The 144,179-nt window shown below is 40.1% G+C and overlaps 1 protein-coding gene across 1 annotated transcript; it reads right to left on the reverse strand.

Annotated features, from left to right (window-relative positions):
• Nucleotides 1-1,709: 1,709 nt before the first annotated feature.
• On the reverse strand, nt 1,710-69,945 carry klf5l (Kruppel like factor 5 like). The gene is made up of 5 exons (XM_063060729.1): nt 69,637-69,945; nt 45,668-45,766; nt 41,705-42,578; nt 36,933-36,992; nt 1,710-6,299 (listed from the first exon to the last, which is right to left on the reverse strand). The coding sequence occupies exons 1-5, from the start codon at nt 69,802-69,804 to the stop codon at nt 6,121-6,123; spliced, it is 1,380 nt and encodes a 459-aa protein (XP_062916799.1). The 5' UTR covers nt 69,805-69,945; the 3' UTR covers nt 1,710-6,120.
• Between the last annotated feature and the right edge of the window lie 74,234 nt (nt 69,946-144,179).

Consider the following 144,179-nt stretch of genomic DNA (forward strand, 5'->3'; position numbering starts at 1 on the left):
CAGTTCTAATTAAAACTCAGTGAACTACTGTGTCTCTCACTCTATGCTGGGGTCATCACCAACACCATGTTAATAGCTCAATAAACATGCCCTGAACTGCTTCAAATGCATTAATGCCTTATGGTACACGCTATTCAAGATGTGGTTTCACTAATATCCTATGCAATGGAAGGATACCCACCCTATTTTTGCATTAAATTCCTTTAATAGTAAACAATTGCATTGAATTATCTTTTCAAATTCATCATGGAATTTGCAATTGTCCTATTGGATGATTCAAATAAAGCTTCTAAGAATGTTTTGCATCTCAGGCCTCTGCACTCTCTCACTATTTAGACAATATACCTCTCTTATTGTTTTGCAATAACCTTTGATTCAGCACATAAAATGCTTTCTGTAAAAAAATGTGCATCTACAACAAATGTTACTACTTCATAGAATGCCAGTAAATTGGTTAAGATTTCCCTTTTACTTTCACAAAGCCATGTTGATTTGTGAACTTGGAACCATCGCTCCAAGAGAAAAGCCCTAGATTGCTCAACCTATCCTCAAATGACATATTCTCTAATCCAAGCACTATCCTGGTAAATCTCTTCTGCATCCTTTCTAAAGGTTCAACATCCTTCCTATAATGAAGCTACCAGAACTGAACATAATATTCCAAGTGTGGTCCTACCAGACTTTTATAGAGCTGCAACAGTACCTTGTGGCTCCTGAACTCAATTCCCTGTCTAATGAAAGCCAACACATCCTATCAACATGCAATTTTGAGGGATCTATATATGTGGACTCCAACATCCCCCTGTTCCTCCAGACTGCTAAGAATCCTGTCATTAACCCTGTACTCTCTTCAAGTTTAACTTTCCAAGTACAGATTGAAATCCATTTGCCACTTCTTATCCCAGCTCTTATTTTATCAGTGTCCCATTGTGATCTATAGCAAACTTCTATACTATCTACAACACCACCAAACATTGTGCCATCTACAAACTTGTGAAACAACCCTTCCACTTTCTTATCCAAGTCATTGATAAAAATCACAAAGATCAGGGGTCCCAGAGCAGATCCCTGCCCAACACCACTGGTCACTGATCAGAATATGTTCCATCTACTACCACCCTTTGCCTTTATTGGGCAAGCCAATTCTGAAGCCCCTCACAAAGCCATGCTGACCATCTCTTATCAGACTATACTTCTCCAAATGCATGTAGATTCCCTATCTTAAATCATTTGCCCAACACTGACATAAGACTTACTGAACTATAACTCCCAAGATTATCCCTATTACCTTTCTTGGACAAAGAGATAGTATTTGCCACCGTCCAGTACTCTGGCCCTAGTCCCCTTGCCAGTGAGGATGCAAAGATCATTGCCAAAGGTGCATCATTCTCTTTCCTTCCTTCTTGTAGCTAACTGAGATGTTTCAAAACATTGTTTAATAAAATATTTTGATTAATATGTTGCTTTTGAGGTAGATAGTCTGAGGCAGAGACCTGGTGAAATGCAATTATGTGCTTTTTGTTCCCTATCAAACTGGATCTCTCTGAAACAATGCAACTGTGGGTCACTAAACTTTGTGTTCTGAACAAGAAAACCTTAAAATATTTATTAACGTTTTAGGTGCCATGTTGTATGTCATTTTCCTTTAAAGTTACTAATCAGCATACATGGAACGATGACTCAAAGACAATCAACAAATTAAGGTTTGAACTATAAACAGCTTTTATTTTGTTCCTTTTCTCTTATTATACAATATAGTTTTTAGAAAAATCCAAAATCACTATATCAGAAAATTTATTTCCAAACATTAATTATTTTTGATTTCTCTTCAAAATTGTGAAATGCTACATTATAAAAATAAGTGATAACAAAGTAAAACTACCACCATTTTCTTCCCCTTTGTTCTGAATATAAACATTACATTAACAACTTATAAAAATTATATACAAGGTGAGATATTCAAATATTTACATGCTTTTGTTTCTTTGGGTACTTGATTAAAAAAACATGCTGTTCCACAAGTGTTGTAAACTTTTCATCCACTAGTACACAACTTGACACAGTACTAATTATGCTGCATGCTCCTTGTGTAACATCAGAATGAATGTGGATTTAATTGGCTGATTGTATCCAATTAATTGTCCCCAAATTTCATCTTTTGCCATCTTTCAGGTGGGTTAGGAAATTGTTTGCTCTTTTCTTCCTCACAGTATTAGTCTAGCTTCTTCAAGCTAATCACCTTAAGAGACAGCTGTCCAACATGCTGACAATTAAATAAATGTTATCATTGTTATTACTAACATTGTGATCTATTTCTCAACTGTGAGTTGATTCATCCAAGTTGGTAAAATTGTCTTTATAGAATTTGTAAACATCATTGTTGTTTGAAATTGACATTTGTTTCATCTCCTTAACTCTCTTATTTCTGTCTTGAAAATCTTATTATACACTGGTATAGAGTCCCTAACCTGGCAGTAGCCCTTAGATACTTTGTCCACACGGTCATTTTTCATGTCCAAGCAAAAAGCAGATTAATTTGCTTATCCTGATTTCCTACATTATGAGTCCGTTTGGGATTAGGAGGAGGGAAAATACTAGGGAAAACAGGTATTTTTGCTTTCACTTCCAAAGAAGTACAAAATACCTCTACTTTGTTTCTGATAAAGACTATCATTTCAACTCAATACACTTTCAGAAAATTTGATTACTGCAATATGTTACACATTTACATTTACAAACATGATCTACAGCGTGGGTGCTTTAAAATACACACTAATAGAAACACATCACTATCTTCTTTTCAACTTGCTTACTTGTTGCATTAGATTTCAATTAGCATATAATTTCTAATATAATTTTGTTTCTGTAAATGAAGTGATGAAATGTATTAGATATATGATACAGACAGATTATTCATACTTGCTTGAGTTTAGAAGAATGGGCAGGGGGAATCTCCTTGAAATGGATCGAATATTGAAAAGTCTGGATACTGTGGATGTGGAGAGGATGTTTCCTATAGTGAGGGAGTCTAAGACCAGAGGGCACAGTCTCAGAAATGAGGGATGTCTATTTAGACCAGGGATGAGGAAAAATTTCTTTAGCCAGAGGGTGGCGAATCTGTGGAATTCTTTGCCGCAGATGGCAGTGCAAGCCAAGTCATTGGGTATATTTAAGGTGGAGGTTGATAGGTTCTTGATTAATCATGGTGTCGAAGGTTAGGGGGAGAAGGCAGGTGAATGGGGTTGAGAGAGATGATAAATGAGCCATGATGGAATAGCAGAGAAGATTCGATGAGCCGAATGGCCCAATTCTGCTCCTAGTCTTCTGGTCTTATATATCTATATCATTAAACCTGTCTAAAGTAATGCTGAGGTTACCTGAGGGGCATACGTATAATTTTGTTAGTGTTTAAGTTTATGAATCAAAATGATCATCAGTTCAGTCTCATGGCAAAACGTCAAGAGAATAATGTGGAAGCTGACTAACTGACATTTAAAACAGCAGCAAAATTTAAAAGGATCAAATTACCCTTAAAGTCATTAACAATATTAAAAAGTTGCTTTGTCAACAGTTAAATGCAAAGCCCACATGATGCTTCTGTTCATGAGGTTACAACAGCTTTATTAGCTAATGGCAATCAGTAGATACATAAAAAAAATTCTTCCATGCATTATATCCAATGCTTTCTAAAAATTGTCCACCCCACAGTGTTCAGTAGCTGACACATGTATTTAAGGCAAATTGTCTATATTCAAATGCCCTTGTCAATGCAGTCAATATTCAGCAGATCATATACACAAGCAAAATAATAGAGTAACACCGTACCTTAAGCCAGAGCTTGGCACAAAATATAGAGCTAATATTTAGTGTGAATTAATCCAGGAGTTGCATTGCAACCTGCAACATCTTTCTCAACTTTCACCATAATTGTTCACATAACCATTGCTGAAGAAACTCATTAACTTTCCGTCCTAAAATTAAGATACAAGTGTGCTGTAGAGCCTGTAATGTGCACTGCAGTTCGAGTACGCAGAGCTGAAAAGAGAACCTGCCCTGAATCAACCCGTTGTACAGTGGTTTCAGGCTACCATGTCTGCGTTTGTCAGTGTTGTCATCTAATGTTCTTTATTTTCATGTTTTCTAGTGACATTTGATTCTATCTATCTTCCTACATGTCTTTAAAATACTCTTCTGCCAAAATAAGTAAAGAAATGTCTGTGAACGATGCCATTGCATCAAAGTCTATTGTATACATACTGAACTGATGAACTGTTAAAGGAAATTTCAGTAATTCTGAGCTCCCTCTGGTGACAATGTAAGCCATGGATGTGACTACAATTCCCTGGCACAGATCCTTTAAGCAGTACTCTCTTCAGTAAAGGCCATTCACACAGGATGAGGCAAATATCTGTCCCGACTTCTTAAAATGAAATAAAAAGAGGAGAGCATTAGAGGATCAGAAACAGCTGCTGAAAGTTGCAAACTCAGCCAGCTCCACCATGGGCGCTAGCCTCTCCAGCAACGAGGACATCTTCAAAAAGTGATGTCTCAATAAATGCAGCATTCATCATTAAGAACCCTCATCAGCTAGGACATCCCTTCTTACAATTGCTACCATCAAGGAGAAGGTACAAGAGTCAGAATCCATGGTCTCAGTGTTTCAGGACCAGCTTCTTCCTTCCGCCAACAGATTTCTGAATGGATGATGCACCCCGAACACTACCTCAGTATTTTTTCCCTCTCTTTGCATTACTTAATTTCATTTTCTTTTTTTATATACACTTCTATTGCAATTTATAGATTTTATTATTATGCATTGCAATCTACTGCTGCTGCAAAACAATGGATTTTACGATATATGTCAGTGACATTAAACCTGATTCTGAATCTCTCCCATTCCATAGGATTATAGCTGATCATCTAAAATCAGTACCCTATTCCATCTTCCTTCTCGTATCTCTTCCCCAAAGATCAATATCTAACTCCATGTTGAATATACCTGGTGTTTTGACATCAGTTGCTTTCTGTGACAGAGAATTTCACAGGGTCAGAATTCTCTGTGAGAAGAAATTCTTATCGCAGTCATAAAAGGCTTTCTTCTTACTCCAACTTACTTCAACATCCCCCCCCCCCACTACAGGGAGCATCTAAATGTTAGAATTTTGAAGCATTTTATAAGTTTCCCTATCACTCTTCTAAAATCTGTTAATTATAAGACTAATTAACCCAACCGCATCTGTCAGTCCTGCCATCCTAGGAATCATCTGGTATTTCTTTACTGATCCCCTTGCATGGCAAGAACATCCTTCCTCATATAAGGAAACCAGAAATGCACATGTCACTGCTTCTATGCTTGAATCCTCTTGCTGTGAAGGTCAGTGCACGAATTTTCTTCCTAATTGCCTGCTACATCATTATGCTTACTTCAAGAACTGGAGCACAAGGACAGTTCATCCACATTACTCTCCCACTTTCCCAGCTTACAGTTATTCTGATAACCTGCTTTTGTATTATTGCCTCCAAAGTGGAAGAGCTCACAGTTATCCACATTATATATATCTGCCCACTCCCTCAACCTGCCCAAATCAGCCTGAAGCTTTCTGCATCATCCTCAAGAAATCCCTCTCTTTACTGGATGCCAGTTTGTTAAAGAAGAATACAAGTTATCTCTTCTGTTAATACAATGCGGAGGGAAGGCTAACATCAGATTGTGTTAGTTGTATGATAACACCACTTTCAGTCATTTCAAGATTATACTTACATTGGGTGCCTTTGCATCCCTTAATTATCAGTCTATTTTAACTATGACTATCAGCAAAGTAAGTTCCAAATTCACATTCCAAATTAATTCATATGTTGAATATAGAAATTTATTGCAGTTCCCCCAAAATTTCATGTTTTCTAAAACATTTCAGGTTTGCTTTCAGGAAATACAGAATAAATAATACATTTTTCTGTGAATTGAATGCATTGCATAATTGTTTTCCACTTAAACATCTTTCTACTACCAACAATATATTCTTTCATATATATGCAGCTATTTATCTCCTGTATATGTGTGTGGAAATGGCAGTATTTTGTTCATCTGTACATTTTAGATATCAGTCAGTCACAGTTGGTCTAATTCTGGTGTCTCTTCATGTGAAGAGCCAAGTGATCCGAACGTGAAAAGCAACGACCACAGGCGATGCATTTGAAAGGTTTAGCTCCTGTGTGCTTTCTGTAGTGTCTGGTAAGTTCATCAGAACGGGCAAAACGCCAATCACAACCATCCCATGTACACTTGTATGGTTTTTCACCTGCAATTGAAACAGACAAACGTGAATATGTCACCTCCTTTAAAGGGCAGCATCATTTTTAAATGTTACTGATTACGATATTATCCGTGTCACATTCACACAAACCAGTGGCTGAGGACTACTTGTTAATAACTAACTGTGGACAAAAGGTGTAAATTCTGTCTGATCAGTATAAATATTATCATCATTCTGGCTCTTCAAAAAAAATCTATTCAGGTAGAAACCAATTTATAATTCTTTTTGGAACCCATTATGAACTATTTGAAGAGTTGAGCAATTTCTAATACCAACATTTATGGCTCAATGTCTCCAGGTCTTGAGTCCCAGGATGCTGATGATGATTGGAATCTAGGCATCTATATAACAAAAAAGCTGTTTGCCTGAGCCACCAATGAAATCAGCCATGGAAGAATGGCAAAGGACAGAAATGACAAATAATTATATTCCTGTTAAGTCCCGACAAAGGGTCTTGGCTCAAAATGTCAACTGTTTATTTCCCTCCATAGATTCTGCCTGACCTGCTGAGTTCCTCTAACATTTGTTTGTTTGTTACAAGTTATATTCTCTGCAGTTTTTGAGGGCTACCATCCTATTCTACTTGGTGAAGAGAGTTAGAATTGTTGTTATACTGTAGTTACATTAGAATTACCATTCTTTTTCTATTTTAAGATAATGCACAAAGAAATTACAATTTGGGAAACTTTGGAACTTATTGATTGATACCGCTCCTTAAAGATCAATATTGCATCATGCTAATGGAGCTGTGATCAATAATTACTACTGATATTGGCTGTGCATTCTTTCGGCTCCAAAGGATTTCAGGTGTTAACTGGACGTCTTACTGCTGGCATTACTATGTTTTCACAGCTTTACTGCTAATATTGTGAAGACATGGTAATTAAAACATTTCAATGACAGTATGAAAATGGAAAATGCTGCACTGGCAATCCATTATGTAGAACTCTGTGATTTTTACCAAGATTTAAAACGGACTGAACAGACAGAACAATTTTATTATTTCATTCCATAGTCTTGCCACAGTCCTTTTGAAAGAGGTGTGCCAGGAATAGAGATATGGTTGTTAGCAATGGATAATCACTTTGGCATGTTTCCTCTGATGCAATACTACTAAAAGCACAAGATATTGAGTTTGAAAATGTCCAATATTATGATTAATCAGATAGCAACTATTTCAGTGATCTATTCTTCCTGTTGCACTAGCTTCGTTTAGCAAAAGCACATAGTAGTCACCTGCTAACTTCTGGCTGTGGGTGTCGATGTGAAAATGTCGCATTTATAACAACTGTCATAAAGCTTGTTCTACCTCATATTTCTCTACTGATCTTCCTACTCTCCTCCATCAACCAAAGCAAAAAGAGTGTTCTGTGACACAGCCTATGGACTCACTTTCAAGGACTCTTCATCTCATGATGATATTTATTGCTCATTTATTATTTTTTTTTCTTTTTGTATTTGCATAGTTTGTTTTCTTTTGCGCAATGGTTCTTTGCCCGTCTTGTTGCATGCTATTTATCATTAATTCTATTGTGTTTTTTGTATGCCTGCAAGAAAATGAATCACAGGGTTGTATATGGTGACATTAATGAACTTTGATAATAAATTTACTTTGAACTCATTTTAGAACATGATAACTGGTCACTCATGGCTCTGAAATTTCAATATTAACTGATTATAGTGGGAAATATACTACCTTAGTGTAGGAGTTTATCACAATTTGATTCAACAGGAGACACAAACCATTAACTATTAAAGCCTGAAAAAAAGAAAAATGTCCCTCTGTGTTTTTTGCCAGCAGGTGTTTACAAGTATCGAGATTGGATGAGTCTCATCCTCTCATTCATCAAGATCTATGAGAAGGCAATTTTGGTTGGAGTTATGGTCCTATGATCAGACATCCTACCCAATATTTTGGTTCTAATAGTGTTAGGCTGAGATGAAAATCTAAGGTACAATGTCAGACATTCCTTCAAAACCACTGGAAATACATTGAAGAACTGATTTTTTAGATATAACATGTTGACAAGATTTAGAGTTCTGGTTGATTTATCCTATGCTATAAATAAGTTTGCCTAATCCAGAGGTGTATCTGGCACTTAGGTGAACATTTCAACCAATTTAGCCCAGGCAAAGCCAACCAATGTGTGCTAGCCTAGTGCTAGTTCACTAAAGCCGTGAGACTGTATTTCATTGTATATGTTCAGAGTGATATTTCAGATAATACAACAATGCTTGCTCAATATTGTTAAGAACACTTCCTGACAGGAAAGTTAGAATTGAATTATAATTCATTATGTAGATGGAAATAACATGTAGTGATAAGATAGGAATGCATACATAGCTGACAACAGCGTTGAAGTTAGCAATGGATTAACAAGTGAACTGCTGGTTGAATAATTTACACTCACTGGCCACTTTATTAGATTCACTTGTTCACCTGCATGTTAATGCAAACATCTAATCAGTTAATCAGGCAGCAACTCAATGCATAAAAGCATATAGACATGGTCAAGAAGTTCAATTGTTGCTCAGACCAAACATCATAGTGGGGAAGAAATGTAACCTAAGTGACTTTGACCAAGGAATGATTGTTGGTGTTAGATGGAATGGTTTGAGTACCTCAGAAACTGTTGATTTCCTGGGATTTTCATGCACAAGTCTCATGAATTTACAGAGGATGTAAAAGCAACAAAAAAAAAATCCAGTGATTGGCAGTTCCATGGGCGAAAATGCCTTGTTAATGAGAGTTATCATCATCATCATCAGGTGCCATGCCCAGTTTGAGCTTTGACTGCCATGGCCCACACACTCCTGTTTTGGGTCAAGTGGATCAATTCACTGGTATTCATTTCCAGTTCTCTGGCTGCTATCTCCGTCATCACTTGTCTTTGTCTTCCTCTTGCTTTCTTCCTTTCAATCTTTCCCATAATTACTGTGCATTCTAACTCCTCTTTCCTAATCACATGTCCAATGAAGTTACGTTGCCTTTTCATGATCTCATACATTATTTCTCTTTTTGTGTTTGCTCTGTTCACGACATCCTCATTAGATATTCATTTCGTCCATGGTATTTTTTGCATCCTCCTCAAAAACCACATTCTGCTGCTACAATTCGTTTCCTCATGTTACTAGATATTGTCCAACATTCTGAGCCATATAACATAACTGGATAAACATAACATTTCAGTACTCTGAGGCGGGTTGTCATGCCCAGTTTAGTATTGGTCAGTATACTCTTCGTAAAGGTGTCTTTTGCCATCCCTATTCTTCTTTTGTTGTCCAAGTCGCACCTGCCATCTGATGTCACCAAGCTTCCTAAGTAGCAAAAGTTCTGTACTTGTTTTATGTCTTTCCCATTTATTCTCAGCCTGCAGATAGGATTCTCCTTCTTTTTGGATATCACTATACATTCTGTCTTTCTGGAATTGATAGATAGACCCATTTTTGCACTTTCTTCAACAATTATGTCAATTAAGTTTTGTAGTTCTTCCTCCGTACTTGCAACTAACACAGTGTCATATGCATATCTGAAATTATTGATGTTTTCACCGCCAACTTTGATTCCCAAGATGTCTCTTATTTTTTGTAACATTGTTTCACTGTGCACATTAAATAAATCAGGGGAGAAAACACACCCTTGTCTAACGCCTCTCTTCATTTTCGTAAACTGACTTACTTCTCCATCTATTCTTACAGCTGCAGTTTGTTCCCAGTACAGATTTCTGATTAGGCGGAGGTCTTTCGAATCTATATCTAGAGTTTCCTGTAATATTTCAAATAACTTATTGTGCTCCACTTTATCGACTGCTTTTGTGTAGTCGATAAAACAAACAAATCTTTTTGCACTTGAATAGTTCGTTCTGATAGTATCCTTAACATCAATATTGCATTCCTTGAACCTTTGTCTTTCACAAAACCACATTGTTCTTTACCTATTTCAGCTCGTATCTTACTTTTAGCTCTTGTCATCAAAATTCTAAGAAGTATCTTGGTGATATGACTCATTAAACTTATGGTCTTATGTAATTTACATTCTATTGCTCCAGCTTTCTTAGGAAGAGTGATAAATACTGATTCTTTCATCTCTTCTGGTATTATTCCAGTCTCATAAATGTCATTGATTAAATCAGTAAGTTTTTCAACTCCATAATCTTCAAGGGCGATAATTTGTTCTATTATTAATTGATGAGAGTAGTCAGAAGAAAATGGCCAAACTGGTTCAAACTGATAGGAAGGAGACAGTCACTCAAATAGTCATGTATTACAACAGTGGTGTGCAGAAGAGCATCTCTGAACACACAACACGTCAAACTTTGAAGTGGATGGACTACAGCAGAAGATCACAAACGTACGCTCAGTGGCCACTTTATTAGGTGCAGGAGATACCTCGTAAAGTGGCCACTGAGTGTATTTCACTTACCGTGTTGAAGAATAAAATTCTACTGAAAATTATCAAATGAGAATACTAGAGGCTGTACACATCAGTGAAATAAAGGGAAATGCTGCTGTTATAAACCAGCAGCAACAGAGATGAACTTGAGTCGAGTTTTTATAAAATAAACAACGACATTTATTAACCTCTTCTCAAATAAACATGGAACAGTAAACGAACGATTAACTTAAATGGATGTTAACAGTGGTACGCTTCTATAGTTATCAAACAGTCGAACTTAAAGCCAATCCTTAACAGATCTTATTTAAGCACAGTCTTAAGGTGGTAATTTAGTAAGTCCAAATGACTCCTGAAATATTCGAGAGCAGAGACTTCTCAAACCAGCTTTGGAACAGTCCCTGAAGTAAAGACGTCACTGCTGACGCAGCTCCCAGCCGAAATGCGTTGTCTGAAGTTATGACACAGAATACGATTTCTCAAAGTAAATGACCTTTCAACAAAGTGATCATCGCACAATCCAGAATGTGTCAGAGTTAACAAAACGTGTGTGCCACGTACGGACGGTTCCAAATGTCAGTCATACCCATAATGCACCAAATGCCGCTGGTTAACCCCGATCCTTTTGGGGTTTGTTCAGAGCTGGGGATTCTTCACTCTCACTCTTCCTTTTTCTCCGATGGTGTAACTACCAATGGTGGACTCCCAACATAACGAACTACACAACAACTGCAGGTTGCCCTTATATACCAGTTGGAACATGCCATCACGTGACATCACATCAACCCACTATCACAAGACAATTATATTATTCCAATGGCACCAGACCATTACATCATTCCAGTAGCATAAGACAATTACATCATATTCACGAGATACTCACGTGACAGGTAACACTGCCATTGAGATTAGAATGCTTTTGGTTTAAATCTTAGTTTGTGTACAAGTTGATGAAACCAGTGCAACTATGTGGTACAATGTAGGCACCAATTTGGTGTCAGGTATGGCTCAGTAGTAACATGTAGAAGGTTGTAAATTCTTATCTCACTCCATCTGAAAAACCAGGTTAACCAGTGTATTGTTGAGTGACTGCTGCACTGTTAGGGGTGACATCTATTTGATTAAATATTAAACTGAAGCCACATCTGCATTCTGAGGCAGATGTGAAGAGCCCTATGGAAGAGAGCTGTAGGTATCCTCTCATTTTCTCGACTAGTATATATATCTCTTTAACTATATTGTTGAACAAAGTTCTGATTATATTCTCATTGCTTTTCATGGAATTTTTGCTGAATGTACTGTTCTTTTTATGCTAGGCAATTGGAAACTTATGTTTTCTAGAGGTGATAATGACCATTTCTCTCACTTGAACCTCTGATCTCCACATCAGTGATACATGGAAATGATACATATGCCATTCAATGCTTCTTCTGAATCAATGTGGGGAAACATATTCCTAAGTTGTCATTTTCATGACAACATTGAACTCTTCCAGGATGACTAGGTCTTCAATTGCAACACTGGACCAGAACTGTGGTTAGATAATTTGCATCCTTTTGAATCCTTCTGCCCAACTTTATTGCCATCACACCCAAACCCACATCATCACTGTACCTTTCAGAGTTAATGCTAATGGTCCTATCCCCCAACTCTCCAATCCTCACAAATATTTGCACTCCTGCCCAAAGGTCTAGGCCATCAATCCCTCTGATCCTTCAATACTCCTAAGCCACCAAATGTTAGGCTCTAGCCACTGACCCACTGATTCTGGATTCTCTAAACTCGTACTGCTCTGTCACAATCCCCTTCTGTTCTGATCATTCAATCCTTCCAAATCCCAAGGCCAAAGTTTAGCATGATTTCTATCTGACTTATGAATTCAGTCGTTATTCAACCCACCCCTATCCCACTAACTCTGAATTGGCTCAAGGCCAGCAGCCATCACAATACAATAATTATGGATTATTAACAGACAGTAATGATACTATTTCTTTAATAATATTCTTAACAAAGATTTGTTGGTAATGCTGTGAAAATGAACAGTACATTAATAAATAGTCCATCCTATGCACTGGATGGGAACAGATATAACCCCACTGTTCCAGGTAAGGAGGAAGAGATAAATCAGGGACTGTTGCTGGAATCTATAATGAAGTCTGTAACATTAGAACACACCAAGGAATAATGAGAATGGAACAGAATCGGCATGATTTACAAAAGGAAAATCACGCTTGATTAATATTCTGAGGATATAACTTTGAAGGACTAATGAATGTGATGGATCTAGATTTTCAGACTTTCTTTTGGTAAAGTCCCACACAGGATTTGGTCAACAAGGCTACATGACACAGTACTGGGGAGAATGTACTGAAATCCTTAGCAGCCTGTGACTAATGAGATATTGATGAGCGAGGTGCTTGTGCCTCGATTATTCGCAATCTGCATTAACAGCTTGGCTGAGGGAAGTAGATGCCATATTTCCAAGTTTGCTGACAAAGCAAGATACTATGCAAGTAATTGGTGTGATCCTTTTACAAATACAAATTCTGTCAAAAATAAATGATTATTTCTGGGTTATATGGATCTGTTTTATATCAGTCACAAATTTATTAAGTACACACAGATACGCACTTTTTCAGGCAAAACTTACATTTTTGTTTGAATGAAAGCAACAAGGAATTCTATTATTGCAAATTGTACCTTTGTATAACACTTGAAAGAAAAGGGAAAAAGAGTTAAGTTGATCCTTTTGTACACCCTAACCGGAGGACAATTCATCACCCTAATTTATTAAGGATATAATTTCTGTTGTAGGGATAAAGTCTTCAAACAAAGGATAACTATTTGTGTTACTAAATGAGATGACTTTATAATATACAGTGCAGATATTTATGCATTTACTGGTATTAATTATCAAATGCTACAAGGAGCAGGTTGTTGTTTTGATGTCACCCATCACTGCTCTGTATACATTTCTATGAATATACATAACAATATATTGCTTTTGTGGGCACGTGGCCAAGTGGTTAAGGCATTGGACTAGCCACCTGAAGGTCGTGAGTTCGAGCCCCAGCCGAGGCAACATGTGTTGTGTCCTTGAGCAAGGTACTTCATCACACATTGCTCTGCGACGACACTGGTGCTAAGCCATATGGGTCCTAATGCCTTTCCCTTGGACAACACCGGTGTCGTGGAGAGGGGAGACTTGCAGCATGGGCAACTGCTAGTCTTCCATACAACCTTGCCCAGGCCTGCACCCTGGAGAGTGAAGACTTTCCAGGCGCAGATCCATGGTCTCGCAAGACTAATGGATGCCTTAATTGTAATATTGCTTTCACTATCTATATTAAACAAAATGTCTGTATATATAAAAGAGGGGTATGGATATATTAAATCTACATTCTGCATTTTAAAATAGGTTAATTCTTAATTCATACACGGCCACTTTTCTCTCTCACTTTCTCAGATATCGCTTGTAGAAACCCTTGTGTTTGCAGCTCGGACTGGCTATTAATCTCCTTTGACATAATTAAATTTTTCCTCATTCATCACATTTGTTTGTGCCACCTAGTAAGCACTGAGAGGTAAAAAATTCCTGACAGCAGAACAATAGCAAGTAAAGCTATCTAGTTTCTCAGCCTCCTACTTAGAGGGGCCACTACACGAGAGGCAGATAATCAGTCTCTTTAGAATAGGTGCTGCACAAGTTAACAAATACTTTATCAATGGGAGAATTTGCTAGGCTGAATGGCTTTTTTGCACTAGGGTGCGGTCCAAATATTAGCACACTTTTTTCTGATAGCAGGAATAATAAAGCTGAATGAATGAAATTCAGAAACACTTTGACCTCAAATATTTGTTTTTTTCGTGTTGACTAATTTCAAATGCCTCTAGAATTATTACCTTTATTAAATGAATACTTTTTCCAATATGTACCATGGTTATTTTTGTTTGAAATTCAACTCAGTGAGTACCTATAGGGCAGGGTCTAAGCTCTGAGCTGAAACACAGAAGCATGGCAGCAATCAGCAGTGCACTGACTTGGAATCACAGGACACTTCAACTCCCTCACTGGCTCACTCAATAAATGCACCCGGAGTACAAACATTAGATTCCCTGACGTTGCTTCCCATGATAAGGAAGGAAGGAAATACAGAGTGAGGGGAAAAGAGTGAGGAGTGGAGGAAAGTCATCAGAATCTTATCGTGGTGCTGAGAAATCAGAATCAAATGTGCAGCCTGTTTTCTAAACGGGGTGAAAATCCAAAAATCTGGGATGCAAAGGGACCTGGAAGTCCTTGTGCAGAATACCTTAAAGGTTAACTTGCAGGTTGAGTCGGTGGTGAGGAAGGCAAATACAATGTTCAGGAGGTCTAGAATACAACAGCAGGGATGTGATGCTGAGGCTTTATAAGGCACTGGTATTGTGAACAGTGTTGGGCTCCTCATCTTAGAAAAGATGTAACTGACTTTGTAAGCAAATATCAACAATATCCCACTACAATCGGACCAGTCTAAACAAGGAAATCTGTAACTGACTTTGAAAGCAAATATTAACGATAACCCACTACTGTCGGACCGTTCCTATAGATGCTGCCTGGCCTGCTGCGTTCACCAGCAATTTTTGTGTGTGTTGCTTGAAATTCCAGCATCTGCAGATTTCCTCGTGTTTGCGTTAGAAAAGATGTGCTGGTATTGGAGAGGGTCCTGAGGAGGTTCACAAGGATAATTCTGGGAATGAAAGGATTATCATATGAGGAACATTTCATAGCTCTACATCTGTACTCACTGGAATTTAGAAGGATCTCATTGAAACCTTTTGAATGTTGAAAGGCCTAGACAGAGTAGACGTGGAAAGAATGTTTCCCATGGCGGGGGAGTCCAGGACAAGAGGGCACAGCCTTAGGATAGAGGGGCATCCATTTAAAACAGAAATGTGGAGAAATTTCTTTAGCCAGAGGGTGGCGAATTTGTGGAATTTATTAACAAAGGCAGCTGTGGAGGCCAGGTCATTGGGTGTATTTAAGGCAGAGCTTGATAGTTTTTTGATTGGACATGGCATCAAAGGTTACATGAAGAATATCGGGGAATGGGGCTGAGGAGGGGAAAAAAGGATCAGCCATGATTGAATGATATAGCAGATTGAATAGGCCAAATGGTCTCCTATGTCTTAGAGTCTAAGTTTATTATTTAAATTAAATGGAAGTGTATCCATCACAGGTTAATAATTCAGATTCGTTTCTTTATCACATGTTGATCTAAACAAACAATGTGTTGTTTGCATTAACAACCAACACAACCCATGGATGTGTTGGGGCCAGCCTGCAAATGTCACCACATGTTCCAGTGCCAACATAGCATGCCCTCAATGTTTTGTAGAACATCACAAAACACACCAAAACAGAACTCAGTATGCAACAAGACAACAACAGCAAAACAAGCCCTGTTTCTCTCACCTACCCACACAGTCTTCCAACCCCAGTACGGGCCGGGTCCGGTCCCCAACCTTCAGTGGACTCGTAGACTCAGGGCTCCGGCCTTCGGGCCTCAGGCTTTGATCTTTGGTATCGACCCCAGGACTTGTTGATTGTGATGAATAAGGACCGTGGATGAGGACCCCAAAGACTAGGTCTCGAATACTGGTCTCACTGACTCGAAACCCTAGAGGGTCACCAGCACGCGTTTCTCCTGCCTGCAAGGAACTTCGATCCTGGAACTGGCTGATGGCCCGCTGAGGTGAGGGGAGGGGGGGGGACCAGCCTTCACTCTCACTGGCATGCCAGCTCAACTTCTAACCACGGATGTCCTTTGTCCCACGTCCACATCACAGGCCTTTGAGCTTGGAGCAGAGGCATAGACTCTGGCCTGACCTCTAAGTCCATCACATCCTTGTGCCTAAACCTAAACCTGACCCCAAACTCCCCTCACTACTCCCAGAACCATCCCTATGATCTAGAAAACCACGACACCTGAGCCTCTGCCTTGACCGAAACTGAAACACAGCTCCGTGCCATCTTGACTGGAAGCATTGGAATCAAATCCAGCAAATTTAAAGCCTAACCATAACTAAATAGTTAAAACAATAAAGTGTTAATTTTGTTATGACACAGTGTAAAACAGAATTTAATTCAACATGAATATGCTCATAATGCCATTTAAGATAAAGCTCCATCAATAACTATATTTTCTTTCTCCATACAGAGATGACCCATACTTTTATTCTTTATTATCCTCTATTAATTCCTATTCCCCTGATACTTCATATTCAACTGTCAATACCCACTCATTTTTAAAAAATAACTTGACTAAGAACCTTAGAAGCTAGAAGTGTTGATTTTCAAAATCTCCAGAAGCTAGATGTATGAAAAATTATTCAATCATCTCACGAAAAATTTACAATAGCAATGAAATTATTTCTTAATCCTGTTCCTAATTTGAGGATTTATTTTTCTTTCCACTCTCTAAATTCTTTCATAACTTTAATTACTTCAATTAGATCGCCTCGGGCCCTCCGAATACTGTACAAGTAATATGTGCTTTAGTAACACATACAAAATACTGCAGGAACTCGACAGTTCAGGCTGTATCTAGGGAAAGGAATAAAGAGTTCTTTCTGGATGCTGACTTGCTGAGTTCCTCCAGCATTTTGTATGAGTTACTCTGTATTTCTGAAGAATCACTTTTGTTTGTAATACATATTTTATTGAACATCAGAATTTACCTCCTGAAACGGCTGACAAAAATGTCAAGCAAATTAATCTTATCTTGTCTGTGTCCTTCCCCTGGCAGAACACTCAGTTTACTTTCATATCTGAATTACGGCAGGCACCAGATACTTCTGAGCCTGAGCCATAAAATTTGACAATGAATTGTTTATGTGCTAGAAGTCTTTTAGGGACGACTCGCATGTTACTAAGGCTGACATCCAGAGATCTCCAGAAGTGGTAGATGAAACACTCAGGCATTGCTGATATCAATGTAATAGAAAGGTAGAACTCAGTACTTGAGTATGTACAGTATATATTCTGTCTATTCATGAGTAGCAATGAAATAATAAAACTTTCCAAGTGACAAATGCAATCAATTATAAGAGACCAAACAAGAATGACTTGCCCTTTTGTACTATCTTCGACATCTCTTTCAGAATGTGCTAAATCATTTCATGTTCCATAAATTACTCCTGAAATATCATTACTGATGTAATATGGGAGTGGAGTTGCAAATTTGTGCACAACTCTTTACACATACAGTACAGCAATTTTTAATGAGCAGTTAAGTTGTTTCAAAGGCATTGAGTGAGATTAGATATTTTAATATTTCACCCATAGGAACTTCTCCAAAAGTGCTTTGCTTCCTGCAATGAGGCATCAGCCTAGATTTTGTGATCAAGCCACTGAAGTAGGAGATTTGCTGCAACCAACTTACTAGGAAAGTGAGAGCATTCAACTGAGACTGATCAAATACCTATACTATTTATAAACTAAGATATCATTTTTTTCTTCTCATATAACCAAATATCATGCAATCAAAAACATACAATACTGATCTACAATTGAGAAGTTTATCAATTATCAGGGTACCATAATCAATAATGGAGCAGGTATTCTCAAAATGTAATGCTGAAGCAGTTTCCAATTCAAGTTTTTAACTCCTCAATCCTGAAATGAAAATACGGATCTATGATCTAAGGCAGAAATTCTAAAGTTCAATCAAAAAGCTAACTTAAGAAAAAAGAGAACAGTGTTTCTGCACTCTGGGTTTTTGCCAGAAGAAGTTAATTAGTTAATGACCTTCTCCCTGAAGAATCCTGGACCTTGAATCCCTTTATTCGCTCCTCCGATGTAGTTCTTAAACATAACAATATCTTGGCTCTGTGTTGTGTTCTTCACAGTTACTCAACAAATCGAAATAAAAGACCCAATGCTGCTGAATTATCTCATCAAGTTATCAATGAGATAAAAAATTAAACCAAATATTGAGTTAGGTTAAATTCAAAATGAGAAGGAAGCAAAACAGAGTTTGTTAAAAATACAGGATCAATAAGAACTCCAAATAGCTGATATACAACATGGTATATATTTACATATGTTTGATTTGCAAGTGTTTGAATAGCTCAAGGTCATTCACAGAACTAACCTAAAGGAATACCTTTATACAGAAATATCATTTATCACTTTGCCTTTAAAGCCAGTTTCATTCAGCAATCATTTGCTCAGTGATGTTATAAATAACTGATTCCTTTAGAATCTTAAAACATGGATAAGCATTTATTTCCATTTGTATTGGACACATATTGTGTATTGATGCATTTTTTTAATCAGACTGAAAACTTTACAGGCCTTTCACATGAAACAAATTATTTGTGCAATGATTACTGAGACACTTAGCTGTATTGTTCAAAACAGTATCCTATAAATGTCTTGTTCTTTATGAATGAATCTTTACTAACATCTGGATGACAAAGACCCAGAATTATAATGGTTCAACAGAAGATGTAAATTCACCATATTTTTAACACTAATAATGACTGATGAATGCCTTTGCATGATAGAATTTTGATTGACTTATGACGTGAGTATAACTTAAGATAGAGCCCCAAGGCTTACCTATCAGTGTTTACCTATCTATCTTTATGATGAGGTATTCAACTTTGTCTAAGTTTAGTACCTAATGTATTCTGTTTCACATTTTTCCTGATTCCTCTGAAATCACTGGGGTAAATCCACTGTGATAGAGTCATAGAACACTATAGCATAGCAACAGTAGCTTCAGCCCATTTAGTCCATGCTGAACCATTAATCTGCTTAGTCTCATTGAGCTCCAGCTGGACTGTAGCACTCCATATTCCTCCCATCCAGGTACCTATCCAAATTCCTCTTCTATGTTTTATTTGAGCCTGAATCTTCCACTTGCACTGGCAGCTTGTTCCACTCTCTCACCACCCTCTGAGTGAATTTTCCAACCATGTTCCCTTTAAACGTTTCACTTTTCACCCTTAACTCAGTAGTCTCACACAACCTCAGTGGAAAAAGCCTGCTTATATTTACTCTATCTATACTCCTCATAATTTTTTATACTGTACCTCTATTAAATCTCACCTCAGTCTTCCGGAGAATAAAGTCCTAATCTATTTAACCTTTCCCTATAACTCAGGTCCTCAAGTCCTGGCCACAACCTTGGAAATTTTCTCTGTACTCTTTCAAGCTTGTTTACATCTTTCCTGTAGGTAGGTGAGGAAAATTGCAAACAATACTCCAAATTAGGCCTCGCCAACATCTTAATCAACTTCAACATAACATCCCTCCTCTGTTCAATGCATTAATTTATAAAGGCCAATGTACTTTGCGACAATTTCTGCATTTGCCTTCCACAGGGTCCGAGGGAACACCTTGTCAAGCCCTTGGGATTTATCCACCCTGATTTGCCTCAAGACAACAAACACCTCCTCTGTTATCTGTACAGAGTGCATAACCTAACTGCTGCATTCTCTCACAAATATAGACTCTGTGCCCATCTCCTGAGTAAATACAGATTCAAAAAATCTATTTAAGGTCTTCCCTATCCCTTTTCACTCCATGCATAGATTACCACTCTGATGTTTTGTAGGACCAATTTTGTCCCTTACTATCCTTTTGCTCTGTAGAGGCCCTTCACTCTGCCTGATAGAGAAACCTCATGCCTTCTTTTAGCTTCATGATTTCCTCCTTAAGTGTTCTCTTGCTTTTCTTACTCTCCTCAAGTACTTCATTTGTCCATCCCTGCCAGCCTGTACCTGCTATGCACCTGCCTTTTTCTTAATCAGGGCCTCAATATCTCTTGAAAACCAAGTTCCCTAAAACAGTTATCCTTGCCTTTCATACTGACAGGAACAAAAATTCATATGTTAACCATACAGAACAGAAAGCCAAGTACCAGCCATACAACATGACTTCCATGAACTGGTGGTGGGAACTGTATACAAATACTCTTAGACAAGGATTAATCGCACAGATATTTATCCTGTGTCTTGAATATTAAAGAAAATCTAGAATCATATCAGTGGATTTAAATAGGTTCTACTTATAGAGTTAATAATCAAGGAAACAGTCCCCTTAGATTATCAAATCCATGATTTAATCCATTAATCCTATTTTATTTTCTTCACCTTCCCCCAAATTTGACCACTGATCAACACAAGATGTGTAATTGACAGTGGTCTGTTGAAGTGGGAGCAAGCTAAAGCACCTGTAGAAACTCAAGTGGTTCCAGTGAGCACCTCCAGTCAGTTAGCATCAGAGGTCAGGGGCGGACCCAGGTCACTGGGCTGTGAGGCAGTGGCTCTACTAACTAACGGGATTAATTTTGGAGGCAGAGTTGAATGGACAAATGTGACTATGCTTGCAACTGAGAAGGAGCCTTTAGCCACTTGTTCTTTTTTAATTTTAATCAAGTGATGCTGTGTTGGAAAATGATGGCTATGGACAAGTGGATCTTGGGATGTCATATCCTTAATTTCAACTTCCACTAGTCATGGTGACACATGACTGTTTATAAAACTTAGAAGGGTTACTGATATTTAAGACAATGTTGTTCAGCGTGAGTATGAGAGGACAATAATTAAAGACTAATTGATTCTTGAGTTTAGCAGCAGGTGTGGCATAAAGTGTAGCCTTCGAAGTTAGCAAAGGCTGCCCTCCAAATTGAATTTTTTTTTGGCAATCAGAATGTGTTGTTGAGGTATAAATAAGTCTTTAATACTTCAACAACATGTTATCAAAGCGTGACTAAACCAGCCATTAAACCATCAGAGATAAGCCCTTCACAAAACTCAAGTGCTACACACTGACCTGTATGGATCAGCATTGCCCAACACTTAAAGCTTATCAGCAATTAAAGCAAACAAAACTGGATAAGTAAGTATGGAATGAGGGAAAAATAAACTTGTTTTTTCTTTTCGTTTGTTGGGCTTGCAACTAATTTCGATAGCTTGTCGAACTAGCATGAGTGCTTGATATGGGCACTTCAGAGTAGAACTTAGTTCCTGTGAGATGTCATTTCGCAATGCATATGCTGATTTATCTAACAATACATTAACAGTCCAGGATATTTACGGAAGAATCCCAGAAAAAGATGCTCTAAGAAAAATAAAATTGTTAAAATAAAATAAGCTAATTATTAGAAAACTCACTGATAGGTAATCTTTGAATTCTGAATTGTCTTACAATTTGGTGCCGTGAAGTCCAGATTGTTAGAGTGAACTCTGCAATTTAATTGAAAGCTGTTCATAGACTCTCACTTTCTGACTTCCCCAGCTGTGAATGTAATAGTTCTAGGTTGTATGGGACACAACAAATGTGGTTTGCCAAAGCAGATTTAATATCTGTCATATGAAGTGCCAGCAATACCTGAGATGCAAAAAAACAATGCACTGGTTGAGGTGGCCCACCTTCACAAACACCGAGACAAACAAAGCTGCTGAGGCCAGTGAATCTGAATGGAACCACTAATGTTCAGCTGCTCCCCAATAAGTAACTGCTGGATTATATGGGGCCCAGTGTATGTCTGAATAGTGCTGAGTGGCATATTTATCACCAACCCGTTGCTGGGCTTCATATAGAATCCAAAGGGGAAGCCTGATCCTTCTGAGATTCCGAGCATCATGCTGGAGAACCTGCCTCTCCAAGCCTATACAATCCAGACCTAGCAGAGGATCAAAATCTCCATTCATTTGAAAGGGTACTCACCAAATGGAGATGAGGAAAAAATAGTTATTTATTTATATTCTTGTGTTTAAATGTTTTAAATAATTTCTTAGTGTTTGAACACATTTTTATTCATTTTATTTTTGCATGATTAATTTTAAAATAGTTTATTGTAATCTGATTGTTTTAAATACCTTTCAGTATAAACGACGCTTCAAAACTTTGAATTAAACATCTTCGCAGTTTTGAGAAGAGGCTGTTAAAGGCTGAGAGGGTTTTCTGGCACATTATGGCTGGAGCCTATTGACCGTCTAGTCCCTGCTAAATCTCAACCCTCCCATTTTGGCAACGGGGATTGAGCTTGATTCAGCTCCTCCACGTTCCTTCATTTATTTCACAATGCTGCCATTAATGTCAAATCTATTAGCTGTTATTTCCTTATCAATTAATCAACTATTTCATAACTTTCTTTAAAACTTTTGATTGTAGCAGCAGTCCCACAATTTAAATATAAATGTAAAATGTTCTCTAAATATATATCTGTACTAATGAAAGTCCTACTCAAATCCTGATAAATTGTACCCTCCTAGTGATAGTAATTATGCAAACAATTCAGATTATAGACTGTAGTATCGAGATGTTTATGGTTGCTGAACTATTTAAATGGGATCCAATGGTTAAGTAACTCCAAACATTTCTCTTCCTGGATAGATAGATCTGTGCCTCAAGAACTATTTTTTTCCTCTAATAAATTGTGCATAATTTGTAAACAAAAACATATCTGATTGCCAAATGCAAACAACAGGAATTCTGCAGATGCTGGAAATTCAAGCAACACACATCAAAGTTGCTGGTGAACGCAGCAGGCCAGGCAGCATCTCTAGGAAGAGGTACTGTCGACGTTTCAGGCCGAGACCCTTCGTCAGGACTAACTGAAGAAAGAGTTAGTAAGAGATTTGAAAGTGGGAGGGGGAGGGGGAGTTCCAAATGATAGGAGAAGACAGGAGGGGGAGGGATAGAGTCAAGAGCTGGCCAGGTGATTGGCCAAAGGGGATATGAGAGGATCATGGGACAGGAGGTCCAGGGAGAAAGACAAGGGGGGGGGAAACCCAGAGGATGGGCAAGTGGTATAGTCAGAGGGACAGAGGGAGAAAAAGGAGTGAGAGAGAGAGAATGAATGTGTGTATATAAATAAATAACAGATGGGGTACGAGGGGGAGGTGGGGCATTAGCGGAAGTTAGAGAAGTCAATGTTCATGCCATCAGGTTGGAGGCTACCCAGACGGAATATAAGGTGTCGGTTCCTCCAACCTGAGTGTGGCTTCATCTTTACAGTAGAGAAGGCCGTGGATAGACATGTCAGAATGGGAATGGGATGCGGAATAAAAATGTGTGGCCACTGGGAGATCCTGCTTTCTCTGGCGGACAGAGTGTAGGTGTTCAGCAAAGCGGTCTCCCAGTCTGCGTTGGGTCTCGCCAATATATAGAAGGCCACATCGGGAGCAACATGTCAGAATGGGAATGGGATGTGGAATTAAAATGTGTGGCCAGCTCTTGGCTCTATCCCTCCCCCTCCTGTCTTCTCCTATCATTTTGGATCTCCCCCTCCTCCTCCCACTTTCAAATCTTTTACTAACTCTTCCTTCAGTTAGTCCTGACGAAGGGTCTCGGCCTGAAACGTCGACTGTACCTCTTCCTAGAGATGCTGCCTGGCCTGCTGCGTTCACCAGCAAATTTGATGTGTGTTGTCTGATTGCCAAAGCTTGGGGCCATAGGTTTGTCATTCCTCTTAAAAAGTCATAGACATACTTTAATTTCTAACCAGTGACTTTGCTGCATTAGCAGGAGGGGCAGCTCCTATTAAATTCAATGAGGATTTACTGGCTATAAAATTTCTGCTGTGGAGATGTGACTGTTTAATTATAGGGAGTAGAAAGGTTGATTTCATGGTATTAAACTGAACAAAAATGCTCTTGTTCTGATAGCATTGCTATTGAATTAACCCATTTATTTCCAGGAGGTAACTTACAAGGCACATAAGTGAATATAACACAAAGCGTGACTGCCAGTGCCTTGCTCCCAATCCTGCCAAACACCAAGTTCTGACTCTGGCTCGTTCCTTCCCAGTATTAGGGTGTCTTATCCTGCTGAATGACTTCTTGAACCAGGCCTCGGCAAAAGGGGCGCTGCGGCATATCTTTCATTCTCTTTTGGGCAAATGATGCTTTCACTGAAGGACCAAATGGCCATTGCCACCATGCAGTCTCTTTTAGTCTTTGATAACATTTGAAGTAACTCTAAAAGCTGTGCAGGACAAAATAATTTTGTAATTGTAGTTGAAACACTTTGAAATCAGTATTGTTGCACAAGTAGATTTTATTGGATTGAACTACAGGATAATTATGCAGTACAATCTAAGGGGAAAAGGTATTGCAAAAAGAGAGATTCCTTTATTGTCCCTTAGGATCATGCTCCATCAAAGTGATTAAGAATTGCTCGCTTACTTCAGGAGGCTTCATTAAAGCTTCTTTAGGTGCTTACAAAACCATTACCAACCTCCATTCATTTGGGATTTCTTTGGACTAATTAGATATTGTTTCTTTTGATAGCTCTGTTGATAATAACTCATCATAGTTAACTCTAGCAGTGCACCCTCCAAGCAAAGTCATAAACAAAAACCTTTGGAATTTTGATTGTTATCTGCACAATTCATGGTTCTTCTGATATTGAATTAATTCACTATTCATATATACAATAATTCCTGAGCCCAGAATTCTGTTATTCCCTTACATCTGTATTTCAAATACTACATGTGTATTGATAATCATTAGACAAACAAAACGTGGTAATATCCTTTCACCAGGAATTCAAATTCCAAGCAACAGGGAAAATTTCCAAGTTCATTCATGCATTTCTTGTTAAGCTTGTGGCATTATTATACTTGGAAAATTTCTCCAATTCTCCTATATAGTTTAACGTTGCAGGACATGGACCAATTATAACGACAGTCAAAATTCCAACAAAGGTGTTGTCAAGTTTCAGACACCAACATAATACTTAGAGCTATAATATATAACTTTTATTTGCAGGCATTCTGACCTCTGCAAGGGACTGGCAGCTGTTGGTGGACCTTGAAGGGCAGCTGAAGTTCCCCAACCATATCGCAGCCACCACCCTGCGACCAGACATTGTCCTAGTGTCTGAGTCTACTAAGCAAGTGGTGCTGCTGGAGCTGACAGTCCCATGGGAAGATAGCCTGGAGGAGGCCTTTGAAAGGAAGCTCTCCAAGTACGCAGGACTGGTCAGCAACTGTCAGCAGGTTGAACGGTGAGCGAGGTGTCTCCCAGTGGAGGTTGGTTGTAGGGGATTCGTAGCCCGTTCTTTAGTTAGGGCCTTCAGCATTTTGGGCATCGAGGGAGAGAGGAAGAGGAGAGCCATCCGCAGTATCACCGATGCGGCAGAGAGGGCCTCAAGATGGCTGTGGCTCAAAAGAGGGGAGCCATGGAGTCATAAGTAGCTAGCCATCTGGACACAAGCTGGGGTCTGATTAGCCCCGGCTGGGTCACCTGGAGGAGGTTGTATGATGTTGAAAGACCCGAAACACCCGATGATTCCAGGAACATCACTGAAGATGTGTCCAGAAGCATCAATAGATGTATGTACACAGCTCACTAAATGTGAAGGGTTAGAAACTAAATACATTTTGACTTAAAGTGATATTTTCAATTTATCCCATGTAATACATTTTCTTTAGCACTTGTATCAAGCCATGTGCCATCTTGCACATATTTGTGTAATAATACATTGAGTAATTGGGTAACCGGAGAATATCCAAGTCAATATTTATTGTGGAACATATACTCAGTGGCCATTTTATTAGGTAGAGGAAGTACCTAACAAAATGGAGACTGAGTGTATGTTTGTGGTATTCTTCTGCTGTAAGCCCATCCACTACAGGATGTGACATGTTGTGTATCCAGCAGTGCTCTTTTGCACACCACTGTTGTAACGCATGGTTATTTGAGTTACTGTCATCTTCCTGTCAGCTTGAAACCAGTCTGGCCATTCTCCTCTGAGTTCTCTCATTAACAATGCATTTTTGGTCACAGAACTCCCACCACTCACTGGATTTTTTTTCCTCGCACCATTCTCTGAACACTCTAGAGACCATCGGGTGTTAAAAATCCCAGGAGATCAGCAAACCAAACCACCCCGTCTGGCGCCAACAATCATTCCACAGTCAAAGTCACAAAGCCAGTGAGGAAGCATCTCGTTACGGGAGAAGGCAAGAACTTTTCAACCACATATATAGCCTGTAAGAAAACCCATTCTTTCTCCTCTGGACCTTCCCTGCCAGGATTCTCATGACTGTATCTCAGAACCTGTGCTTCATCTCCCTCAGCTGCTGAAAAATCTTGCAACGTTATGTCCTTACATGTCAGCTAGTGCTCTGTAGACTTTCAGCAAGAATAGTATGCAGAGAAAATATGTTCCACAATGCACATCACTTTGAAAATCAAACCTACTAGGTTCCTTTCGGCATCCAAAGGATCAATGAGGATAGGACTTACACAGTGAATGCAGGGCACTGAGGAGTGCAGTAGAACAAAGAGATTTGGGGGTATAGATCCATAATTCCTTAAAAGTAGCTTCACAGGTAGATGGGATCATAAAGAGTGCATTTGACACATAGTCCTTCTTGTATTGAATTCTGGAGTTGGAACGTTATATTGAAGCTGCATAAGACATTGGTGAGGCCTTCTTTGGAGTATTGTGTGCTGTTCTGGCCTCATACCTATGGTAAAGTTATTGTGGGCACGTGGCCAAGTGGTTAAGGCATTCGTCTAGTGATCTCAAGGTCGCTAGTTCAAGCCTCAGCTGTGGCAGTGTGTTTGTGTCCTTGAGCAAGGCACTTAACCACACATTGCTCTAGTGTCTGTACGAGGAGTGGCGCCCCACACAGACTTCCAATCTGCGGCCTGTAAGGCATGAAAATGCCCGACAGGCCTCTCGTGGTCTGAGTCAACGTTCCCTCCCTTCTCTCCCTTCTTGTATTGAGTTCTGGAGTTGGAACGTTATACTGAAGCTGCATAGGACATTGCTGAAGCCTTCTTTGGAGTACTGTGTGCAGTTCTGGCCTCCTACCAATGGTAAAGTTATTGTGGGCACGTTATCAAGAAAATTGAAAGAATACAGTGAAAATTTATAAGGAAGTTGCCAGGACTTGGGGACCTGAGTTAAAGGGAAAGGCTGAGTAGATTAGGATCTCATTTTCTGGAGTATAGGAGAATGAAGGGAGATCCTTAGCGGTTTGTGAGGATTTGGCATGACTTCTATAGGTGAATGGTGGAGAGTATATTGACTGGTTGCATCACAGTCTTCTATGGAAACACCAATGTCCTTTGAATGGAAATTCCTACAAAAAGTAGTGGATATGGCCCAGTCCATGATGGGTAAAGCCCTCCCCACCAATAAGCACATCTGTACAGAGCACTGTCACAGGAAAGCAGCATCCATCATCAGAGACCAACACTACCCAGATCATACTCCCTTCTCACTACTGCTATCAGAAAGAAGGTACAGGAGCCTCAGGACTCACACCATCAAGTTCAGGAACAGTTATTGCCCCTCAACCATCAGGGTCTTGAATCAGTGGGGATAATTTCACTTGTCCCATTACTGAACTGCTCCCACAACCTGTGGACTTACTTACAAGGTCTCTTCATCTCATGTTCTCGATATTTATTGCTTATTTATTTATTATTATGTTTTCTCTATTTTTGTTTTTATTTGCACAGTTTGTTGTCTTTTGCATTATTGGTTGTTTATCCTTTTGGGGGTGATCTTTCATTGATTCTGTTATGGTTCTTGGATTTCTTGAGTCTGCTCACAAGGAAACAAATCTCAGGGTTGTATATGGTGACCTATAGATATACTTCGAACTTTGATAGAGGTATACAATATTATAAGTGGTATAGATAGGGTAAATACAAACAGGCTTTTTTCACAAAGGTAGGGCGAGACTAAAACTAGAGGTCATAAGTTAAGGATGAAAGATGAAATGTTTAAGGGAATGTTTGGGAACTTCTTCACTCACAGGTTAGTGTGAGTGTGGAACGAGCTACCAGTCCACATGGTGGATGCTGGTTTGACTGTGAAATTTAAGAGAAATTTGGATAAGTACATGGATGGGAGGAGCTCTGAATGGTCCAGGTACAGACCTGGTCCAGTTACGGGTCAATGGGACTAGGCAGAATAAGAGTTTGGTAAGACTAGACAGGCCAAAAAGCTTTTCTCTGTGTTGTAGTGCTCTATGATAACTTCAAACAAATTTATTCTTTGTAATCTCAATTAGTCTCAAAGTTTACAGGTTAAATCAAGTTTTATGTTAACATAGATACTCTCATGATATCATCAAAATAATCTTCAATCGATTTAAAACTGAAATCACCAAAAGAGGAAAGGAAGGATGAGCATAATGATTTTCCTTTAAATGTCTAACTAATATCTTTACTCCTGGTCATTGCCAATGTAAGCATTTTTTTTGTAGTCCTAATCAACAATTATTTGTGAATCAGATGCTGATGGAGTTTATGCATTTCTTTTCTCTTCAATGCAAAGCAAACTGGACAGTATGAATAAAGTTCTCATTGTATAAAATTTGGCAAGAGTTGAAGGCTTCTTCAACTAAGCCTTCCTTTTTTTTGTTCTTTAGTCTTTACTGTTTCTGTTTCAAGACAAGAAATTACACTCTTCTCTTTAGACTCTTCTTTTCAGTTTACATGTTGCCCCTAACTTGCTCTGTTTTATTTTTCATTTCTGTCAAAAGGAAATAAAAGTGCATCTGTTTTCACCACAGATGCTGACTGACCTGTATTGCATGCTTCCAATACACTCTTTCTGTTTGATCTTCATTTATCTGTGGGCTATTATGTGAGGTGACTTCACAGTTTCAAAAGGTATAAACTCATGTTTGCAAGTTTTGTTCTCAAAGTTCATATTGAGGGTTAACCGTGTGAAATTCTTCCCATTAAAATCTCTCATTTCACTGTGTTTTACAACAAACAGAACACTGTGTGATCAATGGAAATTGTGCACATCTAAAATTTCCAGAGGGATTTGCTTTTTCTTGAAATCCCACTCCAAAGACAAAGAAAAGGCATTTTTCCATGTTTGCTGTAATGCCACTTTCTTAAAGTTTGTAACTTATTTATGAGAAATTGTTAGACTGGAATATAATTATAGTGAAAATAAATTTTACCCAATGTATCGTTTATTAGATTGTCTACTGCTCATGATGAATTTTTCAACAAACGTTTCTGTTTTGACTATGTCTGTTCAAGAAGAATGTAGCACACTGAGACAGGTAAAAACACAATAAAATGTGAGGTAATCAGTGCTTCTGCTCCCAGGTGAGTTGGGGTTTCCACAAAGCACAACCATTTCTGTTACCTTAGTGTCAACAGTTCACTGACAATGCAGCATTGCCTGTAATAACATGAATGAGGCAAACTGAAATCTGGTTTAGCAGGTTTCTGAAACAAATTTCAACAGCACTCTGAAGAAGTGAGTTCTGGTCTGATTGTCAGGTGGTATTTTCTGTTTTAATTAAACTAAACCTGCTGGTCCTTTTGCAGTGAAGCCTTCCAGCTTATTTTCTGCGGCATGAGATATTGGCATCAGACCTGATTATTACTCCAAGATTGAAAATGAAACCGGACACTGGTCATTCTCTTAAATCAGACGCAGAAAATAGAATGCAGTTTTATGTGTATGCCACGAATGCATCCTGGCTTTTATCAGTACTGCAAAGCCAAGGCAGTTTTCTGTTGGCATAAGTAGAGCCAAGACAGTTTCTCTTTTCATCCTACACTTCAGTTATTTGAACTGACGGACAGCGGTGAAAGAATAAATACATCAACCTGATTGAAATACTGCATTTGTCTAAATTTCAATGCTAATGTTTAGAGTGCAATCTTCATTATTTGTCAAAAATCTTGGAATAGGAATAGCTTCAGTAAATGGACAGATAGGATTCAAAAAATCTCACCATCTCCAACATACCATTTCAAATTGGAGTGTCTGGGAAGGAGGAATAAGCTTTGCTTTGCAGACAATGTTTATACCCTGAGACCTAAAAAAAAGTGTCTGAAATGATTGCAGTGCATTTATGATCAAGATACAAGGAAAGCAAATTGACCAGGTGGGTGAGCTTATTCATTATACCTGCCAGTTTAATGCTACATGTTTGGCCGACTAGAGAGATGTGATAGCTGGCAGGAAAATATGGTTAGTCTGGTTTTGCTTTGATTTCTAATTTGATAGTTGCTTCTAGTCTGCATTTAGTGTAACACACAGCAAGCAGTCTGAAGAGAGAGGGTTCGTGACACTATCCTGTAAGACCGCTGTTTCATTAGAGATATTAGGTGATATTTTGCTTGGAATTTCACTTGTAATTCACAAATACACACTTTTAATATGATGTGTTATCTGACAAACCGAATGGACTGCTGCTAAATCTATTGTACACATGCATCCTGAACATCAATGAAGATGTCATCCAGGAAAAAGTATCTCCTTTACTGGCATCCTCATTAAGCACATTCATTCTTCCCAGCACAGGTAATATACAGCAAGCTCTTTCTGGCTACTGAAAATCCATGGTTTGCACCAATAGGAAAAGGGCAAGAACTACAAGGGCACACCATCATCTGTACCAGCTTTATCTCTAGTACATCTCTTCCTGACTTAAAGTATCTGCATTTTTATTCCTCGTTACCTGGTGAGTATCCACAAAATATTGTACATTTCACCACAAGACCTACAGCACAACAAGGTAGCTTGTCACACCCTTCTCAATGACAACTAGTGAGCATCATAAAATACTGACTCACAAAATACATCAACAAAAACAAATAATGAACCTAATGAATTTTCCTGTTTTTATGTTCCTGCGCAGTACTTCCCCAATGGCTGCAGCCAAGCTTATGAAATGCTGCCTGCATTGCACTGAAAGAGACTACAGACATCAGTCCTAAGCAGCTCTTGGTAATTAGGTTCAGACTGCACCATCGTGTCGCGGATCATTCAATCAATTGGAAGGACATTAGTTAGGTGGCAGTGTGGGATGTTAATGGTGATGACTCCTCTGGCAGTAAATCCCAATGTTGTGAATCTGTTGGAAATCACATTGCCAGATTGCAGAAACATTGTCAAAACCCTTTTCAACATTGAAGTTGGATAGTAGAAAGCTAAGATTCTGTGCTAAATATCAGAGTACATCACCAGAACATGCACACTCCCACATATATTTTGTAGTTTATTGGAGCTGCGGTTTCCACCACCAGATGTGGTGTGTGGGTAGATATAGCTCCCATATTTATGTTAAGAGGGTGGGATTTGAGCTTCATGTAATATTCTGTACAAGGTTGGGAAAGATGTTTTTCTATCTTTTACATGGAGGTTTAGGCAGACATACCAATACCCTAAGGATTAGTTAAAGATTGAAGGTGCTGAGTCCCCAGAATCTGATGATCTTAATCCTAGGCTTTGAGTAGCAATAGTGAAAGCTTCGTTTTAGAATGATCCCACAGATTGTAAAGCAAGCATTTAACTTCAACATTTATAAAACAAAGGAAGAAAGGAAGAAACTTGTGTGACAAGTATGGAAAATGCTGGAGACTATTATTAAAGAATTTGTAAAGTGGCACTTAGAAAATAATAATAGGGCTTAGCAGCACAGATTTATGTAAGAGAAATCACGTTTGATAAAGCTGTTTATTAAGCGGCAAATTACAAAATAGATAAAAGCTGACCAGTGGATATGATGTATCTGTACTGGAAGAACTTCATTATAATGCCACAGAAGATTATTGAACCAAATTGAAGTTAACATAATTGTGGAGATTGGTGAGACGCGAGGATTGCTTAATATTCAGGAAACTATAAATTGGAATAAGGAGGTCATTTAAGTGGGAGACTGACCAATGGATACCAGTTCAAAATTTCCAGCCGTCCAGAATCTACATCAATGATTTTGATAAGTGCAACAAAACCTTCTGTGAGCAAAAAATTCTTCACCTTGAGAACAGTGAATCTCGGAACTTCTCTAGCTAAGAGAACTCTGGAGATTCAGTTTCTGAGTGTATGGTCAAAAGAGTGAGCATTTATATTTAGACATTAAGGGGATCAAGTGATATGGAAAATGACCAGCCATGATCTCACTGAATGAGGAAACATGCATGAGAAGCAGAATGACCTACCGCTACTTGCATTGTCCTTGCATTAATCATGAGCATGATCTTCAGCTTTTACTATAGGCTGGCCTGTTGAATGCTTCTTCGGAGTCCTTTGGACAGTACAATGCTTTAAGAGTGCAGTCTGTCTGTATTAACCTACAGCAAGCTTCAGCAGGTACCAGTGATTAGAATGACATCACTGAGCAAAGTGATAAACAGAGCAATCATTGCTGAATGAATGTTCCATTTATGACCTTGGAGCTAGATTCCAAAACTGTGTTTAGCTTCTGTCAGGACAATCTGGCATAAATTACTCACGTATCACAATTAGACTGCAGCCCTATCATATTTCTTTACCATGAATTCCAAAGATCTATTAAAAATACCAAGTTACATAAATGTTTTGATTTTTAAATTTGCTCAGCTGACATCATTAAATATGAATAATAATTTGATTTCAACTGTAACTGCAATTTCTACCGACGTACCGTGGAGAGCATCGTTGCTGGGTGGATCATTGGATGGAAGCTCAAACGCAGAGGATCGAAAGAGGCTGCAGAAGATTGTGGATTTAGCCAGTTCCATTATGGACATAACCCTCCCCATCATCAGGGCAGCTCAAGAAGGATCCTCACCATCCAGAACTTACCCTCTTCTCAATACTACCACCAGGGAGATGATCCAGGATCCTGAGGATCCACAATCATCACTTTAGGACCAGCTGCTTCTCTTCTGTCATCAGATTTATGAACAATTCATGAACACATGAACACTACCTTACTACTCATCTTTTGCACTATTTACCTATTTAGTGCAACTTATAGAATTTTTTTTTTTTTTTTTTTTTTTTTTTGAGTCCTGCACTGCACTGCCGCCACAAAGCAACAAATTCCATGAGATAGGCCAATGATAATAAACCAGATTCTGATCATTCCTGCAACTGGTTACAACAATGTTGCAATTGCAGCAAAGTGAATTGGCTAGCAATATCACACGAAAGGACAGAAATTCCAATTGGCAAAGTCCATGATTCTAGAAATTCTTTTGCTCCAGGAAAGATACATTAATTGTATGGAGCCTGATGACCAATGTATGTTACATGTGAGGGTCTGTTGCTATAATATATCCACCTGCTCCTGAGGCCCAAAGGTATCAAAGGAATAGAACATGCTTTCTTGCTTACTATGTGCATAGACCGTTCCTCGAGTGTACCATCACTGTGGACCACAAACGAAAACAGCTAGGTGCAAGGGGGTTGGGAGTTTGTTCATGGCACAGGGGTTCCAATGGGAAAAGTTTATGGTTTCAGTGAAAAGTGGTTGAGGAGTGAAACGTAGGAGAGTAAGGGTTGGAATTTGAGAGTAAGGGTTAGTTTGAGGCATGGGAAATGAAGGGGTAATGTGAGAAGTATATGAGTGAATCAAAAGGATACTTCTCCAAATGTAGTTTCAAATTCTGGTCTCTCTGAACAGAGATATATTCAGTCATATTCTGTTTAATCATCATAATAGCAGTTATTGTGAAAGCATGCTTCTGCATGAGTGCCCATGTCATTCATAATAGTAACAGAATTTTGTAAAGTGGCACTGAGGCATGTACTAGATAGTGCTGCAAATATTCCACTCTTCCAAACATTCGTACATTACGTGTGTAGAACCACAATAAATTCAGATTGAGAACGGCAAGTATAACAAAACTGGTTTCCCAGTAAGCTTACATCCCACGCCCTTAGCATTTTTGCAGCAAGTGTGAGGACATACATTGTACTGTATAAAAGAATTATCAGGTCCATAAACATTTAGAATGTTCTTTCTGCACATCTCTACAGAACTTTTCACCATGTCACCCATTTTTCCATTTAGCTAGCGATTGAAATTTTTAATTATCCAATGTTCAGTAGTCTCCATTATGCACTCATTTCTTAAGAAAGCCTCTAATACTTTGATGTTTTATGCATCTTTTGTTTCCAACTAAATACCTATATTTGCATTGAAGTTATTTTGAAGCCCGATTGTAATTACAGATTACGATTTTATTTTTTGACAATGAAATTGAGTTGAACATGTTTTTTTTCCCTCTGGGATCTACTTGTGTCTGTCATGCTTGTTAGAATTTGAATGGCGTGTGTGTGGGTGGCCTCGTTTATCTAGCAGAGAAAAGCAGGCTAGGACATGTGAAGACTTTGAGGGTGGATGCAGTCAAAGGATTGTGTGTCATGCTTTAATGCTAATGAAAACACTTCTGTACAATACTGTGAAGTTACAAATATGCTTTATGAATAACCTTTTGACACAGCCGGAACTGGCTTTTGGCTTGTATAACAATGAGAAGAATGCCTTCTTCCCTTGACCATTGAAAGTCTATTGACCCTGTTTTAAATAAGGACAGTAAAACAAATTCTAATTTGTAGTACTGGACATCCTTATGTTTACTGTAATATTGATAGGGGTATAAACAGTAAGTTTATTTTCTGACACCCATTTCCTTGGCATTTCATTATTTACTCTCTCAGCTTTCAGTTCGAAAACGCAGGTAAAGGGGCAAGTCAAATAATTTTGAACATCAGCAAAACTGGACAGAAAAGACAAAAAAGAATCTTAGATAAATCTGATGAGTTAGTCTTAAACCTTTCAAAAGGAAAAGAAGCTGAGTGAAACTAAGAATTAAACCCAGGAAAATAATTCAAAAAAAAGAGGAAAAAAAAACATGCAAAAGACAAATAACTTAGAGATTAGAAGGAACAAGAGAACTTTTCCAGAATTAGAATTACATAGCTAAGTCATTCACTCAATCTGTTAAAAGCAATATGATAGCCGGATCCACCAGCCAAATGCCATTGGTTTAGCAAATCTGCTGAGCCACTGGCAGAGTTCTCCGTGGTTTCTACAAAGATGTAACACTGAAGGATTGTTACGATATAGTTCTAAAAGGTTTGTAGTGGGAAACAAAGGCAAGATTAAAATAAATGGGTTAATGCTTTTATTAAAATAACAGAGTGAATATTTCAAATAAATAAGTGCTTGCAACTTGGCAGGTAATTTCCTACCAGTGAGTGTTAATATCCATTAGGTAAAGAATTTATACAGTTTCAATGAAAATCAAAGCTATATTTCAATAAAACTAATGCAATGGAATATTAAGTGCTAATGTATTTTGCTTCAGATTCCAACTCTGAGAATTAATGAAGTAGTATTAGTTGTTTTGACGTTCTAAACTGGAAACACAAAATCATTTAGGGCAATTCCCTAAGTATTCTGCAGTCTTCAAAAAAATGCTAATTTTCTAAATGAACAACTTACGTGAAACAAACAATAAGTTGGCCATTTTATTTCTTGCTTAATAATCAAGGTGGAATTATAAACAAAAATATAAAAAATAGAATTCAAGTACACTATGGATGGAGTTCCTTTGTCAAGAATGTGAATTGTATTTCCAAACAACCTAATTGTGTTTGGTGATGAATCTCAGTTCCTGGCTGATAGTAAAAACAGTTTTGGAATTTTTCAGCAGGTAATATTTAATACCATGTTTACAACAAGCACGTATTTGACAGGATTCAGAACTAGTTCCAAAATCAGTTATAAAATCTGTTCTTATAGAATATTTATTTTGTTTTTTCATATGATGACTTTTTTGTGTTGTTGAATCAATGCTGTAACAGGAGACACACTTTTTTATTATGGTCAGCAAGCAGCAGCTGAGTGCAAAATAATCATAACTGACTACATTTTCTTAGCAGTCTAACAAAATGACCAAGAGCCATTGTGCAGAATTATACCATGACGAAAAAGGGCAGAAAATTATGTACATCCAAATACAGCTAAATTTGATATCCAGTGTTTGTTTGTGGTTTTAAAGAGAAATTGGAATTGAATATTTGTACTCTTATTCTTTTATCATGCAATAAACAATCAGCCAAAAAAATGTTGAAAGATATATACTGGGTTAAAGAATTAAAGTTAATAGCAGACAAGGCCCTCAAATTTATGACAAAATGTGCTAGAGCATGCCATAACATTTTATTTTGCTTCACAGAAAATGTTTCTTATGTGCATATATTCACATGAAAGTACTAAATAACAATGCTGGATGCTGAAGTGCCTAACAATTAAAATGGCGATTTTCACTTCTCAGAAATAGCAAGGAGGAATCTTGTTAAGTGCTGAGAGTTGATCTAACTTAGTTATCATATTCTAAAAAATTGAGTGGCTCAATGTAATTCATTGCATCAACTGTACATTAATTTCACTGGAATAAATACATTAATTGTGGATACTGTGATACGATAGCTAAGCAAAACAGAATACCTGTGTGGGTTCTTTGGTGGGCTTTCAAATGAGAACTCTTGGTGTAAACTTTAGTGCAGCCTGCAAAAAGAAAAACATAAATAGAACACTTTATTTTGAAAAGGATTTTGACCATTTTAGATTCCCTTCTGGATGCTGAGAATAATCCGCTAAATTTACTGATGTCTGAGTTGGATAAGTAACCTCACAACACAGAGGTGCTGAGAATGAAGATTTTGAGATTTTTAACATAGTCTCTAAAAAGACCTGAGGTAGTGTCATTCCATATTTTATATATATATAAAAAAGTGAAATTTTGCAGTCATATTTTGTTTTTAAATGTGGTGAGTCATAGAATAACACCATAAAATTGATAAGTAATACTAGGTACTTTCTGATAACTGCTGTTTACAAATTACTACAGATACCTGGAGTTACCATGTGGATCAATAGGCTTAAGGTAAATTAGATAGGCAGTTGATTATCACAAGCTACTCCAAACAATAATACACATGTGACAATATGCTGCAACAACTATTATACCTGCTTTTAACAAACTGTTTCTGACCTAAAACTTTTCTAACCTATCCAACTTCTTCGATCAAACACTGCATATGTTTATAGCAAAAATACAGAAGGCGTATCTGCCAGGCCTTTAGCATGTGCTTGCCAGAGACTTCAATACAAGAACTGTGAAAGCATCGAAACTAGCATGGTGCCAATTTTTTTTTTTAGTTTCTGCAGCTCTTCTACCAAAGTCCCAACAGGCAAGTACATAAAACCCCATTTAAAAACTCACCTCAGATTGTTACAGTATATACTTTTTCCCTATAAACAATAGTTCACCTGCAAGGAACCCGACACTCCAAACACAACGAGGGAATTGGTGACCGATATAATTGGCGACTGATATAATTGGCTTTTTATGACAAACAACATTATTGCAATATGCCAACACTTGTTACTGTTACAGAATGACATATCAATATAACTGTCCACAAAAATAGGTGGAAGGACAATTAGTGATTCAGACTCAGCAGTGGGATGTAGATAGATTGAGTGGGGGAGTGAAGATTTGCTAAATTAAGTTTACAGTGGGAAAATATGAAGTTACTCACTTCCGCAAGAGGAATCAAAAGGCTTATTATTATCTAATAGAAAAGACCACAAGTGAATGAAATATAGCGGGATCTGGGTATTCTTGAGCATGAATCACAAAAAGTTAGCAGGTTGGTGCAGCAAGTAGTTAAGAGGGCAAATGATAGATTGGCCCATATTGCAAAAGGGTTAGAGTTTAGAAAAAGCAAGTTCTGTTACAACGGTGTGGAGAAGCCACACAAAAGTACCATGTACAGTTTTGACCCCCTTACCAAAGAAAGGATATAGTAGCAATGAAGATAGTCAAGAGATTCATCTGCTAATTCTGGGAAGAGAGGTTTGTCCTATCCAAGAAAGCTTAAACAGGTTATGTCTGTATTCTTTGAAGTAGGAATATTGAAATACATATCATCCTGGGGGGGACAGGACAGAATGGATGTTGAAATGTCTTTGCTAGTGGTAAAATTTCAAATGAGGGGACATTGTTTCAATGTAAAACAGTGATCATTCGAAACAAAGGTATATAGAAATTTCTCCTCAGAGGATTTCTGGAATTCTCTGCCCAGAGCGTTGTAAAGGCAAGATCATTATAAATATTGAAAGTGGGGGCAGGTACTTTGGGGTATTGAGGGCAATGGGGATCTGGCGGGGGAAGAGTTGAAGACTGGGGTCACTTTGAATGGGGAGGCAGGCTTAATCAGCTAAGTAGCCTACTTTGGTTCCTATTTTCTGGTGTTCTTACGTAGCCAAGACTTACGAACAAAAAAACTGGATTAACTCGATTCTTCCGAATGGTTCATCAAATTGTTTCAAAAGCGAATTCCAGACTATTTGCATTGATAAGCAGATAAGCTCTCGTCATTTACACAGTCACAACTATCACCGTAAAACTTGTCATAAGATGGTTCATGATTAAAGCCCCTGACAATGTAAATACAGCAAGAAGATTCAGCTACATGACGCAAGCATTATGGCTACTGAAATTGACCTCTATGTAGACAGGATCCTGGAAAAGGAATAAGAATATCATATCATGTTCCTAACTTACTCTCCACTCCTGATGAGTGTAATGACAACAGGTCTAGCGTGCATTGTATTCTTTTCTACAATAGAACACTGACCAACTTACAATGGGAAAGAATGAATCTGGTGGAAACAGTGTGTGTAGACTGTGAATAGATATGAGAAAATCGAACAAAGGAAGTCAGTGAGAGCAGAGAGAAGTGAGCAGTAACTAGAGGGGAAATCTCAAAATGTGGCACTGTGTCACTGTAATGTTGATGGTGACTTTGTAATGACTCAGTTTATTGATTGGTATCTTGAGTGGTTAGAAAAAGGTTGTATGCTGGTTAGTGTTTTAAGAGTTAATTTTGTTTATTGCAATGGATTGCATTTTGTTGTTACAGGTGCACATTCCTTTATCCGAAATTCTGAAATCAAAAAGGTCCGAAAACCGAAGGTTTTTCCCCGCCAATAGCTGACGTCACTCAGGTGTGATGTGGCAGCACTAGCAGAGGCTGCCAGACGTCAGTTGTGGCTCAGCGCTCGTACTGGTTACACTTGTACTGTTTAATTTTGCTGTGAAAATGTCAAAAAAGAGCTGCAGATACCCCTGTGGGTAACAATGAGAAAAAGAGAAGGAATCTTCTCTATCAATAACGCAGAAAGTGGAGTTATTGCAGAAGCTTGATCGTGGTGTGTCTGTGCGGCGTCTTACTGAAGACAATAGTGTTGGAACTACCACTGTATATGATTTAAATAAACAGAAAGACAAGTTACTCAAGTTTTATAGTGACAGTGACGTTCTACATTTATTCCAATAAGTCATTTACTATGTGTTTGATTCGGTTCGTTTGAAGCTGTACATTTTTATGTTTTATTGAATGTTTTTGTTGGAAATAAAATTTCTTCTTGTCATTATTCCCTAAACAATACAGTATAACAATTATTTACATAGCATTTACATTGTATTAGGTATAAGTAATTTAGAGATGATTTAAAGTACACAGGAGGACGTGCCTAGGTTTGGTGCGCTGCTGGGTCTTAAAGTCCACTGTACTGAGACAGTTTAAATAAGGGACTTGAGCATACGTGTTTTTTGGTATTTGGGGGAGGGGCGGGGGGTCTGAAATCTGAAAAATTCTGAATTCCGAAATGCAACTGGCCCCAAGGATTTTGGATAAGGGATTGTGGACCTGTACTTCCATGGTTAAATAGCCCAAAAACTAAAATGAATCTCTCAATATATTTTATATTTGCAAAATGGATGGGAATATAGCAGAGCAGGCTACATAGCTGGATTCCAGTATTAAGAAAGCTTTGGACAATACAAGTCCTTTTAAGCTACAAAATGTTTATATCTAAGGGGAATGAGCTTTGGCTGTCTAAGCTAGTGATCATAGCTAAGTGAGGGGAACTGTAAACCAAGTAGAAAAATGCAAAAATTAGTACGGGACCTGGCAACTCAGACTAATACATAATAGCAAGGTGGCAAAACAGATCATGAAAGATACAAAATTATGCTTGAAAAGGAACTCATAAGGGATATCAAAAGAAACACTATTACTTCACGATTATAATAGGAAAAAGAGGTTAACAGGAATGTAAGCTCCTTGAAAGCTGGTTCAATGAATTCCTAATTCAAATTAGGAAGTTGTCAGTATCCTTGAAAGATGACAAAAACATGCTGTGAGGTTTATTTTACGTGAAAACAACTTTTACATGTTTTTAATGTTAACTAAATTTGAAACTCATAGAATTAAAAGAACGGTAGATTATTAATATAATGAAGAAATTGAAAGACATGGGAAAAGAGAATGAGAGCAGATTGTCTAATTGGCAGAATGTGATTGATGATATCCAACAAGGATTTGTACTGGGGCCTGGGCTACATACTATTTTTATTAATAATTTATGGATATTATAGTGAATGACCAATTTTTCTGTAGAAACAGTTAACCTGGGAGCACAAGATTAAAAAAAATATTAATAGAAGAAGCAAAGTAATGGAAACTGAAATATAATATCTGAAAATCTGATGTTATGCCAAAGTTGTATAAAATCCTGGTCAGGTTATATCTGGAATCCAATATACCATTTCTGAGCATCACAATTTAGGAAGGATATATCAAACTTGGAATGAACGCAAAATGGATATACTGGAAGGACACTGAGATTCCAAAGCTTAAAGTATGAGGAGATATTAGAGAAACTAGAGTTGTTTTGGAATTTAGAAGTTTGAAGGATGATATGAGTGATGTTTCTGAACTATAAATACAAATTAATAAGACAACTGGAAAAAGATTATTTCTTATGCTTGAGGAATCCATGATCAAGGTGCAAAGTCTAAAAATTATGGCCAAGGCATTCAAGAGTGATGCTAGGAAAAAGCTTGTATGTAAAAAGGATGTTGGGGATATATGGCAAAGGTGTTAGATGGAGATAGGTGACATATCAGCTAGAACCTTGTTAAATGGCAGAATAGATTTAAGGGGTGGAATAGTCTATAGCAAACTGTATTGATACACTTGTATATGAATGGCCACTTGGGCAAGACACAAAATATACCTTAGCTTGAATTAGTGCCTTTAGTCAAGGAGGAAAAAGAGAAAATAAATTAAATTGCAATATACTTAAATCATAATACCCATTCTCCTATACATCATACCAAAAGAAACTCTAACATTGACAAGCACCTGGGAAATCACAGTGATGAATGCGTCGCTTCTCCAACTCAGGGTTGTTACGTCGACTATATTTCGTTGGCTGGAAGCTAGGTTGACATGTCTGCAAAGTGGGTGGAAGATTGTGGATCTGCGAATGATGAACTATCTTTGATGCCACTGATGCAGCATATGATGGAGGTGGCGAGAGTGTATTGATCAGATCAGGCTGGTTCTCTGGGCTACCAGGCTGGGAGTTAGGTGGTGAGGGTGGCAAGTATGAATTCTGCTGCTGATAAAACTGGGCTGGCAAAACATAGCCGTTTGGTGTGGATACAACCGTTTGAAAATGTTTAACTGAAGATTGGGAACATGGATTGTTTGGTCTACCCATGCCTGTTGACATGGTAACATTGTTACAACTGTGAATAACTGTAGTGTTGCCAAGTGACTGTGTAGAGCTCAAAGGCATATTGACAACATCTGTGTTCATTGGCATTTGGTACATCTGGGGTTGATGTGAACTGACAGGGAGCTGTAGTTCCGGGGAAGGGGCCTCTTGCTTGATGAAAATATTATTCACAGGAACTGAGTGTGGCACACTGAACACACTGGTGAACTCAGGCAGGGCATTTGTCGTGCTGGATGTGCACGACTGGGTAAAATTAGTGTCTTGCTCCGTCTTTACTTGTGGGAGGGCTGGCTTTGTAGATCTGTAAAGACCTGTTCTCAGGTGTGTGATATCAGGCAGAATTAGGTTGATATTCAAGCTGTATGGTGATGTAATTTGCTCCTCAAAAAACTCATCTACTACTGAGGCACTCTCCCTTCGGTATTTCTTCTGGTCCAGAATTGTTGGAGCTGGTGGAATTAGCGGGGCCAGATACTTGTCCATTTCTGATTTTACCTTTAAAAAAATGAATACAGGTATTTGTTTTGAGTACATTGACAAACAAGCATGGATGCCTATTGTGATAAACTTCTTTTTAATTCTGTGGTGGCAGAGCTCAAAAGTTTTAAGTTGTAATTTTACTTTAATATTAAACAGCTTTCAATGCTGAAAATCTTTAAAGATTTTAAATTTTTTCAAAGAAGAAATGATAAATTATCACCTTTTAATGGCATTTTAAAGCTCTAGACAAGCCACATAACAAGTGAACAATATACCTCAGGTTTTCCAGTAAGACGAGTTGATCAATACTTATGAACTTACAGAATACATTATTCAACACAGTGAGCAGGCAGAGAAGGTAAAACAGGAACCTTCCTAATATTAAAGTTTCAACCATTAAAATGATCTCTCAATGATGTTCTTTATTTTTAAATTGCTCTTCTAGATGCTTGAGATGATTTTCTTTTCTCCTTAAACAGCGTGAAGTGCTCTGTGGAATGTATTAACCAAAATTGAAGAAAAGTAACTTGCCACTAAGCTTCTAGCAGCATTACAACAGGTAGTTTGACAAAATTGTAATTTTATTCTGATAACAATCAGTGCTGCGATGTCAGAAGATCAGTAAGAGGAGCACTAAGGGCACAAACGGTAAGATCCAGGCTGAAAATACAGGCAGTAAATTGGTAGCAAAATTACCACCATTGAATTTCTCAATACAAGCATCCTCAGACACTTCTACATTAATCCTTATGTTCAGCTTTCTCAAATTGAGACTGACAATATAAATAAAGTAATACAAGAGATACTGTTGTTTAGCATACTGCTGTACGATACCATGAAAAGAAAGTGCCTATTGGATACATGCATTTTCATAGTTAAATGGCAGTATATATAATTCTACTTATAGAATCAGGATTGCGTTTTAACTTCCGCAGCCAAAGCCTGCTGCTGGAATTCTTACTTCGTGCATTGCTCAACTAATTCAGGATTGTGGTTTCAGTAAGGGAAATATTAGATATTTTTCTAATCAGTGCTACTTCATATTTCAAAAGCATAGACAGTCTTGGTTTGACAGCTACGCTTTATTTTAATAGCTTCTGTACATTGGGAGTAATTCAAGGATTTCACTGTTATATTTCTTGGATCTCATTCAGTTTTGCCATTCTTAACTAACAACTCAATGGAAGGGAGTTTAAGGTCAACTGGTGGTCGTACCAGGAGCCCATAGTTACTGTGCCATACCACAAATACCTCTATAAATAATAGGCTTGCTCTATTGAATAAAAGCAATTGAGCAAGTTGAATGCTCTCCAACAAGCTACAAAATGTGTCCTAACACCTCGGACTGTCTTTAAGCATAGAAAGGAAATGGTTACTTTTTAAGTAATATATATTCTGCCTCATGCTTAAATCAAGATTTACGTGCACACTGACATTTCTAAAGAAATCAAATTAAGTGCAGTTTACAATCATTTTTGAACTTTTGCTGCGTGATATTCATTACTAATTTCTTGAAGCAAACTTGATGGCAGTTTGACTTAGCCTTTCTGCCTGAGCCTAATCTGAGTGACAAGTGAGGCTTCTGCAATAAACATACACTGACAAACAACTCTGCACCCAGAGAGAACTGCACTGCAGAGGCAATATAAAGATTGGGACAGTGACGTTTCTATCTTAAGTTTAAAGTGAGCTTTAACATAAAAATTAAAACAATTCTCTAATACTTAAAAATCTAACAATGTTTTATTGTATCATATCAATCCACATATATAGTATTGTTTTATTTAATGACTGGAGTGGCTATTCAGTGAACGTAATGACTTAAAATATTAAAACATCCAGTTAAACTTTATTCACTATCTTAAAATTTTAAAGTAGTGAATAAGTTTTAACCAAGCTTTTAATATTTTAAGTATCACTTAAAATATTCAATGTCACCAAATATTACAGGCCAATACCTACCCTGGGAATGAACTGGAACATATTATTGACCAGTTTACAGCCCCTATAATTTTCTTTATTATGAACTGGATTATTTAACAAAACTGTATCTGCTCCATTTGTTGGACATACAACTTGTAAACATAGAAAAATAGAGATGAACTGCATAAATATTATACTGCATTAAGTAAAAAGCTGCACTGGCAACATGGAATGAGAATTGATTTTCCACTCAACTATTGTAGTAGTCCATTATATTGTGAAAGCATCACAAAATGTATTTCATAATTATTGGAGTCAACAGTTTGTACAAGATTTAAACAATTGAAAAGTCAATTTGATACCGGGTGGATTTTCAGAAAACTAAAGATGGGGAGAAATCTGATCAAAGAATTTAAATAATCTCTAATCTGCTGAGGAAATAATAAATGGAAGACCTATAAACTGTTAATAAGAGTCTGATGTTGCCCTCCCAGATCAAGAACAATGGACAGTTGCACTTTGCTGCAATCAACAACCACTAACAGTACTTAACACATCACAAAAACCATGAAGTACAAAGTACGACATAATAGCCAGACATCTGTTCATGAACATGGCTCCTATTGGTATGTAATGGAAAATAACACAGGAACTGCAGAGATATGCACACAGTCAACAAACCTTTATCACCATTGACAAATACTTTTCTCATCTCAGAATATTTATAACACCATTTGCTGTTAAGCAAAGTAAGCTACAACAATAACTTGTGTTGTCCAATCCTGGAGTTGGAGTTAAATTAATCATTATTTTTGAAGAAAGATTAAAGTATTCAATAAGTCCAATTGATATTTGCTAGAATAAATTTTATGACAACAACTAACCCTGTGATACACATAAAATGCTGAGTTCCTCCAGCATTTTGTGTGTATTGCTCGGATTTCCAGTATCTGCAGATTTTCTCTTGTGATAGGTTTTATCACTTCTGATTCCACTTGCTCATATGTATGCTATTTTGTCTTGGACCCAAGCACTGAATAAGTTGTTGAAGGACCATTAGGTCATAGCAGGAGGAATTCCATGTCATATCAATTTGAAAAATTGAGTCAGATCTTTGCAACGTAAGTATTTACTAAATGTGTCTAATTATAACTTAAATAAAACAAAAGGTTTGAACTTACTTGACTTGGAGATGATGCATTTGTTTGCAGCAGTTGCAATAAATGTGATTTCAGTAAACCTGATGATTTAATAGTATCTTCTCCTAGAAATATATTCGTCTAGGGAGAAAAAAAACAGAAGGGAAATTTAAAAATGTTCTACTTACTGAGTGAAAGATTTTTTTGAAGATTTTATTTTCTGAGGAAAGATACAGTCAAAGTTATTCCCCTGTACTTATTCACCTCTCAGTACCCCATGACAGATACACGTAGCTCCAAGTTCACAGACTGCCCTCCCTCTATCCAAGAAGCACGGTAGGAGCCTGAATGAAGACATTTTGTACTTCATTTTAACATGACTGCCCCCTACCTCTGGCCACTTTCACTGCTATACTATGTACTTTAGTCTAGAAGTTAATGTTTCCAAATTCCTGCTTTCAAACTCAGATGATTCTACCATGGAACCATACAACACAGAGGGAGACAATTCAGTAAGCTATGCCACTGTTTGCTTTTGATTAAACAATGCAAAATTAATCTCACAGTTTTCCTAATCATATCTCTCAATTTCATCCAATATTTTTCCCAACTTTTCCTTGAAAGATGAAATAGTTTCTGCATTATCTATGCACAATTTGATTCAATTTCCCCCCCCGCCAATTTATTCAATCCAAATCCTTTCCGATTTAAAAACATAATAAGGTCACCTATTTAATCTGTCCCACTGATATTGGTCCCTATTGGATTTCAAAACTTAGGCCTGTGTTCCCTATGATGTATGCCTTTGGAATATGATTAATGCAGAAGGGATTTCTTTATGTATCTAGAGTTTCAAATACAGTTTGCAGGCAGGTTGAAAGATAAAAGAACACATATGTTGAAATATGATGACACGATTGAAACTGTTATCTGGAACAATGGATGATTGTTGTTGCAATCTTTTTAGTAACAATAATTTTTCAAACAATTTGAATTAATCAAGGATGGTGTACCAAAGGGGACAATCTGGGTGTCCCCGAACTGTAAAACATGGATAAACCAGTAGATACACTCCCTACTGAAGTCTAGGTCTCAGTGTTCAGGTGACCCTAACCTTTACAAGAAATTGAGATATGATGCCCATAAAGCTATCAGAGATAAATAATAATACAGCAGCCATCAGTTGTGACAATGAGCTACAAAATGAAGTCAGCAGCATCACTGACAACAGCACATTCCTCTCCAATGACGCATTCTGCACGTTTTGAACAGAAGGGGATTGGAATGTCACTGCCCACTCTGACAACGGCCAACTCAGCTGAACCCACAGTCACCAGAGAGTGAGCCCGTGGAAAGCAACTGGTCCAGATAGTTTCCCTGACTGTGTCCTTAGACTCTGTACAGAACAGCTGGGGCCAGGGGTGGGGGGAATACTTGTGGACATTTTCAACCTCCTATCTGCTTTAAGATGACTGTTATCACCCCGGTATCTAAGAAAAATAAGGTAACGTGACTTAGTGGCTACTGCTCAGTGGTTCTGACAACCGCCGTCATGACGTGCTTGAGTGGCTGGTCATAGCAAGCATTAACAGACGACCTCAACTCACTGCCACTCACCTACCACTGAAACGGATCAATGGCAGATGCTAGCTCCCCGATCCCACACTCATCTCTGGAGCATCTGGGCAGTAAAGGCAGACCTACGTCAAACTATTGTTCATTGACTACAGCTTTGCCTTCAATATTGTAATCCCAAGCAAACTCAACTCAAACACCAAATCTGCGACTCCACACATCCGTTTGCAATTAGATCCTGGACTTCCTGACCACCAGACCACAATCAGTAAGGACAGCAGCAAGGCCACAATGATCTTCAATGCTGATGTGGCACAGGGCTGACTTCTCAAATCCCTACTGCCTATAAATGCATAACTGCATGGCCAGATTCTGCTCCAATTCCATCTGCACACCTACCAATGATACCACCACAGTGGGCCCCATCTCAAATAGTGATAAGTTGGAGTATAGATTGAGAGCCTTGCGATATGGTGTCATGACAACAATCTTTCCCAATGCCAACAAAACAAAAGAATAGGTCATTGACATTAGGAAGGGGAGCAGTGCACACGCTCCTGTTTACATCAACGCTGCTAAGGTTGAGAGGGCTGTGAGTTTCAAGTTCCTCAGAGTCACCAACAGCCTATCCAGGTCTAACCATATTGATGATATGGCTAAGAAAGCTTTCCAGTACCCCTGTTTCATCAGAAGGCTAAGGAAATTTGGCACGTACCTTTGATCCTGAATGATTTTTAATCAATCCACTACTGAAAGCATCCTATCTGGATACATTACTGCTAGGTGTAGCAACTGCTCTGCCTGTGACCACAAGAGCTGTGGACACAGCTGAGTACATCACATCACAAAAATCAGCCTCCTCTCCACGGACTCAGTCTATACTTCTCACTGCCTCGGCAAACGAGTCAGCAAAGTCAAAGGTCCACTCACCCCAGACGTTCTCCCTTCTCCGCCCTCCCATTGGGCAGTAGGTAGAAAAGCGTGAAAGCACATACCACCAGGTTCAAAGATTGATTCCTTCACATGGTTATAAGACTATTGAAAGCTTCCTTAGTATGATAAAATGGACTCTTAATCTCAATCTACATCGATTAAACCTATTATCTACCTGCACTGCAATTTCTCTGAACTGTAACACTTTATTCTTTACCTTGTACTACTGCAATGCACTATTATAATTAATTGATCTGTATGTATGGTATGCAGATGCGATTTTCACTGTACCTAGGTTTGTGTGACAATAATAAGTCAGTTTACCAAGAAGGTTGCGGTTGTCGACATGAGGAAAAGGAGGGGCATGATTCATTGGCAATTTGGCTTGCTGCCATCCTTCTGTACAGGAAGTGGTAATTAAAAAAGATGGCTAATGAGCATGTCGATTGCCAATATACGAGCGGTGATTAATACGTTTGTGGCCTAAGGGAGAAGGAGTCAATTTTAAAAAACCTAGCACATTTATTTTTCAACATAGTCCCCTCCTACATTTACACACTTAGTCCAGCGGTCGTGGAGCATATGGATCCCTTCTTTGTAAAAGTCAGCATCTTGGACCTCCAGAAAGTGGTCCACAGCAGGGGTGATTGATAAGTTCATGGCCTAAGGTAGAAGGAGATGAGTTATTAACTTCAAACTTTCTGCATAATTATACAAAGAGTTGAACTGCACGTACATGTAACGAGAGCTGTATAAGTCACCTCCTTCTACCCAACGCCACAAACTTATCAATCATCCCTGCTGTGGACCACTTTCTGGAGGTCCAAGACGCCGACCGCTGGACTAAGTGTGTAAATGTAGGAGGGAGCTATGTTGAAAAATAAACGTGCTAGGTTTTCTAAAATTGACTCCTTCTACCTTAGGCCACAAACTTGTCAATCACCCCTGCTGTGGACCACTTTCTGGAGGTCCGAGACACCTATATCTACAAAGAAGGGATCCGTATACTCCACGACCACTGGACTAAGTGTGTAGATATAGGAGGGGACTATAATGCGTCATAAATGAACAGTCAAAGCTTCTTTCATTTAGACACCATGCAAGAGAAAGACAACAGGTTGGTATGCAGAAATCATAAGCTCTATAGAAGTTAGTTGTTTCCAGGAGTGACCAATATCATAAGTGCAGGGCAGTATGTACAACAGATCCAATGTTTATAGGAAAAACATAACCCATTTTCCTTGATTTGAGTCCAAATTTCTTGTCCTCATCATTTGTATATCTTGTCAAAACAAATATGAATGACCAGAAATTTCCTCCAATAAAATTTGGAATTACCAAACTCTGCTCCCTACCCATGATTTTTATGCTCTGTAGAGGTTGGTGCTGCTTCCTGCATTTCTTCTAGAGCACTCATGGTCTCCATCTTGACTGCATCCACTTTGCAGTCTCCTGACAGGTTCACCTCTTCTCACAGTGGAAGCTATATATTCTTGTCTGAAATTCCTCTTTACCAAATGTTAAAGCCTCAGCAGGGATACTGTCTCCTCTCAAGGGTTTAATATTTTTCAGCTGACACAAGCCTTTTTTAACTTCCTGTCACTGAGGGCAAGAGCAGGCAGTTTGTCTTGGGATATAGTCAAGAACATTCTTGCTGAGGAAGAGTCAGGTAATTATAGGGTCTTTGAATTATTCCATCTAAGGAACATGGACTGTGGGAAATTCACAAATTTTGCTGCCTTCATAAAATTGTCTTCACTGTATGGATAATACATGATGGCATGCAAGCAGTAATCATAACCAAGGGCCAATAAACGATCTAATCGTCGTGCAACACATACAAAATGCTCAAGGAATTAAGCAAGTCAGGTAGCATCTATGATGGGGAAGAAACAGTCAACGTTTTGGGCTGAGACTCTTTCTCAGGAGTTGAAAGGAAAGGGGGCAGAAGCAAGAATAAGAAGGTGGGGGGAGAGGGAGGAGTAAAAGTTGGCAAGTGATAGGCAAGATCAAGTGAAGAGGAAAGTAGGTGTGTAGGGATGGGTGGGAATGAGGTTAGAAGCTGGGAGGTGATAGATGGAAGAGGGAAGAGGCTGAAGAAGAAGAAAGCTGATTGGAGAGGAAGTACACCATGGAAGAAAGGGAAAGGGAGGGTAAGCAGAGGGAGGTGATATGTAGATCAGGATAAGATAACCAGAATAGGGAATGGGAAAAGAAACGGATGGAGGGGAGTAATTACCAGAAGTTAGAGAAATCAATGTTCAGATTGGAGACGACCCAGATGGAACATACATCAAAATTGCTGGTGAACGCAGCAGGCCAAGCAGCATCTATAGGAAGAGGCGCAGTCGACGTTTCAGGCCGAGACCCTTCGTCAGGACAGATGGAACATGAAGCTTTATTCTTCCACCCTGAGTCTGGCCTCATTGTGACTATAGGGAAGGCAATGGACAGGCATATTGGCAAGGGAATGTGAAGTTGGACTGAAATGAGTAGCCACTGGGAGATCCTGCCTTTTGCAACAGATGGAGCGAAGGTACTTGACATGCAGATAGATCTCCGTGCTGTACAAACTGTTGTTAAGCAAGGCTGCATCATCATCCCAATATTTACTTAATTTTAATCAGTTATACTGAAGCTCATCTCCAATAAATTTCTTATTGGCGTGGTGCAAATGGGATAATGATAGACCTATGATACCTCCATTCCTAAACTAAGAAGAGTTCCATAATTGTAGTTGAACTGCAATACAGACAAAGCTCACATATGCACTTGTTTACAGGCCCAGTTCTAAGTTATTCTTGTTTGATTACGAAGCATAGACCTTTTATTAAGCACTCCCAAAACAAAGACCTTCCACTAACTTCTGAAAGCAACACCAACCTCCAACAAGATGCCACCCTGGAAAATGTTTCCCACTTCGCCTATTTCAAAAGCCACCCATCAGTGGAGACAGACAATGAATCTCATCATTACTTTCTGTGTTTCAAGGTAGCCTTTGGACCTCTGAGAAATACATTTGAAGGTCAAGACCTCAAACGCAACAGAAAATTCATGGTCTACAAGGCAGCAGTGTTCCTTGTATTCCTGTTTTTTCCCCCCCTGAACCACAGACCATCTATTACAGAAACCTCAAAGGATTGGAAAATGCACTAGCAAAATTGTCTCAGCAAAAACATCCACTGGCAGAATGAGTAAACAAACATTAATGTCACCAACATACCCAATATCAAAATGTTACATATATTCAGTGAACAATGGGCAGGCCATGTTATGTGCATGCCTAACAACACTCTCAGAGTGTCTCCTTCTACTCCTAATGAGGTCAAGGTAAGAGATTGCCAGGTGGATTGAAGTGATTGTAGCAGATGGAGATAATCCAGGCAAGTGTAATGTATTGCATTTTTGGAGGTCAAATGAAGGGAGAGCATATACAGTTAATGGTAATCCCCTTAATAGCATTGAGGTACACTGGGATCTTGGGGTCTATAGTTCACTGAGTGGCTACACAAGTGGAAAAGATTGTATGGACTGCCTGCCTTCATTGGTAGGAGTGTTGAGTATAAGAGGAAATCATGTTGCAGCTACACAAAACTTCAGTGCAATTCTAGTAGTTTGACTATAGGAAGGATATGGTGCATTAGTTTAAGACTATAAAAGATTCAAAGTTCAAGTAAGTGCATGATCAAAGTACATATATGTCACCAAATGCAACCCTGATGTTTGTTTCCTTGAGGGAATACTTAGTAAATTCAACAGCCATAATAGAATCAGTGGAAGACTGCACCCTACAGGGCAGGTAACCAGTGTGGAAACACAGCAAACTGTGCACGTACAAAAGAAAAACAAAGAAATAATAATAATAATAATAATAATAATAAATAGAGAACACGAGATGACGAATCATTGAAAGCGAGTCCATAGGTTGTGGGAACCCCAGTGATGGGGTAAGTGAAGTTGAGTAAAGTTATCCTCCTGGTTCAAGAGATGGATGGTTGAGGGGTAATAACTGTTCCTGAAGCTGGTGGAACAGAATTAGGAGGATAGGAGCAAAATTAGGCCATTCAGCCCATTAAGTCTGCTTTGCCATTCCATCATAGTCGATTTATTATCCCTCTCAACTCCATTCTCCTTCCTCCTCCCTGTAACTGTTGATAGCCATTGATGTTTTGACTAACCAAGAAACAATTAACCTCTGCTTTAAATATGCTCAATGACCTGGCAGCCAGAACTGACCATGGCAATGAATTCCACAGATTCACTACTCTCTGGCTGAAGAAATTCCCTCTCATCTCTGTTCTAAATGGATGCCCCTCTACTTAGAGGTTGTGCCCTGTGGTACTAGACTTACCCACTATAGGAAACATCCTCTCCAATTCCACTTTAACTAGACCATTCTATATTTGATAGGTTTCAATCAGATCCTCCCTCATACTTCTAAACTCCAGCGAGAACAGGCCCAGTCATCAAACTCTCCTCATCTATGAAAACTTACATTTCTGGAATCAGATGTGTGAATCTCTACTGAACCCTCTTTAGTGTCAGCACATCCTTTCATAGATAAGGGCCCAAAACTGCTCAAAATTCTCAGAGTGAGGCCTCACCAACACCTTATAAAACCTCAGCATTACATCATTGCTTTTATGTTCTAGTCCTTACAAAATGAATGCTAACATTACATTTGCCTTCCTCACCACTGACTCAACCTGCAAGTTAAACTTCAAGGAATTTTGCCCTGAGGATTCCCAAGTCCCTCTGCACCTCTGATTTTTGAATTTTCTGCCCATTTAGAAAATAGACTACGCTTTTGTTCCTTATACCGAAGTGCATGAACATACACTTTCCAATGCTGTATTCCATCTGTCATTACTTAATACATTCTCCTAATCTGCCCAAGCCCCTCTGCAGCCTCCCTGATTCCTCAAAACTTCCTGCTCCTCCACCTATCTTTTTATCATCTGCAAACCTGGCTATAAAACCATCATCAAAATCATTGAAATATAATGTAAAAGAGGCAGTCTCAAAAAACTGACCCCTGCAGAACACCAATAGTCACTGGAAGCCAAGTAGAAAAGGCTCTCTTTATTCCCACTCTTTGCTTCCTATCAATCTTGCAATCATCTATCCATGCTAGTATCTTTCCTGTAATATCATGGGCTCTTATCTTGGTTTCAGCCTCATGTTTGGCACCTTGTCAAAGACCTTGTAAATATCCAGAGATACAACATCCACTGACTTCCTTGTCTATCCTAGCTGTAATTTCCTCAAAGAATTCCAGCAGACTTGTCAGGCAAGATCTCCCCTGAAGGAAACCATACTCTACCATGCACCTCCAAATATCCTGAAAGCTTATTCTTAATAATGGATTCCAACATCTTCCCATTGACTAAAGTCAGGCTAACTGGCCTATAGTTTCCTTTCTTCTGCCTCCTTTCCTTCTTAAAGAGTGGTGTGATATTTGCAATTTAACAGCCTGCGGAACCATTCCATAATCTCGTGAATTTATGTCATTGGTGCCAATGACATTCCGTTCTTACGCATCTGGAGAAGAAGGATGCTTATGTGAGAATGCTGTTCTTGGACTACAGTTCAGCATTCAACACCATAGTTTCATTCAGGCTCGACAAGAAGCTCAGAGACCTTGTCCTTGACCCTCCCTTGTGCAGCTGGATCCTGGACTTCCTGTCAGATCGCCAGTAGGTTGTAAGGGTGGGCTCCCTCACCTCCAACCCTCTGACTCTCAATACAGGAGCCCTTTAGGGCTGCGTACTGAGTCCCCTCCTCTACTCCCTGTATATCCATGACTGTATTGCCACCTACAGCTTCAATCTTCTAATTAAATTTGCCAACACCACTACATTGATTGGCCTTATCTCAGATAATAACAAGGTGGCCTACAGGGAAGAAGTCATCTCTCTGACACAGTGGTGTCAAGAAAACAACCTCTCCCTCAATGTCGCAAAAACAAAGGAGCTGGTTGTGGATTACAGGAGGAATGGAGACCGGATAACCCCTATTGATATCAATGGATCTGGGGCTGAGAGGGTAAACAGCTTCAAGTTCCTCGGCATCCATTTCACTGAGGACCTCACGTGGTCTATACGCACCAGCTGTGTGGTGAAAAAGGCACAACAGCACCTCTTTCACCTCAGGTGGCTGAGGAAGTTTGGTATGGGCCCCCAAACCCTAAGAACTTTCTACAGGGGCACAACTGAGAGCATCATGACTAGCTGCATCACTGCCTGGTATGGGGACTGTACCTCCCTTAATCGCAGGACTCTGCAGAGTGTGGTGCAGACAGCCCAGCACATCTGTAGTTGTGAACTTCCCATGATTCAGGACATTTACAAGGACAGGTGTGTAAGAAGGACCTGTAGGATCACTGGGGACCCAAGTCATCCCAATCACAATCTATTCCAGCTGCCACCATCCAGGAAGCATAAATGCCAGGACCAATAGGCTCCAGGACAGCTTCTTCCACCAGGCCATCAGCCCAATTTATTCACACTGATATGAGTGTACTCTATATTACATTGACTGTTCTATTTATTATAAATTACTATGATTGCACGTGGCACATTTAGATGGAGGCATAACATCAAGATTTTTGCTCCTCATGTATGTGAAGGATATAAGAAATAAAGTCAATTCAATTCAATGTGCACCATGACCTGTTGCTGCTCACCCTTCCTTTTGAGAATCTTTTGCAGCTGCTCTAAGACATCCTGGACTCTAGCACCTGGGAGGACACACACCATTCTGGCTTCTATTTCATGGCCGCCGACTCTGTTGTCCACCTCAGTAAAGGATTCATCTATAAAGTTCTCAGTCTTTCAGATAGCTCTGAGTACATTTAGCTCTAGCTCCATTTCCTTGACCTTGTCAGTCAGGAACTGAAGTTGGGTGCACTTCCCGCAGATGTAGTCATCAGGGAGACTGTTAGGTACCCTGAAATCCCACATCTCACAGGAGGAGCATTCCACTGCCTGAAATACCAACCAGCTCACACTTGTTATGCTTCCAACTGGTCAAACTTAAAATTCTTTCCTGTGACCATGCTTTCCCAAGCCCATTGAGCCAAAGCCTGACCACCCTAACACTCCCACAATTGCAGCTCCCCTCAAATCCTGCTTCTTTTAATTAGCCCTTGGTAATTAATCCTAGTTGCTATTAACCTAAGGTTAATAGTATTTCCTGTTCCACAGACAGTTCCCGACAGACCCTGCATGCTTTTTAAAACTAGTGCATAAAGTCCACGATGAACTACTACAGCTTGGGGCATTGGAGTTCAATTTGGCACCCTCTGTTTGTACGTACTTCCTGTGAGTCCATGGGATCCCCCCCTGCCTCCGCCACAGTCCAAAGACGTACTGATTAGTAGGTTAATTGGTCATAGTCCTGTGATTAGGCTAGGGTTCAATAGGTGGGTTTCTGGGTGGCGCAGCTCGAAGGGCGGGAAGGGCCTGTACATGCTGTAACGCTCAGTAAATAGGCGTCATGATCAGTAAAACATCGTGGGTCAAACGGCCTATCAGAATAGTACTGTACTACGTTCCATGATTCAAGGATGTCCTCAGGGCCTGTTTAAAAAATTGAAACATCAACTTGCAGGAATCTGAGCCCCCCGCCCCCCACCTCCCCTCACCCCCAAGTTCTCAAAGTGGAGTAAAAGCATTCAGGATGCCATTAAGAGCCTCAAGTCCTGTTGTCAGAAGCAGATTAAAGTCTGTTATAAACGTCAGACAGCGTGGATCTCCACCGTAACTACCCAGCTGCCTGGGCTGTAAACTTCCTACTTTAAAGAAAGGTGAAAGGGAGGTAAAGGAAAAGAGATGGCTCATTTAAAATTATACTCATTAATCCACTTCCAGAATACTTGATCCAGTGTAACAGAGATGTTCATAATGTTCACCACTAGAAGCCCATGTCTTCTTCCTCCTACACAAACATTCTACGGTCTATATGGAAGCTGAGCTAGACAAATCTTAACCCTTGCTTCTTTCTTCTCTCTAGGGCTCTACATATTAGTGTGCAAAGCTGTCTTTTTTGAGGATTTAGGGTAGTATATTATCCTCAGTGGCTTACCACAAAGTTAATTTTTAATCTTTCATGTTGAAATTTATTTTTGAAGGATGGACATATGAATTTCTCTCATCCACCCTTGCTCTTTTTATTAGTCAGAGGTATGAGTCCAGTCAGTTCAATTACATCAGAATGGAATTATAAAGAAAGATTGACTTTATTTTTCATCAGTTCATTGAAACATTCAAACATACAGTGAAATGCATCATTTGCATTAATGACCTGCACTGTTTGAGGATGTGCTAGGAACATCCCACAAGTGTCACCGTGACTCGGGCACTGATGTAGCATGCCCACTAATCCCAACTCTTTGGGAGGACCCCGGAGCAAAGCCATGCAGACACATGAATATCGTACAGAGTTCTTACAGACTTTGGCAGAATTGAACCCAGATTGCCGACACCGTAAACCCGTACATTACTGTGTTGCCCATCTAGAAACTGTATCAGTGATCCTTGCGCTCCTTATATATTCAGAATAGACCTTTGAGTGAAGATACCTTATTCAGCTCATCCTTCCAGAAGTTTCTGACTTCTTACTGCCACATTTGCGATTAGCAATCTCTTAAAAAGGTGGACAGAATTTTCGTTGTCTAGAAATGCACCCCCGCATCCATTGTCAAGGCAAATCATGCTGTAATCTACGATTGACATAGTGTTATTATTATTACTATTATTTAAACGATGACAACAGCTCTCACACCCAGTCATGATTCTAAAGGATCAAAGGTTCATTTTATTGTCGAAGTGTGCATCTATAGTACAACTCTGATATTTGTCTACTCCAGATAGCCACTAAATACAGAAAGACCATGGGTGTTGATGAAAGAAAGAACATCAACTCTCTCCCTCAACCGGTATGAAAAAGAAAAGAAACAAAACCTACTGACCCCAAAATCACCCCTCTCCCCACAGCAAAAAAAAACAGTCGCAATAACAATCCCCGACCCCCTCACTCACAGGAAGAACAGCGACAGTAGCACCAAATCCCAAACATCCCCCACACACAACAATTAACAGGTCACCCACCCGCCAATCGTCCACAAGAAAGCCAGCACCAAAAAACTGAAGGAAACCAACATAAACTACAGTCCAGTAATCATACAAATCTGAGAATATGGGTAATGCCTTTCCATCTGCATACGAGGACAGCAGTCACACTAACTCAGTCCTTGCGTAAAGAGTGACAAGCAGCCGAGGTCCTAATGCTCAAACATAATATTGGAGTGGCACAGTGAGGCAGCTAGTAGGGTCTCTGCCTCAAAGTACCAGAGACCTGGGTTTAATCCTGACCTCGGCTCCAATCGGTATGGAGCTTGTGTAGTCACCCTGGGATCATGTGGGTTGTCGTGCCTGAAATTTGAATATTATTGTCACATCTATGGAGATACAGTGCAAAAGATTTTTTGCACATCATCCAAACAGTTCATTCTAAACAGAACTACAATGAGGCAATGAAAAGGAAACAGAATGCAGAATTTCCTTCCAGAAAGTTTTTCTTCCCTTTTCCAAAGGCATGCAGGTTGGTAGGTAATTGCCTGTTGGAAATTTCCCTTTGATGTGTAGGGGAGTGGAAGAATGTGTGGAGAGTAGGAGGGATAAAACTGGAATTAATGTTAGGTTAGTACGAGTGGGTGATTAATGGTTGGCACAGACTTGGTTGGCAAAACAGCCCTTTTCTGTGCTGTATCTCTATCTCTAATGCAACTCACAAAATGCTGCAGGAAATCAGCACGTCAGGCAATACCTATGAAGGAGAATAAACAGTCTATATTCTAGGCCGATACCCTTCACCAGGACTGGAAAGAAAGGGGGTAGAAGCTAGAATAAAAAGGAAGGGGAGGGGAAATAGTACAAACTAGTAGGTGTGGGGGAAGATGGATGGGTGGGGGAGTGAGGATGAAGTGATAAATGGATGAAGTAAACAGCTGAAGAAAGAGAAATCTGATAGGAAAGAAGAGTAGACTGTGGAAGAAAGGGAAGAAGGAGAGGAACCAGAAGAGGCCATGGACTGTCAGAATGGGAGAGAGAAATTGAATTGAAATAGGTGGCCACCAGGAAATACTTCCTTTTGTAGCTGACAGAGTGGAAGCGCTTGACAAAGTGGTTCTCCCTCTACATTGGGTTTCAGCAATATTGGAGAGGCTGCACTGGGAGCACTTGACATAGTAGATGACCCCAACAGATTCACCTGGAAAGTCTGTGTGGGCCCTGAATTGTGGTGAGGGAGAGGTGTAGGACTTATCCCACTTCCAGATCAATGGGGAGGGACAAAGCGACAAACCAGTTGCATAGAGAGTGAGGTCATAGGAAATGGAAAGATGTGCTTAATGGTACTGTTCCATTATAGATGGAAGAAGTTACAGAAAATGTTGTGCTGGGGATAATATGTAAGGACTCTTGGGGTAGTATGTAAGGACAAGGGCAACTCTATCCCTGTAGTGGGAGGACTGGGTGAAGGCAAATGTGGCGAAGTATACCCCTTTGACTACTGCTGGGGATATGAAGCCACACTCTGGTTGGAGAAGCAACACTTCATTTTCTATCTGGATAGAATCCAACCTGATGCTATGAACATTGATTTCTCTAACTTCTGGTAATTTCACCCCTCCCATTCTCTCTCTTTCCATTCCCCATTCTGGTTCTCCCCTTGCCACTTCTCTTTTCAGCTGTTCATCACCTCCCTCTGGTGCCTTTCCTCCTTCCTTTTCTTCCATGGTCCACTGTTCTCCTCTATCAGATTCCTTCTTTTTCAGCTCTTTACCTCTTCCACCCATCACCTCCTAGCTTCTCAGTTCATCTCACCACCCTCACCCACCCAACTTCACCCTCACCTGGTTTCACCTGTCACCTGCCAGCTTGTACTCGTCTCTCCCTCAGCTTCTCATTCTGGCTTATGCCTTCTTCCTTTCCGATCCCGATGAAGGGTCTCAGTCTGAAACATGGGCTGTTCATTTCCCTCCATAGGTGCTGCCTGACTTGGTGAGTTCCTTGTGTGTCTGTTGCAGAGTCTCTTGTTTTTACACATGTCAATGTCACCTCTCATCTTTTGCTACTAGCACACAAAGGAAGTTAAACTGGGCACAAAATATTGTCATCCTCTACCACATTGACCGGTTAAGTATATTTCACAATCACATTTCTTTTCCTGATTTCTGATGAGGACAGCATAGACAACATGCAGTTTGCAATGACTTGTCTGCAGATTTTAAGAATGGACTTATATATACTGTTTTTATTGAAGAAATTATTCAGTGCGCACATGTTGTTCTCACTGGGCAATAAAATTGCACAGCACATTAGAGGGAACATTGACATTTGCCATACTGTTAGGTGATCCATTTTCATCTACTATTTACAACTGATGAAGCAGGACTGATCAGAACTTTATTCTGAAGCTGTGGAACCACTCTCCTCTGCCAACTGAATACTGAATTTTAACTATTCTTGGCGCTGCATCAAGCATTTTCTCGACATCCCATTGAACCACATTTGGTCCTTTGGCTTGATCCTGAGTATTAAGTGAGATATTTCCTGGTCATGCACTACAATACAGTTCTGTTACTGTAGATGGCTCAGTGCCCCTTGTGTATACCTTATTTTAGATGCCCTGGAGCATCCAATAATGCCCATTGGTTGAGAAATCTGGTGCTTTGGTGCATTCAGTAGTGTTCTAATTGTTTCTTGCAATATTTTACCTAACATTTTGTGACTATGTTTCAACTACAGGTCAGATAAAGGAAAGTAAATCCCTTTTATTGATGTACATTAATGAACCAACCATATAGGTTCATGACCACCATATCTGAGATAAACTTCTTTCTTTAAATTCTAGATTGCTAGTTAATCAAGTACAAATTCTCCATCTGCTTTGGTGGGATTTGAACTCTTCTCTGTGCATTCTTAATTGGGGACTTTGGATTATGAGTAAAATACATTAACCAGTATTCTGCTGTTTATAATGGGGAGTATTTTAATAGAACACTAGTGACTTACTCTGTAATATGCCCTTTGGATGTTGTCAAGCATACAGAGCAAATTGATTTGAATTACTTGTTTCATTTGTAAACACTGGCACCAAAAAGTCTAGAAAATGACCGATAGCAATGATAAAATCGGAAAATATACAAATATGGAATAATCAAATGAATATTTTATGCTATCTAACAAGGTGGCTAGGGAAAAATCTGTCAATAACAAATTTGCCACTGCTCAAAGCACATAGAATACAATCATGAGAACCTCTGGATGACTACAGTTGTCTTCAGTTCACTCCAGTTTTCATTTTATTTATCCATTAAGTAGACACAGCTGTTCACAACATTTGTACCAGCAGCTCTACTTTCTTCGTCTAAGTTACTTCTTTTTGCTAACCTGGGGAATACTGCACAAAATGAGGAATGACTCCACCAAATCCCTAAAGAATGACTGTTAACTAAATGGAATTTACAATTTAGCCTTAAAACTTTTAACAGCATTACAATACTTCCATAATTACAAAACACAATATAATTGATCCAAGTGTATGTGCACAAAAAGAGTCACTTTGAGAAAAAAAGCTGACTTGAGAAGTTTGCTCAAGCTTGCAATGAAAACTGACATTCTTGTTCATTGGTATTGAAACAGTAAGAGATTGCTGTGGGAAAATAGTAATTGGGTATTAATAATCAGACAGGCATCTATTTCCTAAATCTACACCTGGTCAACCATCAAAAATTTGATGATTAGGTGCAAAGTTGGAGAAGAATCAATTAGAGATGCATTCAGAAGGAGAACAAATATACATGTCATTATACACATAAAATGCTGGAGGAACTCAGCAGGTCAGGCAGCATCCATGGAAAAGAGTAAACAGTTGATGTTTCGGGCCAGGACTCTTCATCAGGACTAGAAAGGAAGGGGGAAGAAGGCAGAATATGAAGGTGGGGGTGGGAGGGGAGGAAGTAGTACAAGGTGGCAGGTGACAGGTCAAACCGGGAGAGGGGGAGCAGGTGAGGTAAAGAGCTGGGACGTTGATTGGTGGAACAGATAAGGGCTGGAGAAGGGGGAGTCTGACAGGAGAGGTCAAAGACCATGGAAGAAAGGGAAAGGGAAGAAGTACCAGAGGGAGGTGATGGGCAGGTAAGAAGGTGTGAGAAGGAAACATAAATGGGGAACGGTGAAGTGGTTGGAGGATGAGGTGACTCTGCCATCAGGTTGGAGGCTACCCAGATGGTTATCTGCATTTCTAATTTGATTATATTCCTTCTTTGATTTAATAACCATTCTATCAACTGGTGCTTTTATCCTAATCTTTACATTCTATATAAATTTAATGGATGCACTAGACTGTATTACTAATAGCAATCCACATTTAAAAAAAAATGCAAGTTCACAAATAAAGAACCGGTAAGTTAAAAAGTTAATATTTCAAACTTCTGTTGCATTGTTTCTATTTTATCATTTTGTGTGGGTATCTGGAAGTTGTTAATAAGCAGGTCTATTATATTTTCCAAGAGCAAATATGACTTTCCAAAAGGAAAAGCAAATGGTCTCATCAATCCTAGGATATAGCGGAATACAGTTAACCAAGTTATACCTCAATGTCATCAGGCACCCACAACAAAACACGTTGCCTATGAAAGGAAGAATCACCACTTGGGTGAGTTACAAAGGTGAACAGGCATCGATAACAAAATAGCCAAGCCAAAAAAAAAAATCTTGGCTGGCCTGATTTTGCCAGCAAGGAAACATAAACATCTACCCTCAAGTCTGCAAGTTTTAAGACTTTCAGACAAATGAATAAGTCATGAACTTTTCAGCTGACTTCTGTTTACTGTGCTCCAGATGTGAGTCATATTTTTTATTTTATTGCATTTTATTTAGAGATGCAGTGCAGAAAAGGTCCTTCCAGCCCAGTAACCCACTGATTTAACCCCAGCCTAATCATAGGGCAGTTTACAATGAGCAACCAACCTACTAACCAGTATGACGTTGGACACCTGGAGGAAATCCACATGCACACAGGAAGGAACATAAAAACTTGCTTATAGAGGATGCCAGAATTGAACTCTGAACTATGACACCCTGAGCTCTAATAGTGTCGTGCTAACCGCTATGCCACCATGCTGCCCCAGAATTGTGGAGAAACAATTTATACTAAATGTCCCTGGCTCCATATATACAGTAGGTGAGTCTTCTGGTGGAATAGGAGCTTGCTGGAATCTCCCAGTGTCTGAGTTTGGAACTCTGATTCCAGAACCTTTGTGCTGTAGCCCTGAGCCAGTAAAAGAATGTCAATAATATGGTTGTGATAAAGAAAGAAAGGGGAGTGAAAGCACAGTTTCTTTTTAAAGTATTTGCACTTGGATTTTGCCAGCATGTTACCAAAATACATTGCTTGAGGACCTCAACACTTAGACCTAGGTTGATTAAGCCTACAAGTTAGAACATACAAATTCAGACCAGGCAGTGAGGGATCCAAGTGACAAGTGTGGGTAGCTGACTCCATCAGTAAAAGCAAGCCAATAGCTTTACAAGCTTGTGATCAGATTACAATATATTCAGCATTTTCAGCCTGAAGCCTCCAAGAGGACCACAACCTTGTGTTTTGGAGGTTTGCATGCCTCAGTGACCTGGATAGCTATGTTGACTGGAGTCAGGGCTTTGTGCTTTGGCTCTTTGTTGAGTCACCTGTGCCAAACAGGTCAAAGGGTAGAGAGCAGACCAAGAGTGGTGTATCGATCCTCCAAGTTCAGGTTCAGCTCAGGGCTATCAACCCTGACTGGTGAAACAAAATTATTACAGAAACAGCAATGACGGATCCTTCTATATCTTTGTGCAACGGTATGGACAGAAAGAGTTAGGGGACCTTCATTGCTGTCCTAAATGTCAGGGGCACAACGGGCAGTGGTTTCAACCTAAAAATTTTGCTATAATTTCTTTCCAAGCCCGGCTGCTTAATGACATTTCCTCTCTTCTGTGAATTTTCAATATTATTTTAGTAATGACTGTTAGAATTCAAGAAATTGCAAAGCAACAAGGAACTTAATCAAAGATAAATTTTCAGACAGTGTCAGAGATTAATGTAAAATGTATATTCCAGCTTTCATTTGTTAAAAGATTATTGTGTAATGATAATAGACTTCACATAATTAACATAGAAATTAAGAAACCTTGAGTTTCAGGTGAAGCATCTTCATGTAATTCAAACTAAATGTAATTACGATTTAATAAAAAAAAGGCCATTAAGTACAGGTGACCTTTTCAGTTAGTAAGTATTGAGACACACTCCCCTTCCATCAGTTACACCTGTAATCATTGGAACGTAGAAGCCAAATTGAAAATAGCTTCCTGCAACAGTCAACAATAAATCACTAAGTTTTATATCTTAAAGTTCCTCACTAAATTGCTTCAAAAGGAGAAAACTAGATACAGACTAAGTGGTGTAATGGGTATCCAGTGCCATAAGTTTGTTGGGCTGTTTTGTTCTAGTGCAGGTTGTTTACAGTTCACAAATGTTCTGTCAGACTTGAGCACTTACTGCCAATCTTTGCGTGCCAATGGTTTGCCACTTTATTTCAAATGTTTTCAGTACATTTTAATAAACATTAGACTATAAATTCAACAAGAAAGATAGTCTCAGAAAAAAATTTTAAAGCCTTCCTGACTTTTAGATTTTCATGTCCACTTGGAAAAATAGATTAGGATTTGAAAGGAAAATAATCAAGTTTAAAATGCACTTACAATGGTAGTAAGACACATACAGCCAAAGATAGAAGTGACTGCTGTCACCTTTCTAATTCAACCCAAATTCAAATCAAAATCAATTGAACCACTAATTACTTCCAGAAACGCTGCCTTATATTACTTACAAATTAAGTACTTACAATAAAAACAATGTAACTGGGTTGCTTCTGAAATGTCAAGTGAAAAATACTGCTCCAGAACTTAGGACCAAGATAAAGTGACGATATTTCCGGTCTATCTTGCTAAATAATCCCTATAAAGGCCTATCAATCTCTGGCACTAACTTCCCTTATACGGCTCTCAAACTTCAGTTCAAGGACATCCCTTCCCTGAATTATTTTGATACCATCAAGGTAGCAGACCAGACAATCATGTTAAAGATTTCAATCTGATAGGAAACCACAGGGATAATTTTAAAATAAATGTTTCATATATCAAACAATGCAGGAGATCCTGAAATACGTTGGAAGTAGAAATGATTTTAGGTTTTTTTATTTTAACAAATCCTATCAGTTTGAAACTTTCATTTAGGGAAGTTACAATAAACATACAATGAGAAAAATAGTTTGCTGAGCAGCAATAATAGCTTAATTTTCAATTAAAAGCTCAAATCTCATGCAAGTGTAAGGTTTGCAGTGGATTTTACAGTGCATCCAGTACATAAAAACAAGATCATGTTAGTTCATGATTTTTAGCCTCATTTTGCATTGAAAAGGAATGCAAATAGCACAGCCTATGAGAACAGTTAGAACATTGACTGCAATTCCTGGATTTCAGCATGGACCACTTTTTCATTTAAATCCCAAAGTTATGCTGTTTTCATAGAGTAAAGTTTATGACCTCTTATTTTGCAATCATTTCTGCCCCAAAATCTAAACTTGTGGTTGGTTGGTTCATTAGCCATAAATTTTCTATCCCACTGACAAATATCCAAGGTGATATTAAATAACATAGAATTCAAATTTTGAGCTGTGTATGAATATTTTAATCGTTCTAAATGTAAATATCAAAACTGAAGATATACAGTGGTGTTTTCAATACTGCAACATAAATCTCAATTTTGCTAGTTATCCAATCATAACTGGAAAAAAGGTCTGCAATTCACCTTAATAACTAAACATTCATGTGGAATAAACTTGCTTTTCCTTATCACAATTTATTGCCAATTAGAGATTGGTGTGTAGTTAGTGGATGAAGCTTTAGGATCAGCTCATCTCAGCCCAGCTATGGTAGCTCCTTGAATAAAACATTCATACTCATTGTTTATATTATTCAACAATGCAACAATGTACATTACCCATTTTACACAATCTAGCATTAGGAAAAGATAAGTTAAACTAAATAGTAAAAATAATTTAGTAGGGAAATATTTGACACTAATTAAATGATCATTACAGGAAAAATAGCCATTTTACAAAGGAAAACCAGTAAAGTTAAAAATAATATTTACTATTTTAACATATGGAATGGATCTGTCTGTGGAATAATCCAGAAGGATTCTCACTAAACCCTGACAGAGAAATACCATTATTAACAAGTCCTAACAATATTATCAGTTCTAACCAAGTTCACTGCCATTCAGTGCCGTTAAAAAAAACTGCGCTTGGCTCAATTACAGAGGAATTCTGTTAGAAATGGCTAGAATTTAGCACATTCAAAATAAGTTAAGTTGTGCTTCAGCCTTATAAATTTATGGTCTATCATAAAAATGAGTAAAGCGGCAAAGCAGTTACATGTGAACTCGGACAGCACATGACATCAAATGGTAAATTCAATGTAAATTAACTTTTCTTTTGAACAGAAACACCACTTGTTACCAACAAAGTCTATTTATAATCCCATGAAAGCAATGGAATTAGCTCAGAACAGAAATAGCTTAAGCATATATAGCAAAACATCTCTTTTTTTAAAAATCAAATCTAGCTAATGAAGCATGTTTTACTTTGAAGAATGATGCATCATGCTAATTATTCTCCTTTACAGAGTTATCAATCTATTTTCAATTATTTTAAATGATTTGAATGCTCAAATTTTTGGCAAAAATTTGTTGCTGTGAAGAGAAAATAATTAATAATCAAACAGAAAACATTAAATTAAGGAATATCAGGGTGGTTATGGAAAGACCAATCATTACAACTGATTATTAAATAACAAATGTGAAAACACTGATCTTTTTGAAAACACTATTTTATGCATTGTGAAAATTTGTTGGAAATTAATAAGTTAAAATAAATTGACACTAAATTTTTTATTTTCAATTTGCATCACCTTACCAGTTATTAGTAATTAGCTTAAAAGATTCATCAAGTACATTTTTTTTAACTACTTGCTAGTTATTAAAGAGAACAGAAAAGGTGCTTAATAGCAGTCTAGCAGTGAGACAACTAAAATATTGTTACCTATCTATGGAGCCAGGAATAATGATGGGGAGTGGCGAAGCATTATTACTCATTTTCAAAACCTACAAACAATTATTTAGTTCATTAAATAAAAGGAATCACATTATGACTAAAACTAATGACAGTCTATTTTTGCTTTGATCATTTAAAAGCATTCAGGACATGAAAGCATAAAATATTGCAGAAAGTGGAATTTTTTTTATTTTGCAGTTCTTTTAAGAAATTAAACTTCAATTAGAATAAAAGTTCTAATAATAAAATATAAAGTATAAAATTAATGGTCAAAATATTCACACTTATGTTAGTTAGAAATATATTTTGAGTTACATTATTTGTATTTTAAAACCTAAGAAACAATAAAGGCAAAAAAGAATGAAAATAGTCCTGTGTTTTGCTATCTTGATGCAGAAATTATTTGGCAGCAGGAGTGTACTTCCTACTAATAGAAATGCAAGCACTGGAAGATAGTGCTTTTTATTCTAAGTTTCCAGTGTCTACAAATGTAAACATTCAAATCAAAGGATTAATGAAAGAAGTTTTGAGAAGAACATTACATTTGGCATGGAATGATAATGTTTACATTGATAAATATACTCAAAAAGGATGCTACGAAACAAAATTAAGAAAAATGTCCTAACCTCATTGTCTAAGGACATTCTAATCAGTTTGCATATAAGGTAACTGCTGCATCATGTGCTGATAGTACAAAACGCCCAAATTACCCTCATTAAAATCAATAAGATAAATACTTATGGTATGTTCTATTTTAGGATTAATTTTACACCTCTATTTCAATAGAATATTCAGTCCAAGTATTATTTGCAATGCAGTTATGTAATGTAAAAACAAATAAAAGGCGATGTTCAGCAAAGAAATAAATTGATATTGATCCCTAAAATGTGTTTCTATACCTCAAAATTTCAAAACAAGTAAGCAAAACTTTTAGCTGGTGTCAATGCTTGTCTGGGTGCAATATTACTTGAATTTAATACATTTTGTATTTCATAGGTTTAAAACCTCATTTTTAAGAAATTATTAAATTAACTGAATCTTATTCCCACATTATTACTTTTCGTATTTTTATAATTACAACTGATTAACATTAGGCACCTGACCAGAAAAGAGCTAAATAACAAATCTTTAAAAGTTTCACTCCCATTTATTGTTCAATCTTTTACCTAAAATACTGCTTCATTTGTTTGAATATCTTCAAGGTGACTTCTTCATCATCATTAATTTACAGAGGTGTTTATATATAAAATGAATGTGTATATATGACACACTTAACAGGTGCACGTACACACAGGTATAAAAATATAAAAATGAAAAAAGTGGTATACACAAATATATACCATAAATTATTAGATATTCTTAATAATACAATTGAAAGAAACTTCCTTTTCAAAATAAGATTGTGTCAGGAAAATTATTTCAAAATGAACCACTTGTCAAGTAAAGGTACACAATTTAAAATACTTGCATTCACATTTGACTTTTAACCAAACATTAACAGAAATGCATTCTGAACAAATGCACAAATCTTCCTGAAAATTATTTTTATCCCCTGATACAATGAAGAAAAATAAGCACTTATTGTAATCCTTAGGAAATTATAGGAGGTAATAGAAATCTAAAATGTATTCTTCGTAAACAAAGATCACTAAAGATAGATTTTTTTTGGTGTTAGTCTTCTTGTTTAAAACCGATTTAAATTTGTGTTCTTCCATTAAGGACAAAGGATAAACTGGAAGATCAAAAAAAAAATTGTCCCTTTCTGGTCACTGCCAATGAATGTTCTTCAAATAATGCACCATAACAACAGGTTCTCAGACTCCACAGGAATTTGAGTAATGGAGTATTATATTTTAAACCCCAAGTTGGATAAAATATTCATTTATGTGCATGGAAATTTACAATTTTAAAATTTGGAAAAGCAAGTTACATTGCAGCAAGGTGCCGCTGATTAGAACATGCAAAAGCAATGTTAACTGGATACATAAGATTTTGATTGCTTGCGGATTTCTCGTCAGTACCGGCACAAATTTCAGGAGCTATATACAGGGAATGTAAAACGAGCAGACAGTAAATTATAGAACAAACCACTAGATCCAACTCAATACCCACATTAGTTAACAAGTTATGCGGTACATTAAAAGAAAAACATCCTGCTCAATAGTTGTAACTTCCTTCCCAACCTGTCCAAAATCTGAAAGAGTTGGCGAACAATTTTTTCAAATTTATTATTATTCTGAATAGCATAAGGGTGGAGGATAAGGATCGTTTTTTAAAAATTAAAATTAAAAAGGTTTTCGTAGTCTGAAACCTCCCAGATCTTATGCTAATTATGAGTTGACACAAACTTTTGAAGTCATTAATGCTTCCCACCTGAATGCCTGCAGCATAGAGATAAGAAGTCTAGACACCGAGACAAGAGACTTCAACTTTCTATAAGTGTACATTCCTCAAAACTTTTCTTTGTTTCGTTTTTCTTTTATTGACCAAATTTCAATTCATGTTCTACTATTTCGTAGTATTTTAGTAAGACTCCATACGAAGTTTCGAACGGAAATATATTAACAATTCGCGACTGATCGTCTTAAACAACGCTAATGGTGTGAAAATAACCTAATATGGATAACGCAGTACATAGAAAAATTTGTTTATTAATATCTGGCTGACCTACTTTCTATTACTTCCTCTTCTGACAGAACATAATCTAAGTATCAAATCTCACTCCACGTAAGAGCAAGAAAACTTAAAATAATTCCGATTGAATTAGCTCGAATACAAGTTACCACGAGGTTTGCAACAATAACACGGAACAGAGACAATTGAAGAACTTTATGAACGAAAAACGAAACCCAAGAATTGTAAACCACTTTGCACGACCCATTTGATGTTTTTTTTTGTAACCAACCTACGTTGGTTTTGCTTGGCAGCACACTTGGAGCCAGAACGCTGTCACTGTCTCAAACGTTCTGGCACCAGCCTACGGCAAAAAGGCCCCTTTCTGTCCTGGCCTGATTTTAAGAAGTTTGAAAGCCTCCCGAAGCTGGCCCAGTGAAAGTGCACTGGGAGAGAACGAGCCCCTCGTGATCTCATCCACCTCCCACCGGCACCCCCCGTGCTAAACATACTGTCCCGACAATTGATGAGAAGTACACTGACCCTTAATTTAAATAATAATCATAATATATGTGTTTTAGTTTGTGGCGTGGTCAGCCGTACTCCTCTGCACCTGGGGATATTTTTCAGTAGCAGTTAACAAGAAGTGAACAGATTGCTCTGAGCCTACCTGCGACAATTCGTTTTGCGTCTCCAGCATCCTAACTGGCGGTTTGATGTCTTCAAACACCGGCTGCTCCTCTGAGACGCCGTCGGCCATGGCCACAGGTTTCAGTTGAGCAAAAACAGTGCTTTCTTCAGTGTTGGGGACGCTGATAGCCAGCCCGCTACTCGACATCACTTTCTTTCAATGGTCTTCTGTACCTTTACTTTCTTTCTATATGTATGTATATAATGTATATTAAAAGTATGAATAAAGAGCAACTAAAATCAAGTGGAATCCAAATTTCCCCGCAGCAATCCCACTCCGCGCGCTACTCGCCTGGTTCCGATCTGATCTCATCTGTCACTCACCTGAACTATACCTGCGTACCAATCTTGTGATTGACAGCACACTGACCAATAGCGGTTCGGGTCGAACTGTCAATCAAACGGACCGTGGAGAAAGGCGGAATCGGCTCAGGTGGGCGGAGTAACGGTAAATTGCTTCCACTGCGCGTTGAGCAATTCCGGTCATTGCGAAATTTGAGGATTTTAGTTCTGGTTACGATATCTTTTTTTTTCTGCAATTTATAAGTCATACGTTCTCTTCTTTTCTGGACATGGTCAAACAATGAAAGCAGATCAGACTAAACATAAATATAACAGGCACATCATAAATACTGTACTTTGAAACCTCTAACAATTTGTCACTATAACCACCAAGGTTTGTTTGAAATGCAGTAACTGTTCAGAAATTATCTGACTGAAAGAACTAGTGTGGGATGGGCTCTTCAACTTGACTAGACAGTGCTCATGAAAAGGAGATTAAATTGAGTTCTGCTGGATATTAATAGCTTTTGTCATTTATTTATTGACAGCTTTAACAAACAAAAACACCCACCCATTAAAGGGTACTTAAGATTATAAGTGTACTGGAATTGTCTGAAGATTGTATCTTATGCACTTCATACAATAGTGATGTCCTTGATGAGATACACTTCATTAAGTACACTAGTTAGTAACTATAATGATATAAACTTTTTAAAAACATTAAGAACTATAGGAAAGATTGAGTAGGTTAGGACTTTATTCCTTGGAAGGTAGAGGATTGAGAGTGATTTGATAAGGGTATACAAAATTATGAGGGGTATAGATAGGGTAAATGCAAGCAGGCTTTTGCCACTGAGGGGTGGGTGGGAACACAACTAGAGGTAATGGGATAAGGTTGAAAGGTGAAAAGTTTAAGGGGAAAATAAGGTTATACTTTTTCACTCAGAGGGTGGTGGGAGTGTGGAATGAGCAGCCAGTGCGTGTGGTGCAGGCGAACTTGATTTCCATGTTAAAGAGAGTTTTGGGCAGTAGGGGGATGGAGGGTCATGCTCGCCATGCAGGTCACTGGGAGTGGGCAGCTTCAATGGTTCCACATGGAATAGATTGGCCAATGTCCTGTAGTTTTCTATGACCCCATGGCTCGAAGAATATAAAGATACCCCAAAAATGTTTGCACATTCTCCTTGTCTCCACAGAGGTTTCTTCCAGCTGCTCTGGTTTCATTTTACATCCTAAAGTCATGTGTGTTGGTAGGTTCACTGACGAGTGGAAGTTGCTTCTATTGTGTAGGTGAGAAGCTGAATCTCAGGAGAGTTGATGAGAATATATGTAAAAGTAGATTAATGTGAAATTAGTGTGAGCGCGCGTGACTGACCCAGGTGACCTCTCTGGGTTGAAGGGTCTCTGTGCTCTATGGCTCTAAAAATCAGGGAATCTGACAGATGCTGTGAAGTGTGATGTTTCAGCTTTTTTGGTGGATTTGTGATAAAACTGCTGCAGACATTAGGAGCAAGGTGAGGGTTTGAAGAAGAAATCATATTGTTAAGGAATTAGCACTTTAAGAAGTTTTTGTCGAGACTTTCCCTGCACTTTACTACTAGAGCTTATTGAGTGATCAGATCACACAGCACAGAAATGGGTCTTTCAGCACGGTGGGGGGGGGGGGTGCAGCATGGTAGCATAGTGGTTAGCACAAGGCTTTACAGTACCAGTGATCCAGGTTCGATTCCCACCTCTGCCTATAAGGAGTTTGTGCATTCTCCATGCAACCGTGTGGGTTTTCTCTGGGTGTTCTGGTTTCCTCCCACAGTCCAAAGATGCACCGGTTGGTAGGTTAATTGATCATTGTAAAAATGTCCCATGATTATTCTAGGATTAAATTGGGATTTGCTGGGCAGTGCAGCTCAAAGGGCTGGAAGGTCCTATTCTGTGCTGTGTGTCAATAAATATAATAAAAGTAAATGTCCATGCCAAACTTTTTAGCTACTTATACCAATCTCATTTACCCACATTCTTCCATGTCTTGTCATTTCCAGTGCCTGCCGAAATATCTTTAAAACCTAGTGATTGTATCTGATTTCACCATTCCTCTGACAGCACGTTCCAGATATCACCACTGCCTGTGTAAAAAAACTTAGCCCTCAAATTCCCTTTAAAACTTCTTCCTCTCACCTTAATCTTATGCAATCTTGCTTCAGACAGCATGGAAAATAGATTCTGCCTAACCTATCTATGTATCTATCTATTAAGTACACTAGTTAGTAACTATAATGATATAAACTTTTTAAAAACATTAAGAACTATATTGAACCTCTCAATTCAATTTACACTATCAGATCACCTTTCAACCCAGAAAAAAACAAGCTCGTTCTATCCAATCCCTCTTCATAATCAAAGTCCTCCAATTCCGGTAATACCCTTGTGAACCTCCTCTGCACTCTCTCCAGTGCAACCACAGCCTTCCTCTGGCGTAGCGACCATAATTGCGCACAAAACTGTAATTGTGGTCTAACCAGATGATGCCGCAATATAATCAGATAAAAATAATTGGCAACAAAAGAAAGGAAAATTAAGACAAGTGACTAGGAGGAAAGTTCAGAAGTGTTTTTAGAAGACATAGAAGGTGAAGAGGAAGAAAAACGTTGGGAGATGCAATTCCTCAAATTAGGGGCAAGATTGTTGAAGCTGATAATCATAGACAAAGAAAGTGGGGGCACACAAGAAAGCAATATAGTGTTTTTCATAGGTAAAGATGAAATATATAGTATTTGTGAATCTAGTTTCCGAATGTTATAGTTAGGGAGTTGCTGCTTTGGGAAACCCTGTAGCTCAGTAAACATAATGTTGGTTGGTACATTGAGATGGCATAGATAGAATATGAGTAGCAGAGGTTTTGTTAAGGTTTTGTTTGTGGAGGGAGATGACAGGAGACCAGAAGTAGAAATTGAATTTTTAAAATATGTATTATCAAGTTGCATGTGATTCTGAGGTCAACATTTGGCAAATTTTTGTTGCTGAAGGCCCCTAGTGCATTGAATTTATAATATCCACTTTTGTAGGCACAGGTAGTGAAATGGTGCACTTTGGAGTGTGAACATGTGCGTTCTAGGTTGCATACAAGGCAACTTCAGAATAGTCAATTGTACAATTACAGTATCTGCAGACATTCAGGTCTTTCAATTAATTGTTTCAAATTCCAAACCTAGAGTTGAGTTAGCTGTTAAATCCTAAATCATAAGTGTCTGGTCCATGGTGTTTTCAAGCTTCTCCTCAGAGTCAGCTCTCTGTGCATTCTGGGCAGAACTCTCATCATAAATAAAATGAAGTAACAGAAGGTAGTATTTTTCATTGTTAATGTTCTTGGAATCTGTATTTCTGTTCTGGCAGGACAGCACTCTGTTGACATGCAACATCTCTTCTTTGAGAAAACATTAACTGATGTTATGAAGCATCTTCCTGTAGGACAAGTTGCTCATGGCTGACTCATCCATAAACAGCAGCAATCTGCTCATTAAAGGCATCAGTGAGAACATCACACTGCTCCTTGGTTTTATCTCACTGTTCCTTCAGAGCTTCCTGAGAGACCAGAGGCCAGACATCAAACTGGATCAGGTTGGGAATAGTGGACAAGCAGGAACACCATATGACTTTAGTCTGTCCTTCTGCCGCAGCTGAAGCAGAAGCAGAAGGATCTGTATGATGAGATTGTTGCTAAGCTCTTGCAAAGAAGGGCACATGACTCTCAGAGTGGTTTCCTGAGCTTCAAGGTGGACTCCTCAATGTGTTTTGTCATCTTTTGTATTCAGCATGGCAAACTGCAGAGTATTGGTACTGCCATGTCAATGTGCCTCAAAGGGCCAACGACTTTTGTGAGTACAGTGTCGGTCAGTGTTGGACCATGTCCCACCCAGAACTGCACCGTTCCTGTTGTAGTACTGCACTCAACACGTAAATGACTCTAATGCGATTTCAAATGCTTTTAAAAACTATTTTATTGGTATTTTTAACGGGGAATATTCTGATATGTTAAATGTTTCTCTCTCTACAGATGCCCCTTGGCCTGCAGAGCATTTTTAGCATTTTCTGATTTTCAATCTTACAATCTGCAGAATTTTGCTTCTGGACATTAGGGCAATTTTTTGCTTTCCTGCTGTTAATGCAGTGGAATATTTCTCTTCCAGCTAACTGGAAGATGGGACTTAAGCTTAAAATATGAGTAATGACATCTTTAGCAATAGAAATCATAGAAACCATAGAAAAACTACAGCACAGAAACAGGCCTTTTGGCCCTTCTTGGCTGTGCCAAACCATTTTCTGCCTAGTCCCACTGACCTGCACACATAGAAACCATAGAAAAACTACAGCACAGAAGCAGGCCTTTTGGCCCTGTGAATTGCCCTGTGAATTCACAAATGCTGTGAATTGCCAATGACAATCATCTGCTCAATTCCTAGAATGTGCTTGAGCCCATTAACTTCTTACTTAGGAGATAAGAATATTAATTTTATGGACTTGCAGTAACAAAGAAAATTTTAGAATTTAAGCTAAGCCGACCCCTCTTCTGCCTCTCACTGAATCTTGCCAATGGCCATTTTGGCAAGCCTCCATTTAAAATAATGAGCAGGAGAACTTTATCCATTCAAGCTGACTATGATAGTATTAATTTCAAGTTCACTGCCATTTCAACAGAGACAACAGAAAAAAAAATGAATGGTTGTTTAAAAAGTGATATGTTAGGCTCAAAACAAATAATCATCAGCTTTGAAGTGCAAACCAGCAGACAGTAGATCAATTACTACATTTGTCAGTGTGGTACGGGTGAAGAAATAGCAGGTCTTTGGAATAAGGCAGTCGGAATAGGTGGTTCTAAAGTGGACAAAAAAATTACTTACGTCTTTGTTGTTTTTTTTAGAAGTGTTATCACTTACAAAACAGGTTTGACTGGTATGTTCAACTATCAGGAGCTTCATCTGGACTGAAGAGGAATCTCTGCTCTGGTAGCTTACAACATAAAAAACATACACATGGTTAACTCTTGCTATAGAAGTTCAATTGCTTAGGAAAGGAACTCCATCTTTCTATTTTATAGAACAAACACTGTATGAATTTTAGAATGACTTGCGTATTAACAATTTAATTTGTCTGAGTTTTAACATCTTGCAGTAACTTTTTATTTTTTACTCAATTTAAAGGAAACAGTTTGAGTTAAAATTTTTAAAAAAGTCTTCCTCATCAAAAATGTAAATTCCCATTGGAGAGAACTGCATTGGTGGATGTCAGAAAGTAGTACATTTCTGAATGCACTGGTCATTATTAACTGAAGCACTTTATAAATAAAAAGCAAAATGATACAATCCTTAAATATGCAAGTTGCTTGTTTCTGTGGAAAGAAAGCTATTCATTTTATTAATTAGTCATTTCATTACAAGATCAGTATAAATGCACCTTGACAGAATTTTACACTAGGCAATATGGTACTGTTATGGATGAATCATTATTCAGAATCAGAATTAAGTTTAATATCATTGAAAAATTTGAAAACTATAAATGACAATAGGAACAATATATTTACATACTATATACATAAATACAGTACATACATATATAAACCTTAAATTAATTAAAATTTTATATATATATATATATAAAAAAAAGTAAAGTAAAGGCATCCGTTAATCTTGCGAGACCATGGATTTGCACCTGGAAAGTCTTCACTCTCCAGGGCGCAGGCCTGGGCAAAGTTGTATGGAAGACCAGCAGTTGCCAATGCTGCAAGTCTCCCCTCTCCACAACACCAATGTTGTGCAAGGGAAGGGCATTAGGACCCATACAGCATGGCACCAGTGTCATCGCAGAGCAATGTGTGATTAAGTGCCTTGCTCAAGGACACAACACATGTTGCCTCGGCTGGGGCTCGAGCTCACGACCTTCAGGTTGCTAGTCCAATGCTGAGAAAATACTGAGGTAGTGTTCATGGGTTTATTATCCATTCAGAAGTGGAGGGAAGAAGCTGTTCCTGAAATATCGAGTGTGTGACTTCAGTCTTCTTTACCTCCTTCTGGATGTAACAATGAGAAGACGACATGTCATGGGTAATGGAGGTCCTTAATGATGGAGGCCACCTTTTTGTGGCATTGTCTTTTGAGGGTGTCCTAGATGCTCGGAGACTAGTGGCCATGATGGAGCTGGCTGAATTTTGAAATTTCTATAACTTTTTACTATCCTGTGCAGTGGACCCTCCATACTAGATAGTGATGCAATCAGTTAGAATGCTCTCTAAAGTATATCTAGAACAATTTGCAAGTGTCTTTGGTGACATACCATTTCTTCTCAAACTCACAATGAAATATAGCCACTGTTGTACCTTCTTTGTAATTGCATCAATATGTTGGGTCCAGGATAGATCCTCAGACGTCCAGGAATTTGAAACTACTCATCCTTTCCACTTCTGATCCCTCAGTGAGGACAGCTGTGTGTTTCCTCGACTTCCTCTTCCTGAAGTCCATAATTAATTCTTTGGTTTTACTGACATTGACTGCCCAATTGTTGCTGCAAAATCGCTCAACCAAAATTCTGCCAATGATGTTTGTGTCTTTAGCAAACTTACACATGTTGTTTGAGCCGTGCCTAGACACACAAATGTGTGCGTGCAGTTAGTAGAGCAGAGGGATAAGCATACATAATCTATTCCAAAAATACTTAATAATACCCAATCTACGTATTTACCTGTGGTGGAAAGAACTGCCTCATGGTCTTTTGATCAGCAGGGAAGCAGCTGCAATCTCCTGCCTTGAGTTTTGCAGCTGGCCTGTTCTATGGAGAATACGTATTATTGGTCATAATTAAAGCAATCTCTTCCCTCAAACTTAATTTCTCCGAATTATTTTGGGTTAGAATACATTTGTTGCATCTGTCTGTGAATCTATTAATCAAATCACTGAGACATTATTTTGCAAGGTCAGTTGTTCATTCTCAGCTTCCTTTCAAACAAATTGCAATGGGAAACATTAACCAACTTTGCAGTTTGATCAAGTAGCTGGCTGTTAAAAGTTATAGAATGTAATTGATTGTATCAATGTGGCAATCTCAGTAGTAATTTTGTGCTTTTTCTACAGCATGATTTCTTTTTTATTCATTCACATGCCCTGTGACTTGTCTCTTAAACCCCAATACCTCAAACTTCTAGTACTCTGTAGATGTTCTGGTACTGCGATATGTTGTTGAACGTGGGTCTGTGTTCTGTGAGTTGCTGGTATTCCCGTGTTCCCAGCAATGCTCCTGTTTAATCTCTTGAGGTACCTCTTAGAGGTTCTCTCAAAATGGAGCTACCTTCATTAATACCATATATACTGCATGTGACAGAATCACAAAATAATAGATACATAGAGCTTTGCAACACAGAAAGAGGCTACTCTATCCCTCTAATTATTAGAGTGAAAACTTAGAGGAAAGACCAATTCATAGTAATTTTGTATACATATACACACACAATATAGATATCCTCCAGTGTGATTGTCTTCCCTGATTATTAAAATCGTAGTTGATCTTTTACATCAGCGGCATTTTCCTACACTTGCCCACACCCTCTCATTCCCTTAATAACGAATATTCCATTAATCTCTACATTGAATATACACAGCAACTGAACCTTTACAACTCTTTTGGTTAGAGGCTTCCACTAGAATCCCTGTATCCGGATGAAGAAGCTTATGCTTATTTAGCCTGAATAGCCACTCTTTTACACAGTACTGTGTGTTCTCTTTCTAAGAAGAATAAATGCAGGGAAAAATCAACCCTGCATGTATCTTGTCAAACCTGTAAGAATTTTGTATCTTTCCATGAGAATTTATAGAACATAGAACATAGAACATAGAATAGTACAGCACAGTACAGGCCCTTCAGCCCACAATGTTGTGCCGACTCTCAAACCCTGCCTCCCATATAAGGCCCCAACTTAAATTCCTCCATATACCTGTCTAGTAGTCTCTTAAACTCACTAGTGTATCTGCCTCCACCACTGACTCAGGCAGTGCATTCCATGCACCAACCACTCTCTGAGTAAAAAACCTTCCTCTAATATCCCCCTTGAACTTCCCACCCCTTACCTTAAAGCCATGTCCTCTTGTATTGAGCAGTGGTGCCCTGGGGAAGAGGCGCTGGCTATCCACTCTATCTATTCCTCTTATTATCTTGTACACCTCTATCATGTCTCCTCTCATCCTCCTTCTCTCCAAAGAATAAAGCCCTAGCTCCCTTAATCTCTGATCATAATGCATACTTTCTAAACCAGACAGCATCCTGATAAATCTCCTCTGTACCCTTTCCAATGCTTCCACATCCTTCCTATAGTGAGGTGACCAGAACTGGACACAGTACTCCAAGTGTGGCCTAACCAGAGATTTTTGGAGCTGCATCATTACATCACGACTCTTAAACTCTATCCCTCGACTTATGAAAGCTAACACCCCATAAGCTTTCTTAACTACCCTATCCACCTGTGAGGCAACTTTCAGGGATCTGTGGACATGTACCCCGAGATCCCTCTGCTCCTCCACACTACCAAGTATGCTGCCATTTACTTTGTAGTCTGCCTTGGAGTTTGTCCTTCCAAAGTGAACCACCTCACACTTCTCCGGGTTGAACTCCATCTGCCACTTCTCAGCCCACTTCTGCATCCTATCAATGTCTCTCTGCAATCTTTGACAATCCTCTACACTATCTACAACACCACCAACCTTTGTGTCATCTGCAAACTTGCCAACCCACCCTTCTACCCCCACATCCAGGTCGTTAATAAAAATCACGAAAAGTAGAGGTCCCAGAACAGATCCTTGTGGGACACCACTAGTCACAATCCTCCAAACTGAATGTACTCCCTCCACCACCATCCTCTGCCATCTGCAGGCAAGCCAATTCTGAATCCACCTGGCCAAACTTCCCTGGATCCCATGCCTTCTAACCTTCTGAATAAGCCTACCGTGTGGAACCTTGTCAAATGCCTTACTAAAATCCATATAGATCACATCCACTGCACTGCCCTCATCTATATGCCTGGTCACCTCCTCAAAGAATTCTATCAGGCTTGTTAGACACGATCTGCCCTTCACAAAGCCATGCTGACTGTCCCTGATCAGACCATGATTATCTAAATGCCTATAGATCCTATCTCTAAGAATCTTTTCCAACAGCTTTCCCACGACTGACGTAAGGCTCACTGGTCTATAATTACCCAGACTATCCCTACTACCTTTTTTGAACAATGGGACAACATTCGCCTCCCTCCAATCCTCCGGTACTATTCCCGTGGACAACGAGACATAAAGATCCTAGCCAGCGGCTCAGTAATCTCTTCTCTCACCTCGTGGAGCAGCCTGGGGAATATTCTGTCAGGCTCTGGGGACTTATCTGTCCTAATGTATTTTAACAACTCCAACACCTCCTCTCCCTTAATATCAACATGCTCCAGAACATCAACCTCACTCATATTGTCCTCACCATCATCAAGTTCTCTCTCATTGGTGAATACTAAAGAGAAGTATTCATTGAGGACCTCACTCACTTCCACAGCCTCCAGGCACATCTTCCCACCTTTATCTCTCATCGGTCCTACCTTCACTCCTGTCATCCTTTTTTTCTTCACATAATTGAAGAATGTCTTGGGGTTTTCCTTTACCCTACTCACCAAGGCCTTCTCATGCCCCCTTCTTGGTCTTCTTAGCCCCTTCTTAAGCTCCTTTCTTGCTTCCCTATATTTCTCAATAGACCCATCTGATCCTTGCTTCTGAAACCTCATGAATGCTGCCTTCTTCCACTTGACTAGATTTTCCACCTCACTTGTCACCCATGGTTCCTTCACCCTACCATTCTTTATCTTCCTCACTGGGACAAATTTATCCCTAACATCCCGCAAGAGATCTCTAAACATCGACCACATGTCCATAGCACATTTCCCTGCAAAAACATCATCCCAATTCACACTCGCAAGTTCTAGCCTTATAGCCTCATAGCCTCATAATTTGCCTTTCCCCAATTAAAAATTTTCCTGTCCTCTCTGATTTTATCCTTTTCCATGATAATGTTAAAGGCCAGGGAGCGGTGGTCACTGTCTCCCAGATGCTCACCCACTGAGAGATCTGTGACCTGACCCAGTTCATTACCTAGTACTAGATCCGGTATGGCATTCCCCCTGGTCGGCCTGTCCACATACTGTGACAGGGATCCGTCCTGGACACACTTAACAAACTCTGCCCCATCTAAACCCTTGGAACTAATCAGGTGCCAATCAATATTAGGGAAGTTAAAGTCACCCATGATAACAACCCTGTTATTTTTGCACCTTTCCAAAATCTGCCTCCCAATCTGCTCCTCTGTATCTCTGCTGCTACCAGGGGGCCTATAGAATACCCCCAACAGAGTAACTGCTCCCTTCCTGTTCCTGACTTCCACCCATATTGACTCAAAAGAGGATCCTGCTACATTACCCACCCTTTCTGTAGCTGTAATAGTATCCCTGACCAGTAATGCCACCCCTCCTCCCCTTTTTGCCCCCCCCCATCCCTTTTAAAGCACTGAAATCCAGGAGTATTGAGAATCCGTTCCTGCCCTGGTGCCAGCCAAGTCTCTGTAATGGCCACTACATCATAATTCCATGTATGTATCCAAGCTCTCAGTTCATCACCTTTGTTCCTGATGCTTCTTGCATTGAGGTATACACATTTCAGCCCTTCTACCTTACTGTCTTTACACCGTTTATTTTGCTTCTCTTTCCTCAAAGCCTCTCTGTATGTTAGATCTGGCTTTACTCCATGCACTTCTTTCACTGCTCTATCGCTCTGGGTCCCATCCCCATCGCAAATTAGTTGAAACCCTCCCGAACCATGCTAGCAAACCCACCTGCAAGGATATTGCTCCCCCTCGAGTTCAGGTGCAACCCATCCAATCTGTACAGGTCCCACCTTCCTCAGAGGAGATCCCAATGATCTAAAAATCTAAAACCCTGCTCCCTGCACCATCTCCTCATCCATGCATTCAACTGCCATCTCCTCCAATTCTTACCATCATTGTCACATAGCACTGACAGCAATCCTGAGAACGCCACCCTTGAGGTCCTGTTCTTCAGCCTTCTGCCTAGTTCCCGAAACTCACACTTCAGGACCTCATCCCCCTTCCTGCCTATGTCGTTGGTCCCAACATGTATCACGATTTCTGGTTGCTTTCCCTCTCGTACCAGGATGTCGTGCACCCGGTCAGAGACATCCCGGACTCTGGCACCCGGGAGGCAACAAACTATGCGGGTGTCCTTCTCACGTCCACAAAATCTCCTGTCTGTTCCCCTGACTCTAGAGTCTCCAATGACGACAGCTCTCCTCTTCTCCGTCCCACGCTTCTGCACCACAGGGTCAGACTCAGTGCCGGAGGCCCTGCCATCGTGGCTCACACCTGGTCGGTCGTCCCCGCCAACAGTATCCAGGACGGTAAACTTATTATTCAGGGGAATGGCTACAGGGGTGCTCTGCACTACCCGTCTGCTCACCTTCGCTTTCCTCCCTCTGACTGTCACCCAACGACCTGCTTCCGACAGCCTAGGTGTGACTACCTCCCTGTAGCTCTCATCTATGACTGCCTCATTCTCCCTTATGAGTCAAAGGTCATCCAGCTGCTGCTCCAGATTCTTTACACGGTTTTCCAGATCGCCCAGCCGTATGCACTTCTGGCAGATGTGACTCTGTGGGAGAGGGGAGTTCCCCCAAGACTGCCACATCTCACATGAGAGGCACATCACCGTCTCAGGAGACATTGTAAAGACTAACTGCGAGCTAGCTTGTCCTCCGCCTCTTCTCGTCGAAGCCTCTCGAGTCAAATCATCTCATTCTTTGAAATTCTAAAACATATAAACCTAATCTACTTAACTTCTTGATTACTGAGAAAGGATGTGGTGCTTTCCCGGTGTATAATATCAGGCATCATCCCTGATAAAGATGGCAGAGCTTCTCATCAAAAGATTGGTTATATTTAATATCTACCCCTGGCTGGTAGCCCGAGAAGAGTTCATTCGTTCTTGATTGCTGTTTAATTTATTGCAACATATATTGTACTGGAAGTATCATAATTCCTACACCTTGGAATATTTTGAGTTATCACTTATGTACAAATACTGTATATTCATTATTATTCCTGGCTAAAATGTAATTTGATAGAAACAATTAAAAACATGGATTTAACCTTACAGACCAGGTATATTACACATTTTATCTATATGCAAAATGTTTCAGTTTTGTGTCAGAATAAATTTTGCAGTGAATTTTGACAACTGTCATTTTTATACAATAGGAATTCTGTTAGTAGTGGAAGACCAGCATTTGTATACGTACACATACATCATCCTTATCTTGGTGATATCACAGACCCACTAAAGTGTGGGCACATGAAGGTGCTATTCATTAAGCATAAACGATAATGGAACTGCATTTAACAATGCGGTTAGTTAATAGATGTACAAGAGCAAAGGCGCCTCTCATTCTGGTCAAGAGCAATGAAACAGACTTGTAGATAAGCTAAATGTGATGAACACCTTTGGAACAGAGACTGCAATATGGACTTAATAGTTCAACAAGAAGGTAAAAAAAAGTTAATAGAAAAACTGCAAGACTAGACTGGATAAGAGCAGCTATTATATAGATGAAGAGTGAGATAACTAAAATTGACACAGTAAACTGCAAATAATTTTTAAAGTTGTTAATATTAAGAAAAAGCACACAAAGATGAGAGCAAGAAAGTGAGGAAGGGTGAGATATGGATGTCAAATGTATCAGGAATTAAAGCAAAAATCAATCAGTAAAAATAGTAAGTTATTTTTCCAAACATCATGAAAAAACTAGTTAAAGATAAAGAGCAACTCCTGAATGTTTTTGTTGTATTTAATTGAAAATGGAAGAAGCATTCAGTAAGTTCTTTGCATTGATTTATGCAGCCCTCTCTCACCCAGACCTACCTTTTAGCTTTTTTCCTAAGGTATTCAGCTTTTATTCTTGAGAAAATTACATTGCTTTACTTTCATATTAATCTTCTCATTAATAAAGAAACTGTAAGAAGGCATGGTGTAATGGTATATGTCATCAAATCTTGAAGGAGATGAAGGAGGAAACTTCGTAGGTGTAAGAAGTTATATTTCAAGGTTCTGTTGCATGGTGGTATATACCCAATGAATCAATTGTTTGAAAAAAAAGTCTGAACATTTGGATTTGCATGCCATTTTGTAAAATGTATGTGGCAGGAAATTATTCATTTGTTTGATAAAGGAAAAATCCCACAGCGTATCTGTGTTATTCAGCATGATGCACACAGTTTTTTAACTTCCTGTTTATCTCTATTTATTTATTTATTTATTTATTTATTTCTAGTACTCTACTTCCCTTTTAAAAACAGACCAACTGTAGGTTTCTGTTTTGATGTGAAATACTCAGATACAATAGACCAGATGTGATGATGGTGCTATGTGGTGTTGCAATTGTTCACCTGATATTGCTGGAGCATTTGATTGGTCTAAAACTCACCAACAATAGATTACCATTGGTAATCAAAGTGAGGTTTGACCTACCAGCATCCACTGAATTGTGGTCAGCTATTTTTTTTTCACTGGAAGTGTGAGTTCATGAAGCAATTGCAGTTAGTGGCTAATGCCTTGATACTATTATATATATAATAACTACACCTATCCCATAGCTGGATGCCTTTTCACATTGTGAAAGACGTAAGAAGAATGACTGCATGGTGTCTATTGTTCTTTACCTCAGTTCTGGGGATCCTACTTATGCTGACATTTCCAAAGAAAATTTAACTTTGTGGTCATATGTGACAGAAACTTCAAGTACTGAAGAATCTTTTGGAAGGAGCGAAACATTCTCTTGTTCCATTCTCTTGAATCCAATATAGTCACCGTCTTTTCTTATATCTGCCATTAAACATTCTTATCAAATCTGAAGTCTACTTGACCAAATTGAATCTATTTAATAACTCACTTGTTCCATTTCAGGTGAAGATTGTTTATTCCAACCTGCCAAGAACTCAATCCACTTTCAAATATTCTCATTCACTTTCTGTAACAATAAATACAGTATGTTATAAATAGACACTTCCAGATCTCTTGTACTTTGTCATTTTGCAACTGGAATATCATAAGGGCTGATGCTTTATGGTAGTGTTGTGTGAGAATTGATATATTAATCATGAAATAGCTCTGATTTATGAGCTCTACAAGCAAGAGTTAGTCAAACTTGCAAATGTATCACAAGTCTGACAGTTCTGTAAATGCATCTTTTAAGATGAGCAGTGGATATGTTTCTCATTGTAAATATTCTAATGTTGGTGTGTTCTATGCACAGCTGCTTCAGGTATCACAGCTTATAGAATTATGTCGAATCAGTATCCACAATTAATTTTGTCCCATTTTTGGAGTTCTTCCACCAGCTCTTAGTAGGAGGAGGCATAATGTGTTACACTTGGCTCTCTGGTGAATATGAATATGGGTTCCATACCCAACTATGTCCCTGCAGGAACTGGTGAAGAAATGAGTGTACTGTACAATGAACATCTGTAGGGTTTGGGATGCCATGGCAACATTGTGGATCACCAGGAAATCAAAATGCAGGGCCCATGATCATTCCTTCCCCTCCAGATTGTCCATGTACTTGATTTGAGTGACAGACAACTTTTTCAATGCTCCTTTACTAGGATGTGGACACTACCACCCATCAGCCCACAAGGCATCCATGACAAGAGCTGTGAACTGGTATTATAGTTGATCAATAAGATTTCCTTAAAACATGGCTGTTTTAACCCAGTAATGAGCAAAAAGCACCCAGGTTAATATCCACTTGTAGCTGAAATCCGTAGCCTTTTAATTGTCATAGTGTTGCAGGCTGAAATCCCTATATGGTAAATATTTCAATAATATTTTGGATTGCACAGTACTTACATATTTCCATGTTCCCCTAAGAGTTTTTCACCAAAGCCACTTTCTGCTGCCATGTGACCTATGCTGTGCATAAAGAAGGAGACGCCAACATTACTGTCCCCTCAGTTTGCTTGGCACTTTCATCTCTAAACCATATCCTGAGAAAACTGGCTCACACGCTTAAGTGCCATTTCCACATGAGAAGCAATTCTCATTCTGAGCTTTAGCAATCTACGCAATCATCTATCTTGTATGGGCCAATGTTGAGAAGTTTGAAAGCTGCCCTCCTCTGCCAGATTTCTTAATCAGAGTACATCTTCACCAGCTGTAGACCCCAACGACATGTGCCAATCCTATAGTTTTTTTCTAATTTCTGATGATGCTAGAATAAAATGTCCTTTCAAAGTCTAAATGTTAACTTTCATAGATACTCTCGCAATATGAAATGAAGCCAGTAAACTCAAGTATTTCCTAGAATCCATTGGTGGTGGTAATATCACTTCCTCCTGTTCACCCATTCTCATATTTATCTGATCAACATCCTTCTAACAACTTTGACATTACCAGATTAAACATGGCAACATATCAACAGGCCAACACACAGAGTATGCCTATTCCCATTAAACTACACCCGGACTGTAGCCCTCCAAACCCTCATCATCCATGTACCTATCTAAACTTGTCTTAAACTTTGAAATCGAGCTTGCACGCACCACTTGTGCTGGCAGCTCATCCCACACTCTCACTACCTTCCAAGTGAAGAGGTTTTCCCTCATGTTCCCCTTAAGATTTTCACCTTTCATCCTTAAACCATGTTGTAGTCCCACCCAGTCTCATAGAAAAAGCCTGCTTGCAATCACCTGTCTGTACCCTTCATATTTTTGTATACCTCTATCAAATCTTCTCTCTGTCTTCCACGTTCCAAGAAATGAAGTCCTAACCTATTCAATCTTTTCATATAACTCAGGTTCTCCAGACTTGGCAACATCCTTGTAAATTTTCCCTGTACTTTTTCAATCTTATTTACATCCTTTCCGTAGGTAGGGGACCACAACTGCAGACAATATTACAAATTAGGTCTCATGAATGTCTAATACAACTTCAACATAACATCACATCTCCTGTACTCAGTACTTTTATTTATGAAGACCAATGTGCCAAAAGCTTTCTTTACGACCCTATCAACTTGTGGTACCACTTTCAATAAATTATGGACCTTTATTCCCAGATCCCTTTGTCCTACCAAACTCCTCAGTGCCATACCGTTCACTGTCTAAGCCTTGCTCTGACTGGTCTTACCAAAGTGTAACGCTTTGCACTTGTCTCCATTAAATTCCATCTGCCATTTTTCAACCCATTTTCCCTGCTGGTTGGTCCAGATCACACTGCAAGCTTTGGTAGTCTTCCTCACTTCCTCCAAGTGATAGTGCATGGATTTCTTGGATCTGCCAGAAAAAAAATTAATCCTTGTTCTATGTTTATTGATATCAGATCTGCCAAGTAGTTCAGCAGTAATCCAGCTAATAGAATATACTAAGCACACATATGAAAATTGGCATTTAGCATCAGAAAATTCTCTCTTCACAGCATCTGCCTTCCATTTGGGTGTTTGTGTCTGAGTCACAATTCCCAAAAAAACAAAGAATTTGTAAATAAAAGTAGGGATGCTCAAAAATAAGTTTATCTGTATTTAATATTATTAAAGAGATTATCATTGACTTAAGCAGGATCTCAGTTAGTTTAACAGAACTAAGCTGAAGAAATCATTGAAGAAAATGACATGCTCAGAAAGTGAACCATAATGAATGTAAGGAATTATAGCTGGTTCACTGATCAAGAAGAGGTAGGAAGAGGATAGAGCTCTGACCAGAATATTAGGAGAGCACAGTTGCATTTAACATATTGTGCTAATCAGATGGGCTGCTTTTCCTATATCATCAAAGGTTCATTTATTATCAAAGTATGTATGTAATATACAGCTCTGAGATTCTCCTTCTCCAGATAGCCACGAAACAAAGAAAAATCATGGAAGTTAGTTCAGAAGTTCAGAGAGAAACAGCAAACCCACCCCCCTCACACAAAAGAATATGATTGACATGATCATCAACCCCTTCCCCCGTAAGAGATGTGACAAGAACATTAGCCCCCAAATCCCTCTCTCTGCACAAAATGCTGTTGGCTCCCAAATACCCCTCTTCCCGCACAAAAAAAAAACCAAACAAAATGCAACAAGAACATCTAACTCCCAGACTCTCCTCCACCCACACAAAACGCAACAGGAACCATCTCCAAATCCATCTCCACCGCACAAAAAAGCGTGAAAGAACGGGTGACAACACAGAATATAAAAAACATAAGACTGCAAAAGTCCATAGTCCGCAGTCCAAACCAATAAACACAGAACATCAGTAACATCATCGAAAGAGAGAGATACTCCGAGGCCTTTCCTCCGGGTACAGTGATAGGCCATACAGGCTCCTTCTCTGAATCAATGAACAGAAGGCAGGTAGTCACATTTGCCTCAATGAGGCATTAGAGGCTTATGAGTTTTTAGAACTACATTTAAACTTAAGCTTAAGTAAATTAATTTAAAATATAAACATTAATTAAAACACCATTTAATTTTTAGTGATGTCTGCAATCTCATTTGAGTCAATGGGGATATACCGGCGTGCCGGCCAATACCACTGAGGGCCCAGATATGAAGTATATCTGGCTTCAGATGTTATGGAATCACTGCTTGGCTAAATCACACAGACATAGAAGTCTGGTATACACTGACAAATGCGCTGGAGTTGGCAGCTATTCCCTATCATTTTACTAAGGTTCCTTGTGTTTCATGCTTGAATGCTGTCTGGATGTCAAGAACATCATTTGCATCTTATTTCATCATCCAATGCATTAGTTGCAATGGAAAAAATACAAGTTTCGGTACCTACATCAATAACCAAGGGGGTCCTTAGGATTTGTAACATTTTATCATATTAACCAGAAGGGATTTTCCAGGTAACACGATGACATGTTCCACATTCAAACAAAATCCTTGTTGTCTTTCTGCAGCTGTTTCAGTACCTGTATTGTACTATTCAGTGGTGCCCTTGACTTCCTCTTACTGACATACTTAGATCATATTACTATCAAAATATATTTTGCATTTGTTGGCACTGTGTCAGAGACGTCAACAATTCAATCATCCCCAAGAATATGATGGGTACTTTTATATCCATTGTAGCCTAAGCTTATTTTAAAGATAGCCAATATTTGAAAAGCTTCTTCATTATCAGCATGAAATTTTTGTGGAGTTCTTCACTTGGGCCCTCACAGAGCTCTGTTCAAGTGCTGACATATTCCAGCTGATGTGGTTCCTGGGAACACTGAGTGCCACAATGCTATAAGTGGAGCAGAAAGAGACTTATTTCAATTGCTAACCCAGAATAGATAGTTAACAAAAACATCATAAATTCATCATAAGAAAAACATGGATGATAATTGAAATGGGGTACAGTGATTACCTCGAATTCATTCATTGTAAGGTGAACTGTGTGTTAAATTCATGTTGCTGTTATTTTACATGCTGACTGCATATGTTTAGTGCTATCTGCACTGTCTATTAACAGCATATTACAGTTGACTGGTATTACTCAAAGGTAGATTTCAAAGGGAAAACAGATGATGTGTCTAGGATTGGCAGCAGTCATTTATGAACTGAAATTGTACAGCGGAGGTGATCATAGTAGAGAGATTTCACAGTGGATTTGAAATCCTATACTGCCAAACTTTGTTCAGAAGGAAGAATGGAGAAGAGGTAAAGATGATATGAAGGCACTACAGTTAGTAGTGCTATCACCGAAGACAAGGAATGTAGGTTCATTCTTGACCTTGGATGCTCTCTGTGACCCTGTGGGGCTTCTTCCCTGTGTTTTATTTGTCCCAGATGCCAAAGATTTGCTAGTGGGTTAATTGGCTACAATTTATTGCCACCTATAATAATCAAAGGTGAACTGATGGACATGCATGAGGAAAAATGAAGAATAGAGGGAGGATGAAGAAATATGGAGAAAGATAATGGGACTTATGGGATTTTTAATCATGGATCCAATAGGTTTTGTGTGACAGTATACATTTTTCTTCATGTATCAGTGAGCAAAAGATCCCCCAAATATGAGTTCAATAGCTAGTGAGAAGAAATAGCAGTTGATGGAAGTGGCAGGAGTGTGGTTCATGGAACATAAATGCAGTGTAGGCAGAAGCTTATAATTTTAGATCATTTGTCAAATTCACTGACTTTTGATGCAAATGGCACATCCTACCAAGTGCTCCTTTAGACTCAGTCATTGGTTAATTTCTACATTCCTATCATTCATCTATCAGCCATCTCTATTAATCAAGATCCATTTCTGATATTGATATCTTTCACTTAGCAATATTGCTGCACTCAACCCCACAAGGCAGTGCTTGCATACATGAGTAGCAATTTAATCCTAACAATCACATCCTATGAACACAAGGCAGGGCGTTAACTGACTCCCTCTCTCCGGTTGGACAAGGTGATGTATTACAGTGCAACACCAATAAACCAAAATCTCAATCTCAGCTGCATGCTCTAAGGTCAATGGGAAGCTGAAAGGCTGGGAGAAGCACCATTCAGGTTGTGGCCTCTTGGACTTTGAGGTGATTGATGAAGAGGGTATTACTCACACGAATACTCACATTTTCCAATTTCTCTCTAATCCTTCAATCCTCAAGATTGCAGATGATGTAACTTATCCTCTCCACAACACAATTGTTGTCCCTTTTCCATTTCAAATCTCCAAGAATTGGAAACAGTCTAGACAATGGAGTTGTGATATTATGTAATACAGACTGGGATGTGAATGTAGGAGACAAGTTTGGCGACCATGCTGCAGACACAGAAAATTGGTGGTACTGTGGATAGTATAGAAGGTTGTCTAAGGCTAAAGAAGAATATGGATCAGGTGCAAAGTTGGGCAGAATATTGGCAGATGGAATTTAATTTTGACAAGTGTGAGGTAATACATTTTGGGAAGTTAAATAAGGGTAAGATATCTACAGTAAATGCTGAGGTACTAAGAAATGTTGATAGGCTGGAAGACCCAAGAGTCCAAGCCCATAGCTCCCTTGAAGAGCAACACAGGTCAATGACATAGTGAAGAAGGCATATGACATGCATGTCTTCATAGGTCAAAGCATGGAATATAAGAGCTGGAAGATCATGTTACAACTTCATAAAACATTGGTTAGATCATACTTTGAGTATTGTGTGCAGTTCTGATCGCTGCACTACAGGAGACAATACAAAAGAGGTTCATCACGATATTGTCTTGGCTGGAAGACTTTAGATATAAGGAGAAACAGCTTTATTTCTATCTTTGATATCTCTTTTCTTTCCCTTTTCAGGGCTTTATTGAAGACCCTGACCTGAAGTTACACGTTGACTTTGGTACTTTGCGGACATGGGATACGCTGTTGGGCTTCACGACCAGCTGCTTTTTGATATGTCAAGGATGCGGCCTGGAAGACTAGTGCACCTTCAGCGGCCGGATTTTCGTGGCTCTGGAGGCGGACGGATTCAAGGCTGGTGCTGCTGCCGGATGCATCACAGGAGATGGAAGATCGTAAGCAGCAAGCTGGCTGCTGGCTGTGTGCCCAGAGACCCAAGATCTTTGGGCACAGAGCTCAGAAAAAGCGAAGCAATGGACTTTTAACACCATAAATCAACGAGTTGCTTTGTTATGTCTCCCCTCTCACTGTGAAACGAGGACACCTCTTTTTCCCTTGTTAGGGAGAGAGAGAGCCTGTGGTATATCGAATTACCGGGTGAACATGGAGTCTTTGGGGTACTGCACGTCGTGTGTCTTTATTGATGTTTTGCTGCACGCTTGAGTGCTCAGTGGGGGTACTGATGCTTTTTTGCCGGTGGGGGAGGGGGAGTCATTACTTTGCTGCTGCTTATGTGTGGGAGGGGGAGTTGGGGAGGCTTTAGGGTTCTAACATTTAACTGTCATTCATTCTTTGGGGCACTCCAAATGGCATCTGTTTTCACGGATGTTTGCAAAGAAAAAGAATTGTACATTGTATACATTTCTCTGACATTAAGTGTACTTATTGAAACTATTGAAATTGGATAAGTAGAAGACGGAGGAGGCTGAGAGGTACCATGATAGAAGAATGTAAGATTATGAAAGCCATAAAAGGGTAGATAGTCAAAATCTTTTTTCCCATGGTAGGAGAAATCATAAAATGAGAGGACATGAGTTAAGGTGAAATTTTAGTGGGTATTTGATAACTAAGATTTTTTTTGACAGAGAGAGGTTGATATTTGGAACATGCTGCCAGAGGACATGGTGAAATCAAATACACTTGCTAGGTTTAAGATGTATTTTGACAGACACTTAAATTGGCATGGTATAGAAGTATATGGTCCTAATGTAGGCATTAGTACATTTGGAGAAAAATGTCAGCATGGATGTAGAAGGATGAAAGGCCCATTTCTGCCTTGTACAACTTCTGGCTCTAATGGAGGCAGAAAACACAATTGCGAGGAGGGAGTGAATGGGGAGTCAAGATTTAAGTTACTAGATTTGTACATTAATTTTTTTACACCAGAAGAAGGTTGACAATGTTGTATCCTATCTTCCACACTCTGTTCTTGCTGCCCTCTCCTCCTCCTGCTCATATTCCTACACCTCAGCATCTAGAAACTGCGGCATAATTGTATACAATGCTATACTCTGCAATATATTTGCTGATGCCAAAACTGTTGCTGGCAGAATTTCAGATGGTGATGAGGGGGCATACAGGAGTGAGATAGATTGGCTGGTTGAGTTGTGTCATAACAATATCCTTGCACTCAATGTCAGTAAGACCAAGGAATTGATTGCAAACCAGGAAGGGGAAGTCAAGGGAACACAGACCAATTCCCTTATTAAGGGGTCAGTAGTGGAAAAGGTGAGCAGTTTTAAGTTCCTGGGTGTCAGTATCTCTGAAGATTTATCTTGCCCCCAACATATTGATGCAATTACGAAGAAGGCATGTCAGAGTTGTCTTTCATTAGTTTGAGGAGATTTGGTATGGCAGCAGGAAATGTCTACAGGTGTACTGTGGAAGACATTTTAACTGGTTGCAGTACTGCCTGCAATGGAGGGACAACTGAAACGGATTATTAAAAAAGGTTTGCAAACTCAGCCAGCTCAATCATGGCGCAACTTTCATGACATGTGCCAATGATGTTATACCTGATTCTGAGATCTGGATTCCTGGTCACTGAATGCATAATGTGGCCTTCAGAGCAATCCTGGTGGTCGATGTTCCACTTGAGGGTATCTGTCATTGGTCTGTAATTTTCCCTTTGTGTAGGTGCATCACTTTCATACTGGATTTAAATTCTAGGTCATAATTGTGTACATCTTAATGCTGTTAATGAGCCCAAATTGACCTGATGAACTCACGTCTCAGAGTCAGAATCAGGTTTAATATCACTGGCATACTGGGTGTCATGAAATATGTTGTTTTGTGGCAGCAGCGCAATGAAATATGTTTTAAAAAAACTATAAATTACAAAAATATATTTTAAAAATATATTAAATTAAATAAGTACTTTAAAAAGAGAACAAAAAAGGAGAAAAAAACCAATGCAGTATGCATGGGTTTATTGTCCATTTAGATAACTGATGGTGGTGGGGGAGAAGCTGTTCCTAAACCATTGAGAGTATATCTCCAGGCTCCTGTACCTCCTCCTTGATGGTAGAAATGAGAAGAGAGCATGTCCTGGGTGATGGGGTCCTTAATAACAGGTGCTGCCTTTTTGAGACATCTGCTTTTGAAGATGTCCTCGATGCTGGAGAGGCTGGTGCCCATGATAGAGCAGGCTGAGTTTGCAACTTTCTGCAGCATTTTTCCAATCCCGTGCAGTGGCCCCTCCATACCAGATGGTGATGCAACCAGTTAGAATGTTTTCAACGAGAGAGTGCTTACCCTTTCCACTGTTGATCCCTTGATGAGGACTGGTGTGTTTTCCCTTGACTTCCCCTACCTGAAGTACACAATCAATTCCTTGGTCTTACTGGCATTGAGTGTAAATTTCCACCTGCTTCAAAAGAGTGACCATGATGCCAGTCCCCAAGAAGAGCAGAGTGTCTGTTGCCCAGTTGCACTCACATGCACTGTGATGAAGTCCATTCAGAAGTTGGTCAAGGCCAGAATCAATCCTGCCTAAGCAAGGATTTGGACCCACTGCGATTTGCCTATTGCCACAACAGTTAAACAGCAGATGCAACATCATTAGATCTCTAATCTGCCTTGGATTATCTGGACAATAGCAATACCTATGTTAGGCTGCTGTTTGTTGATTTCTGCTCTGTATTCAAGACCATCGTACCCTCAGTACTCATCGACAAGTTGTACCTCCCTCTGCTACTGGATCCTTGACTTCCTTATTGGGAGACTCCAGTCAGTGCAGATCAGAAACAACATCTCCTCCTCATTTACAGAACCAAGGAAATACCCTTTTGGAGTCAAGCAACGTATTTTCAAACTGCATCAAACAGATGAGTATATGTAAAGCCATACACTCAGGTTAGCCATATTTAATTTAGACGTGTTGCAGATGTTCTCACTGATACTATAGAGACGTTTTTGCTGATGGAACAGATCCCAGAATAACACAGAATTTTTCAGGGCAATTATTCTTCATCTATTCTGGTTGCAACCAGAAATAATAGGGAAAATATAGGCAATGAAATCTTTGTTGGTGAGTTCCATTATGGGACTAAATGTTCTGTTCCAAGTTCAAATGTTCAGACATAAATGTATTCCTTCAACATGCAGCAAGATGATCCCATGTTTTATGTCCATGTTGTACTTTACATTCTTATCATTGTGCTTTCTGTTACATATGACATAAGTAATTTGCTAATATGAAGTAAGGGATATGATCTAGAGCAGGGGTTCTTAAACTTTTTTTATGCCATATACCCATTTGGCTGTCTGATGAAGCCTATGGACCCCTTCTCAGAATAATGTATTTAAATATATGAAATAAAATACATAGGATTATAAAAGAAACCAATTCAATTGAAATACTGTTATTAAAATATTAGAAAAATGTTTGTGATATAGTAATATTTGTTCTTTATTAACACATTAAATAAAAAGTCAGCTAGTTAAAATAAAATATTATTTTTAAAGATATCAGTGTGAACAAAGGCTGTTGTTGCTAAGCTTGAATAAAAACATTAAACTACGGGGTGGTCTTTGACAAATCAACATCATTTCCTGTTGGACACGTACACACAAGTTATGTTGGACATCAAATCAATTTTGATTTTCTGTTTTAGTGGTTGCAAGTGTTGAAAATCCTGATTCACAAAGAGATGTTGTTGGAAATGGAATTAAAGTTTCCATAGCTCACTTTAAAGGTGAGGACAGGCTTCCCTCAAGGAACACTAGAACTATCCAAGGCTTTTTGAATTAAACTCCAAATGAAGTGACTTTTTTTGATTTAAGATCAATGAGTTAATCTTTGACTAGAACAACATCTTTGATACAGATTATATCAGAAAGAAGAGGATTGCAGATCCAACTTTAATGCCATCAAGATGAAAATAACTTTTGAAGGAGTTCGAAGTGTTTCCAGGTGTTTGCGGATGTCTCTCTTCAAAGAAATTGACAGAGAATGTTTGTATATCAACTCCATCTTGGTAAAGGACTTCCTCCAGCATTTGAAAGTTTGCAAAGATGTTGGCCTCTACTCTCTTCTTCCATATCTGCAGCTTCACCGAGAAAGCTTGTACTTTTTCAGTAGCATCCATAGTGATGACTTCAGAACCTTGAATTGAAAGATTTATTTCATTCATATGGTTAAAAATATCTGCTAGGTAACCCAACCCATGGATACAATCCTTTTTTCAAACTGTTCCAAGAGTAGGTTTCCTTTTATTTTCAGATACAGTATAGTGAAAATTCTATCCTTAGTTCAAACAAGTGCTTCATGACTTGTCCTCTTGAAAGCTAGTGAACTTCTGTGAGGTAGAGAAGCACTTCATATTCTGCACTAATTTTTTGACAAAGTTTTTAAAAATGCGATTATTCAGAAACCAGCCTCTAATAAAGTTGAGCAACACACATCAAAGTTGCTGGTGAACGCAGCAGGCCAGGCAGCATCTATAGGAAGAGGCGCAGTCGACGTTTCAGGCCGAGACCTGGCCTGCTGCGTTCACCAGCAACTTTGATGTGTGTTGCTTGAATTTCCAGCATCTGCAGAATTCCTGTTGTTTGCGTTTAAAGCGCCTCTTCCTATAGATGCTGCCTGGCCTGCTGCGTTCACCAGCAACTTTGATGTGTGTTGCTTGAATTTCTGTTGCAGAATTCCTGTTGTTTGCCTCTAATAAAGTTGATTACTTTTGTTGGAAGAGTCTTTGGTGCGAGTGTATATCTATGTAAAAACAAAAAATGACAATGCCGTGAGGAGATTGCTTTTCAGTAAAGTAGCAAAACAGGCATCACAGGAGCTCCATCTGTTCAGAGAGTATGAAGTTTTTCTTTCCAGTCAAAGTATAGTTTAGCAAAAAATATTTTTACCATTTCTAAAAAGTGTCAATGGCCTTTGTAGATTCCAAAAGGGACTCACAAAATAAGAATTCTTCTTTGATGGCATCAGCATACGCATTACAAACAAAAACAAGGAGTTGACTATATAGAGATGTCTGTAGTTTCAGCAAGTTGCATACTCAATGGGAATTGCCAGGCTTCCAATTCCTCAATGAACTGTTTCAAAATGTTAAAAGAAATACCAACTAGTCGAGAATGTATCACATTATTTGATAAGGGAACCACTTCCAGTATTTTCCTCTGTCCCAGTGCAGAAACCAGCTCGACCATTTCCAGTGCACATGGCTTTGCTAAAGCCTTTGTAATAGTTTGGGGCTTACAGTAGTAATGTAGGTATCATGTCTTTCCTGGAATTTGGCTATTGTTGTGTATTGAGTCGTATGGCCTTTGTGCCTCTCTAGAAATAGTGATTCTCTATTCTCATATTGTTTGCAGTATTCTCACAAAGTTATTTTTATGATGTGTGGTATTTTTATGGAATAATAAGACATGGACACCACTTGTAAAACATACTGCATGTGCATGTTTTTACTTTGTAACACAGACAGTGCACTAAAAGGAAGTATGATGAGAAATCTTTGATATTTCCTTTATTCCCTTTCAAGGTTCTTTTGAAGACCCTGACCTGGAGTTACATGTTGACTTCGGTTCTTTGTGGAAATGGGACCCTCTCTCAGGGCCTCACGACCGGCTGCTTTTCGATACACTAAGGATGCAGCCTGAAAGACTAGTATGCCTTCAGGGTGCTGCATTTTCGTGTCACTGGAGGTGGGCGGATTCAAGGCTGGTGCCCGGAGACCCGAGTTTTTTGGGCACAGCGTTCAGAAAAAGCAATGCAACAGACTTTTAACACCATAAATCAGCACGTTGTTTTGTTATGTCTCCACCCTCTTGCTGTGAAATGGGGACATCTCTTTTTCCCTTATTAGAGAGAGAGAGACAGAGCCTGTGGTATGTTGAATACTAGGTGAATGAGTAGTCTTTGGGTCTGTGTCTTTATTGATGCTTTGTTGAGTGCTCAGTTGGGGGGGGGGTGTTGCCGATTCTTTCTTGCTGGTGGGGGGAGGGGGTTTTGTTGCTTGCTGCTGCTTATGTGTGGGAGGAGGGAGATGGGAACTTTGGGGTTCTAACGTTTAACTGCCATTCATTCTTTGGGGCACTCCTCTGTTTTCATGGATGTTTGTGAAGAAAAAGAATTTCAGGATGTATATTGTATATATTTCTCTGACATTAAACGTACCTATTGAAACCTACTGAAAAACAAAAAAAAAGGAAGAACCTCTGCTGCTCACAGAACTTACAACAATGTGCATGACCTGTATCTCTTTGCAATCTGTTACCAATAATAAGATGTTACTTTAAATAACATACTTCAACTGTTAACCCAACTGTCAGACCTGTCTGAACTTGCCTGGTCTGCATTTGTAGCCTACGCGCCTATAAGGCCGCACGGCTTTATGGAGAGTTAAAATTCTCACCTGAACTGTCTAGTTTTGCAAAACTTTAAAAAAATAATAAAAATGACTCATCTCCTTCTACGCATTGATCAACAAGCAATTGTGGATAGAGAATAATGGAGGGCAATGTAGATGTCTGGGTCACAAATGTGGGAACATGTGAGTTCTCCATTAGGTGGCTGAACGACTACTAGGTGCAGGGCTGCCTGATAGTTAGCCGGCTACGTCGCACGAGTATCTGGGTCTAATAACTGCCATAATTTCAAAGTAGTGATGAGCATGGCGAAAAGTTTATTTGGAGATATTTGTAATATGATATGAAAATATCTGTGGTTTCTATGTCACAGATACTGCTAATACCACTGTGGTTTGCTCTGTACATTCATAATTGGAGGAAATGCTAAATTTCAATTAGAGGTTAATGAAAATAGATGTGTAAATTTTTTCCCATCCAAGTTCATGGACCCCTGAGGGGTCTGTGGATCCCAGGTTAAGAACCTATGAATTAGACTATCACCCTAGTCCTACTCCAGTACACTGGGTTAGAAATTATCAAATGTGTAAAGTTTATTTCAATTCATTTCCTTTTGCTTCAGTTGCTTTGAGCTTGAGTCATATTCAGTTTGAAACAAGTTATGTCAACCATCTGAAGTTACTTACATAAATACCATAAGTCAGCAAAACCAAGAATCTCCACTGAAAAAGAGAACTCTAAAATAATAATTGGCTAATGACTTACTTCTAATCTAAGCTTTGTGTAAAAGCTCTTTCTCATTTCATGATAGAAACCCACAATGAACTTGACATTCTGTTTGTTATGTTTTATGGTGTCATAATTATTTATGTATAAATATTTGAACGGATGGCAGATGGTAGGAAAGCATTTACTCAATTATATTGAAGTTTAGATGTACAAGGATCTGTGACATTCTATTTGTTATCTCAGTTTTACAATCTATTTCATCCCTTAATTGAAGCAGTTTGAAGCATTTCAAAATGGACGGATTTCTGGATGCATCTCAAGCCAGTCTATGACTTTGTTGCATATAGTTTGTTAATTTTTGACATTCATACCCTTTCACATTGGATCAACCCAGGGAATAATGGATTGGCAGTCAAGATTATTTTGCATCATGCAACATATTGTACGCTGGATGAAGGAATTTAGTCTTAAATGTGATTTGCTAGTATGTGCCAACATCGTGCAGTTTGTTTTGAGTCCTCTATGCATTTGATGGAGTATCACTAATCCCCCAGTCTTGACCCTCAGTGGCTTGATCCAGGACCACCTGAGTTCAAACTTCCTAAAGTTTGCTATCCTGATTCCTGGTATTCCGACTTCTGTTCCCATTGCTGATTATAGTAATGCTACACCCATGTTCCCAGCCCCAATCTGTATGTAAATGCCCTATATGATACTTTTCCTCTGCCATTCTGTTTAAGGGCTAATTATTATGGATGGTACACTAATCTTCCTTGAAATGTTTAGAGTTACTTTTGCAGTCAAACTTTCCACACTCTCCCCAATCTCTGCTTTCAAAGCTCAGCTTCTTTTTCCTTCCTTCTATTACTGCTTTTCTGTTTCTTTATCCTGCATAATGTATCTTAGAATGAGAGCAATATATTGATAACATGATGCAAATTGTTCAATAGGAATAACAAACCAGAATTATATTTATTGTCACTTACTTATATGCCATGAAATTTGTCTTGTGACAACAATACAACACAAAGACAAAAAATTAGTCATAGAGTCATATAATACTATAGAACAGACAGGCCCTTTGGCCTATCTAGTCCGTGCTGAACTATAAATCTGCCTCGTCCCTTCGGCCTGCCCCCAGATCAGAGACCTGCCCTTCTCATCCATGTACCTATCAAAATTTCTCTTAACTGTTGAAATCAAACCCGCATACAACACTTGTGTTGTAGCTCATTCCACACCCTCATCACCTTCTGAGTGAAGATCCTCTCATTTTCCCCTTAAACATTTCACTTTTCACCCTTGACCATGACCTACAGTCGTAGTCTCAACCAATCTCAGTGAAAGCTTGCATTTACCCAATCGGTATCCCTCACAATTTTGTATACCTTTATCAAATCTCCCCTCAATCTTATAAGTTCTAGGGAATGAAGTCTAAACCTAATCAATCTTTCCCTGTGACTCAGGCCCTGAATTATCGGCAACATCCTTGTAAATTTTCTCTGCACTCCTTCAAACTTTTCTACAGATAGGTGACCAAACTGCATACAATATTTCAAATTAGGCCTTACCAACGTCTTACACCATTTCAACATAACATCCCAATTCTTGTAAATAATTTGATCTATGAAAGCCAATGTGCAAAAGCTATCTTTATGACCCTACTTACCTGTAATGCCATTTTCAAGGAATGATAGATCTGTATTCCCAGATTCCTCTGATCTACCACACTCCTCAGTATCCTACCACTTACGATGTAAGACCTACCCTGGTTGGTGCTTCCAAAGTGCAACACCTCACACTTATCTGCATTAAATTCCATCTGCTATTTTTCACCCTGTGTTTCCAGATGGTCCAGATCCTGCTGCAAGCTTTGATAATCTCCCTCACTGTCCGCTATAGCACCAATCATGGAGTCATCCACAAACTTGCTGATCCAGTTTACCACATTATCATCCAGATTGTTGATATAGATGACAAACAACAAAAAACACAGCAACAATCCCTGCTGTACACCATTGATCACAGGCCACCAGTTAGAGAGGCAACCATCTACTACAACTCTCTGGCTTCTCCCACAAAGACAATTTCTAATCCAGTTTACTACCTCATATTGAATGCCAAGTGACTTAAACTTCATGACCAACCTCTCATATGGGATATTGTCATAGCCTTGCTAAAGTCCATTTAGACAACATCCACTGCCTTGCCTTCATCAACTTCCCTGATATCTTCCTCAAAAACTCTCTAAGATTTTTTAGACATGACCTACCACACCCAAAGCCATGTTGACTATCCCTAGTCAGTCCTTATCTCTCCACTATCCAAATACATATATATCTGGTTGTTTAGAATGCCTTCTAATTACTTTCCCACTACTGACGTCAGGCTCACTGGCCTATAATTTCCTGGCTTATTCTTAGAGGCTTTCTTAAACAATGGAACTGTCACCTGACCTGTCTCTTTCCTAATAGGAAATCTAGTATCACACTCTGTCCAGCGGGAACTTCTATTTACTGATTAAGAAATCTTTCCTGAACACACTTGACAAACTCTTTTCCATCCAGCCCTTTTACAGTATGGGAGTCCCAGTCAACATATGGGAAGTTAAAATCACCTACTATCACAACCTTATGTCTCTTGCAACAGTCTGCGATCTGTCTACAAATTTCCTTCTCTAAATCCTATTGACCGTTGGGAGATGAATAATATAAACCCATCAATGTGGTCATAACTTTCTTATTCCTCATTTGTTCCCATAAAACCTCACCAGATGAGCTCTCCTGCCTGGTCTCTCTGAGCACTGCTGTGACATTTTCCTTCACTAGTAAAGCCACCCATTTTCCTGAATCTCTCTTGTTCTGTCACGTCTAAAAGAATGGAGCCTGGAACAATGAGCTGCCAGTCCTGTCCCTCTGCAACCTAGTCTCACTTATGGCTACAATGCCATAATTCTATGTGCTGATCTATGCCCTAAGCTCATCTACCTTTCCTGCAATACTCCTTCCTGTATACTCTTATAAGCAGCTCAGAACTTTAGTCCCGCCGTGCTCAATCTTTTGATTTGTGACTTTGTATGCAGGCTTCACAACATCTTTCTCCACAATCACTCTACCTCTGCATAGGTCCCTCCTTCCCCGGAAGAGAGCTCAAATGATTCAAGAATCTGAAGCTCTCCCTCCTATACTCAACGCACGTTGCTATGAGTTAAACTGTATGTTCTTCCTATTTCTAGCCTCACTAGTACATGGTATCAATCCTGAGATCTCAGTGCTGGAGGTCCTGTCCTTAATTCAGCACCTAACTCCCTGACAACACACATCAAAGTTGCTGGTGAACGCAGCAGGCCAAGCAGCATCTATAGGAAGAGGCGCAGTTGACGTTTCAGGCCGAGACCCTTCGTCAGGACTAACTGAAGGAAGAGTGAGTAAGGGATTTGAAAGCTGGAGGGGGAGGGGGAGATCCAAAATGATAGGAGAAGACAGGAGGGGGAGGGATAGAGCCGAGAGCTGGACAGGTGATAGGCAAAAGGGGATACGAGAGGATCATGGGACAGGAGGTCCGGGAAGAAAGACGGGGGGGGTGGGTGACCCAGAGGATGGGCAAGAGGTATATTCAGAGGGACAGAGGGAGAAAAAGGAGAGTGAGAGAAAGAATGTGTGCATAAAAATGAGTAACAGATGGGGTACGAGGGGGAGGTGGGGCCTAGCGGAAGTTAGAGAAGTCAATGTTCATGCCTAACTCCCTGAAATCACTTTGCAGTACGTCGTCACCCCACGTACCCATGTCATTAGTATTGATGTGGACCATGACCCCTGAATACTCACCCTCCCACTTGAGAATGCTGTGGTCTCGATCTGAGATGCCACTGTCCCTGGCACCCAGGAAGCAACATACCATTCAGAAACATTATTCTCATCCACAGAACCTCCTGTCTGTTCCCCTAACCAATGAATCCCCTATCACTACAGCTTGCCTCTCTCCCCTACTTTCCTTCTGAGCCACAGAACCAGACTAAGTGCCAGAGACCTGATCCGTAAAAGGCTTTTTTCTGCTAATTTGTCCCTCCCAATGGTAGTCAAAGCCGTATCCTGTTGTTGGGGGGGAAGGGCACAGGGGTACTTTGCACTGGCTGCCTATTCTCTTTCCCCCTCCTGATGGTCATCCAGTTAACTGCTTTCTGCATCTTTGGTGTAGCTACCTTACTGTACGTCCTGTCAATCAATGCCTCAGCCTCCCAAATGATAAATTACTATATCACAAAAATAAACAAATAGTACAAGAGAGGGAAATAATGAGGGATTGTTCATGGGTTGACGGACCATTCAGAAATCTCTTGGTGGAAGGGAGAAAGCTGTTTCTGAATCATTGAGTGTGAGTCTTCTGCACCTCCTTCCCAATGGTCACAATGAGAAATTGGCATCTCCTAGATGGTGGAGGATCCTTTGTGTTCAATGCCACCTTCTTGAGGAACCACCTCATGACGATATTCTCAAATGTGGGGAGTGTTGTGCCTCTGATGAAACTGATTGAATTTACGACCCTCTGCAGCTCTTGTGAATCTGTGCATTGGAATCTCCATACCAGGCTGTGTTGCAACCAATCTGACTGGTCCTCAGCAAATATCTATAGAAATTTGTAAGTCTTTGGTGACATGCTGAATCTCCTCAAACTCCTAATGAAGTAGAGCCACTGGCTAGCATTCTTCATGTTTGCATCAATGTGAGAACAAGAAGAGTACTGTGAATCACAACATATTAAGGTTGAATCAAAGAGGTTATATGTTTCTTGAAATCTTAAAACAACTGAAGTAACTGGTGGAGGTAAAGGAAACATTAATTCTAAAATCACGCAAAATTTAACACTAAGCTGTGCTCAACCTAATGCTCAAATATAGAAGCTTTGATGGAGATTGATGTCCCAGCAAAATTCAGCACTTTCAGAAGGAAGATAAAAAGAATATAATTGTATATAAATGAGATAACAAAGCAATTGGTCTTTAAACAGAAAAAATGGGTAAGTTTCCACTGCATTAAATAATTGACAGCAATAGAAATAATTATTAGTAGCTTTAGATGGTTACATTGCAACTTAACATCAAAGATCAAAGACATCATATAGCAAGCTAGAAATGATTGCAAAACGTCATTAATTGGAATAATTACCGCTGATAGTTGTAAATTGCCTGGTCTATGAGGCACAGGTGCTAAACAAAGGAAGTGCAGCAAACAACCACCAAATGAAGAAAGTTCTCCTGATCTCTTTGTGCAAGGCTATGCTTTCTCCCCATATCCCTTCATGCTCTGACCAATCAAAAATCTATCAACCTCTGCCTTAAATATACATAAAGACCTGACTTCCATAGCTGCCCATGACAAAGAATTCCAAGATTCACCACTCTCTGGCTAAAGAAATACCTCTTCATCTCTATTCTAAAAGGACACCCGTCTATTCTGCAGCTGTGTCCCCTGGACTCTCCCACCATCTCTACCACATCTCCACATCCACTCTATCAAGGCCTTTCACCATTCAATAGGTTTCAATGAGGTCACCCCTCATTCTTCTGAATTCCAGTGAATACAGGTACAGAGCCATCAAATACTTTCATATGACGAGCCATTCAATCCTGCAATCATTTTCGTAAACCTCCTTTGAACCTGCTTCAGTTTCATCACATCCTTTCTAAGATAAGGGGCCTAAGCCTGCTCACAATACTCCAAGTGAGGCCTTACCAGTGCTTTATAAGGTTTCAACACTACATCCTTGCTTTTAACTGCTGTCTCAAGACCTGGAAAATACCTACTTAAAGATTGCTTTCTTATTAACCTCATTAAGGACATTTATGTCAATTTGGATATTGTACAGCCTGTTTTACATCAGACATAGCAAGGAAAGGTTGTTTTACATCACATACCATGAATAGTTTTTGTGCAATTATCCTACAAACTGGATTGTTTGCCTTCCTTTGACAATCCCAGGATAATTTTGCACAGTCCCTCCTTCTTATGCATTAGAACTTAATCAAAAATGTTTCAGAAATCTACGAATATGGTCTTTCCATTCCTACACCATTTTCCTGGGATTCCCACGGTTACTCAGTCAGAATTAAGAGATGTGAGTGAGAGCACCTCAACTGGTCATCAGTACTAGCCACCTGATTCATGTCAAAGGACTGAAGAAGTTCAGACACCTTTTCCTGGTTATTTGATATTTGAGTGGTTATTGAAGTGACAAAGGTAAAGTTGGAAAATTCCTGCAAAATAAAAATCAGATTCAGAATCAGACTCAGATTTAATATCACTAACATATGTCATGAACATTGTTGTTCTGTAGCAGCAGTACAATGTAATACATAAAATACCATAATCTGTAATGTAATATAACAAATAAATTAAACAAGCAGTGCAAAAAGAGAGCAAAACAATGAGGTAGTGTCCATTGTTCATTCAGAAATCTGATGTTTGTGAAGAAAAAGAATTTCAGGATGTATATTGTATACATTTCTCTGACATTAAATGTACCTATTGAAAATATTGATGGCAGAGGGCAGGAAGCTGTTCCTAAAACATTGAATGTGTGACTTCAGTCTTCTGTACCTCCTCTCTGAATTCAGTAATAATAAGAGAGTACATGCTGGGTGATGGGGGTCTTTAATGATTGATCCCGCCTTTTTTCGAGGCATTGCCTTTCGAAGACACCATCGATTCTGGGGAGACTTGTGCCTATGGTGGAGCTGGCTGAGTTTGCAACCCTCTGCAGCTTTTTCCGATCCTGCGCAGTGGTCCCGCCATACCAGATGGTGATGCAACCAGTTAGAATGCTCTCCATGTGACTTCTGTAGCAATTTTCACGAGTCTTTGGTGCCATACCAAATCTCCTCAAACTCAAAATGAAACATAGCTGCTGGCTATATTTCTAGTAACAGAACATGGTAACTTTATGAACATTCAAACATTCTTCACATAGTGACCAATGCATTAAATAGATTTCTACTTAGAAGAGAGGTGAGAAAAAATTAGAAATCATTTTACCAAATTAGTTAAATGTCGCAATAGGAAACTTACGTTTTTTTACTGAATGAACATGGGTTAATGGCTTTTGTATCCATAATTTACTAGTGGTCTCTGCTACAGATATTCATCAGGACCAGTTATCTTCATATGCTCAGAAGATTTATGCCATAAACAGTATCTTTGGCTTATAATGTATGAATATGAAATTAAATTTTGCTTAGGAGTTCAATTCTATCCAGAGGAGTTTGTGTACCTATATACAGTATATGCACAGACATGTTGTGTAATGTTCTATAATACATACTTGGGCAGCTTCATACCACATGAGGTCATGTATTGCGGAATGCTGACACAATACAGAAACTATCCTATTGTATGGCATCTTTCAGAAAGGAGCAGGAACACATTTTTTTGGGTTTGGGAGTGTCTTTTCTCAGCCACTTTTCCCCCTCTTTTTATCTTCTAAACTCATTGACACTTGGATTTCTTTAGTGATCTTTTCTCAGAATTAAACTTTATCTGCTAACTGTGGCGATCAGAATTTAATATTCTTACATCAGTGTTGCTTTCCTGTTCAGCTTTTTTCCCCATATCTTACAGTCATAAATTTTAGGTTTTGATGCTCATGCGCAGGGATTGCAACATAACAGAAGATAATTAAACCTGTGGTGGTTTTCTTTGTAGCTTAGGACGTTAAGGCTTATGGCGGTGTGCAAAGTACTAATTAGCTGACATTATCCAATAATACAAATGAAACAATGTATCCAGGAGCTTTCTGGTTTGTGTGAATTAGTTGCTCACAGGACAAATTCATTGAGAGGCAGGTCTTCTGCCCCAGATGACTTATAATTTATCGGTGATGGGTGCAGAATCTATCCACAACAACATAAGTTGTAAATAGCTGGGTATGGTTCATCTGGAATAATATTTCTATACTCAGAGCCAATTTGCCAATAGAAGCCCTGAAGAACTCTTCCTCTTTGCATCTTTCAGGACACTTAGTATATGAACAGGAAATGAGGGCAGGTTTAGTAACTTAAATGGTAGAAGGTGGTCAAAAGCATTAGAATTCCATAATGTAAATTAGAACTTGACCAATTTAATTTCTCTATACAAATAAAGGCTTTCGAAAAAATGTTAAAGAATTTAACTCACGAATGATTACATTGAAATAGGGCGACTTTTCTAGTAAGGATAATGAGTAACGCCTTTCAAATGTGATTGATTTTGATACTGAAATGTCAAAGCACGCAACCAATGAAATAATTGCCACTAGCTGATAGCGAAGGCAGAATGTTTGCAGAGTGATTATGCTGTATTGTATATCACTGATGGTTGGTGTTTGCGTAAGTCATAGCAGTCTATTTTGCAATGGTAAACATAAAAGTCATATGATTTCATCTGTGTTACTAAAGAATGCCATGGTACCTTAAACTTTTAACTATTTTAACTTCAATAATAATCTGACAATATAATGACATCTAAAAGAAAAATATCAGATCATAAGTTTTATTTTGGTTTTATTTTGGTTCAATATTGGTTGAATTTGAGTTCTGTTCACCTTTATGTCAATGCTTTGTATAGAGGATGTTTTAAGTACACACAAAGGATCAGACTATTCATGTGTGGCATCTTGTTAAGGAAAAAGCATGGGAGACTATGTAGAATTTATCCTTTGGACTAGATGACAATAATGGAACCTCATCTGTGATACATTGACTGTGACTCCATTTGTGTTATCATGACATAGTGACAATAGTATTGGGAAGTGCTCAAGAAAATAAAGAACATCAAGGTTGTTTTGATTTTAGATGATACTGAATTTAAAGGAAAAAATTACCCCAGTGATTCATAGTCCTAATGTCATAAATTATGAGATATATAAAGATATATATTTAAACACTGGATGAAAGATGATGGAGGATGAACCAGTGTTTTCAATGCCAAGAAAGGCACTGTACATCTGATGAGAACATTTGACCAAGAAAGCAAAACTATACTAAAATTACAGAAACCCCCATTAACGATAGGAGTAGTGATAGCAGAGAGAGGACTTTCAGCTAGCTGAGAACTAGATGCACTGGTTTAAACTAATTGTAATACTTAAATTCTTAAATCTAAACATGATTAAAATCTAAACTGACTATCTTGTTTCTTTCATTCTAATGCTGAACTACTATCAGATATAATTACCAACAGTCAATCTAGAATGGCCCAAGATCAAATAATAACAAGTAGTAACATGATGGGAGGGTTAAAATAATATAGTATTTCTGGACAATAAGCAGACAAGGGTGTAGTCTTTTCTTCATTCCAGAATGTATAAGCTGTAGTTGTATGAGAGTAATCATTCAATGCCACTAGTAAACCTTTGCATCTAGTTATCAGAATATATAGGGGATCTATCAAATTTTTGAGACCCAAGCCATAAAACTGTAATTGTAAAGCATTATGTAAATTCAGTTACATCTTCTAGAATTCTAAATGTAACACCTGGAAATACAGTATTAGGCAAGCTTTCATTTACAATTTTTCTTGCTAAGCCGTTTCTGCCAACAATGGGTTTTGTGAGCTAAGGATATGAAAAAAGACATGTCTCTGTCTACCACATTTATTGCATATTGTTAATTGTTCTTGAGAAGATGGGTAGTCAACCATCATCATGAACCACAACAGTTCTTGCGATGAAAGTATTTCTTCCACTCTGTCAGGTAGGGAGTTTTTCTTCCTTGAGCTTGCCTCAAATCCCGATATCCTAATTGATTTCAATTTTACTCAGCACTTGATTAAACACTGGCTTCATAACATGCACAGGGACTTTCACCACTTCTTTAGAATTCTTTGTGCACTTGAACGAAGACTACAATGCATTCTGGAACTTTGATCATTGACCACTGTGGCTCAATGACTATTGATCCCTATTGATTGCTGATCCATCTTCCATAGCGACAGATGACCCCTCACCAATGATTTACCTCTTCCTCAATGCAGAGGCCACTGAGATTTCTTTCTCATTGCCATTGGTCTCTCTCCATCACTGACCTCAGCTCTCTCTATTTCCATTGGATAGTGGCACCACTCCTTATTCTCAGCATTGTTTTCAGAGAGCGCTATATGGATGGAATTAAGTTGCTGCCAACAATGAATGTGTATCTTAAATGTATTAATTTTGGTAAATGGTTTTTGGCAATATCTTGAAAGTACCGAGTACAGGAAATCCGAATAGCAATACAATGTAACACAAGAGCAGTAAAATCTGCTGCAATGTAAGCTATCAAAATACAAACAGAACGCAGACATTGCTGTTCACTAGACGCTTTGAAAGAGTCAGGTGTTTGTCCTTCTTTAAGCTCTTTATCTAGTGCCTCAGTATGAATACTGTTTTAAGTCTAGGTTATCGCAAAAATCCCTGCTTATCTCTCCCCATAAAACTTTGCATCTATGTTTCTTAACCTTAGGTTAAATGTTGCAATATGACATATTCTGTGACTTGAAGAAAGTTAATGTTTACCATACTATTGGAAGATCTAAGATTTTTGATTCAGAAGAAGATTAGGTTCACAATGCTGCTTTAGCTGAGAAATCATAAATGAACAATAAAACCGAGGAGTATAATTTGGTTTCCCGGATAAGACAATTCTTGGCAGATATTTTAAACATAAAAACTAGACACGTCACAGCATGCTGAAGACAAGCAAGATGCCTCTAAAGCACCCTTTGTTTCCTTCTATATCTACATTTTATAATCTTTACTGAGGGAGTTTTCCAGTATGATCCCAACTCTTTTTCTAGCCATCATGTTGAAAGCTGTGTCAGGGACCTGGGTAGGCTTTTATCTAGTTCTCATATACTATACACATGAGCATTCAGTATTTTATTTTGGATTGGAACAAAAGAATGTTTGAGGCCCAAATTGCATTAATAAGTTCCTATAAAAATTGCTTAGAATAGCACCATCAGTATGATAGCTGTGGTGATAAAATGTTCAAATAGAAATAATTTATGACGCTACTAAATATTAATGACAATTGCATTTGATTGTGTTTTATCTTTGTTGTTGCTGTTTTACAAACTTCACTGAAGCTATTACATAAATATCAGACATATGAATGAATTTTATAAAGCTACTGAATGATTTGAAAAGCAATGCATTTCTTTTATAAGACCATTGTATCCTTAAATATACTATTGTGTATAATCTATGATTGCATTGTGACACATAGTTTCTGAACTGGCTACAAGTACTAACTACGCAATTCTCGTGGGTGGAATTATTGGCACTTCCGCCTGTTTGCACTGGAGAGTCAAGACAGCTTGTTTAGGCCTGGGATTTGTGGTTTTGTTCAAAGTGGACTTGTTCTTTGGGTTTGGTGCTATTCATAACCAATTGCAGGGGTACTGCAAGGAGTACCCCTGTGTAAAGAGTAAACTCCTTTTCAAAAACAGGCCTGAGAACAATACCTATCATTAGTTGATAGACCAAATAACATCACCTAAATAGTAATCCACTGTCTATAATGGAGAACGTATGCATCTGGTTGAACAGGGTTTTGTCATCTAGCAACTGTTAACTTTATCTTCTCAGTCAGTAAACATGTTTTTCAGAAAGTGCTAAGAGAGGTCCTCTGGAATCAGAGAATGAGCCATGTTCCTCTGTACATTTCAAGCCATTAGCCAGAATTGTTCAATGCCATATGGAAGTTTTCCATGTTACTACAAACTCTCAGCAGCCATAGATTCATATAAAACTATAGCACGGAAATAGGCCCTTTGCCTCATCTAGTACGTGCCCAACTATTTAAACTGCTTAGTCCCATTGACATGCACCTAATCCATAGCCCCCCATACGCCTCCCATCCATGTACCTATCTAAAATTCTCAAAATTGCATCCACCACTTGTGCTGGCAGTTCATCTCACACTCTCATGTTCCCCATAAATATTTCACTTTTCACTCTTAGCCCATGACCTCTGGTCGTAGTCTCACTCAACCTCAGCGGAAACAGCCTGTTTACATTTACCTTATCCATACCCCTCCAAATTTTGTATACCCCTGTCAAGTCTCCCCTCAATCTTCTACCTTCTATTGAATAAAGTTCTACCCTATTCAACCATCTCTTAATACTCAGGTCCTTCAGTCCTCGCAAGATCCTTGTATATTTCCTCTTATTGTCATCTTTCCTATAAGTAGGTGACCAAAATTGCAAACAATACTCCAAATTAGACTTCACCAATGTGTTATACATCTTCACCATAACATCCCAACTCCTGTACTCAGTACTTTGATCTATGAAAGCCAATGTTCCAAAAGCTTTCTTTACAACCCTCCCTACCTGTGACACTACTTTCAATGAATGGTGGACCTGTATTCCCAGATCCCTTTGTTCTATCACACTCCTCACTGACTGACCTCTAACTGTGGTTGGTCTTCCCAAATTGTAACACCTCACACTTGCCTGCATTAAATTCCATTGCCATTTTTCAGCCCATTTTTCCTGCTGGTCCAGATCCCGCTGCAAGCTCTGATAGTTTTCCTTGCTACCCATTACACCCCCAGTCTTGGTATCATCCTCAGATTTGCTGATTCTGTTAATCACATCATCATCCAGGTTATTGATATAGATGACAAACAACAATGGACCCAGCACCAGTCCCTGTAGCAATCCACTAGTCACAGGCCTCCAGTCAGAGAGGCAACCATCTACTACCACTCCCTGGCTTCTCCCACAAAGCTAATGTCTAATCCAATTTACAACCTCATCTTGAATGCTGTTTGACTGAACATTCTTGACCAACCTCCCATGTGGGACTTTGTCAAATGCCTTGATAAAGTCCATGTAGACAGTATCTGCTGGCTTGGCTTCAACAACTTTCATGGTAACATCATCAAAAAACTCTATAAGATTGGTTAGACACGATCTACCATGCACCACACCATGCTGACTATCCCTAAACAATTCTTGTCTATCAAAGACTCATTCTGATTACTTAAATATCTCTGCTAGGACCACTGCAATTTCTACACTTGCCTCCCACAGGGTCTGAGGGAATGCCATGTTAGGCCCTGGGGATTTGTCCACCCTGAATTGCCTCAAGACATCAAACACCTCCTCCTCTGTAATCTGTATGGGGTCCATAACCTTGTTGCTGCTTTGCCTCACTTCTATAGACTCTGTGTTTGTCTCCCAAGTAAATACAGATGCAAAAAATCAATTTAAGATCTTCCCCATCTCTTTTGGCTCCATGCTTAGATTACCATCCTGATCTTCCAGAGGACTAATTTTGTCCCTTGCAATACTTTTTCTCTAAACATACTATATCTGTAGAAGCCCTTAGGATTCTCCTTCACTTTGTCTGCTAGGACAACCTCATGCCTTCTTTCAGTTCTCCTGATTTATTTCTTAAATGTTCTCTTGCATTTCTTATATTTCATAAGTACCTCACTTTTTCTTAGCTGCCTGTTACTGCTATGAACCTCCTTTTTTTTCTTAACCAGGGTCTTAACATCTCTCAAAAACTAAGGTTCTCTCAACCAGTTATCCTTGTCTTTAATCTGACAGGCACATACAAGCTTTGTACTCTCAAAATGTCACCTTTGAAGGCCTCCCACTTACCATGTACACCTTTGCCAGAAAACAGCTAGTCCCAGTCCATACTTGCCAAATCCTTTCTGATACCATCCAAACTGGCCTTTCTCCAATTTAGAATCTCAACATGAGAACCAGACATCCCTTTGTGATGAGAGCCCTTGATGAGAATGGCTTGGACCCAAATGCTGGAGAATCCAAGGCGAGAATCGAGACACGGTTTTAATCTGGATCGAGAATCTGAGCACAAAATAAACACTAGACGAGATCATGAGTGGGCTTGCGATTGAGCATCGAACCTCAGTTCCGGTGTTCCTTAAATGCTGAATCCTTGGCGCCCAAAACACGATTACCAATTAGCTGGTCTGTACTGAATCTTTAAAAGGGCCACGCCAGCTATCCATACCCCGGGGAGATGGAGCGTCTAAACCTCGGAAGCTGGTATGGATGGCTGCGTGTCATAACAGGCCTCCCTTCCCGATAGCTGACTTCTGATATCCCTGGCTGCCCGGAGAGATGATAACTGTTGTAATGGATGAGAGCTGGATCCAAGGTGTCTCTTTCAGGCATTCAGAACCTTTCCTCCGATCCGAATCCTTCCCAGTCCACAAGGTATTGCTGAACACCTCAGTCAGTTCTCACATCCAAAATTCTTCTCATGATGAAAACGTGTTTCCCATCAGCAAACCAGGGTGGCAGTGCCACTGATGGTGGTGGGGATAGTGGCTGGTGTTCACAGGCTTTAACTTGGAAACATGGAAAGTGAGATTAATCTTGAGGGTCTTGGGGAGTTGCAAGGTGTAGGCCACGGGATTTACTTTCCTGAGAATATTGGAAGGTCCAATGAACTTGGGCGCCAATTTTCTGGATTCCACTCGGAAAGGCAAATCCTGAGTCTACAGCCAGACCTGTTGCCCAGGCTGAAAAACTGGTCCCTGTCTTCTCTTGTGGTTAGCCTTTACTTCAGCCTTCCGGGTGGAAGCTAACTAAATCTCTCTTGCCCTTGTCCATCTTTCCTTGCAGCGTCGGATGAGGTCTTTGGCCACAGGAACCCCCAACCTCAGCCTCCTGCTCAGGGAAGAGTGGCAGAGAATACCTAAATTAGCATTCCAAAGGAGATATCCCATGTGCCAAATGCCAAATAGTGTTGTGGGCAACTTCTGCCCACATCAAATGGTCATTCCACTCATTCAGTCTCTCAGAGGCCAGGTATCTGAGAGTACATTCCATATCTTGGTTCACCCGCTATGTCTGGCTGTTGGACTGTGGGTGAAACCCAGAGGAAAGACTCACTGTTGCCCCAATCAGTTTGCAAACTACCCTCCAGAAATGAGAGGGAATTACATACCGCAATCTGACACAATGTCCACAGAAAAACCATGGATCCTGAAGACCTGCTGCAGGACAATCTCAGCCGTCTTCGCTGCAGATGGAAGTCGGTCCAAGGTGATGAATTTGCAGGCCTTCAAAAAACAATCCACAATTACCATGATAACGGTCTTGCCCTTGGAAGGAGGAATGCCTGTGACAAATTTCATGGAGACATGAAACCATAGTCTTTTCAGAACAGGCAGAGAATGAAGGAGCCCTTGAGGCCGGGTGCAGGGCACCTTGTTCCTGGCACCCATCTCTCATGCCTGCACATATTGACGGTTCTCCCTCGCCATTCCAGGCCACCAATATCTTCCTGTAAAGAATTTAAGGATCCTGGCAATCCCTGGGTGAGATGTCAATCTTGATGCATGTCCCACTGAAGAACGAAAGACAGGACGGGACTAGGAATGAGCACGGAGGACACATACTTGGCAGTAGATTTAGTCATAGGGATGGTGCAATGGAAGTCGAGGCCTTTCCCTTACTGAAGACCTCTTCCAAATCCTTGTAGACGGAAGGGATTTCTACTGGCTTGGGTGCAGCAATTACTGCTGAACCTTTGCTTGATTTTTGGGACTCCACTGGAAGTGGGGGTGCAGGGGGTTGGCTTTGGCTGACCCCAGAGTCTCCCCCATGGTCCACAAGAGTCTTTAGTGAAAACAGAAGCCAAATCACATTCCGAATCCTCGTCCGTCTCCTCAGACACTGGCATTGAGGTGCGACCAATGGTCCTTGTGCTCGTGGGACTAGGTTCCAAGGATCTCCGTCTTGGAGCCTTCCCCTTAGATGGGACCTGGACACTGGAGCCCTTTGGCTTAGGTGCTAGAGTTCCATATTGCTTGGGCACCTCCTTGGTTTGTTCCTGAACTAGAGATCTCATTCCAGAACACCCTTGACTGGACTGGGTCAGGACTCGCATGGGCCTATTAGCTGGAGCTGGCTTGTCTTCCCATGAAGGTAGGACTGGGTCTCCTGAAGGCTCTAGGTTACCCTGAGCAGAAGTCTGTCCTGTCATTGGCTGTTAGTCTCAGAGCATCTGGGGGCTGGAACATCAAGCCGAAAACAAACCCTGGACCAAACAAACATTCGCCCGCCCTCCAGTCCACGGGCAGGTTATGCTGACACAACCAAGGGTTACCGAGGATCAGGGGTATGAATGGAGAGTCAATAATGGAGAAAGCAATGTCTTCCACGTGATCATCTGCAAAACCAGTCTGTTGGTGGATCTGCCCGGTACCTAGTGGGCAGCCGTCCTAGTCAGCTGCAGGCATGGACTAGCTCAACTCTCACAGTGGTGTGTTGAACCAACTGGCGGCTCCTCTATCCAGGAAATTACCTGCTGCCCCAATGTCCACAAAATCCTTCATCTGCCTTACCCCAGGTAAACTCTGCCTTCAGAATGAAACCAGAATCTGTGGGGTTGAACATAGTGGCTGGTACCATCCCAGTCCTGACACTGGAAGGTCATAGCAGTTCCCCAGGTGGCTGCAGCTTCGGACAGGACATTCGGCCTGCAGGCGACCTACTTCCCCGTAGTAAAAGCAGTAACCTTGACTCTGGTGCTGGGAGCTCTCATCGGTGGAGAGTCTAGTGCAACCGACCTGCACGGGTTCAACTGGATCGTGAGCGGGTGATGGGCTGGTCATGGTTGAGGTTGGGCAGTGGAACAATGATGCAGTGAGTCTGGGCTCGGGTTAGCCCTCTTCGACCTCATGCACTGGACTCTTGCTCTGGGATTCATTCAGCCTTTCACCTCTCCTTCGTACAGAAGAAGGACGGGAGTCCGCGGGAACTTCAGACTTCTATGTTCTGATTAAGGAAACTTTCCTGAACACATTTGTCTCATCTAGTCCTTTTACAGTATGGGAGTCCCAGTCAATGTGAGGAAGGTTAAAATCACAACCTATGTTTCTTGTAACAGTCTGCAATCTTTCTACAAGTATTTCCCTCTAAATTAAGTGGACTATTGGGTGGTCTATAATATAGCCCCATTAACCTCTTATTCTTCACTTCCACCCATAAAGCCTCACTAGATGGGTTATCCAGTCTGACTTGAATGAGCACTGCTGTGACATTTTCCCTGACTAGTAATGTCACCCCTCCCCCTTTATTCCCTCCTATTCTATCACATCTAAAACAATGGAACTGGAGAAAATTCAGCTTCCAGTCCTGTCCCCCCTGCAACCAGGTCTCACTGATGGCTACAATATCATAATTCCATGTGTTGGTCCATGCCCTGTGCTCGTCTGCCTTTCCTATAATGCTTCTTGCATTAAAATATATATAGCTCATGACATTAGTCCCACCATATTGAAACTTTTGCTTCCTGGCTTTGTAGCCATCTGCTAATAGTTGGAGCAACACACACAAAATGCTGGTGGAACGCAGCAGACCAGGCAGCATCAATAGGAAGAGGTACAGTCGACGTTTCGGGTGGAGACTCTTCGTCAGGACTAACTGAAAGAAGGGATAGTGAGAGATTTGAAAGTGGGAGGGGGAGTGGGAGATCCAAAATGATAGGAGAAGACAGGAGGGGGAGGGATGAAGCTAAGAGCTGGGAAGTTGATTGGCAAAAGGGATACAAGGCTGGAGAAGGGAAAGGATCACGGGATGAGAGGCCCAGGGAGAAAGAAAGGGGGAGGGAAGCACCAGAGGAAGATGGAGAGCAGTCAAGGAGTTATTGTGAGAGGGACAGCGAGAAAAAAAAGAGAGGAAAAAAGGAAAAAAAAAATAAATAAATAAGGGATGGGATAAGAAGGAGAGGAAGGGCATTAACAGAAGTTAGAGAAATCAATGTTCATGCCATCAGGTTGGAGACTACCCAAAGGGAATATAAGGTGTTGTTTCTCCAACCTAAGTGTGGCTTCATCTTGACAGTAGAGGATTGACATATCAGAATGGGAATGGGACATGGAATTAAAATGTGTGGCCACTGGGAGATTCTGCTTTCTCTGGCGGACGGAGCGTAGGTGTTCAGCGAAATGGTCTCCCAGTCTGTGTGGGGTCGCACCAATATATAGAAGGCCGCATCGGGAGCACTGGACGCAGTATATCACCCCAGCCGACTCACAGGTGAAGTGTCGCCTCACCAGGAAGGACAGTCTGGGGCCCTGAATGGTGGTGAGGGAGGAAGTGTAAGGGCATGTGTAGCACTTGTTCCACGTCCCATTCACATTCTGATATGTCAATCCATGGCCTCCTCTACTGTCAAGATGAAGCCACACTCAGGTTGGAGGAACAACACCTTATATTCCATCTGGGTAGCCTCCAACCTGGTGGCATGAACACTGATTTCTCTAAATTCTGTTAATGGCCCTCCTCCCCTTCTTACCCATCCCTTATTTATTTATCTATCTATGTATTAATTAATTAATTAACTATTCCTTTTTTTTCTCTCTCATAATAACTCCTTGCCTGCTCTCCATCTTCCTCTGGTTCTCCCCTCCCCCTTTCTTTCTCCCCAGGCCTCCCGTCCCATGATCCTCTCTCTTCTCCAGCTCTGTATCCCTTTGCTAATCAACTTTCCAGCTCTTAGCTTCATCCCTCCCCCCTTCTGTCTTCTCCTATTACTTTGGATCTCCTCTCTCCCCCTCCCACTTTCAAATCTCTCACTACCTCTTCTTTCAGTTAGTCCTGACGAAGGGTCTCGGCCCGAAATGTCGACTGTATTTTTTTCCTATAGATGCTGCCTGGCCTGCTGTGCTCCACCATTATTTTGTGTGTGTTGCTTGAATTTCCGGCATCTGCAGATTTCCTTGTGTTTGTGAGAATTGTTGGAGCTCCTTTAAGAAAATATAACTTGATTCTTCTCACTGAAGAAAATCTGCTGGAGGAACCCTGCAGCTTGAACAGTATCTGTGGGAAGAAAGGAATTGGTGGCACTTTGAGTTGAAACCTTAGAGTTCTCCCCATTACTGTTAGGACTTTTATTTCTAGGCGATGTACTGAAACGCTCCTGTATAATCACTACAGTCTATTCAAGGACTTCACAATGCAGTGCATTTCTCTTCTTTTGTTACCAATGCAATACAGTAGCATCTTTAATGTTTATTTGCTGTGTGTTATGTTCTATAGCTGACTTGAGTGTGGACACTTACTTTACTTCCCTCCATTCTTTAGGCAGATTACTTGTCTGCATATTCAGTGGCTGTATCTGTTCCATTGCACAGCCGCTTAATTACATCACACATCTTGCCAGTTCTTGGCACACACCCAAATGTTATCTTCATTGGAAGGGCTAACATCTGGCATTCAGCATTATGATTCAGGCATGGTGCCTAACTTTCACAATTTCATTAACTAGTACTTCCGCCACCAATGCCTCTGGGAAATTCTGGGAAATGGCTGGTGATTCAGTTTAACATCATTGGACCTTTTAAAACACTTGGACATCTGAAAGAATTTCCTCTGGCAGGCAAGCTTCATGGATTAACAAAGTATTTAGGAAGCTGGGATATCAGGGAAAGGCATGGGACTTGAAAATTGGGGTTCATGCGAGAAAGTTTGTGCAGAAGGAGTTTAAGGGAGAGTTGGGAGAGAGTGCAGTGGAAGTAGGAGAAAGACTGAGAGATTACTTTAAGGAGTTGGCCATGGTTACTGTGGCTCCCCACTATGCAACGTGCCAGAGAAACTGCCTTGCAAAAGGTGAGCATAGCAGCACTTCAATCAGATGTCTGCTCACGTGTCCTCAACTGGAGATGGTGTGGCAAAGGTGAGAACCTGCTGAGACTGGCAATGCAATTTTGCAGTGAACATCATATCCAAATCTCATTGCTTCCTCTGTATTGAGGGACTCAAATTAAAATTGACAAAATTCATTGTTTTTTTCCCACTTTTTTTCCCAGCATAGATTCCATAAGAGTGAATTGTATTCAGTATATCATATACTTGGGTAGATTTCAGTTACCTGAATGGCTGTATGGAGGGATTGCCTATATAAACAAAAATATATTTTAAAAAAATGATAGATAGATTTACTGTATATTCTGTGCTCTGTGTGTTAATGTGTATGGACATACGCTGATCCTACTGGACAAGAGAATTATGGTTGTTTTTTAACAATGACATTAATTGAGCCAATCAGTTTGCATCAGGATCTTGAAGATTCAACTTGTATAAAGTCTAGATATTCTATCTTTCATATAAACCACAACCTCTTTTAATATAAGCAAGGTGATCTTTAATGCTTTAATGAAGGTATTATAGTGGGCACAGTCTGTCATGGTCTGGTCTGTGAAGTCCGCATTCTGGTTCATGGTCCGGTCCATGGACTCAGGACTCTGGGTCTTCCAGCCGTCCCTTGTTTGAGTTAATCAAAGGCACCTGATTCCCATCTTTGGGCTTGCAATATAAGTAGCCTTGGGATTGAGTGTGGGCTGCTGGTTTGTCTTGTCAGTTCCCCTTGGATCAACCTGCTGATGGAAGGCTAGCAAATCATTAGTGATCTCTAGGCCTGGTTGGAGGACCACTGCTTCATGGAGCCTTGTTGACACTCATTGGAGTAGTCTGCAGTATGGATTTGGCTGTTTCTTGGGCCAGCTGAGTGGCTGCCAGCCACTCTGAGCTAGGTAGGGATCTGGCTGTTTCTGTAGCCAACTGAGGTTGCTGGCTGAACTGAGACTCGGAGCTTCCCTGGAGCAGAGATGGAACTGTCTGTTGTTCTTTGGTGTTTCTCTCTTCTTGTCCTTGCCTCTGTGGGGTAAGCCAGGCTGTTTTGCTGTTGCCCTGCAGGGGGATCTGTCTTGTCCTTGCTTCTGCGGGGTAAGCCAGGCTGTTTTGCTGTTGCCCTGTGGGGAGACATGTCTTGTCTTGTCTTTGACTCTGTTGGGTAAGTCTGGCTGTCCTGCCATTACCCAAAAGATGGACCTGCCACACCTTGGTGTGGAGAAGTTGAGTCCTGGCTTGTCTTAGGATAAGTCCTGGCTCTGTCTATGTTCTGTCCTGTCTCATGTTAGTGTCGTGTTAAAGATGAGTCACAGTTTGTCGAAGGATAAGTCTCGATTCTATGTTGATGTTTACTTCCCAGCCTGTCTCTGAGCCCCAAGGACCCCAGCCTCGCCGATCCCGCAGCCAGCACCCAAGGACCCCAGCCTCGCCGATCCCGCAGCCAGCACCCAAGGACCCCAGCCTCGCCGATCCCGCAGCCAGCACCCAAGGACCCCAGCCTCGCCGATCCCGCAGCCAGCAACCAAGGACCCCAGCCTCGCCGATCCCGCAGCCAGCACCCAAGGACCCCAGCCTCGCCGATCCCGCAGCCAGCACCCAAGGACCCCAGCCTCGCCGATCCCGCAGCCAGCACCCAAGGACCCCAGCCTCGCCGATCCTGCAGCCAGCACCCAAGGACCCCAGCCTCGCCGATCCCGCAGCCAGCACCCAAGGACCCCAGCCTCGCCGATCCCGCAGCCAGTACCCAAGGACCCCAGCCTCGAGCCATGTCATGTCCTTGCCTGGTTCTGGGGTCTGAGCCTGAGGCAAGATCCAGGTTCTGGGTCCTTGTTTGGTCTCAGGCTCGGAGTCCAAGCCTTGTCTCCTAGTCCATGGTTCCTAGTTCTGGTCCCGCTTTCCCTAGCCCAAGTCTGTGCTCTTGTCCCTGCTCCTTGCCTGAATCCTGTCATGTCTCTACTCTAGTCAAGTCCTGTTCCTTGTACTTCAGTGTCTGTGTCTTGCATTTGGGTCCGTTCCCAGCACCCCCTTGCGACACAGTCTTTCAGAGTCAGTACTACTGCTTAGGCTCCAGGTCAAAGAAAGGAAATAATTTCTGGTTATTTTACTCTTCAATACCTGCCCATTGTGATGGAGGGTGAATATCACTAGCAAAGGACTTAAAGACACCTCTCCTTAGGAGTTCAGGTTACTTTCCAGCCCTGGAATCACCAGTATCCTTCAACTTCAATGAATTTGTCCATCATCCATCTTTCTTGGTGTACTCATCGCCAGCATCTGAAGGTCCAGTTATACCTGAGAATTGTGAGACACCAGGAAGAGTTATGTTTCCTGTATCCACTCTCTTATTACTTCCCAATAATGGGCAAACAGAGGCTATGCTTACGAAGAGGTGTGACTTAGGTTTTAGTATTTTCATGAGTGTACAGGCCTTGAGAACAGTGACAGATGGGGAGGTACAGACATAGAAATGACCCATGTAGCTTTTGACTGCCAAGTGTTATGGTAGTACCGTAAAATAGACTATGTTCTTGAGAAATCTTTGAAAAGAATAATTGTCAAAGCTTATTGTGTTAAAGCCTAGAGATTTTTATGTTCTCAGCTGAAAATGTAATCCTATCATCAATGTGTATTTCCATTGAAACTGCCTTCTTAAAGGAAGCTCTATTCAAGTGTAATATGCCATCCCATTGTAACTATTGGGATTTGACCAGCTGGAATTTAATTCAGAATTATGCCTTTGTAACATTGGAAATCACACCAAACATGTGATGTATGCAGTACAGGAAGGGGGAAAAGAACTGAAGCTTATTTACTCTGGCTATGAAGGCAGGAGGGAATGTGAAAGTGTTAGATTGAAAGGAAAACTGCAACAGTAATTATGAAGGCAGCACAGTTTGCCTTACAAGAAAGACTTAACAGTCACAGAGGTACCAGTGTCAAGATGAAAAGCTGTCCAATTAGTCACCGGAAATCATAAGTAGATTGAGTACTGGGATAGCCATGAATAAATCTACAGAAATAGAGAGGAAGGGAGATGTAGTCTAATATCTACTAGTTATTGTATCTCAAATTCAAGTAATGATATTTCTCTCAGAATAAGGAATTCTTCTTTTTGCTATTCACTTAATGGCTCTGGTCAGGACATCTGCTCAGCTAGCTGTAACCCAGTGATTAGAGTGCTGTTAACTTGGGCAGGCAGCGGTAGACTCCAGTTCGACAGTAAGCAGACCCCAAGGAGCTTGAGTTCCATGGTATGTAGGTGCTGCAATCTAGAACAAAAATCAGCATGCCTGAAGAACTGATTGGGTCAAATGGCTTCAGTGGAGGCAAACAGCGAAAACTAATGTTTTGAGTCAGGACCCTGCATCAGCATTTAGCGGAAAGATAGCCAATAGATTGCTGAATGAAGGTGGGGAGAGGGTGGAGTGGTGATTCGGTTGCTGGGATATAAGGTAGTGGATTATAGGTGGAACCGGATGGGGAGGAAATGATGGACAGGTAGAAACATCTGAATTGAAGGGAATGGGAGAGAGAGACAAAGGGAGGAAGAAACTAGATGCACAGGGGAGGGGAGTACTGGGGGTGTGGTTTACCTGAAACTGGAAAAATCAGTGTTCATATCATTGGGTTGAAAGCTGCCCAAATGCAGGATGAGACGTTATTCCTGCAATTTATGTTTTACTTCTCTCCATGGTCATGATGAAAGTAGAGGGCAGACAAGTCAATTCAGCTAAGGATGGGAAGGAGTGTTAAAACAGATTGCAACAAGGTAATCATATTTCCTCTATTACTTGCATGACTGCTCTAAATCTCACTTCCCCCCGCCCCCATTTCCAAGCAGAACAGCAAGAGGGTTCATTTAATCCTCTCCTTTTATCCCACCAGCCTCCACATCTGACACATTACCTTCTACCAGCTCCAAAACAATCCCCCCCACCAGTCAGATCTTCCTCTCTCCTCTTCCTGTCTGCCTTCCGCAGAGACCACTCTCTATGAGACTCCCTGGTCTGCTCATGCCTGTCCATCCGACATCCCCCCCACCCTTCCCAGTCTCCTGGCAATATCCACTGCAACCGGAGGAGGTACATTTCCCTCATTCCCCCTCACCATCAGCCAAGAAATTAAATACCCCTTCCAGGTAAGGCAGAGGTTCACTTTCATCTCTTCCAACATGGTCCAGTGCATTCAGTCCTTGGGATGTGGCCTCCTCTACATGGGTGAAGTGAAGTATAGACTACGTAATCATTTAATGGAGTACCTACACTCTGCTCAAAGACAACCTAGAAGTTCCAGTTGTATGTAAGTTTAACTCTTTCCACTGACTTATTTGTCCTCAATTTTCTCTATTTCTTTGGAGAGTTCAAGTGCAAATTTGAGGAACATCTCATCTTCCTCTTAGATAGATTACAACTCAATGGCTTAAATGTTGAATTTTCCAGCCCCAGGCAACCCACAACCCACAGCTTTCCTCCGACATGCACACACTCACATTTTTTTATTTGTCCTTCCTATCTTTTCACCCTACCTGGCTCCATCTGCTGAAAATTCCTGTCCCACCTGATTCACACAGCAGCCTCTGTCTCATCCCCTTCATACTGCTACATGCTGGCAATATTTCCAGTACTCCTTCAGTCTTTTTTTTTTAGGTTTTGCACCAAAACATTGACTTATCCATTTTGCCTTCATTAATGCTGCTTGACTTGCTGAGCAATTCCAGAGGTTTGTTCATCTTTTAAAATTGCTTAGAGCTATCTGGTGTTGAAAAGGTGATAATCATAATGTTTAACCAGTCAGGAACTCAAAATGGACCATAAAACCATAAAATATAGGAGCAGAATTAGGCCATTTGGCCCATTGAGTCTGCTCCACCATTTCATCATGGCTGATCCAATTTTCCCCTCAGCCCCAATCTCCTGCCTTCTCCCTGTATCCCTTCAGGCAATGACTGATCAAGAATCTATTCACCTCTGCCTTAAATATATGCACAGACTTGGACTCCACAGCTGCCTGTGACAAAGAATACATGTGAAAAAGATTTGATATCAACTGTCTAGCCCAATTGCTGGATCATTTTGAGAGAGTGTGGTTGTGTTGTAGTGTAATAAAATGAAAAGCATACTTTTGAACTCACTGACACCCAGATCATCACATTCATTCAACAAGTTATGTCAGTTCCAGGGATCCTCCAGGGATGATCACAGAAAATTGCTTTTACGTCATGTGACAGCAGCTAGTTACTTCCTTCTCCCATTCATCACCTGATGCCAATTGCTTGGGATATTTTTGCAGGATTGCAATATTGTTTTTACTGACATGGGAGGCTGTAACTATGATGTAAACCACTGAAGACTCAGTCTCCATTGTACACTTACCTCAGTGGAATCACAGGGTCTCTCAATACTGACACGAAGTTATATAAAGAACATTATTTTTGCATTTTAAAGATCCCATAGTATTCACAGAAGCTACAAAACTTGTCATTCTGACTAAGTAAGTCAGACTAGACTAGTCAGGATATATTATTACTAGACAAGTTATGATCTTTATTTTCCACACAAACTACTTTTATAATTATTGGTGTTTTCCACAATTTAACACATGCTGAGCTCTTTTCTAGTTTTTAGCTTTTGCATTTCATGCTATTGCAAGACATTTACAACAGGGATTTACTGGAGAGATGGATTAAGAATGGTATTCATTTAAGAGTAATTTCTAACTTGTACAGGAGTGTTCAGAGAGTCTTAGCTTGCACACAGTCTGTGAGCTACCCAGTAACAATGAATGGGCCAAGGTAATCCTGCCAAAGGCAATGAAACGCCAGATCACCTGTAAGGATATGAGACATTTTCTGATCAGTGATCATGGTGCTATTTGTACAGGCAGTGAATGTGAAATTTAGCAGAATGTAATCTCATGACAACAGGCATTACTACTTAAAATTAATGATGGGTTAATATGAAAATGCATTAGTTACAGTGTCCTGGTCCACATGGGGATGTACGAAGGTCCTCAGAAATGCAATAATTGCAGCTATCTTCCCAAGAGGGGATCAATCCAGCTGTGGTAACTACTGTGAAGACTCCTTGCTGTCTACACATGGAAAAGCGTTACTGGGCTCTTCTCAGCTGTCTTCTCCCATTGGTTGATTAGCTTCTCCATGAATTGTGGTGTGGATTCTGCCAACTGAAAAACACAGTAGATGTGATCCATACTGTGCAAAAATTCCAAGACAAACTCAGAGAGCAACACCAGCCTCTGAAAAGCCTCCTCTAGTTGGATGCTGTGGCATAGAAACATACAAGTCCTCCCCAACTAACAACCACCTGACTTATGTACACCCTGCTCATATAGTTGAGCACTTGGGATACTGGCAGGATGGGTTTCCCAGCTGCTAATGGACCAGGGACATCTTCTACCACCCGGGATCTCAGTTCATGGCCGCATTTCCAACTTGCTAACTGTTTGGGTTTCAAAATGCTCACAGGAATGGAAACTGACTGTAACCTGGAGTGGCTGAAGAGTTGGTGCAGGGGGCAGGGGTTCAGATTTCTGGATCATTGGGATCTCTTCTGGGGAAGGTCTGACCTGTACAAAAAGGACAGACTTGCACCTGAACAGGAAAGGGACCAATATCCTGGCAGGCAGGTTTGCTAGAGCTGTTGGGGAGGGTTTAAACTAGTTTAGCAAGGGGGTGGGAATCAGAATGTGAGAGCAGAGATTAGGGTAGAAGGACAAGGGCATGATGCTATGTGTTCTGAGTTGGTGAGGAAGGACAGGCAGGGACAAAACATAAACATAGCCAGTTAGAGGGGTTGAAATGTGTCTATTTCAATGCTAGGAATATTAGGAATACAGGGGATAAACTTAGAGCATGGATCAGTATGTGGAACTACGATGTTGTGGCTGTTACTGAAACTTGGCTGGAGGATGGGCAGGATTGGCTGATGCAGGTACCGGGGTTTAGGTGTTTCAAAAGGAATAGGGTGGGAGGTAGAAAGGGTTGGGGTGGGGGGAGTAGCATTACTGGTCAGGGATAGTATCACGGCTATAGAAAGGGAGGACACTGCAGAGGTAGTGTCCACTGAGTCAGTGTGGGTGGAAGTCAGAAATAGGAAGGGATCAATTACGGTGCTGGGAGTAGTCTATAGGCCCCCAGATAGCCCTCGGGACACCGAGGAGCAGATAAGCAGGCAGATTTTAGAATGGTGCTGAAAATACAGGGTTGTAGTAATGGGTGATTTCAACTTCCCTCATATTGACTGGCACCTCCTGACTGCAAGGGGGATAGATGGCGCTGAATTTGTCAGGTGTGTTCAGAAGGATTCCTGACACAGTATGTGGACCGGCCGACGAGAGGAGAGACCATACTGGATCTAGTTCTGGGTAATCAACCTGGTCGGGCGGCAGACCTCTTAGTGGGGGAGCATTTTGGTGAGAGAGACCACAACTCCCTTAGCTTCAGGATAGCTATGGAAAAGGATAAAAACAAACAAAATGGGAAAGTGTTTAAATGGGGAAGGGCTAACTATGAAGGGATGAGGCAGGATTTAGCGGGAGTAAATTGGAAACAGATGTTCAAGGGTGAAAGCACAGAAGTAATTTGGAAGAAGTTAAGGGACCACTTGTGTTGGGTTCAGGATAGGTTTGTCCCACTGAGACAAGGAAAAAAGGTAGGAAAAGGGGAACCGTGGCTGACGAAACACATGAGGCAACTTGTCAACAGGAAGAAGGCAGCATATGTTAGATATAAGAAGCAGGAAATAGGAGGGGCTCATGAGAAATATAGGGTAGCCAGGAAAGAGCTTAAGAAAGGACTTAGGAGAGCTCGAAGGGAGCATGAGAAGGCCTTGCCATGTAGGATTAAGGAGAACCTCAAGGCATTCTATGTGTATGTGAAGAACAGAAGGATGACAAGAATGAAGGTGGGGCCGCTAGAGGATAAAGAAGGCAATATGTGCCTGGAGGCGGAGGAGGTTGGGGAGGTCCTAAATGAATACTTTGCTTCAGTATTCACAAGTGAAAAGGACCTTGTTCAAGGTGAGGTCAAAATAGAACAGGCCTGTGTGCTAGACGATGTGGAGATTAAGGAAGAAGAAGTGCTGGATCTTCTTAAAAACATCAAGATTGGTAAATCCCCAGGGCCGGACGTGATATACCCCAGGTTGCTGTGGGAAGTGAGAGAAGAGATTGCTGGAGCAGTAGCTATGATCTTTGAATCTTCTTTGGCTGCAGGGGAGGAGGTGCTGGAGGATTGGAGAATGGCAAATGTAGTTCCCTTGTTTAAATAAGGTAAAAGGGAGAATCCTGGGGACTATAGACCGGTGAGTCTTACGTCGGTGGTCTGCAAACTATTGGAAAGGATTCTTAAGGATAGGATCTGCAAGCACTTGGAGAAGTACAGTCTACTCAAGGATAGTCAACATGGCTTTGTGAAGGGAAGGTCGTGCCTCATGAGCCTAATTGAGTTTTTTGAAGAGGTAACAAAAGAAATTGATGAGGGTAGGGCGGAAGATGTGGTCTACATGGATTTTAGCAAGGCATTTGACAAGGTCCCCCATGAGAGACTCATCCAGAAAGTCATGAGGCATGGGATCAGTGGAACCTTGGCTGTTTGGATAAAAAATTGGCTTACAGGAACAAAGCAGAGGGTAGTAGTGGAAGAAAAGTATTCTGCCTGGAGGTTGGTGACTAGTGGAGTGCCGCAAGGATCTGTTCTGGGACCCCTGCTGTTTGTGATTTTTATAAATGACCTGGATGAAGAGGCGGAAGGATGGGTGAGTAAGTTTGCAGATGGTACGATGATTGGAGGAGTTGTGGATGGAGCTGTAGGTTGTTGAAGATTACCAGAGGATATAGACAGGATGCAGACTTGGGCAGAAAAGTGGCAGATGGAGTTCAATCCGGATAAGTGTGAGGTGATGCATTTTGCAAGGTCAAACCAGAAGGCTGAGTACAGGGTTAATGGTCAGTTACTTAAGAGTGTGGATGAACAGAGGGACCTTGGGGTTAATATCCACATATCCTTCAAGGTTGCTGCACAGGTTGATAGGATAGTTAAGAAGGCCTGTGGGATGCTAGGATTAATTAATAGGGGGATTGAGTTCAAGAGTAGAGAGGTCATATTGCAACTCTACAAATCTCTGGTGAGACCACACTTAGAGTATTGTGTTCAGTTTTGGTCACCTCATACAGGGAGGGGTAGCACCTCTGGTGGGGGAACATGTCACGTCCTTTTCAAGGCGTCTAGTCCACCTTTGGTCCCCACCTGGCACTTAGCTCTCACCTGTGGCTCCTCATAGCTGTTTGCATGCGACAGCAGCCATACCCTGGGCAACGGCTTCGACAAGCCAGCTAAACCAAGTGAGGGTAGCTGACGGATCTCAAACCCTTGGTGAGGTAGGGAGTTGTCTATCCCAGCATGTGAAGACAGATTCTGGTGGATTGAGCGGATGAGACCAATGGAAGGTCCAACGGTCAAGAAGGCGGTCTCTGCAAACGTCATGGAAACGTGTAGAGCAGGACAAGACACAGAAGACCTCCTGGACATCCACTGCGCCTTGCCCCATCTCCAGCCGTCTAGACTCTGTCTTGCCACTGGACCCAGATGGGAATTGGGAAGAGAGAGTGAGGCTGACGCTGCGCAACTCTCCCTCACTTAAATCCAAATCACGCGCTAGTCTCGACACCATCACATGGTGTTGAGGTCCTTATTGACGTCGGCGATGGACGAACACATAGGAAGGATGTGGAAGCTATGGACAGGGTGCAGAGGAGATTTACCAGGATGTTGCCTGGATTGGAAAACAAGTCTTATGAGGCAAGGTTAGCAGAGCTGGGGCTTTTCTCTTTGGAGCGTAGAAGGATGAGAGGGGACTTGATAGAGGTCTACAAGATTATGAGAGACATAGATAGGGTGGATAGCCAGTACCTGTTTCCCAGGACACGAATAGCAAACACCAGAGGGCATACGTACAAAGTTAAGGGAGGGAAGTTTAGGGGAGACAGCAGGGTTAAGTTTTTTTACACAGAGGGTTGTGGGTGCCTGGAATGACTTGCCAGGGATGGTGGTGGAGTTTAAAACATTAGGGGTATTTAAGAGCCTCTTGGACAGGCACATGGATGAAAGAAAAATAGAGGGTTACAGGGTAGTGTGGGTTTAGTACTTTTTTTAAGGAATATATGGGTTGGCACAACATCGAGGGCCAAGGGGCCTGTACTATGCTGTATTATTCTAGTGTCTAGTGTCTAATGACTTGCACAGCAGAGAAACAGATCCATGGTGACCATAATTAACCCAATTACGTCAGACCCACTTTACTCTCCCCGCATTCCCATCCACTCTCTCCCAGATTCTACCACTCACCTACGTGGTAAAGGTGAATTTGCAGTGGCCAGTTAACTGTTTTTTTATGTAGGAGGAAACTAGAGAGAGCACGTACTCTCCTTGTGGCACCTGAAGTCAGGGTTGAACCTGGGTTACTGGAACTGTCAGGTGTCTGCTCTACCCTCCCCATTGCATCACTGTACAGTTCTAGTTGTCTCTATTTTGCATTTCCTCCACAAAGGCATGATCTTGAATAAGAAGATTATCATAGAGCCGGTCTCATTGAAAGCTGGTGTCAAAGAACACTCAACAGTTTTTATAATCGTTCTTGCATTTGGTTTTAAAGCCAAGTTAAATTTTATAAAGCAAAGATTGAAGAGAGTTTCTTTGGTGGAAGGAGTAGGGAAATGGCATTTTCCTTGTAAATAAGGGACAGATAGTTTGAAGAGAAAATAAACATTGAACTGGAGGCAGATGGGGAGTTTGTGTCAGGAAATGTAAGGAAGGCTTGACCCAAAAGTAAAGCAGTGCAAGCATTCTACAAAGAACAATAAATTTAATGATAGACTGCAAAATAAAATGCCATGAGGGGCCACAAAACAGGAGAGAACAGATACTAAATGCAACAGGCGGCAAGGTAATTGAATGCTGAGAGGAGGTCCTTGTTGAGGCTGGTTGGTTTGATAGGTGAACAAGTACTGGATTTAAATAGGCGGCAGGCAATGAGTTGAAAACAAGTGGTAATTGACTCCTGTCAACTGGGAGGTGTCTGCCAGTGCAGACCTAACAGTTTGAATATGTTTCGAAAGCCAAAAATATACAAACATGTTAAATGAATTTACTGTGGAAGTGTTAAAGCCCAGTCCAGCACAGGTAAAACTCTCTGCACTATTGAATGCATTTACATGGAGCACTGCCACAAGAAAGCAGCATTTATCATCAAAGACCTCAGCCATCAACCAGGCCCTCTTCTTGCCGCTCTCATTGGGCAGGAGGTACAAAAGCCTCAGATCCAACACTATCAGGTTCAGCTATTGTCTGACAAGCCTCAAGATCATGTACCAGCATGGACATCTTCAATCATCACTACTCTGAACTGATTTACAGAATGGTTCAAGGACTCTTTACAACTCATGTTTCAACTTATTTTTAATTTGCATAGTTTGACTTCTTTTGCACATTGGTTGTTTAGGTACAGTTTTTTTTTGCTAATTCAATTGTATTTAATTTTTTCCCCTATAAATGACTGCAAGAAAATTATTCTCAAGGTAGCATATACATACTTCGATAACAAATTTATTTTGAACTTTGAATTTTGAAATATGGAAATCCAAGCTGGGTTGTATTAGAGAAAGACGCTGTTCATACCTGTTTGACCGCTTGCCTTTTTACCAGTGAGGGCTGCAGTACAATTAAACTGCATAGTGAGAGGAAAAAACTGTCTGGGTTATCACTGAGGATCTGATGATATTGTATGCAAAGATACTTTTGAATTGATGCTTGTAAAATTAAGATAATAGGAATCCACCTTTGTATACTGTAACTCTTTTGTTCTTCCTTTATTAAAATGTTTACAGATGTCCATTGTTTCAATCAATACATTTGCAATATGGGCATAGAAATATAAGAACTACCATTTTAAGGCAGGGAAATTCTTACTTACAACTTCCTTTTACAATGCTTCCCTAGGATAGTCGCCAGTTGCAAAATGCCTGATTTACATATTATTATTGAAGCTCTGGTATTGTGTACTGTACATATAAGTACTTTTGGAATGGAAATTCAGAGGAATCATCATTATTGACTTTGAGGGCCAATTGAATTAGAAAGCTGGTGAAGGGGCAATGTATGGGTTTGTATACCAACTTTCACAAACTCTGGCCATCTTATAACCTAATTATTTTGAAGCATAGTTAGTATTGTAATATAAGAAATGCTGAAACAAGGCCTCACAAAGAGCAAACTGATAATAAGCCAATTTTCAATATAAATAAACTACTTGAAGTTGGAAATAAAAGAAGCACTGAAAGGGTTGGAAGCATTCAGCAGGACAGGCACCATCTATAGAAAGAGAAACAGAGTTAATATTTCAGGTCTGAGACTTGTAGTCAGTGTTTTAATAATATTAATAGAAAAATAAATGTTCAGGACACAGTGGTTTCCCTTCTTTGATAATATGCCATTGGCCTTGGCAAGCAATCATAGGGTATTTGATAAACATACTACCTCCAACCTGAATAGTCAGCACCCATACCACAAGAACATGATGACTATAATGTGTACCACCCATAACGCGCTGCAGCATCTTGACAAGACTTCTGTGACAGCAATATACAATGGAATTGTTTTGCTTTTTTTTGAAAATAGAATACACCATTTCCTTTCATATGATTATATTCTCCTCTTCTACACTGGTTGTGAACAGTATCACTTGTCTAATATATAAATGTATCAATGACATGTAAATTGTCTTTGGTTGTAGACACTCTACATTGTACTAATTACAAGACCATAAGACATAAGATGAGAATTAGGCCATTTGGCCCATTAAGTCTGCTCTGTCATTCAATCATGACTGATCCCTTTTTTCCTCCTCAGCCCCAATCCCTGGCCTTCTCCCTGTAACCTTTGTTGCCATATCCAATCGAGAACCGATCAATCTCTGCCTTAAATATATCCAATGACCCGGCCTCCACAGCTGCCTGCAGTAATAAATGCCACAAATTCACCACCCTCTGGCTAAAGAAATTACTCTGCATCTGTTTTAAATGGATGATCCTCTACTCTGAAGCTGTCCCCTCCTGTTCTGGACTCCCTCACCATGGGAAACATCCTTTCCACATTACTCTGTCTAGGCCTTTCAACATTTGAAAGGTTTCAGTGAGATCCACCCCCCCCCATCCTTCTAAATTCCAGTGAGTACAGACCCAGAGCTATCAAACGTTCCTCATATGAATTCACTCCCAGAATTATCTTTGTGAACCTCCTCTGAACTCTCTCCAATGCCAGCAGATCTTTTCTAAGATGAGGAGCCCAACACTGTTCACAAAACTCAAGGTGAGGCCTCTCCAGTGCCTTATAAAGCCTCAGCATCACATTCCTACTCTTGTATTGTAGACCTCTTGATATAAATGCTAACGCTGAATTTGCCTTCCTCAGCACCGACTCTCCCTGCAAGTTAACCTTTAGTGTATTCTGCACAAGGACTCCCAGGTCACTTTGTACCTCAGATTTTTGGATTTTCTCCCCATTTAGAAAATAGTCTGCACATTTATTTCTACTACCAAGTTGCACGACCATGCATTTTCCAACATTGTATTTCATTTGCCACTTTCTTTCCATTCTCCTAAGTCCTTCTGCAGCCTATCCATTTCCTCAAAACTGCAGGCTCCTCCACCAATCTTTGTACCATCTGCAAACTTGGCAACAAAGCCATCTATTCCATCATCTAAATCATTGATAATCAGCATAAAAAGAAGCAGTCCCAACACCGACCCCTGCAGAACACCATTAGACACTGGCAGCCAAACAGAAGAGGATCCTTTTATTCCCACTTGCTCCCCCTATCAATCAGCCAATGCTCTAACCATGCCAATAACGTTCCTGTAATACCATGGGCTCTTAACTTGGCAAGCAGTCTCTTGTGAGGCACCTTGTCAAAGGCCTTCTGAAAGTCCAAATATACAACATCCACTGCATCCCCTTTATCTATCCTACTTGTAATCTCCTCAAAGAATTTCACCAAATTTGGTAGGCAAGATTTTCACTTAAGGAAACCATACTGACTTTGTCCCACCTTGTTCTGAGTCACCATGTACTTCATAAGCTCATCGTTAACAACTGACTCCAACATCTTCCCAATCACTGAGGCCAGGATAACTGGTCTATAATTTCTTTTCTGTTGCCTTCCTCTTTCTTAAAGAGTGGAGAGACATTTGCAATTTTCCAGTCCTCTGGGACCATGTCAGAGTCCAATGATTTTTGAAAGATCATTACTAATGCCTCCACAATATCTATCGCTACTTCTTCAGAACCCTCATGTGCAATTCATCTGACCCGGGTGACTTAGGTGTTTCAGCTTTTTGAGCACCTTCTCCCTTGTAATATTAATTGCATCCAATTCTCTTCCTTCATACCCTTCAACATCTAGCACACTGCTAATGTCTTCCACAGCGAAGACTGATATAAAATACTCATTTAATTCATCTTAATTGTCTGAAGGAAATTTGGAAATGAAGTGAAAGTGCTTGCTAGTCCACTGCTGTGATTTTTGATGCTACATTTTTGCTACATTATTTGCAATTATATTGCAGACAAAATTGGAAAGAAGGGTGGTCATTACAGGACTGAAGGCGTTATATTTGAATGCACAGAATTTATAAAAATAAGATAGATAACCTTGTAGCGCAATTAGAAATTGATAGGTATGACAGTGTGGGCATCACAGAGTCATAGTTGAAAGATGATCACAGCTGGAGGCTTAGCATTTAAAGGTACACATTGTATTGAAAGGACAGGCATGTGGGCAGAAGGGTGTCTTTGCTGGTAAAAATGAACTGAAATTGAAAAAACTCTTCTCTACATAAACCGGGAGTTTATTTGTCACATATGCCGAGAAAGGACTAGATCTTTTTCATGAGATCAAATCCTTTGAAAGAAATGACATAAGATCAGAGATGTTGAATCCTTGAGGGTAGAATTAAGAAAGTGCAAGGGTAGAAGACCCTGATGGGAGTTATATACAGGTCTCTGAACAGCAGCCATGATGTATTGAAAGGAGGATTTCAATATGCAGGTAGATTGGGAAAATTGGGTTGATGCTAGATCCCAAGAGAAGAAATTTGTAGAATGCCTACGAGATGGTGTTTTAGATTGAGTCCTCTAGGGTAAAGACAATTCTGGACTGGGTGTTACAGTATATAATGAACCAGATTTAATTACTGAGCTTAAGGTAAAGGAATTCTTGGGAGGCAGTAATCATAATATGATAGAATTCACCCTGTAGTTTGAGAGGGAGAAGGTAAAGTCAGTTGTATCACTATTAGAGTAGAGTAAAGGGAATTACAGAGGCATGAGAGAGGATCTAGCCAAAGTTGATTGGAATGGAAGACTATCAGGGATGACAGCAGAACAGTAATGGCTGGAGTTTCTGGGAGTAATTCAGAAAATGGAGGATTGGTTCAGACAAGATGAAGTATTCTAAAGAAAGGATGAGGCAACAAAGGAAAGGAAAAGAGAGGGCATACAATATAGCAAAAAATAGTGGGAAACCAGAGGAGTGGGAAGCTTTTAAAAACCAACAGAAAGCAACTGAAAATGCAATGACAGGAAAGATGAAATATAATGAAAAAGGATACTGTAAGTTTCCTTTTAAGAGTAAAAGAGAGTAAGAGTGGACATTGGACCTCTGGAAAACGACACTGGGGAAGTAGTAATGGAGGGCAAACTGAATACGTATTTTGCATCTGTGTTCACCGTGGAAGACACCAACAGTATGCCAGAAATTCAATAGTGTTAACGGGTAGAAGTGAGCCTGGTCGTTATTACTAAGGCGAAGGTGCTTGGAAAGCTGAAAGGTAGATAAGTCACCTTGACCAGATGGACTACACCTCAGGGTTCTAACAAAGATAGCTGAAGAGATTTTGGAGGGTTAGCAGTGATTTTTCCAAGAATCACGAGGTTCTGGAATGGTTCCAGAGAACTAGAAAATCCACTCTCTTAGAAGGGAGGAAGGCAGAGGACAGGAAATTATAAGCTTGTTATCTTGATTTCAGTGGTTGAATTTTCAGAAGTCCTTTGACAAGGTGCCACATTTGAGGCTGCAAAACAATGTAAGAGTCCATGATATTACAGGAAAGACACTAGCATGGACAGAGTATTTGCTGACTGGCAGAAAGCAAGGAGTGGGAATAAGGGGTTCTTTTCTGGTTAGCTTCCAATGACTAGCAGCATTCTACAGGGGTCTGTGTTGGATCCACTCATTTTAATATATATTAATTTTCTGGATGATGGAATTGATGGCTTTGTGGCCAGGCTTGCAGATGATATAAAGATAGGTGGAGGGGCAGGTAATTTTGAGGCAGCAAGGAGTCTGCAAAAAGACTTTGATAGATTAGGAGAATGGACAAAGAAGTGACAGATGGAATATAGTGTAAGGAAGTATATTGTTATGCACTTTGGTACAAGGAATAAAGATGTAGACTATTTTCTACTTGAGGAGCAAATTCGGAAATTGAGGTGCAAAGGGGCATGGGAGTCCTTGTGTAGGATTCCCTATAGGTTAACTTGCAGATTGAGTCAGCAGTAAAGAAGGCAAAAACTATGTTAGATTTCATTTAGGTAGGACCAGAATATAAAGCAAAGGTATACTTGCTGAGGCTTGATAAAGCATTAGTCAATCCTCTTTTGGAGTCCTGTGAGCAGTTTTGAGCCCCAGATTTAAGAAGGGATGTGCTGATTTTGGAGAGAGTTCAGGGGAGGTTTACAAGATTGATCACAAGAGCAAAAGGGTTCATATATGAAGAGCATTTTATGGCTCTGGGTCTGTACTCACCAGAGTTTAGAACAATAAGAGGGTTCTTATTGAAACATTCAATATTGAAAGGCTGAGATAGTGTGGATATTGAGAGTATGCTTCAAATGGTGGGATAGTCTTGAACTAGAGGGCACGGCCCCAGAATAGAAGGATGCTCGTTACCACCAACTCAACCTGCAAGCTAACCTTTAAGGTTGTCCCTTTAGAACAGAGGTGAGGAGAATTTCTTTAGCAAGAGGGTAGTAGATCTGTGGAATTCATTGCCACAGACAGCTGTGGAGACCAAGTCATTTGAAATATTTAAAACTGAGGTTCTTGATTCGTAAGAGTGGTCAAAGGTTACATGTAGAAGTCAGGAGAATGGGGTTGAGAGGGAAAAGAAATTAGCCATGATAGAATGGTGCAGCAGACTTAATTTGCCAAATAGCCTAATTCTGCTTCTCTTTCTTATGGTTTTACAGTTAATCCGGGCAACAGAAAGTTCAATTTCACCCCACAACATTTATCCTGTCAGTGACCATTTCAATTTCTTTCACTGATGATTAGTTTTGTTAGCTTTTCTGGGATATCAGCAAAATCAGCAAAACTGGTGAGAGGAGAGATAGCAGCACGCCATGCGTGCGCAGCCCTCCGGTGAAAATGATATCGTATCTGTTAAATAGAGGCCGTGGACAATTCTGATTTGATGGAGACAGACGTGAAAGCACAGGGGAACATCTGGAGAAATTTCTGAAATGCCCGTTCGCTGCTGTTGTTACTGCGTGATCGAGAATCTTCCGGAGGGAAGGCCTCAAAATCCCTGGCTTTGCCTGGTGTTGGCGACCGAGACTGAGGTCGAATCACTCGGATAGAGGTGGTGTTCGGTACTCGGTGTCGGAGAGCTGATCGAAGGCTCGAAGTTTTCGGACGAGTCAGAGTCGGACTGTGGTCGGGCATGGCAGGAAGAGTTTTTCTTCTTTCTCCCGTCTGCGTGAGATGTGGGACATTTGAGAGACTTTGAACTTTTTACTATGCTCAAGGACTATTCTTCATCAAGTTATGGTATTGTTGCACTGTTGTAACTATATGTTATAATTATGTGGTTTTGTTAGTTTTTTCAGTCTTGGTCTGTCCTGTGTTTTGTGATATCACACCGGAGGAATATTGTATCATTTCTTAATGCATGCATTACTAAATGACAATAAAAGAGGACTGTGTGTCTTCATAATCTAAAAAAAAATTAGTAATGTGTTAAGGAAATATAGTGAACAAAAGCTTCTGAATGTAGATTAAAAAGCTATGTAGTTGATATGATGAAATTAGAGACACACTGTGAATTCTTAATCTTCACATAAATATTTCAAGAAGGAAATGTTTGAGGGAAAGGTATGCTAATTATGATCAAAAGTGCTATCCAGTGACTCAGCACTTGTGACATAAAGTTTGAATGACTGTCAGCATTTAGGTGTACAGTTTGCAGGATAGTATAATTTCACCTGCAATAAAATAGCCTATTCAGATCTGACTAGACCCATCTTTTTTTGGTATGCTTCCTTCCATATGTCTTTACTATTTGAATGATGGAAATTTCCACTTAGTGGAGGTTTGCACATTCCATCTGCTGTCACTGAGGCAAAACTGGGATAGATTTATTGAATCACTACTTATTGAATAGTAATTTGATTGATAATGCAGTTTGGTTAGTAAGACAAGAACTTTTAATCAACACAAAGTTTATAATGTCTGTTTTTTTAACCATTTGCTAAACTGCTGCAGGCTCCATTTAGCTGCTTTCATGTGATGGCTGCTTTATGAGTAATTTTGTCCTCTTCTGTACTCACATATTTCTTGGAATATTGACTAACAAACATTATCTGAGCAACTTCAATTTTTAATCTTTTCTGCTTTGCCATCTGGCCTCATTCACCACCAGGATTCCACTCAGCCATCGTCCATTTAGTTCTGAACCTCTAATAGCATCCTAGACCATCAACATCAGAAATTTAAAAAAATGCTTAAATCCCTTACAGCCGTATCTCGCATTCCCCACTATCAATGTTTGGTCTATAGCTTCTCTGGCCCCTATTGCCAGGCCTGCTCCCACAGACACCTCCCAATTTGCACATCAGGCATCTCCTCGTCTTGACCCAGCCAACAGGATTCACCTGATGCTCATTCCAGACTCATCACCTGCAGTCTGTCTGACCCCAATACACATCTACAGTCTTGTTTACTCATCCGGGCTCAACCAATTTCTCTCAGCTTTCACTCTCTCTGCCTAAAATTTACCTCGTTGCCTTTTGTGTTTAGCTTCTGTTCTCTCTTGTCTTGCAGCCCATCATGGCTTGTTTCTTTGCAGTCTATTAATAAAGTTTTCATTCACCACTGAATCATTTCCATTGCACTGCTTTTGGGCCAAGCCTCCTCTACATTTCCTGACAGGATGAGTGAACCAGTGATTGACCCAGCAGAGTATGCTCACTTAAAGAAAGTCATCTGCCAACATGAGCACACGATCCAGAAGCAGCGGGAAATCGTTGACCATCTGTTCGCCATTCTTTTTCAACTCCCCGTCTTGGTGCAGCCATTCTGTGCCAGTCCGCCTTCTCTTTCTGAGCCCTGTATACCCGTGAACAACCACTTTGATGGATTGCCAGCCTGATTCTCCAACTTCCTGTCCCAGTGTATCTTGCACTTCGAGCTCCGGCCGTCTGTATTCTACAGACTGGGCCATGAGTACCTTCCTTATCTCTCTTTTGGCTGGTTGAGCTTTGACCTAGGCCACTGAGACAACAAAGCCCCCACTTGCAACAAATAAGAAGATATCACCATCGAGTTGTGTCGGGTTTTCGACCACTTGGGAAGTGGAAGTGAGGCAGCGGATCTGATACTTAGCTGCATCTTGTGTCATGTTCTGAACTGGATCACACTGTGGAATTCAGGACCCTGATGGCAAAGTTCATCTGGAATGTGGAAGCACTTCTGGCCCATTAGCATCATGGTCTCTCGGAGTGCTTGAAAGATGAGCTGTTTACCTAGGAGATGCCCATTGACCTTGAAAGGCTCATCATTCTGGCTCTCCAGATCATCAGTCAGATCCCCTAGTTCTGTTCCCAAGACAATTTTAGGTTGCTGAACCCCATTACCATTGCAACCAGAACACAAACAGTGAGGGAGAACTCCCTTAACCCCCCCCCTCAACCCAAAGAGCATGAATGTCAGTTGAGAAACAATTTCTGCACCTCACCTACTGTGAAGCAGCTGACCACCAATGCTTCAAATGACCATGGTATCCAGGAAAACGGCATCTCCAGGTAGAGACTTGGGGCTTTCTACCGGGCAACATCTCCCTGGCCCTCCGTTCCAGCACCATTGCCATTTCGCTTTATCTCTCTGTCCTCCTCCACATCAGTTGGCTCTACACAGAGGCTTTGGTGGACTCTGGCGTAGCAGGTAACATTCTGCATTGGACTTTGTGTGTGCAGCTTGAACTCCCTACCAAACCTATCTCTCGCCCCTTTAACAACACGACCATGGACGGATCTCCCTTGGGGTCGGGGCTGGTCAGAGTTTTCACATGACCTGTGCACGTGAGCAGCAGAAATCACCGCAAATCCATCCACTTCCTCCTAGTCAACTCACCCAGCTGTTCTCTCATCCTGGGTTATCCTTGGCTCTCTACTCACAACCTTCACATCACCTGATCATCCACTGCACTGCTGACTCGGGGACACATCTGCTGGACCACCTGCCTGCAACCTCAGTTGACTTCACCCTGTAAATCTGTGGAAACGGAGGAAACCCTCAGTCTCACCAAGCTCCCATAGGAATGTCACGAATTAGTCATTGCCTTCAGTAAGCAGGAAGCCAGCACCTTGCTGCCTCACAGACCACACGACTGTGTGATTGATCTTCTCCCGGGCCCCACCCTTTCCATGAGGCCACCTGTTCTCCCTCTCTGCTCCTGAGACCCTAGCCATGGATGACTGTATCTCCAAAGTGCTACAACATAGCTTCTTTCACGTATCCCAGCCCCAGCCACTGCACGATGCTTGCCAGAATCATCTTGGACCTTGAAAATCAACAGAAAACATACAGAATGAGCCTGCTCCGACAACACACCAGCAGCCGTGTGCTCTGATGCCCTGCAGTACCCACTCGTCGCCCCTCTCTGGTCATCCAGGTGCATGATGAACTCTGGATTTTCTCTGATTCCCATTCTGCCGGGCCACCATGACTGCAAATGTACATCACTTTGTCTCTGGCTGCCCTCAGTACATCCGGTTGAAATCCTCCAACCAGCAGGCCTCTGGGCTCCTTTGGTCTCCGCTGGTCCCTCAATGCCCATCATCCCACATCGCAATGGATTTCATTACTTTGCCACCTTCTGATGGAGCCATGGCAATCATAGCAATTTTGGACTGGTTCTCCAAAGGGGCCTATTTCATTGCCCCTACTGGACCTCAAGAGAGAGAATTTGTAGAATATCTAAGGGATGGCTTTTCAGAACAGCTTGTTGTTGAGCCCACTAGGGGATCGGCTGTGCTAGATTGGGTGTTTTGCAATGATCCAGAGGTGATAAGAGAGCTTAAGGTTAAGGAACCCTTCGGGAACAGTGATCACAATATGATCAAGTTCACTTTGAAATTTGAGAAGGAGAAACTAAGTTCTTATGTGTCAGTATTTCAGTGGAATAAAGGAAATTACAATGGCATGAGAGGGGAGCTGGCCAAGGTTGACTGGAAAGAGACACTAGCAGGAAGGACAGCAGAGCAGCAATGGCTGGAGTTTCTGTGAAAAATGACGGAAGTGCAAGACAGATATATTCCAAACAAGAAGAAATTTTTGAATGGGAGAAGGACACTACCATGGCTGACAAGTGAAGTCAGAGCCAAAGTAAAAGCAAAAGAGAGGGCATACAAGGAAGCCAAAGCCAATGGGAAGATAGAGAATTGAGAAGCTTATAAAAACTTGCAGAAGGAAACTAAGGAAGTCATTAGGATGGAAAAGATAAATTATGAAAAGAAGTTGGCGACTAGTATCAAAGGAGATGCTAACAGTTTTTTTAAGTATATAAAGGGTAAAAGAGAGTTGAGGGTAGATATAAGACCAATAGAAAATGATGCTGGAGATATTGTAACGAGAGATGCAGAGATGACGGAGGAACTGAATGCATATTTTGCATCAGTCTTCACAGTGGTAGGCATCTGCAGTATACTGAGCATTCAAGGGTGTCAAGAAAGTGAAGTATGTGCAGTGAAAATTACGACTGAAAAGGTGCTCAGGAAGATTAATGATCTGAGATTGGATAAATCTCCTGTACCTAATGGAATTAGATTATGAGGACACTCAGTCCTCGTTTATTGTCATTTAGAAATGCATGCATTAAAAAATGATACAATGTTCCTCCAGAATGATATCAGAAGAAAAACAGGACAAACCAAGACTAAAACTGACAAAACCACATAATTATAACATATAGTTACAACAGTGCAAAACAATACCATAATTTGATAAACAGCAGACCATGGGCATGGTTAAAAAAAGTCTCAAAGTCCTGATCGACTCATCATCTAACACAGGCGGCAGAAGGGAGAGACTCTCCCTGCCATGAACCTCCAAGCGCTGACAACTTGCGGATACATTGGAAGCACCCGACTGCAGCCGACTCAAGTCCATCCGAAAACTTCAAGCCTCTCACCAGCCCCTCCGATACAGCCTCTCCGAGCACCATCCTCTGCCGAGCGCTTTGACCCTGCCCCAGCTGCTGAGCAACAAGCAAAGCCGAGGACTCAGGGCCTTCTCCTCTGGAGATTCTGGACAACACAGTAGCAGCAGCAGTGAAGCAGGTATTTCAGAAGTTTCGCCAGATGTTCCTCTATGCTCTCACGTCCGTCTCCATCAAATCAGGAATACACCCTTGGGTTCTGAAGGAAGTAGCTGGAGAGATTGTGGAGGTATTAACAAAGATTTATCAAGAATCGATAGATTCTGGCATTGTACCGAATGACTGGAAAATTGCAAATGTTACTCTGCTATTTAGGAAGGGTGGGAGGCAGCAGAAAGGGAACTATAGACCTAATAGCCTGACATCAGTGGTTGGGGAGTTGTTCGAATCGATTATTAGGGATGAGATTACAGAGCATCTGGAGGCACATGACAAGATAGGCCAAAGCCAGCATGGTTTCCTGAAAGGAAAACTCTGCCTAACTAACCTACTGCAATTTTTGAGGAAATTACTAGCATGGTAGATGAAGGAGATGCAGTAGATATGGTGTACTTGGATTTTCAGAAGGCCTCTGACAAGGTCCCGCACATGAGGCGCTTAGCCATAGAATTATAGGGGAGTTACTAGCATGGGTGGAGCATTGGCTGATTGGCAGAAAACAGAGAGTAAGAATAAAGGGATCCTATTCTGGCTGGCTGCCGGTTACTAGTGGAGTTCCACAAGGGTCTGTGTTGGGACCACTGCTTTTTACGATGTACAGTATGTCAATGATTTGGATTATGGGATTAATGGATTTGTGGCTAAATTTGCCGATGATACAAAGATAGGTGGAGGAGTGGATAGTGTTGAAGAAACAGAGAGACTGCAGAGAGACTTAGATAGTTTAGGGAATGGACAAAGAAGTGGCAAATGAAATACAAGGTTAGAAAGTGTATGGTCATGCACTTTGGTGGAAGAAATAAATGGGCAGACTATTATTTAGATGATTTAAATGCCGAAATACAAAGGGACTTGGAAGTCCTTGTGCAGGATACCCTAAAGGTTAACCTTCAGGTTGAGTTGGCAGTGAAGAAGGGAAATGCAATGTTGGCATTCATTTCTAGAGCAGGGATGTGATGTTGAGGCTCCATAAGGCACTTGTGAGACCACACTTAGAGTATTGTGTGCAGTTTTGGGCTCCTGAATTTAGAAAGGGTATACTGACATTGGAGAGGGTTCAGAGTAGATTCACGAGAATGATTCCAGGAATGAAAGTGTTACCATCTGAGGAATGTCTGGCAGTGCTTGGGTTGTATTCCCTGGAGTTCAGGAGAATGAGTGGGCATCTCATAGAGAAATTCCGAATGTTAAAAGGCCTGAACAGATTAGTTATGGCAAAGTTATTTCCCATGGTAGAGGAGTCCAGGACAAGAGGGAATGACTTCAGGATTGAAGGACGTCCATTTAGAACAGAGATGTGGAGAAATTGCTTTAGTCAGAGGGTGGTAATTCTGTGGAATTTGTTGCCATGAGCGGCTGTGGAGGCCAAGTCATTGGGTGCATTTAAGACAGAGATAGATAGGTTTTTGTTTAGCCAGGGCATCAAAGGGTATGGGGAGAAGGCAGAGGCGTGGGGATGACTGGAAGAATTGGATCAGCCCATGATTGAATGGCGGAGCAGACTCAATGGGCCAAATGGCCTACTTCTGCTCCTAATATCTTATGGCCTTAAGGTCTTATCCAGGACAATCAGGGCTGGCTGTAGGGAAGGTATCTTTTCAGACCTGCTTCCGTTCATACCTCCCAGTCTCCACCCAGCCAGTAGAATTCACCTGTTGCTTGTTCTAGGCTCATCACCTGCAATCTATTTAACCCCATTTCTCATCCATGGTCCTTGTGCATGCAACGAACCAGTTGGCCTCAACCAGTTGTTCCTAGCTTTTATTCTCTCTACCTAAAGTTTGCCTTGTCACCTCTTGTGTTTACTTCCTGTTCTCACTTGTTTCGTGGCTATTCATGGCTTGCTACTTTTGCGGTCTATTATTAAATTTATCATTCACTGCTGAATCTTCTCTGCTGCTCTGAAGTTGGGTCACGCCTCCTGTACATTTCTTGACACATATCGCCAACCAGTATCATCTGGGGTGTATCTTCCCTCTCTTGACCCACCCTTATGACTCTGACTCCAACTATTTCATATTTCCACCACGAACACGTCAAATTCTTCATGTCACTATTTGAAGTTAATCACTGACTGTCACTTCTGGTATCTTCATTCTCCTAATGCCTACAAAGTATTTGGAATTTATTATATTTCAAGTTGCTTACTCATCAAGACATAATTGCAACAAAAGTGGTGTTTTCTGAGGGGTACTGGAGTCACTATTGGGTTCCAGTATTGGAGGACTATATTTCACTCTTGTCTATGAAATTGAAGTATACCCTCCTATACCCATGTTATAAAAGTTATTTCTGGGTGCAGCATGATGATATGCACTGAGCAAAGTCTGTGTTTACTGATGATGGCATAACAAAAGCCTGAACATATTATCTCAGAGGTGCACACTCATCGTGGATCCAACCCTGACTTCTTATTTACAAAGAGTGACTCTCTGAGCATCAAATATTGCTGCAACCTTTGGAAACTGTGGCAAGAGCTCTTCAGTAGCTCACAAAGAGGTCTTCAACTGTTCATTGTGTTGTGTATGAATTAACAATATTGCTATCCATCAAGAGTAAAGGGGAAACTTGGGGGATGACGGCAGTTTACATGATTTCATGGCTTCCTGTATACCATGGGACCTTTCCTCAGGCGTTTATGGATCAAATGGAGTAATATTGGCAGAGGCTACACAACCTCACTGGTGCCTTTGGGAACCTGTATCAGCTAATCAGAGGGTACAGTGAAAGGCTGTAGACTGAGTGGGGAGAAGATGACGGCGTTATGACAGTGCATGCGGCCACTTCAGTGATGAATATCTGTTATTTGTCAAGTAGGGGACCGTGCACAATCCTGATTTGATGGAGACCTACGTGAGATCACAGCGGAACATCTGGAAAACTTCTGAAATGACTGCGTTGCTACCGCTGCTACTGTGTGGTAACTGGAATCTCCAGAACTGAAGGCCCCGAAATCCTCGGCTTTGCATGTTTCAGTGGCTGGGGAGAGGTTGAAGGCGCTCGGCAGAGGATGGCGCTCGGGAGGCTGTATCGGAGAGGCTGCTTGGAAGCTCGGAGTTTTCGGACAGATAGACTCAGGGTTGGCTGGAGTCGGCTGCTTCCTAGGTATCGGCAAGTTGATGGTGCCTGGAGGTTTACGGCAGGGAGTTTCTCCCTTTTGCCGTCTGCTGTCGGAGACTCGGGAGTCGATCGACTCGGGACTTTGAGAGCTTTTTTTTTACTGTGCCTATGGTCTGTTCTTTATCAAATTATGGTATTGCTTTGCACTGCTGTAACTATATGTTATAATTATGTGGTTTTGTCAGTGTTAGTCTTTGGTCTGTCTGGTTTTCTGTGATATCACTCCAGAGAAACATTATATCATTTCTTAATGCATGTATGCATTTCTAAATGACAATAAAAGAGGACCGAGTGTTCTCATAAAGGTGAAGGTGACAGCAGTGCCATGCGTGGAATGCTGTACTCTGTAAGGATAACAACGTCTCAGTTATATTACACCACAACCATCTGGGCTGCATAGCTTTAGAACTGTCTCAGTCTGAATCCTGAAGGTTGCACCAGATATGCCTCCAGCCCTTCTTCTGTTTCAAAGACCTTCACAAATCATAGTGTCTTGCCCTTTGATTCCCTTGGCCTTGATGGAACTGATGGAAGAATGATGCATTTATGTTTTACAATGCATTAGACATGAACACTATGGAGGCAGTCATTAGTGAATCAGATGGTTCCCAGATGGGTAATAAATGTGTTTGCACTGAAAATGTATTGTGTCTGAAGAATTATTATGCTGAATGTGGTATCTGCTAACAATAGAAGTAGTATCTGGTTATTCAATAGGAACTTTAGGTAATGCAGATAAAAGCATCTTGAGGCCATTTTACATATCTAGGGACAACCATTAATGTGGAGGATTTAGGAAGAATTTAGCTGGTGAAGTTGTTCAAAGTTGCAGTTTTACCCTTCTTTTTCTGCTTTCCCTCAGTATATCTATCGTTTCTCTTCTACAGGTGCATTCTGAAAATTCCTTGGTATATGTCTGTGTCAAATGCAGCTCACAATAACTAAATAGCCCTTGTGGTGGCCAGTGTTGATCTCCATAAATTGTATCCATATCAATTTATATTGGCAAATGGAAA

Source organism: Mobula hypostoma, chromosome 10 (assembly GCF_963921235.1).
Source record: "Mobula hypostoma chromosome 10, sMobHyp1.1, whole genome shotgun sequence".
NCBI lineage: Eukaryota > Metazoa > Chordata > Chondrichthyes > Myliobatiformes > Myliobatidae > Mobula > Mobula hypostoma.

Coding starts and splice junctions, on each gene's coding strand:
- klf5l (XM_063060729.1), bottom strand. CDS start 69,804: ATGTCGAGTAGCGGGCTGGCTATCAGCGTCCCCAACACTGAAGAAAGC. Junction 36,993..41,704: donor TCATCACTGTGATTTCCCAG/GTGCTTGTCAAT, acceptor TTCTTTTTGCAG/GCTGCACTAAAGTTTACACC. Junction 6,300..36,932: donor CCACCAAAGAACCCACACAG/GTATTCTGTTTT, acceptor TTTCAATTGCAG/GTGAAAAACCATACAAGTGT.